Raw genomic sequence first — 144179 nt, forward strand, 5'->3', positions numbered from 1 at the left:
CTCTCAACATTCACATCCTAGGAACCAATCCTTTGAGTGACATTTCTGTTTGACTTCCTTCCTAGATAGATGCCAGTAGCAACTCTTACAGTTTATTATCGTCATTATATGTATAGAACTGGTCTGAAATTAATAAGTTAAGGATTAACATATCAAAAACTGTACAGGGATATATTTAGCTGAACATAGTTGACTGTAAGTTTTGTATGATATAAAAGAGGATATAGCGCACCTGTCACAATCTGCTTATGAAGAAGTGTGAGTGTAAGTGTACTTATGCATTGTGTAGTATAAACAAGAGAAGCAATTAATGAGAATGAAGCACATAATTTTAATTAAAATTTCTTATGCTTCATATCAAGTAAGAAATAAAATATAGTAAAATAAAGGCTTGGGTAATTATTTTTTTCTGAAGCGAGAAAACTATCTCTTAATCTATTAATTCCATCAGTAATCATCTCAATTTCAATTTTTTTTCAAGCTCGAATTTTTTTTCCTTCCTTACTTGCTTTCCTTCTGACTTGCTTTCCTCCTCAGTACGTGGCAGATTTGTGACATCAAACACAAGACACCTTTAACATTTCACTAGCCAGTTTTCTGTGCTTGCTGGATAGCGAACACAGAGTAAGTGTTGGACAGAACAAGGACTTTATTCCTATGGTTGGTAAAATCACCCAGGAAAATGAGTTTCACTGTAAAACTTCACAGGAGCAGATTGACAATGATTCCATACTCCTATTAACTCTGCTCATGACCAATTAAAAAATGCTAGCATCCGATCTTCAGAGATGCCAAATATGTGCAGCTTCATTAGTCTTTTCAGTAATAATGAAATATTGTGCAAAGCAACTTCTAAAATTAATAGTTTTGATGAATGTTTGGGCTTTCTTCAGGAAACTGCTGATTAATTATGATATAGACAGTTTATTCATTTTGCTTCTCTAGAGGAGTCAGACCTTAGAAAATGTAATTGTGGTGCACAGCCTGTGTTCTGAACATATGGAAGTTTAAATCGTTCTCCCACAGAGTCCCTCAGACAAAATTGTTCTTATTTGCAGCTGCCATTTATACACAGTATTTGCAAACAGAGGCAAACAAAGCACTATATGATTTTAAACTACTATGTTAAAGTGTGGCAGTAACAGCCTATATAGTAAAACTTTTCAGAGCACTTATTAAGTTCTTCTGAAAATCATTATTAGAAGGATTTGGTACTAAAATACATTGATAGGCCTCCTTGAAGTCTATAGTTCAGAAGGGCAACAGAATTCTGACTATAGTCTGTAGGCTGTAGACGGTGGCATTAATTCTCTCACAGGACCAACGTGAATGTAGAATCACTGACTAATATTTGCAGAACACTTTGAGATCCTCACATAAAAGGAGCGTAGCAGTTCAAAGTATTTATTTTTGCCAGTAGGGAATATTTGTGACTTTGGTTTCAGTGTCCACATCTTTTATGCTCCCATGTGTTTCCAGAACTCAATTAGATCTCAGTAGGTATTTCCTGAGAAAATCTTTTAAATGAGTAGAAAAAAAAAAAACAACAAACAACTTGGTTACTTGTATATAAACCAGGCCTTTCTATCTGTGGTGATGATATTGTACTGTAACTGCCATGTCATAAGCACTAATGGAGAAGAAAAGCCAAGTACAGGTTGTCAAGTAATCTTTAGAAACCAATTAAGTGAAGTTTGTCAAACCAAAGAGGCCCTAACCTAGAGGGAGAGCTAATAGTTTTATTTCAAAGACAAAGTTACAGCTTAGAGTAGGGCCTCTGCAACCCATCTAGTTCTTGTTGAAATAACCTACTTCTAAAATGCCAGGATTGTTTTGTTTCTCTTTTTAGTTTTGTTTCACTAATATTTTATTTTAGTTAAAATTTTGCTTGGCTAACATGACAATGTGTGTGTGTTTAATTTCTCCAGCACTGTAGATATAAACTTTCTCCCAGCTAATATCACAAAATGTAACAAGGAGTTAAGTTGGAGTCGCAAAGTCTGCAGTTCGTAACTTGACATCCTGTCTTTGCAGAGTCCACTCTGCAGCTGACACAAAGCTCTATTTAATGTGCTGCCAATCACTTCTAGTCAAGTACAGTACCGTAAAACCTCGAGTACTCTTTCAAAATGATTCTGTTTATATCTTTTTCCATTTAATCTGGTTTTCTCTCGCCATACAGTGATGTGTAAATCCAAACAAAATTGCCAGTACTGGCTCCAGGAAAAAGGTTATCCTTTAAATTGCTTTCATCATCTCTCTTAGGCTGCTTCTAGGAAGAAACCAGCTTGCTAAGGTACAAGAGAGAAGCAATGAAGTCTCAATGCAAGCTTCAAATAATCAGAAATGTACTGTTAAATATATATTCCTAGTGCAGATTTGAAGGACTGAGGTTCACAGAGGGTTACAGAAGAGTTTAGCTACAGTTAGTAGTATCAGTAACTCAGTTGTGCTTGATTGTTCATCTGATACCTTATGATACCTTACCTGAACTTTTTCTTACCCCTCCTCAGTTGTCCCTTACGTGTTCAGCTGTGCTGATACCCACATGGGCTGTTCACTTGATTCAGTCTTCATCAAGCACAGCTCTGCTGCTTGCTCTTCCACCATTTTGTGACCCACTCATATCATCTTTGGTATTATCTCTTTCTCAACCTCTCCAGCTGTTCTGTGCCTTCTTAAAAGCTCTAAGCTTCCTTATCTCTGTCTTCTCTTTCTGTTGTTTCGGTTTTTTTTTTTTTTTTTTTGTCTGTTTGTTTGGTTTTTTTCCCCGGTGATATCAACAAGGCTTTTCTGCACTCCATGTTTTTTCTTCTTTCTGCAGGTCTGTCCCATCATCACCGGCTGCAGTGTCTACATCATAGACTCCTGCTCTAAGCAAGGAGCAAATGTCTGCAATTATCACAACTACGCTGACTTCCTTCACCTTGTACTCAATCTCCAGTTCTTCCGGTCTGTATTCATCCTAGGTGAACAAATCTTACCTGGGCTAGCTGGACCCTACATGGAAAAACTGGGCTGCCACAGAGACATTCATCAAACCCGTTCATTCCTTCTGCTTCTGCTTGTTTTCTCACAAAATTCCATCTTACTTCCTTTCTCTCTCTCACTGGTTCCAATACATCCACTCTAATCTTCTTACTCTTTCCCAATGGCATTTTACAATACAGTACCACACAGTGCACTACTGTTCAGTAAAAACAGTACTCTTCACCAAAATGGTTGTTTTGCCTGTCATAGGAAAAAGTCTGCTTGACTGCTTTATTCTATAAATTTTGACAGCCTTTTTATCAGTGGGCTCACTGACAATAATGTGTGCAATTGCTGTTTAGTACTAATTTCTAGTCATATTCTATGCTTTTTCCAACCCACTTCTGTATCCTCAATGCAATTGAAATTACTCTCATCTAATTCCCTAAATACCTTCTCAAATCCCAAACTCTGCAACAGTACATATTCACTGATTTATTGTCTTATCTTGACTGACTAAGCTCTTTTTGTTCTTGCAAGCAGGACTTTTAATTTCATCTTTACTCTGAAATTTCATCTTTCATCATTTTTTAATTTCATCTTTCATCTTTACTCATCTTTCCTTTTTGATTGGTCTTCCACCCTTTGACTGAATAATCTTTTTCACCTCTTACACATTTCGGAGGGTTCCACAAAGCCCAAATTTTGTTTCCTTTTCAGTAGCAGTGATGGTGGCTGGGGCAAGGACCTGCCCCTCTCTGTGAAAATGTTGCTCTTTGTGTCTCCATCGCAGGAGTTTGTCTTCCTGTGGGTTGCAGCCTGGTGAGGAAGGGGAATAATGGAGAAGCGTCAGACATGGGACCTGATCTGGATGCCAGCACTCCTTCTTATACCACTGTTCTCATCTGAAGACTCCTAATCAAAAATCAACTATGCAATACATCTTGAAAACAAACCCTGACTTGTTTCCTTCTGACCAAACAAAATACTGGTCTACTGGTCTACCTCTTAGGAATTCTCATCAGTTACCACCCACCAGCTCCAGGTTAACCTGCCTGGGGTGAAATTATAAAATTTTGTTTCCTTCTACAATCACCTTCAAACTGTTTCACAAAACTTTTTTCCTCTCCTGCAGTGGGAAAGAGCTTTGCCTACATTGTAGGAGAGGTGCACTCATGCGCTCAAAGATACACACTGCAGTCATTGCTGGATTGGACAATGAGACAACAGCCTAAGGAGCCTTCTGGTAACCCTTGCAAACACCGAGAAAAAGACCTTGTCCTCATAGATACCTCTTCATCTATATATCCAAGAATACTTAAAATAATCTAGTCAGAAATGGTGGAATGTGAGAATTAAGACACAAAAAGGTTCATATGTAAGACTGGGAGTGTGAAGCACGTAGTGGAATCCCTCCATCCTTTATAATGGGAACACACAATGTCACCATGATAGCTGTGAATTACATCTCTATTATTAACTTCAATTTGGTCATGCATCTAGATATTGTTGTGAAAATTGTGTCTATGTCTTGCTGATCCTCTGTGATACATTATTTCCTGTGCATTCACAAATCTCAAGTCCTTTAGGTTAAATGTTGCATACTTCCACTACTCTAGTATTTTTTTTTTTTCTGGTTCTGAGAAATGACATCAGCTGACATCCAGCCAGAGTGCACCAGAACTATAATTCTTCCAGCCTGTCCCTTTTGTCCTGCATCTTTTTTCTGTGAATATTTCTACTACTTCCATCATACAACAAAATTTAATTTGGTAATTATATTCAACATTGGATGATTGTTTTCATTTTCAAGCTGTAGACTACCACTACTACTTTTATCATTTCTTTTGAAGTTGCTGACATTCAGCACTTGTCTTCAATTGGTTTTCACAGGCCACTTTTAAGATTTAAAAATTATTATGTTCATGCTTTTTACTATGCTAGTCTTCATAATCCTCTGCAAAACAATTCAATATCCCTAAATTCTCAACAAAAATCAGTATCTTTAGATTTCTCATAAAATTATATTTTGCCAGAACGCCTATGGAGGACTTAGTAATGCATCTATGTTATCTCGTTATTTTCTTATGAAATGTCAACTGTGTGTTTCCACCCATTGTCTCATACTGTAGTGGGTAGATAAATTCTCTGGAACATGAACTGTGTTCTTGGTTTGTTTTTTAAAATGTCTGACCATAGGAGAGTCGGTAATGGATAGTACACAGATATAGTAATAATGATGGCAACAGCAAAAGCACTAACGATGTCACCTCTGACCTGATGATTTCAGAATTCATTTTAGACCATGGTGCTAATTTTGTTGCTGAAACATAAGAATGGAATAAGAGTTGCTGAACACATGTATAAACAGCAATAACACTTTTGCAGCTGGAATCTGTACCTTGGGTGTTTCTTTAGTAAGTCGGAATCTGACGAGGGTATTTTTGTCCATGAGGCAAAGAGTGGTGAGATTCCTTAGCAAGTGGCAGTATTGGTGCTGAAGTGATAGACTCTTGATTGGCAGTGAAAATGTCAGCAAATTTTCCGTTTCCAGGTGCTTTCATGACGTACAGCTAAATGAAGCTTATCTGTAGTGATTAGCCAAATTTGGATGAATAATAGCAAGAAGTTGAATGATACATTGGATTCGATTAGTATAAAAATTGCTCGGGGACCATCATGCTATGCATCATTCCTTCAGTGACATGATTGTACTTATTTGTACTACTTCTGATGGGTTGGATGGGGGTCAAGGGGATTGGAGGAATAAAGTAGTCTTTTTGGATCAAGTGAAAAGGGATGGTTTATCTTTGAAATTACCCCAAATGAATTCATAATTTAGTTTACGATATTACTCTTAAAATCTTGCCATTCAGAGCGGGAAATCCATTTAATTAGACAGTATACCACTAAAAATTTTATTAACATTTTGTATGCAAATAATATAATAATGAAACTACTTAATGACTTTCACCAGTTATTATAAGAATGTTTAAAATTAGCACAGTAAGTATAAATAAATAAATATCAAGTGGAAAATTAACTTAGGTCTGCAATGCTATTTTTTTTTCCTAATTTTGTGTAGACAAAAGTTAAAGTATTATGTGAAGGTTTTTTAACGTAAGAAAAAATTTAGTGAAATATTGTTGCGTGTCTCAGCTAAATAGAGAATCCAGTATGGTGTCTGAATACATGTTTGCAATAGCTGTTATTTGGTGTTACATTACTGCTTTTTAGCATTTTAAAGGTACATCAGAGCACTAGTCATGCCTCCGTGTCACTCAGTGGCTGGAGTAGCGTTTACTGTTGATGTTGTAAACGCTAGTGCATCTCCAGCTCTCTTCTAAGTCAACTATATTTGCCTGAACTACAGGTCATCAATGCAAATATATCTGTTTGATACTACAGGCACAGAGATTCAGGCTTTTCTTGATGTTTATATATAAATATATATATATTTAGTGTGTATTCTTATTTTTTATTTAGAAGGAGGCAGTGGGATGGATCTCTAAGATAGGTTGCAATTAATTATCTAACCTCCTTTTAGTACAATTTTGTGGTATTTTCAAGATATTTTTCAAGAAAATTGATTTGTTTTTCATGTTGTTTACCCACAGCCTGGCTCACAAGCTTTCATGAAGTGTTGGAGAGAGCAAAATCCTTTGCTGAAAAACTTTATGGGGAGCAGTTTTCTGCTGGATTCATACATTACATGAATATTACCCTTGTATATTTATGCCTGTTGTCAAATCTGAATGAACATTTTTCTGCTCTTTACTATGTAGCTTCTAAGGATGTACACAAGGGTCGATCAATACTGGAGGGCATTTTGTAGCTTGTAGAGGGTAGTAGATTACAAAGGTTTGTCATCTGTAAGGAAAAACATTGTAATGCTCTATTCAGATTTCATTATGATTAAAATTTTAGCTGGGACACTAAGTTTTTTTTCTTTCTGATACTGATTCTACATATGTTTTACCACTGGTTGTATGAGTATTTGGAGGTGATAGTTTATTTTTACTCAGAGGTGGTAATTCCAGAATGCTACATTCCTGTTAATCTGGTTTCCAGAAAAGATAGAAAATCAAGTTACTTCAAGAGCACTGAACTTCATAAACTGCAAGAAAACAAATTCAGGAAGGATGAGGGCCTGGTTCTCACCTTCATTCTTTGTTGGTTTCATTGGACTTGAATTTATTCATCCATTCATTCCCATCTACAGCTAAGAGTTGAAGAATGCTTCTGCTAAATAATTTTGTTTCCAGCAACAACAACAATTTTGGACAGCAAAAGCAATTGCAGTTATGTTGAAGAGACATGTTTCTGACCACTTTACAACTGAAATAACTGGTTTCAGAAATAGACCCATCTAGTCAGATTTAGAGGTCAGCCGTCTAAGGGGTTGAGGCAATTGTTTTCTAGCTGGCAAGAAATGTCAGCCAGCCTCTACTCAGGTGAGATATCTAGTAGTAGTAATAGTTCTACTAGCTTTTCCTCTCCTCTTCCCTCCCTTTTCTTTGCCCCAAATATAATTACAATTGTTCGGTGACAATAATGAACAATGTTTGTGGATGAGTCAACGGTAAGTTAATTTTATGTGCCTTACAAACTTAGTAGTTTTGAACCATTACATTCTTAAAAAGGGACAGAGTCTCCGTTTTTAGCGAGATGTGAAGTAATTATTTGTAGCACATCCCCAGATACTGAACTTCAAATTATGACATTTTTCTATGTAGATTTATTTGACACTCTTTTGGACTGTGAGAGAGAGAAAGAGAGAGAGAGGGATGCATCACCATACCAAACTCATCACAATAAAACATGAAAACATGCATTTTATTTCCTATGGTACCATCATATATTATAAATTTAATATATAATTTTGGAGTTTCTCATAGATTCCATATACAATTGCTTAGAAAATTATTAATTCATTGAATGTCTCCTTTGTTCTCTTCATCAGTGTTCTCCGAAATACCTCTTTCCAGGCAGTCCTGTTTTGGTGAGATTTTTGTATTTTTGTATTTTTATTTTAAGCCTTTTAAATTTTTTCAGTATACATTGTGTGTAAAATTATTTCTGTTTAACAGTGTATAATTACAATATGATAAAAAAGAGTATATATATAAAAGAATATACCTTTTAAATTAGATAACATTTAAAACTTCATATTCTTCAAATATAGGGGATCATGCTAGTATCAAATATATATTTTATAGAATTTATTTATTCTTTCATAGGGGATCAGTAAATCAGTTTTGTGTACTTCAGAAACGTATAGTAGGGAAAGGACCTCAAAAAGAGTGCATTTTTAACAATTTAAAATAAAAGACTTTGCTTGTCCAGCTCTTCATGTGAACCCAAATTAGCATTCTGTGTTCATCTTGAGCTTGGATAGATTTGAAGCCTTTCATGTCTAAAACCGCATGATCAAGGGCAAAATCTTTTGCGAGCACTGGAATCTGGAGGGGGAAACAAGACGCACACATGGCTTTATCACTGTGTTTTACTGCAGAGACCATGAAAAAAAATCTCCATTGTGTTTTATTTAATTAAAGCACACTGCCCCCTTTTGAATTTCTTTTTAACAAAAAATAAATCCTTCCTCGTTAATGATGTAGAGACCTATGGTATATAGTCTCTTGCCACAATGCTAGCTTTAACTATACTTTAAACAGTTTACAAATGACAGATCCTATATAAAATAATTTAATAGTCCCATCATTAATGCTATTGTGGAAACCTTGCCTGGGTAAGAATCATGTCTGAATATTGTCCCTTGTGAAATATTATCTGCTGTTTAGCTTGGATTTTCACTAGCAGGCAGTGTATATGAGAATTATGGTGCAACACGATTGCATCATTTTTTTAGCTTCATCTAGTGCTTCCCATTTTTGAAATTATTCACTGAAATTTGGTCTGAAGATAAGAGAATTATCTACTTTATTAAGTACATCCATTCCAGTTGAACGTTTACCAAAAACTGTGCATAGATTTGGCCTGATGTTAAACACATTTGATCACGAGCACTTCTAAAGTTAAATTGGAACTTATAAATCACTCTGCCCCTGTCTAATTCAGGTGACGCAGGAAAACTAAAAATGAAAAAGATAGTAGAAAGAAATACAGATGTAGTGGAGAACTGGAGAGAGGGAAAAACAATATGGAGAGAACAAAGACAACAGTGAAGCAAGAGGGCAAACTCACTATTTATATTATATACATTGTGGAAAGCAACTGCTAAAGTCTATGTGTAAGTAGCTCTGTACACACACACATCTAAAAGAAATGGGGTCCTTCTATCTTAATATATACCAGTAAAAGATTTGTCTTTACGTAAAAATAAAACTAACCAAACCCAATGATAAAAAGCAATCTGAAACGTTCATATGTAAAGAATAAACTTGCATAGGCAACTCAGAATTATATTAGAAGGAAAAAAAAGAGCAAGAACTTGACATAATTTTGAGAATGCAAAACATTTTTCAGAAGTTTCAGGAGATAAACTTTTGGTAACATTTTACTGCAGAGAACTGATTTTTAACAATTATAGAAAAATTTAGCAATTTATGTAGTTATGTTTGCAGAAAGCTAATTGCAGCATGACAGCCTGACAGAACTGGAAAAACACATTGTATAGCTTTTTGCAGCCAATAAAACAGAAACTTCTTCATAACAGTTTTAATCCTACCAAACAGAAACAACTTTACATGTCCAATAAGACTAATTCTGAATATGCAATATTAGTCAGCTTTTTAATAAGACAGTTAATTTCAAAAGAATAAAACTTTTAAATAATAAGCGTACATGAACTGAAACATGCATTTAGAAAAATATTTCATATGAATTATTCACTAAGAATGGGACCCACAAAGCTGCTTAGAAAGTTTACAGGGGTGTGAGTGTTTCAAGACAAACCTACAGACCCCCTCTAACACTCTGATAGTGTCAGCATCCACAGCCACTGTGGCTTTCCCTCTACCACACCCTTCGACTATTGATGTGCCTCCCTAAGTCATGCTCTGAATGAGGCAAAGGGATTTTGTGCAGTGTACTTCATTAATCTGCTGAACCTCACAACACCCATGACCTTTACAGGGCCCATTTTTTATGATTGCTATTTCGTAGTTCTGACTTGGTCCTTCTACCTTCTGGCCTTCATATTTCAGGAAGATCTGTGTGTGAAGAGGGCACCTATGTTCCGGCATGGAATTCCATTGACTTCAGTGGAGACTGAAACAAACTCAATGTCACCACGGGTCTAACTACAGGTGCATTGTAAATAGAAATAAATATGAAAACAGGATAATTTGTAGACTCGTGCTCTAGGACCTGCTGATTGACAGATTTCCTCCCTCCCTTCCTTCAGTCATGAGAGCTGTACAATGATCTCGTATCTTGATAAGGAAAAAAGCTTTTAAAAACAAACAAACAAAACTGAATTGCTACATTTTGGGTCTTGGAAAGAAATCAAAAGTTGGACAGGCTGACAGTGGTATTTTGAGAGAGCTGGAGGTGGATTTAGTTGTTCTTTTCATCTTTACTTTCTCTCTTTTGAAACAAATAATATATCCTAATTTTTCATATGTATGTCTGCATAGGTGAATTACCATTTTCTATTACTCGTGGCTGTGCATTTTTATTATAATGACCATTTGTAAAGAAGATATTTATATGAGAAGAAATGTCATACTACATATAAAGTCTGTGACATCGCAAGACCCTGCCAAGCATACACAGCAGCCGATGGAAAGTTCTTTCTCTTTGAGGGGATGTCTAAGTGGAGACTACCCAGGAGGAAAAGCATGAGTAAGCATTGCTCATTCTTTAGCACTGAGTGGAAGTAAGCCCTGAAATGTCTGCGTTGTTTAATTCTGTAAAGTGCTGGCTAGAAAAAGGGCAGCATAGAGGAAATGGTAATACTTGAGAAGCTGTATAGGCTTAGGTGCAAGCTTCATCATGAGGCTAATAGGATCCTTCAGAAATCTCGCTTCCGCAAGACAGAAAGAAGCTGGCAGATATCCAGGAGCACTCTAACACGGGATGGGATTCACCTCCACTCCTCTGTTACTTTCTATCCAGCTCTTAGAAGTGTGTGGCTCTATATATAGCTTTGTAAAGGTGAAATACAGACGAGCATACAGAGTTTAGGTCTATTAATTTATTATGCCTAGTTTAGCCCACTCTTTGGTAGCCACTGCAAGAAGAGGAGAGAGGGTAGACTACTTTGTTGATTACTGCCATGCTTCTACCTGGTTAAGCGGGACACTTTTCTTATTACACAGTTTGAGCAGCTTTTCTTTTAGTTAATCTGCCAAGATCCTGGTGATGAACCATCTTTGAATGAAAGCTGTATCAGATCAAGACTGACACTTCTATATTTTTGTCTTTGGAGTCTTGCCCTCATTTCTCACGTTTGATACATATACACGTTTTTTTGGCTCACTGCATCCACGGCCATCTGTTGCAGTGGCATTGTGCCCAACATTCACAAGTTGGTCAGATTGTTCAGTACGATATAGCTGGTGATAATTCTAGGGGAGCAGCCTTCCAAACACTGGAATTCCTCCCTCTGGAAGACAAACTGAAGAGTCAGTATTGCATGGCTCATTACAACTAGTTGCACCCATCGGCTTTAACGTGCCACAGAACAACTAAAGACAGGAGAAAAGGAGGCAGGCATCTTGGGCACTGCAACGGTGAAAGAAAAGACCCTTTACTTGGAAAAGACATCCTGCAGTCCTCATGAAGGCTCTTATTTTCCTATAACAGGAGAGGAACGTCTGCAAACCTCATTTGTGAACCACTTTCATACAAACCGCAATTGTCAATTACACCTCAACATTATCCTTCACTGTAGAGGTAACGTCCAACACAAGGCCCACTGCTCTCTTTACAGGTTGTGATGTTTGCAGTTCCACTTTGTCAGCAAAACCAGGTTTTATTTAAGCAAATAATAATTTTGATTATGTGATAACTGAGGTGAATCCTCAGCTGCAAGAGATGAACACAATCATACAAAATTAGTAGATCTGTAGGTTATTTATACCAGTTAAGGCTATATCCCATTGTCTAAGGCTTTTAAAAATGTTGGGATAATAGCACTTGTCTTGTCGGCAAACCTGACTGCCAGCTTGAACTCTAAGGCAATTGTGGAGATATCTAGAAAGGAAGATTTTTTTATTGCATTAAACACTCAGCTGAAAAGTATACTGATAACAACAGCCCTCATTATTTTTACTTTATATAGTTTCCTTGTTAGTATTTTTCAAATGTTTATGTTCATGTTACTACAGGCATCTGTAAAAACAACACAGGACTGCACTGATTTATAGAATCATTGGTTTTAGGGAAAGGGAACTATGACAATTGCCTAACCTGAGCTCTTGTGTAACACAAGACTAAATGATTCCTCTTTCAAGGCACTGCATGAAGTTTTGCTTGAAGAACCTCCTGCCCTTTCAGTTTGTAAAACCTATGAAATACTAATGGGTCCAGTTTTCTGTAGCAAAGTTGTGTATTGACACATGAAAAAGGGGAAAACAAGCTTTTGAGAGCTCCTACACAAAAGAGGAAGACAGAAATTAAGCAATTGTAAAAAATTGCATAAATGTAAATGACATGCAAGACCACAATACTTACACAGGGTTGTAAGTGGAGCCGAGTTTATTCTTGCAAAAGCAGATGGGGTATACACATGCAGAAGGCCCCTTGCTTCAGTAATTAAGGAAGGTGGAACATGAATTCAAAAATTTGCAGGACAAAGAAATAGACCTTCCAACTCCCTGCCTAAAATAGGGGAGAATATTATATCTATATGTGTGATTTAAGCTTCCCGTGACTGAATTGACAGATCAATATTATTTAAATATAGTAGCAATTTTTTTTTTTTTTTTTATCTATCTGATACATACCTGTATGAGGGTTTTTGGTAATAGTAACATGAATTACTTGGATATTACGATAGGACAAGTACAGCCTGCCAAAAAATTAGCAAGGGAGGAGAGTTTTATCTTAATTTAACAAATAAAATAATTTTATCTAGATGAACATTGAGAACAATGTTTGTCATCAAAAACCAAACAGGTTTACAGGTCATGCTGAGATTTGTAAAATGAACTGCAAAGTACTATATTTAAAGGAAAGGAAAGTCTCAGCGTATGAGGTGACAAGGCATAGTAATTCAGTAGATTTGACTTTGAGAAAAGAAAGTAACCCCACAGACCATGATACTGAACTCTAACAGACTTGTAAAGCACAATGGGGTGAAAAGGATCTCTGTCTTATTCTAGAAACAATGTAGGGATAAAATGACTGCAGGTGATGATAAAGCTCTTTGAATCTGCAAGATAGTCCATTTTCTCTTTCTTTCCTACTTAGAGTGCATTATCCTGTTCAGGGCCAATGTTCACAATTTAGTCAGATTTATTCAATAAAAGGAAGGTGATCTTTACATCATAAATAAGTTTGGTGGGGTTTTTTTTTGTTGTTGTTGTTGACCTATTTCTTCTGCTTCTGAAGCCATTTTACCTCTAATAAATGCCACTGTGTTGGTATTTAAAGTTGTTAGCGCTTACGGTGAGAAGATGAGGACAGCCAAAAAGATCTGGTAGTAAGAGGAAGATCACTAGACAGTGGCCAACTCTGGGTGACATACTTTTTTCCTCTTAAAATTCATTGGTTTATGTATTATATTTTTCTTTTAAAAACCCACCATATTTAAGGTAATGTATTTTACACAGTCACAACAAAGTCCTTTTTGTGGGGAAGAATTGCACCTTTATAAGAATTTGTCTTTTCTAGTGTTATACCCTCCACGTGGTAGACTTCTTCAGAGAATTCAAATCCAAAGCTGTTACAATGCCTTCAAAGCCTTAAACTGAAAACTGAAAATAAAACAAGTTAGGAGGGAGAGAGAGAGGGAGAAAAGCTTCTGTAATGAACTGCTTATGACAGAAATGAAATTACTATTTGAAAGTATTTTTGTTATGCTGACTCACATTACTAATGGGTCACTCAATCAAAAAATATTTCAGTACATTCTTGCCTTCTGCCTTCACTGGTCATACCAAACAGATTGTACAAGCCAGCTCTCAGACTACTCATTTATGTCAGTTGTGATGTCTCATCTATTCAGAACACCACCATGAAAAAAAAAATGCCCCATGAACATGCCACTGTTTATGCAGAGATGCACAAGATTCTCAGAATTACCTCCCTTCCCTCTGACTTCTAATATAAGAATGCTTACCACCTCAGCTGGTGTAATGCATTGTAGCCATTGAATATTACTTCTAGTACTGTACATTAGGGAAGGTGGAAGACAAGCGTTATTTTTCTGAGAAAATGTTTCATCCTGAATGCCAAAATAGTGAAGGCTTCAGAAATTATGTGATCGACCCAGAGACATCAAGTACTCTACAGAATAAATCTTCTGTTTAAGGGAGAGATACCACAGACACATACATGTGTTCAGCTTTGCATATTCAAACAGTTCTTAAAAAGTGGTTAGTTCAACTTGATTTTGATAAGACCGGAAAACATAGTATAGACTCTGACTCCAGAGACAGTTTTTCCATAAGAGGAATCCTGAAATATCTCAAACCTCTAAAAGATATTGCTTTATTATGCTGGAGTTCCTGGAACTTTTGAAAGATAATGTTAACTCCTCTAGGAGAAAAAACCAACTATACAGAAATAGTTAAAAATATACATTCAAAGATCCATTGTTAACGTTCAGCATTAGCTCCCATCTCATTTATTGTTTCAGGATTTGAAAAATCAAATAGGCATTTTTTGAGGTCTTTTGATGCGATCCTAACAAGTGATATCGGGCTTTTTAAAAGTTTACTTAAACGTTAATTTAAACCTGAAATAATTTGCTTTTCACTTGATTTCAGTCCAAAATATTGTGCACTACAGTCAGAATTTTAAACGCAGGGTGATATGTAAGAGTACCTGGGGGTCTATTGGATGTTTCCTTACATTGCTGCATTGTAGATGGTGTGTCTCAGATCAGCCTTAAAAAGAGTTTGGTTTATGAGGTGATTTAAGAGATTTGCTTCCTTATGATTTTTAATCTTGAAAGAACAAAACTGATCTGTAATGAAAATTGTCACCTTTCCTATTTCTGTCACCTTTCCTATTTTCTACATTACATTTCTGTAACACCTTACAATGACAATCCTCTTATTTTTCCCCACTGCTGCTAAAAAGTCCATTCATTTGGGCTAGCATAAGCCTTTATTATATTTCTCTCCTCATCTGTCCTTCCGTTAATAAAACCATAGGTGGTAATCCACAGTGTTTGTGTCCCATTTCTGTGTACAATATGTGTGTAACTGTAGTGGTGCAGGGAATAGTCAATGGACATTAACTATGTTAAACAAGAAGCATTGTACCCTCAAGCATGAACCACAGATTCCCACAGAAATTCTCTAAATCAAGTGTTGAGTAGATTTTTGTCTTCCTGGCTATTTTGTTATCTCTGTTGTAAGACCCTTGGTTTTTTTGGCGGTTCTGAACAGATATTGTGATAGACACCATGGTAAACAGCTCTCTTATTGTATTTTGTACTAGGATATTGAACATTTTCCTGAGCAAAGTGCAATGTGATGCCAAGTATTTCCATCCCCTGCAGCTCCTTACAAAGGGAACCAGTCCACAGCTTGCTAATAGAGATGGAGGAGCTCTTCCTTGTAAGCTTTCAAAATAATCCATTTTAAAAGACTGTTTCAGCATAATAAATGCTTGGTGACTTGAAATCCCAGTGGGTTTTGAAGAAACAAATACTGTACTGTACATGCCGAATCTGTACAATTTGAGCTTTGCACTTGAAGTACTGTAGACGTGTCCTTGCACTGATAATAACAGTCTTTTCAGGTACAAAAGAACTAATTTATCATTACAAATAAGAAACTAGAATTAGCCGTGATTTAATATTTCTTTATACATAGCATGCTTTCTACCTTTGTTATAACTGGATATATCAAACATATTCATTCCATAAACACAGATGTATGGTGCGCATAGAAGGAAAAAGAATCATGAATTAAAGAAACATTATGTTTGTATCAAGCTTATGCTGTTTAAGTATTGAAACTGTGGTTGAAGTTTAATGGCTCTGTGTGCGGCTCTGTTTTTTTTTTTTTCCTCTCTCTTTGTTAGGTTAATTCAGCTTCAATAACAAGCCTTTTCTGTCCTGCTACCAACTACCTCCAAATGTACAGCAAGGGAAACTGGCATTTCAAATTAAGGGAAACAGTGAACCAAAACAAGAACACAATAAAAGAAAGAGCAGGGTGATACATGTAAATGATGTACTCACTGGGAACTAACAGCGGTAGCTTGCAGTGAAGGGATTTAGCTCTCTGTTAATTCAACTGATAGGGAGACAGGCATATTTGGGAAGAAGCTTGGCCAGGTTCCTTAAGCTCACAAAAGCTTTAGTGGTTACATCATCGTGGGGCTTTGGGATTTTTTTAAAACTTGTTACCGTAGTTAGGCTGGTAAAAAGAGAAATCCTTCACTTATATGATGGAGATACTCTACCTTCATTGGAATTAATCTTTTAATAACCATCATCTGTCAGTTGAAGCCACTTGAAGTATTTTCATTTTAGCAGAATAAAGAGTAAAACTATCTTTCTCTCTGTAATTCTGCGACCAGTGGTCTTGTACAGTTCCTTTAGGAGTCGCGCAGCGCAGGTTTAGGGTACAAAGTCTGAGCAAGGGGGATGCGTTCGCTGGCCTGCTTACTGTATGCGAGTTTCTTCTGCATAGTAACTGCTAATGGTACCATACTGGAGAGGGATTAAGATGTTTTATATTCTGTGTGTGCATTGGAGAGGATGTGTTTTACCTAATCTTGTTTAGCCACCATGCAGACAGCTTTGAGGATTTTTTTTATCCCAGTATCCTTTAAAAGCTGCAGATCTTTGGAAAGGGAAGGTATTTCCATTTCTTTCGTTTGCCTTTCAAAAGTGCAGAGCTTGGCCTTTATCTTGAGGAGCAAAGAAGAAAATACTAAGCACAGTGCTCCTGCCTACAGGCTTGGTACTTGTTAAATGTTTTGGGCAATTAAATGTAGGTGGGAAAGATTGAACTGCTCTCAGAAATTTGTCTTCATTTTTTGTATGAAAGCAAAATAATATGTTCTCAAGTTCTTTGATGCTAATTGGATAAAATATAGGTCTACAGATCCAGTGTCCTCGAAAGCATAGCAGATGTTCATTGCTTTGTCTTCAAACAGAGACGTCTGGCTTCTTTTTCAAAGCAATGTCTTAATGTTGAAGGACTGACTGCTGCTTTTTTTTTTTTTTTTTTTTTTTTTTTACTGGGTACTGTGTGCATGCAGAGGTAGAAAGAGGGGGAAAGAAGAAAGCAAAATGATCACCTGAAATGATGGGATTACTTTTGAAAGACGAAATCTGTTGCCAAAGTCTGAGATCTTTTAAAAATCTTCAAATGCACCACAACTATTTGAGTAAGGCAAGAATTTCAAGGATGCCCAAAGGCTTTGCAGGGCTTGAGAGATATCAAGGTAGCAACGTAAAGAAGTTGAAAGTTTGGAAGGGTGCTAGAGGGCTTCAGATGCACTAGGAAATACAATATCTATAAGAAAGAAAGAAAGAAAGAAAGAAAGAAAGAAAGAAAGAAAGAAAGAAAGAAAGAAAGAAAGAAAGAAAGAAAGAAAGAAAGAAAGAAAGAAAGAAAGAAAGAAACTAGCTTGTTTCTGGTCTCTGCTCTGTTGCTACTACCGCAGTAGCATTTTTATTATTCTTATACCAGATTCTCACATTTTCAATCCTTCTTTGGGACCTGGTTCTGCACTTTTGCCACCCTTATATCACTCACTAAAGGTGCCACCACTCTTCGTCAAATTCCTCCTAGAGTCACAAATTCCTCATACATTACCATTATCTCCTAAGGTATGAGAAGGTTTTAGTTGGCATTATGTGAAAACTATTACACTCAAAATAATTTGGGGAATTTAATTGAATTAGCAGGACAGTGAAAAGCCTCTCCAGTAACTCAGCCTAAAGGTATAGCTCACTGTTTATATGAACACAGCCTTCTATAAATAGCAGATAACCTAGGGTTGAGGACTTGGACAGCGCACAAACCATTCCGAAGTGCCAACAGGAAAATAAGTTACATTCAAACAATGGCACAATTCACATGAACTGATGATAGGAGAAATCCCAAAAGTATTCTTACCAGAACTATGCTAGCTCACGGATGCAGTCAGTCTGCAAATTGTAGGTCAGCTGTCAGTGATGGCAAAGCTAGGACTTCTCTCCATTAACAAGAAGATGAGTTCAAGAAATAATGATAGAGATATGATCCCAGATCTTAAAAAAAGAAACTCTTTAAACACCTATTTTCCTGATAAGCAAAACAATAAGGTTATCTTTCTAGGAGAAGAAACCAGCCTCAGAAACACGTCATGATAATTACAACAAAGAATGACAGACGAAATGGTGCAGAAATTCAAAGTATATGAAGCAGACAATGACTAAGTAAGAAAAAGATTATCACGGAATCATGGAGTTTTCAGAGTTGGAAGGGACCTCTAGAGATCATCTAGTCCAACTCCCCTGCTAAAGCAGGATTGCCTAGAGCACGTTACTCAGGACTGCATCCAGGCGGGTCTTGAAAATCTCCAGAGAAGGGGACTCCACAACCTCCCTGTGCAGCCTGTTCCAGTGCTCTGTCACCCTCACAGTAAAGAAGTTTTTCCGTGTATTTGAATGGAACTTCCTGTGTTCCAACTTGTGCCCATTACCCCTCGTCCTGTCACTGGGAACCATTGAAAAGACCCTGGCTCCATCCTCCTTCAACCCACCCTTTAGATACTTGTAAGCATTAATAAGGTCTCCCCTCAGCCTTCTCTTCTCCAGGCTAAAGAGTCCCAGCTCTCTCAGCCTTTCCTCATAAGGGAGATGCTCCAAGCCCTTAATCATCTTAGTTGCCCTTCGCTGGACTCGCTCCAGCAGTTCCCTGTCCCTCTTGAACGGGGGAGCCCAAAACTGGACACAGTATTCCAGTTGTGGCCTCACCAGTGCAGAGTAGAGGGGGAGAATGACCTCCCTCGACCTACTGGCCACACTCTTCCCTATGCAGCCCAGGATTCCATTGGCCTTTTTGGCAACAAGGGCACATTGCTGGGCCATGGATAATTTACTGTCTACTAGGACCCCCAGATCCTTCTCCTCAGAGCTACTTCCCAGCAGGTCCAGCCCTAACCTATACTGGTGCTTTGCATTCTTCCTCCCCAGGTGCAGGACCTTGCACTTGCTTTTGTTGAACCTCATTAGGTTCTTCTCTGCCCAGCTCTCCAGCCTGCCCAGGTCACACTGGTTGGCAGCACGGCCCTCTGGGGTGTCAGCCACCACACCCAGTTTGGTATCATCAGCAAACTGAGGATACACTCTGTCCCTTCATCCAGGTCATTAATGAATATATTAAACAAAATTGGACCAAGTATTGACCCCTGGGAGCACCACTGGTTACAGGCCTCCAACCAGACTCTGTGCCGCTGATCACAACCCTCCGAGTTCTGTCCCGCAGCCAACTCTCAATCCACCTCACTGTCACCTCACCTAGCCCATACTTCCTCAGCTTCCTAATGCCTAATGAGGATGTTATGGGAGACAGTGTCAAAAGCCTTGCTAAAGTCAAGGTAGATGACATCTACGACTCTCCCCTCATCCAGCCAACCAGTTATAACATCATAGAAAGCTATCAGATTGGTCAAGCACGATTTACCCTTGGTAAATCAATGTTGACCACTTCCAATAACTTCCTGTTCCTCAATGTGTTTGGAGATGACATCCAGAATGAGTCGCTCCATTACCTTCCCAGGGACAGAGGTGAGACTAACCGGTCTGTAGTTCCCTGGGTCCTCCTTCTTGCCTTTTTTGAAGATCGGAGTGATGTCAGCCTTCCTCCAGTCCTCAGGGACCTCTCCTGTTCTCCATGACCGTTCAAAGATGATGGAGAGTGGTCTAGCAATAACATCCGCCAGCTCTCTCAGCACTCGCGGATGCATGCCATCAGGGCCCATGGACTTGTGAATGTCCAGCTTGGCCAAGTGGTCTCTGACACGGTCCTCCTCAACTGAGGGAAAATCTTCCTCTCTCCAGACCTTCCCCTTTGCCCTCAGAGCATGGGATTCGTGAGGGACAGCTTTAGCAGTGAAAGCTGAAGAAAAGAAGGCATTCAGTAACTCTGCCTTCTCTGCGTCCTCCACCACTAGGGCACCTGCCTCATTCACCAGTGGGCCTACATTTTCCCTAGTCTTCCTTTTTCTATTGATATACTGAAAGAATCTCTTCTTATTGTCTTTAACTGCAGTGGCCAAGCTGAGTTCTGATTGAGCTTTGGCCCTTCTAATTTTCCCCCTCTTTCTACCAGAATGAAATGATTGCTACTGTACGATATAGGGGACACACTCATAAGACACAATATTACTGGAAGAAAGGAAAAGCAGGAGAATTTGAACTAAATACAAAGGAGAAAGGTGGTGCACAGAAAGTTTTTGCAAACTGGTGTTCTGTGTTGCTGCTTAACACCATTTTCTCCATAATATGCGGAAATGGGCTATATGCAATTCCTTTGTCATCCAAAAAGGGTGAAGTAGAACCTAAGAACTATAAGAATGAATTACATAAAAATTGTCATTGATTTGACCTTTATTTCTGTAAATTCCCATATATATTTAAACTGCTTCTCTTCTCCCACCAACCCTAGTTTGAAAGATTTAACCTGATAGAAAAGCAGTGAGTTGAAATGTCCAGGAGAGAGAAATAAAAAGTACAGAAGACAAGGAAAAACACTGATTGAAAAACACTGGATTACATGCAGTGTGCTGAGAAACCTCCTTTCAACATCTATATCTCAAATATTGAGCAGTCTTTAGGGACATCTACACAAAGGTGAGGAGATCGTAGCTAAGCTTGCCTTGTGCAGAAATCAGCTTTTCTTTTCTGATGTTGTTATAAGTTGTTGATACCAAAGGGCTAAACCATTAAGGAAAAAGAAAAGAAGACAGGATGTTGCCCTGCAGAGAGAAAGCAAATACAGAGTGTAGGTTCTGCCTGACACATGCGTAAGGAAGTTGGGGTCCTGGCGAGCAAGTATACAAAGCAGAATATGCCTTTCTAATTGCAGCTTTTTGAAAATTAATTGCTCAGGGACAGTATTATCTTGGCTCCCATTGTAACTTGTTGTACCCCAATGGAGGAAGAAAGGATGTATAAGCACAGTGCCTGCCTTTCTCACCTACTTACACAGAAGGATGGGTGTAGATAAGGGAATCTGTTGTATCGCCATAAAGATACATGCTAATAAATATGTTTTTTCAGCACATCAAGGCTCTGAATCTCCACAGATCAGCTTCGGAGAACCAAAACTGTCATGTTAGAAGGACCAATACTATTAAATTCACATATCAATCACCTTGCTTTCTGCTGTAAAAACAGTCCTTCCCTGGATTGGCACAGTTTTTTGCCCTAATAGGATGGCAGAAATACATTTAAAATAAAAAGTAATGCCCAAGGAGCGTGAGATTTAGAGACTACTTAGAAGAGAGTTAAGATAGCATATAAATCTGAGGCCATTCACTGTAATAAGGAAGAAATGAATCTACTTGAAGAATGGTGAAGAGACCAGGGAAATAGCAGCATTTCTTTAGATCAAAACCAACGGAGGACACTTTGACTACCCAAGAACAACCCGGTTGGTATATTCTGGCAGTGGTGGAAACAGAGATTTAGCTTGTATAAATCGGCTTTGATTCCTCTTGAAGTCACTGGAGTTAACCACACATTTAAATCTGCTCGTGTTCTTTCCCCTCAGTCACAAGTGTGTTGGGAACTAGGCTCTAGGAAAGGAAATGTTACGCTGCACATGCTTCTGGGCAAGCAGGCCTGTCTGATACCCTTCAAAGATGTATACATCACCACATTCACCAGAGAAACGTAATTATACAATTACGGTGATGAAAATAACATCAGCACTTTTCCCGAGTAGGACTCTGAAGGATGTTATTCTTGCAGACCTCTATGGGGTCCCTGAGTGAATTTCAGTCAAAATCTATGCAATAATGTAACGAGCACAGTAATGTTACTAGGAATGCCATAAGTCCTTTCCATAACAGCTGTCCATTACCCAATGACAATTTAACCTTTCAGCTACTCACCAATTCAAGAAAAAAATAGGGTATGCTCCAGGAGCCTGAGTGATAAACTGCACTTTGATGATTTGAGCTGGTTCTTGGAGATGATGAAATCATGTTCTGGTTACACTGGAAAAATAGTTTGATGCAGAAGATGGTCTTCGTTATCATATACATTTGGCATTATTGTGTATCTCTATCATAACGTATTGTTCTTCAGTTACTGTAAGTACAGTTCAGGGTTAGCTCACATCATATGCCACAGAGGAATGTCTTGCGTATGTACTTGTGAGACTATATGGCAGAGAATGAATCTAGCAGGGAAACACAATCAAGAATTTAACTTTCATTTTTAATCCATCTTTAAAACATACCGAAAGATTATTTTCAGATTCTTATCTAAATTAATAGTAAGAAAGTTGAGACAATAGTAAAGTAGCAGAGATTTAGTGGGTTGCACTTACATCCTGCTTCTGCAGTCAGTGGTTTGTGGAAGATCTGCTGCACCTTTTTGAAGGTCCAGAAATTCAAACGAGACAAAACAGATCTTTAGGACAAGGGCTTTAAGCAATGTATCAGAAGGAAAGCTGTTACAATCTATAATACTAATTTACTAATTTCCTGGTACTTCTTTCCAAAATTATCACCTATTTTTTTCAGTTATTTGTTTCAGTGCTAATCAAGTGTGATAATTTTTTGTTTAAACGCATTAACACACGCTGAAAAATGTTAACATGGAACTAGGATAATTTTGGGAAAACCTGAGCTTAATATATTTGTAAGGTATATATAAATTCAGGATGACTCAAATGTGGATAACTCAAATATAATTCCAGTTTCTGAATTTGTTTTAATTATTTGCTTGCTGCCATGTCACATTTCTCAGGAGCATATATTTTGGAGGCTTATTATTTTGATCTTTTCATTCCTTTACAAAGTTTATATCAATCAACAACATTTTGGTACATCCCTGGCACTGCAACTCAAGAATTTATAGATGTCAAACACTATTTCACAGCCATAAAAGCTAAAAAGAATTTTTCTCCAAAAAACCCATTATCAAATAGTTAGATCCCAGTTCCACCCCAATCCTCTTGTTCAAGTATATTGTATGCAAATACATAGACAAGAAAAATAGTGTGTTTTTTCCATGATTTTTGATTATGCTAGCTCAGAATTTCTTCTCTGCGTTAATTCTGTGTCTGAGGATAATGGAAATATGTAGGCAATGAAACAGTCTGTTGCATCAGTTGGTTCAGAGGAAAAATGTTGATAGTAAACCTCACTCTCCTCCATTTGAATTGGTCTTGAAAACAGGACCAAGATTTAGCTTTAAGGAGGACTTGCAGATTTCAGATGATGCAGTTATCCTTCTAAAGTTAATGTTGCTGTTTTCACGAGATCTGCAACAAACTGAGACTTTTCCTTACAGTCTCTCTGGGAACTCTGCCATTCAGCTCCATTTAATCCCTAGGTCAAGCAATGTAGACTGTCACATCCATAGTCAACTCTTAGTCTGAATCCATCAAGGCAAACAGGTTGTATTCAGACTGTAGGTAGTTGGGAACACTCCTTGGGACAAGAGTTATCTCATCATTGCACCAGACAGCAAGTGTTCTTCCAGCGTGCACCTCATTCCCACCTCATCTGAAAAGGTCTAAACCTCTTGGAGTACCAAACACAGTGCTGACCACATCCATACTATACATACATTTTTGACCACAGAGAAGATGGTCTGTTTGTGAAGAGCTGAATTGTTCCAGCAGAGAAAGTATCTGTTTCACACAGAAGCAGAATCCAGGTGCAAAGCACTCTGCAGACAATGTGGATACCACTGGGTCTAGACCTAGGAGGAGAGGAGAGGAGAGGAGAGGAGAGGAGAGGAGAGGAGAGGAGAGGAGAGGAGAGGAGAGGAGAGGAGAGGAGAGGAGAGGAGAGGAGAGGAGAGGAGAGGAGAGGAGAGGAGAGGAGAGGAGAGGAGAGGAGAGGAGAGGAGAGGAGAGGAGAGACAAGACAAGAATATTTCATTTGGAAGAGACCTATAATGATCATCTAGTCCAACTGCCTGACCAATTCAGGGCTAACCAGAAGTTAAAGCATGTTGTCAAGGGCATTGGGCATTGTCCAGATGCTTCTTAAACACTGACAGGCTTGGGGCATCTACCATCTCTCTAGAAAACCTGTTCTAATGTTTGACCACCCTTTTGGTAAAGAAATGCTTCCTAATGTCCAGTCTGTCCAGTCTAAACCTCCCCTTAGGCAGCATTGAACCATTCCCATGTGTCCTATCACTGAGTACAGTGAATAACCAGTAGAATAGACAAAGTTCTACCTTTCAGAAAAAGAGACTGAATGTAGACACATCACTGTGTATGCAGGCAACCTCTAAACTCACCAGAATATTTTATTACAAAATCTAGAGAAGAACATATGGTAATATGCAGTAACAGTAATAGATCTTTGCATCCCACACTGACTAACTTATTAGCTTGAAACCCATCTAATATGACTTCAGAGCTGAAGTGTCTATGCAGGTAGGCAATCACAGCATTGTGGTTGTCACAGATGATATTCCTTTTAGTTCACTTTAAAAATCAGTATTGACCTTTAGTTGATGGAGTAACTCAGTGAAAAAGTTTTTATTGTCCTGAATGAGTTCTTAAATGAGGTATGTTTGTTTTTTGATTCTCTGATTCCTGAATAACAGGAAATTTTTTTTCACAGTTGTACTGGTCTTGGCAGAGCATTATTAGTATTTCTTTGTGGTTATCAGCAGGCAGGAGTTCGTTTAGCCTGTTTCAGTCAGACACCAACAGGTCTGAGATATAAATGCACAGTTAATGTTATATGGAGAAACTAGTTTCTAGATCCTGAATTGCTTTGGCTTCCCTTGCAAATAATTTTGAGTTAATCTTTAATGCTTTATAACATTGAATGAGAGGTGCATATTAACAAGGTTTTTCATAGATTTTGTTATTCTGGATGGAACTTGCTGAAACTTTGCTTTACATCTCAAGGCTTCATGTAACCTTATGTCATACAAACTGTAATTATTACAAAAACATTCAAATCTTCACGTAGTTACTCAGTTTTATTTTAGTGTATTTTAGTGCTTCCTCAGGCAAAACTCACAAGCCTGCACACAGAAATTAAATCAATGGGAAAACTGCAGTTGAGAGTTGCAGGACTTTTAGGACCTACCACTCTTCAAAGGACAAATCTGTGACACTGTTGTGTTTTGCCATCTGAAACTCTGTATCATTGCAACCCACCATCAAAATGCTATAATTACATGTCAGCATGCAATGCCAGAGAGTGAGATATAATTATGCTGAGCCATCTCTAGCTAAGATTAGAGGTTTCTCAGTTGTCTGCATCCCTTGCTGCTTCAGTCGACAAGGCTACTCCAGTGATATTGGATCACTTGAAACAGGTAGCGGCAGCCTAGAATTTCTGACTTGAACAAATTTGTCACCAATGCACTACTAGATGCATCAATATCTTGCCCCCCCCCCCCCCCCCCTTTTTTTTTTTTCTTTTAAATAATCACTTAGTGAAGGCTAGGTTTAGGGCAATAGATAGGGAAAGTGTCTGTATTTGGGAAATATAGAGACTTTTGAGGCAAAGATTTCTTGGTCATAGGGTCCTTGAGGGAAGCTTCTGCGTAATTTTATTGTAAACTACTGAAAGGAAATCTGAAGTCTTTCCATCCATATCTTCTGTTGTACCTAGAGTGATAAGAAAGAAAAGATCAGGGATCAAGAATCAACCAGGGCATGCTGGGTTCTCCTGCTTGTTAACTAGCTTCTGTCTAAGGCAGTAATAGACCAGCCTGTACATACTGTACACAACTGGGGTCCCATAACTGTGTTCTCTGGCAAAGTTTTTAATTATTATAAAAAGTTGTGGACTACCCATGATGATTTCAAGCCTTGTAGTTGTTAAGAATATTGGACATTCCGCACAATTTTCTGCAATATAGTAAGATTTCAGGGCTGAAACTGGGAACCACAGACCAAGTCTGGACTGCTCATCCAGGCAGAGGGTTTTTATGCTGGATTCCCTTCCCTTCCCTTCCCTTCCCTTCCCTTCCCTTCCCTTCCCTTCCCTTCCCTTCCCTTCCCTTCCCTTCCCTTCCCTTCCCTTCCCTTCCCTTCCCTTCCCTTCCCTTCCCTTCCCTTCCCTTCCCTTCCCTTCCCTTCCCTTCCCTTCCCTTCCCTTCCCTTCCCTTCCCTTCCCTTCCCTTCCCTTCCCTTCCCTTCCCTTCCCTTCCCTTCCCTTCCCTTCCCTTCCCTTCCCTTCCCTTCCCTTCCCTTCCCTTCCTTTCCCCTCTCCTTCTTAAAAGCAGGAAGAAGAAAGCTCTTGAAGAATGTACATCGTACTGCTTTCAGTTGTTTTGCAACATAAAGAGAAAAGTGAGACATAGAATAGCAATAGCCAGTTTGGATTTGAAATGGTTTAATAAAAAAATTTATCAGTTAATATGATTATATATTTTTAAAGAAGCTAAGGTAACATATTTAATAATACATCCAGCTAATTTTAAATAACAGAACCAAATGCAGACTTTAAATTACTATAGATAAATCATATCTAAATAAAACAGCTATCTGATAAAATCTGGAGTAACTCCATTGACTGTTTTTACCTGTGAAGAAATATTGCATAAGGAGTGAAAGTTCAGATCCCGCACTTATGAGGGCAATGCAGGTCTGTAATTGATGCATCTGTAAGACTGGCTTCAGAGCTTAAAAGACCCTTCTCTGCTTATGGCCTATGATCATGCACATGGACAAAGAAGAATGATCCGATTGCAGTTTTTGTCAAATAGGCCACCTCTATCTTTTGCTTCACTCACACCCTGAAAGCTCAGCAAGTCCTTAAATTCCTTGTTTAATTGAGGGCTCTGTACCATATGCTCATGAGTCAGTTTCACTCAAAAAAGTGACCAATATTATCTAAATGATAAATGGCTAGAAAGCTCTCAAGGAAGATCATTTATCTTTTCAGTTGCTAAGAAGAACTTTTTCAGATAGATACATTTCCACGATAAACATCTGCACTTTGAAACTTGTTATGCCCATTTCTGTTAAGAGCCTTTTTTGCTATTGTTTACTCCACTGTTTCTATAAATTTTAAATAACTTAACTCAAGGATGGGGAACCCAACATGCAATGACAGGACCAAACCCATATTTTCTTCCCTATGTAATATATGACACATATGTTTCATAGGGCTTGCAAGTGAAGATTCTGAGCTACCTGGATTGAAAACTGGGCCATGAATTTTGCATGATGAAGAATTCAAGCAGAATTTCCAAAGCTTTCTTGTTGCATTTAGGCACATAATAAAAGGAGATTCCTGTGTAGATTATATATTAATTAATATTATATATTAATTTATGCTCACAGTACCAAGCGTAGCATTTTCTTTTTTATCCCTTCAGACACAGTTTCTCTTAAGTTAAATAATTCCAAATGTATTTAATAACATTTTCTTGTATAGGAGCAAGTTAATGAAATATACTGTAGTCAAATATGTCTTTTAACTTCTTTTTGAGTTTTGGAATAAGTTTCTTTTATTGTGATCAGCTTTACTGGACATTGTACAGTCACCATAATACACTAAAGGCATGCAACCCTTCTACCCCAGAGATATTTGGCAGTGGGAAAAAAAAAAATAAATTAAGCACATCATGGAATTTGACATAGATCAGGATTAATTTTTAAAAACAAAACAAGTACAAATAAATATGAGACATTTTCTCTTCCTTTTCCTATTAGCCAAACCATGCTTCATAATAAACACTGCTTTTATAAGACACACTATGCAAATTCCCATGCTCCCCAGAACCACTGGAGAGAAACGGTGTGCTGTGGCTTTCTTCCCATAAAGCAATTATCAGGCTTTATGCCATGTGATATTTGTCTCTCATTCTTCTTAGCTTTTATGCAGTGGTGAATCCTCTAGCAGTTTTTTCTGTTAATAACACAGACCTCTAAAGTCTCTTGTATGACTATGACCTAAACTATGACAGGGGCTTTTGCCAGACATGGGGGGTAAAGGGAGAAAGGGAAGAGGCAAGTAAGTGGGGTAAACGAGGCAGTTACTTGATTCTGAGAACTGTAAGCCCTGTTTCCTGGGAGTGCCATTGTTTATTTCACCTACTTATTCAAACATATCAAGAGACAATCCAAACAATCGGAATTAATCGGGAGCATCTACATGCTCTTCTTAAAAATACAGTACTGGCTCAAGTGAATTTGAATTAGGTGGCCAAAATGGAGGCAGCATTTTTTAAAATCTTTTGGTAAAGATATTAAAAAAGCAAAATCATGTAAATCTGCTTTTGTGATGGTCATACAAATATAAAATAAATATATAAAATATTTATATAAATATATAAAATTTATAAAATACGGTGCTTGAAAATATAAAACTTTTCACTAAAGTTTGTAGATAAAATACCAGATACAGTATGATGGATTTGGTAGGAAAACAGGGACATTTCTTTTTCCACATAACTTTTGCTGAAAATTATCTGGAAATTGAAGAATTCTTTTTCTGTTAAGAGTCACAATACTAATTACAACTTAAATTTAGAATGGGAACGAGAGCCAGAAAAACATTTCCTGATAACCTAAAGTCTTGGTATTCTGTCAAATACTGTCACTTGAATGGGGTAAGTGCATTTGTTTCAGCAGTCGTGCGGCTCCCGTGTTTTAACCAAGTATAGTATTTCCCTTCTGTGATCTCAGTGGCTTCAAGTTTCCTTTGCAGAAGACAGAGAAAAGGTTCCCTATTATCCTTCCATGCGTTGCTGGCCCAAGTGTCAAACTTGCGAAGAGCACAGAACAACTTTGTGATACCTGTATGGTTGTTGACCCTTCCTTCCCTCTCTAGATGAGCGCTGAAGAAATGAATCTTTGGCTTTGTTTTTTTTTTCTCCAAGAAGCCAGCAGCCTTCTGAGCCACTACCATAGGCTCTTCATCTTCGCTATATTAATCTGTATGTAATGTCCTAGATATCACTGTAGGTCTAACGCCAGTATAATTATCTCTAGTCCTGCCCTAAGGGCTTTGTTGAACGGGGAGGTTAGTGGGTAGCACCTCAGTGTGTGAAAGCACAGTCCACTAAGTGCACTGTATGGTGTCTCAGTGTGGGCTTTGCACAGCAAATACTGGACTTCAAAATGTCGATGATTTTGTACGCTATAAGGGGATACCCTTCTTGACTACATGTTGATTCCTAAAAGAAGCACTGGAAATTGTTCTTGTTGAAAGCTAAGCAAGGGATTGAACTTAATGTATCTGAATCTATATTGCTTGCAGGAGAGCTCCGACTGACCATTGCGAGTACACCCACCAGATCAGCCCTCAGACAATAACTCAGGTCCCTCCATACCCGGTACCTCAATCCCCTAATGCAGGACCTAAGCCATCACCTTCAAATCCATTTTGTACATAAAATGATTTTAACCACTGAGGGGAATGATCTCTCCCATGTACTAATTAGTTGAATAAGACGAAAATTCAGAGTCACCATAGTACGTAAGCTGATCCCTAGCAACAGAAACACACAGGACCATGTCTGGCGAGACACAAACAAATCTGTTGGTTGCTCTGAGGTAGCACACCAGAATGCTGCAGTGACAAAGGTTGTTTCTAACTATTCTGGCCAATATAATTGGATGTATGGAAATCTATGTTTCTGTACTAGGTGTCAACTCATGATATCTAAAAGACTAACACAGACTTTTATTAGATTTTTAATAGCAATTTGCCTCATTGTTCTGCTCAGATCATGCAGAAGCCAAGTACTGATATCACTACTGATTGGTGACAACTTGTCTAAATGTCACTTGTTAGCTACTCATTCCACAAGTCCTCCTTGAGAGCCCCTGAGGAAATTTCAGTAAGTTGATGCTAATCATGAATGGCCTATGGTATAGATCAGTGATATCATGTCTATACAAGAAGCTACAACACCCGACTCCAGAAGATTTCCCATAAATACAGGAGCTACTACCTTGCACAATGTAAGGCGAACATCATACCTCTGTGAATCTCCCATTCTACGGCGGTTCCTGCCACCACTCTGAAATTTGAAGTTGTGAAATTTCAATTTAAGTGTCTGCTCTTATGATGCTCTAGCTCTTATAGAATTATCAGTTAATTTTATTTCCTTTTCACAAAATGAGAACACCGCGTTGTTTTTTTCTCCAGTATTTTGGTATCTCCTTGCTTTTCTCCAGTGGTCATGATAAAGTCAGTTTCTAGTAATAAAACGGGGAGAATTCAACTTCTTAGCTGTCAGCATATATTTTCCTAGGAGATAAAGGAATGCCAATAAGACCTTCACTCTTCTCCTATACCCTGTCCAGTTACAGACTAGTGAGTGGGAGCTTGTAACCAGCAGAGGAGCAGGAAATAAACCGTGGCTGCCAAAGAGCTTTGAACTTTGCAGCTCCTGCTATGTCAGGGCACTTTCATGAGGCAGGCGGCAAAGTGAGATTCTAGATTTTGTTAGCATTTTATTTGTGGCAAACATTCCTCCTCGACAGGACAGCCTCCAGTGATGTTTGTGGTCTTTCTGGCTTAGGGACATCTTAAAGACTTTAAATACAGTTTTCAGGGTGTAGCTGAACAGTCCTTTCTAAAAACTCAGCAGACATTTTGATTTGTCTTGAGATGGGCACCGTAAAATGAAGGCACCCAAGGCTGTAGTCATTTTTTGAATGTAGGCCAAATTTCCATAGGAGCAATCTGTTTGTGCTCTGTTGTTTTTGCCATTTATTTCCTTGCTTGCTCTGTATCAGTACTGTTTTTACAGGATTTTACTTCAAAACACCAAGCCACAGTGGCTCTGGAAGTCTTCCACTGATACTAGTGATGAAACCACCGAATGATCATGCGGACCAGATCCTCAATAAAAAATACAAGTTTTGTTGCTGTTGCTATTCGCAGACTCTGTTGGAAAGGAAAGATAAGTAATATTTTTGAAACAGACAAATAAAGTAAGATAAGCGGTTGCTGATATGTCAGAATGTTGAAAAAATAGCCATAGGTATATTACATAGTGTTTTACAGCACCAGGTCACTTACACTTGGCCTGATTTATGATTTTCCTCCAACTGTTCTTATTCATTTTGAGCTTTAATATGCTCATCAGAATTACTTAAGCTAATCTGCTTGATTGCTGCTGTAGCAGCTCTTGGCTTGATGTCTGCTTAGTTTCAGACTTTGTATTCAACAGGCTCTCTTGTTGCCTTAGCAGTATGACTCACATACAGTACAAGGCAAATGCCAAGGTGCTGCCAGTCACAAGAAACTGATAGAAATGGAAGTGAAGTATTTGGTGGTTTCTTTTTCTGACCACAGGGTGTTGATGGAAAGAAACAAGGCAGGACAATCATGCTGCTTTCACAAGTGCCAGGAGGCGGTTCTTTCACAGTCACAGCAATTGTTCCTGTTTAACATGGAAGCCTTAAGCCAGACATAATTAGACTTTTTCTTGACAAATCATTTGTGCAAAGTCTTGACAGGTTGAAAACTGAAACGGTTGTGCTGCATTCTTCAGGGTCTGAAACAGACAGGATTACAAAAAAATGAAAGCAAGTACTGTGAAAGCTATAACTTACAGAAATATGTGTCTAGCGCGAGTACAAAGTCTATGTCATGTTTGATCAAAACAATTAGACAGAATATTGCCTCGTGCTTTGCTGGTGTTATACTACAGTATATTAGTAATATATAAGGGATGTATATGACTAGATAGCTTCTGTGCCAAGCGAGAAGCAAACACACCAAAACATCTAATATGCACACATCTGATAGCAGTGCAGAGCAAAGTCAGTGTGTAAGTAAGTGTCACATTTTGAGCTCATCTAACAACTGAAAGCTTCTCCTAGTAAGATGAGCTATTGCACTCGAAAAATGAGAAGTTGATTCCAGGTTTACACACCGTAATTAGTGCTGGTTACTTCATATCCGACCCGTTTTCAACTGGTACAACTAAGTTAAAGTAAGACTAACATTGTTTTTTCAGCTGATATATGGCAGTGTGCAGTGCACTATCTTAATTGTATTTTCCATAAATTACTATCTTCTGTGGATACATTTAAAACCATATGTGCTAAATCACCTTAATTCTCGATTAAGCTTTTTTTTTTTTTTCTTTCCACACTAACGAAGAAATACTTGATGAAACTGTAATCATATAAAGTCAGTACACCGCTGGAAATAATCTCAGAATCATAGAATCATTAAGGTTGGAAAATACCCTAAATGATTTGCTGCATCTAAGATATTTATATTCTTCTTACGAAGGCTAGTATCATCAGTAATAAGGTTTGCTCAGCATCGTTGTGGTGAGAGAGCACAGATCTAGAAGGTTTGAAATATTCACAAAGTTTTTAATCACTACGTAGTGAATAAAACCTCCAAAGACCTAGTTTGCACTCTTGGTCTGCAAATACCATGATTTTCATCAAAATGTGTAATTGTAGCTTGGGTTTAACAGCAGACTTAATGTTCTAATGAAAGTTTTCGTGAAACATACTACAGGAAGCTCATCCAGTGCACTAGAATGCAAATAATTGAACCAGTGCTTTTCATAATATGTGTCCAAAATGCCTGGCGAAACACTAGTACTGATTAATCCATGCAGCAATTTTTCATGTTACTTCACCAAATGCAGCAATTTGTAATGAATCTGTTTGGTAAGCTAGTTCTAAAGCATCATACAAGACCTTTTCCACTAGCATTTTCCAAGGTATTAACAAGAACTCTGCATAACAAAAATGCTGGAAAAATACATGCCACAGTCACAGGTGATCTTTCAGCTTCTCTGCGGATGAACAAAACTCTCTTAGAGGCTGTCAAGCCTTAGTGTCATGTTCTGTACAGTCAAACAACAAAAGAAGAGAGCAACTCCTCTTGTAATAAAATAAATCATCAGCCTCAGCTTTCAAGTTGGACTCAAATTTTGCAACTGCACCATGGTGTAGTTCTGTCGTATCATCACATGTATGTGCAAGAGCAAAACAATACTGACACAGAAAGCTGGATACATATCTGTTCAAATGAAAGTCATCTACGCTATACACAGTATATGTGCATTCAAAAGACCTTGAAAGAAATATTCTTGCAGAGGTAAAAATGCGTGTGGAAATTCACAGCTCTTACAGATCTTCATGTTCTTTGCTCTTTCACCAACTATATGGTGAGAGAGAGCATCATGTCTTTCTTTTTTGTGACTTTCCTTAGCATGCTGTATTAGTAATCATATTTCAGAATTACCTCACGGATTGAGACAATTGCTTGTCCAATACTGAAAAGGGAGTAACTTCTCCATATCTCAGTTCATCATTCTTTTTTCCCATATCAGTTCATTAAGTGGCTAAAGAATGGTACTGAGCTGTGCCTGTATACCTTTTATCTCACAGGGCTCTGGCTTGCTCTTAAAAATCTGCACTTCTTAAATATAAATTGATCTAATTCTCAGAAGATTATCGTTAGTAATAAAAATGCAGTCAGGAACCCAAGCAAAAGTATTTCTACAATATATATTATGTTTTTTTCCTCCTGCAGCCATACAAAGGCAAAATTCTTGTTTATTATGAGTATGGGAGATTTACCATTTCACCTACTGTGCACAGTATCTCCTGAATTTTACCTTTGGCAGCTTGGAAATGTTTTCTTTTAATTGTGTTTTTACTGTGATTCAAACTTGTTTAAGAGACCAAGATAATTTTGCTAAATATTGTAGACTCAGAACATATCTTTAAATCCTTGCTGTAACTCACTCAGGAGTGCTTTTGCATGTGTACAGAATGGATTAATAAGATGCAGCAAAAGGTAATAACCAGTGAGTTATTTGTGATAATATGTAATTTATTAAAGATTTACTTACAAACTGCATGTTAAAGAGTGTTAGAAAAATCCATGCTTTATTGTTTTAAGCACTGCTTTTCACTTTGATTGCATGTAGTAACTTTTCAGATGAGGTCTTATTTTTGCGTAACAAATCTCTCCAGTATTTCTACGCTGAACACATTCCTCTTCTACCTGTACTACATTTCTGAAGTTCAATCCCATAGACTTTCACTTCCCACTCCTCTTTCTAATGTTTGTTAGCATGGCTGCTTTTAAACTTATTGAATTATGGAAACAATGAAAGCAAGGGTGCCCATAGGCAGCTCAGTCATGTGTGTCCATGTGAAAGTTGCCAGCGCACTGCCTGGGGGAAAGCAACCTTTCCGCCTTGAGATACCAAGACACGCTGTCAGCATTTTCTAGGAGAAAATGTGTTTCTGTTTTAAGTGTGAGAATGAAAAGAATAAGAAAAAAATAATAATAATAATACCAAGCCCTGAGAACAGCATAGGTGTGTGTTTATGAGCAAAGCCCCTGGTAAGTCATTAGATCTTGATCTTTTGAGCCTGTGACAAATACTCTAGCTTTAAAATAACTGAAATATTTTTGTGTCTAATGATTGACACTGTGCCTCAGTGTCTGACTGTGTGTGGGGAGGGGTAAAGATTGTGGGAACGTTGAAATGAAAGATAAGAGTAAAATCAAAATGGCATTGGCTGGGCTTGCAATTCATAGTCAAATAGTGTCTGTACATGAAGAGTCACTGGCAATGAGGCCTCCTTTCTGAAAGACATTGAGTAAATAGGAATAAGTGGAATGAATTCTGCACTGAGACATAGATACCTTCTTGGCAATTGGTAATAGTTATGATTTTCTTACTACCGTGGCAAAAGCTAAAACCAAATTGCTTGGATCTGATACAAAAATCAGTTAGAAAGCTGCAGTGGTCTTGATGAATATTATTATTAAAATGCAATCCAGTATTATAAATTACAAATAGCCAAGCAAATACACATCTGGCCACAGCCATTGCTGGAGAAAAAATACTGTTGTATTCCAGTATGGCCTATCCAGTACCAACAACTGCCGCTACTCTCTGCTGCTGAGCAGTGCACCTGTGGATACTTAACACCAGCACACAAATCCATAGGCTACATCCCTGGCCAGGTAGCTCTCTGTCCTCTGCAGCCAGAGAATTCCATGTGGTATAAAGCTTCTCTGCCATTAACCTGCTGGCCCTGTGCAACAACAATACAGCAAGAGAGGAATGATTTTCATTGTTTAGAAAGCTGCCTGAAGTCTCATTTTTGTCTTCTATCACAGCTCACTCTAGGTAGCCTGAACTTGCATTACAGCTTAGCTGAGAAAAATTGGGTCTCACTGATATTCATTCATTGCATTATCTGTTATTTTTATGAGCCCAGTGCTACAGAAAAACTTCCTTTCATGTAAAATGATGATATGGTAAATGTGAATGGAGAAGGCTGGAGACAGACAGCAAGAGTGAAAAGGAGTAAAGGAAATTCTGTTGTTTGAAATACAACCCAGCAATGGGTATATTTAAGCCCCGTGTTGCACGAAGACTCATCTAATTTTCCTCATATGTAAGCTTAGGAAAATAAAGACATAAATGAACAATAATTTGTTATTTATATACTACAGCCACCAAGGAGAAGGCAAATTTTCAAAAGCAATGTGAATGCCTTTGTAAATACACACAAAATATCCTGAAATGAATTGAGACATCAGGAAGAAATTTCTGTTGATTCTAATGGATTTGGGATCAGGCCTTAAAAAACAAACCCGAGTGGGTACTCCATAAAAAAAGGAGCATGTTTGACCGTGGAGCAATGAACTCTGGCATTGCTGGTGTACAGTGCCCTGCATCAATGCTGACGGCAGTACTGGTAAATTCTGGGCAACAGGTAACACAAGGTATCCACAGTGGAAGCTGGCAAGACAGAATAATGCAAAACCCAAGAGTAAAGGGGACCCGTTGGGACATACGAGTGCATTGCTGTAAGGAGAGCATTTAGTTTCCAATAAAAACAAAAAAGGCACCATCTCAAATCCAATTCATTGAAAAGACTGAGTGAACAAATTGACTTTGCATCATGCTGTGACTGTCTACTGACTTGGGCTTCATTGGAGCAAATTCATTTTATCAAAAATTTTGTTCTACAGTCAATAGAAATGTGAACAGAAGATCTTATCAACATGAGTGTCCCAAAAATGTTACAGCACATCAAGAAGGCAGGGAAAGATGCCACTTATGAGACTACAGATGAAAAACCAAAACTGTGCATTCTGCCTGGAAAACAAAAAAAATTCGAGGTCTGGGACAGTATGACGTGACTAATATCACTCCATGGCCAAGCACCCACATGACAGCCTAACTGTTCCAAGCAATCTTAGTGTAGAATACATTTGATAGTTCAATTTACAAATTACAACAGGAATGTCTGGGTGACAGAAAGAAAGAGATACACCGTTGATTCACAGAGATCTGTACTGTCTTCTAACAGAGACAAGCAGCTCAGCCATACTTCAGAGAAAGGTGAAGAAACCCTTTTTTAGCAAAGACAATAGGAAATGTTTATGGGAAGAAATTTCTCCTTAACCATGACAGGAAGAAAGTAGTTTCAGAAACAAAAGAAAGTCTACCTAGTAAAAATGATGGTGTTTTAATTTCCATTTATATGAGGTACCTTTGCATGAATAAAATGTGTTCTAAGTGCGAATGTTCTTGTGTGGCAGTAAGTTGTACTGGTGTCTTGCCCGCAATACTGAAGTGATTCATTTCTACTAATTCAAAATGTAAAATCTGAAAGAATAATATGCCTCTGGCCACATATCATGTGGCTATAACCATATATATTTTGGACTGCCTGGGCTCCAGGAGATTCCAGCAGAAGTCTAGTGTCCCAGAACTCCCCTCATTATGATATGTTGAACAAGGGATGGGAAATCCCTGCTCAACACACACAGCAAGAAACATTGCTACTAGGTATTTGCGGTCCTTCCTCATGCTGCCACCTTATCTGAGCTGGTTCTCTGCCAATTAATTTTCCTCCAACTCTGACACCAAGTCAAACATTAGGAAAGCAAATCATACAGCTGTATCAGTGACAGAAAATGAGACAGAGCTGTGTGTCTTTTGTGTAGTCAGTGTCCTATAGCTCAACTCTGTCCTTGGTAACAGCTTATACGTCTGACTGCCAGGGAAATAAAATATGAAGATCCCAAGGGCTGCTAATGACAAACAAAAGTTGCCTTGCCATATCTCCTGCAGAAAAATTACTAACCAAAATTAGATTCACCTTTTTAGCAGGACTCATCAAGAGAGCTTTAAGCTAGATTCAAAGGGGGATGGGGATGTAACTGGGCTTGCTAGAGAGGCGCCCAGGTGTAGTAGCCCAGCACTTGTGGGACAGCATGCTAGTATTTTTGAGAATCAGAAGGCCTACCACCCCTCAATGCCAAAATCTACACACTCAACTGCCTCTTTGAAATGCTTATACACCAATGCACAAAACACAGGGAAGAAACAATAAGAATTAGTGATCTGCATGTGGTCGCCGGGCCATGATCTCATTGCAATTACTGAGACACGGTGGGACAGTTAACATGACTGCGACACTGTCATGGATGGCTATGTTGTTTTTAGGAAATATAGGCCAGCAAGGTGAGGTGACAGAGTTGCTCTTCATGTGAAAGAGAAACTGGAACATATTGAGCTCTCCCTGGGGGCAGCTGAAGAATGAGTTGAGAACTTGTGGCTAAGGATTAAGGGGCAGGGTAATACGAGAGACACTGTTGTGGGTGTTTATTACAGGCCACCTGATCAGGATGGGGATGTTGATGAGGCCTTCTACAGACAGCTGAGAGTTGCCTCACAGTCACAGGCCTCAGTTCTCATGGGGGACTTCAGTCACCCTCATATCTGTTGGGAAGGCTATACAACTAAGCATGTGGAATCCAGGAGGTTCCTCCGGTGTATTGATGATAACTGTTTGACTCAGGTGGTGGACGAGTCAACAAGGAGAGGCGTACTACTGGACCTGGTACTGACAAACAAAGAGGGGGCAGCCTTGGCTGTAGTGATCATGAGAATACAGAGTTCAGAATTAAGTGTAGTATGCATAAAATAACAAGTGGGATTGCAACTTTGGACTTCAGGAGGGCTAACTTTGATGTCTTCAAGAAATTCTTTGGAGAAATCCCATGGGTCAGGGGTCTAGAGGGTAAGGGGGCTCAAGAGAGTTGCTTGATATTCAAGTATCACTTCCTCCAAGCTCAGGATCAGTGGCATCCCTAAGAGCAAGAAATCAGGCAAGGGAAGCAGGAGACCTGCACGGCTGAGCAGGGACCTTTTGAAAAAGCTCAAGTGGAATAAGGAAGTTTACAATATGTGGAAGAAGGGACTGACTGATGCCCAGAGAAGTTGTGGAGTCTCCCACTCTGGAGACATTCAAAACCCGCCTGGATGCCATCCTGTAGGCACCTGCTGTAGGTGACTCTGCTCTGGCAGGGGGGTTGGACTGGATGATCTCCAGAGGTGCCTTCCAACCCCTATCATTCTGTGATTCTCAACCTCAAATCTGCAGATGTGACAACAAAATATTGCAGTTAAAGTAAACAAAAATGGTTGACTGGCTTAAAATAATTTATATGTGGAGTCTATCATTATTCATGACCAAGTGATTGGGCAAGAGTGAAATCAATGCAGTTTCTAGGGCTCTCTCTGGCCAAAACTGTGTTTGGAAGAAATTAACACATCTGTACAAGATGTCAAAATTTTTCTGTAGTTGAATGTGTTCAGTAAACATGATTCTATTTAATAGCAATTTAATGTTGGTAACCGGTGACAGTATGGACATCTGTTGATCTGATGAGTAATGATGCAGGAATCACTAGTTCTCCAGTGAATGGTTTACACCAGCGTCTGTGGATCTTCTGCATAATTAGTGTGATTAGCCTTTGATGGAAAGCTATACTTCCCCAATCTTTTAGCCGGTGGCTTACACAACCTATATACTGACTCCTATAAACACTTCAACCTGAAACAATTTCAGGAAAAATATTATTCCCAGGGTAGTAGCTCAGTTTGCATTGCTCCTACCAAACGGTTTTCTGAAAGGCCTCCCCTGAGCTTAAGGCAGTCTGCTTGCAACATTTCAATTGTTTTATTTCTTCTTTTCCCCTTCTTTGTTGTTACTCTAAATTAAACTCTACTGGAGACTGCAGCATTTCATATTATAACAATGCCTGTCAGGAGTTCTTTACTGTGCATGATAAAATGTAAACTCTTTAATTAGCTTTTTTGTAATAAACACTGGAAACTACTTTAGCATCTTAATCAGTAGAGTTTCAAAGTTATTCTCCTTTTTACTTGCCTCTGCTGCTCTTCTTTGTTACGCTCTATTACTCTGTTGAAAGCTATCATTTACAGTATATCCCATTATTAATGAGTAGTGTGTTTGCCTTTGGTATTTCTAACTAAACCCAAATATTTTATTAAATGTCTCCTAACATCGTATCTCAGGCACTTTGACAGAAAACATTTGGAAGCACATCACTCACTCTAAGGTGAGTTTGCTGGAAACAAGTAGCTCTAATTAACCCAACAGTGGCAACCGGATACCACAAAATACCTTAGATGCTCCCAAAACAAGCATTTACAAAGGGGCTGGTAAGTGGATTGCTGACTGCTGAATACTATCATACATGGTTGTTTTACATACAATTTTAGTAAACTAGTCTATTTTTAGTATGGATGAGATTTGAAACACAATTACATTGGCCTTCCATGCTAGCACCTGATGCAACTATTGCTAAATAAGCGATTCCCAAGCAGCAGAAGTTATTGTATTATAATTTAATATAATATAATTAATAGAATAGAATTATTATAAAAAGGGTTTGACGAGATCACCTCCAAGTTTTCTGTGTCCAGGGTTTTGCATGTTTTTAATACTTTTCTTTTTCCATTTCCAGGCTTGAGCAGTAAGAAAGGGAAAGAATCTGAGACTGTTATAAAGGCTGCGCCTTACACGTAGTTAGGCCATCTCCAACAATCAACTGCTTAGCTGCTGAGATCCATGGGCTACAGGAACCCATGGTGGGAGCCATCCACCTCGAGATGCTTCTCCAACAACCTGCTGGGCAGACAGGAAGCTGCAGCTGTGTCTCTGGCCTGCAGCTGCCTCAGAGACTGCTATGGCAGGGCCTTCTCAGTCCTTTTCCTCTGCTGTCTGAATGCCTGTGGAGCAGGAGAAAGCTGGGATTGAGTAACAACTTCTCTTTCCCTCTAAGGTTTACTGAGAAAGGTCAAAAAGTCTAGTGCCAAAGTAAAAATAATAAAAATAAAATTATGTGTTTTGGACTCTTCTCATTTTTGACTGTTTGCTCCCCAAAACATCTGGGAGAATTATGTTGTTTCCAGGTTTTGGGTTGTTTGTTTGTTTGTTTGTTTGTTTTTGTCTCTGTGGTTTTTTTTTTTGTTTGGTTTGGTTGTTTGCTGGTTTTTTCTCTGTTGTTGTTTTTTGGCTTTGTTAATTTTTTTTTTTTTTTTTAATTATAGTGAGTAACATGATTCATTTGATGCCTTCTGAGGTTTCTGATTTAAAGAGCCCAGCTGAGATCAGGTTCTCCATTATTCAGACCTTCTGCAACTGATAATTGAAGAATTACAGTCGAGAAAGGATGTTCTTTAGTGCAATGTATGATAGTAAGTTTGCATCTGAGAGGGGGAAATGATCCTCACCAAGTTCATCTCATACAGAATATCTCTAACTCCTGCATAGTTGGACAGGAAAACTGAAGACTAGGACATGATATGAAAGAGATTCCCTAGATCTGTAGCAACATCACTGTACCACTTAATCCCCCAAAAGATTTGATATTAAACCTTTGGGAACTGTACATTCTTTTTGAAGAGATTAATTTATTAATTTATACCTTGAATATTATTACGATAGCAAAGACAGTTTTTTCTACTAAATATCAAAATCTCCTACTTGCTAAGCCTGAAGCATTTTCTTATTGAGGGCTATGCAGTAACCAGATGTAATTGTATGTGGTCTAAAAAATATCTTAGCATTACATCTACATGTTCACCTAAAGATGATGTTTTATTGTGTGGAATTGTTTCAGTAGCTCTGTCAGAGCAGTTGTACAAAATCTGAATAGGAACACAAAGCAACACAAATACACAAATTATTTTTGAGAATATTAGTTCAAATACAGAGTTAAAATTACCACATCTACAAAAATGCCAGTGGCTACTTATAACCCTAGTCCTGCTGCCTACTCTATGCACATTATTATATGGTTTTTAATTAAATGTTCACATCAGAGTTATTTGTTTTTATAAAAAAAAAACCTGGTGAAAACCAACAGTATGCCAAGTGGTCTGCCTTCCATCAGTTTTCTTCTTTTTAAAGGGATGTATTTACTGGAATACTTACTAGGCTAAAAAAAAAGGTGGTCAGAATTCCTCTGGCACATATTTTTCCCTGTATCATTCCTCAAATTGTTTTGGCTGAAACTGTCCAAAATCATTCAGTGTGAAACAAATATTGATATGGATACTTTCAGCCTGAAAAGATATAGTCAGCAGACTTAAAGATACCTAAATCTAAACCACGACATATGTGGAAGGCTTTCCTCTCAGCCTATATTAATAAGCAGTGATACACTTCTTCTTATTAGAGACTTGACTGTCAGGAACAAGTAACCAATTCAAAACTTAGGGTTAATTAATAAACACCCTCTCAAACCTTCATTCAGAAACCAGGGGAAATGAAACTGAAGTTTCTAGTGCTCCATTTTCCTACTCCCAAAATGAACATAATTTTAGGTTTAGCTGTGTTCTGTAGCTTCGCTGAGAGCACTTGCTGTTTTGCTGTTTTCACTCTTCAGTAAGAGCATGTAGCATGCAGGCACTAGACACGGGTGACTCACAGACAGACATCCTTGCCATTCCAAAAATATTCTTCAACGGAACTTTTATTTCCTTTTTTCCTGATGCTTTAACTCTTGTGCCCCAAATTGGCATCCTACTACCTCCAGTTTGGAGGCTCTCCTCTTCCCGGTCATGTTTAGCATTGGTCCAGACTTTTGTATGTTTATAGTTTTAACATCTCCCCCACTTCATGGCGTGTCCTCCTTTATAGCAGGTGTGCCTCCCTCACACAGTAAAGCAACACATGTAAAAAACATTGATTTCAGCACTACCTGTTGCTTCCTATATTCAGCTCACCTTCGCCGTCCTGCATGTTGACACACCAGTCAGAGTTGGGGGTGGAAGAAAGGAGACTGCTTTCTCATTTTATCCTGAGCTTTCAGGTGTACACTGTGGTTTAAGTCTCTAAGTATAGACTCAGAATAGTTCCTTCCACATTAACTCGGGAAGATGTAAATTGCTGTATTCTTCCTCCTTTTCCCATCTATGCCAGGAGGAATCTAGGGAGCCCTTGTCTCTAGAAACATGATATTTTTATAAAAATAATAACCACTTCTAGCCATGTTATGCTTGAGACCTAAAGAAGGGGACACTGATAGCCTGAGATAAAGCTTCACATCTCTTACTATACTTACAGCAACAACTTCCAGTAGTCTGACTGCCCAAAGGTGACAGAGAGCCATTTTGTGTCAGTAGGGGTTACACGATGCAAGACACTTCACTTGAATAATTGATCAATGTTAAGGATGCAGATTGTGTTTTGTTATATTAAGGACCAGAATTTTATTCTGAATTTTCCTTTTCTTTAATTTACAGATGAAAATGACAATTCATCCCCTCTACATGTGAAGTTTTGATCAATAGCAATTGATTGTGAAATAGCTAGAATCCATGCTCATTGTCTCCCAGTTCACTGTTTCTTGCAGCTTTCAGGATACAGAGAGGTATTTTCAGGGAAGGGACCCTGAGTCAGCTAGAGTTTTGAGGTAGATATTATTCTTACAACAAGCATGCCAAAAACATGCAATGAACTCTGAAGTTATAGTTTATTTTAGCTCAGACTAAAACAATGGACCTTTTAAAAGAGACAAGTGAGGCCTGCTTTGTAGGACAATAAAAATAAGAGAATACAAAAATAAATCTTCCCTTGCCCGCTTTATGTTTGCTTATTCCAGCCTTGCTCTGAATCCAGCAACTTTCAGGGACTACTTGAATCAAACTCAATGCAATTCTGTCCTGAGAAAAAGGGGTTTGTTTTGGTGTTGGGGTTTGGTTGTTTTGTTTTGTTTTGTTTTGTTTTGTTTTGTTTTGTTTTTTTTTTCTGTCCCCTTATCTCTGTGTCCCTTATCTCCCCAGGAACCACTGCTCCTGCTGCAGGCTCTCTGCTTGTTGGGTTTCTCACACTACCTGCCCCACGTTTCATCAAAAGCTTTTCCCAGCTGTGGACACTCATTGGCTCTCAGGTAAGATACAGAAGGGAGTTCGTCGGCCCAGAGAACTCCCTCTGACTCCTGTGAGTTAGTGAGGACCAGGCAGAATGCCCCTCCTGCCAGCCATTGTGTTTTTTAGAGTACATAATGCACAGTAAATCACGAACAAACGTAGTACATTGTTGCATCTGTTTTTTTCCTCTCCAAATCCCATGCAAAGGGTTCATCTTTACATTATCATCAGAGGCCTGCTCGCAGCAGAGAAAAAAATGGCATTGCTTGTAATGAATTAATGCAAACCTGGGAGAGAAATTAAGTGCTTTCCATTTTCTGTCATTAAGGGGTATAAGATAAGGCAGGAGAAGGCCAAAACAAGTGCTTTGGAGGATGTATTATTTTAATAGAGTGAAGCTGTAGACATGACAGAGTGCTCTTGTATCAGAGCTAGAGGCTCTTTTATTTTGCACTGCCATTTCTGGGGTCTAAATTACTCCACTGCCAATGGTTATTTCTAAAGCAACGAGGTTAAAACAATATTTGGTATGATTTCCTGAAGAGGTTGATTTGACAATGAATTGATTGATGTACTTAGGCTGTAATAGTTGTAAACAGCTATATGGGTATAGCTAAAAGAGCATGGCAAAGTACAGTTCTCATCTGAGAAGATGCATGTTTTATGGAATATGTTTATGTCGAAATGTGAATGCGTGTAAACAGGGAACACTTTACTCTTGGTAATTAGAGTTGGATTGCAGTATTGCCTACTCTGAGCATCTGAAAATCAAAAGTCACACCTCTAGACCATGCCACAAGATGAAAATCAGAAACCATAGATGTTTAGATGTTTAAAATTATATATTGTCTTTGGTTTGCTAAGCTGAGAGAAAATCTGAAGCTATTGCCTAAACCTGGAAACATGGAGTTAAGGTTTAAAAAGCACCACATTAAAAAATGTCAGGCAAATCAGAATAACAACACTATTGTTACGCACCTGGGCAGACAGGTAAAAGGGCAAGCCCTCACCCAAAGGACATGGCACAGAAGAAACCTGAGAGCAAGGCTTAATGCTATTACAGTGTCACTACTCATAGGTATAACAAGATCTAAGGCTGGCAGGCTGCTTACAGCCTGAAGGATTGCACCATTCCCAGAGGAAAGGCAGGAAAGAAGAGAGTGAAATATATTGGTTGGGCAGCCTGAGAGAAGACAATCCTGATGCATGGCCTTCCCTGAGATTCCTGGGAATGGTGTGACCATTTTGGTGGCAGGGTTACCAAGTCGTTAATAAATTAAACTCTTCCTAAAGCCAGCATATCTTAAAACCTCTTACACTGCTAATCACATTTGACCTAGCTTCTGGAAGGACTGGAAGAGTGTTTGACCCTAATTGCACACTGTAGACTACCTCAAGTTTAACCTTGCTTTGAGGATGGCTGTACCTTCTGTGGACTAATCAGAGCATAGCAGTCTACATTGCTTTATAATGTTCATGTGTATCTGCGTTCATACACACTCACATCTGTTAAAAAAGAGCCTATATGCAGGTGGAAAGCTATAATGCAGAGGAAGCATAAGGTACCTTATATAGTCACCTAATATGACATGTTACATTTAGATCACTTTTGAAAACCAAAACTAAACAAACAGGTTACTCTATGGAAATGTCAACGAGCTACTCTGCCTGTGGCTAGTTTGCTGGCATTTTTTTATTATGAAGTCATAACTACAAGCATACGTGAAACTGTAGCTGTAACTTTTGATTATTCATATTATTTTAAAGATAAAAACACTGATGCATAGAGCCAACACTTAGGCTTTTATTTATAGCTCTAATAGATGAGAATGTCAATCTTGTAGCTCAGGTTTTAACATACAATACCAACATCTTAATACACCGTCAGTTTGAACGCAACCAAACTTCTTGAAATAGACAAGATCTCATGATACGTGTTCCCCACACTTTTCTTCTCTCTTTTAACAAAAGTAAAAAGAAAACTGGAACCTGATCAAGAAAAGTCACAATTAAAAAAAAATAAATAAGCATTATTCTTGGAAAGAATGTCTCATTTTCTTCCTTCCTTTTGGCAGTTTCCTAGGCTGCTGTAGATTGAAGAAAATAGGAATAAGCATCTTTCGACCACAAACAGATGTGCTTGATAAAGAAAATGTCAGCAAAAATACTAAAGCAATGTGTCACAGCAGCTTTCTGACAGATAGAGGGAAAAGGTAAAAAATGTTCTATCATGTCCGACAAGGTGTTCTTTTTGAGATTTAAAGATCACTGTGCAACTTTAAACATGTTTGTCACTTTGGCTCTGACTGGAGCTATCTGGAGCTTCACAAGAACTTTATCAGCTCAGCATAGGGGGGAAGAAAGAAGCCCATTCCCATTTATCTCAGCCAGGTTCCCTTCAAAGCCAACAAATAAATTACAGTGTACATTTGATACAAATTGATTTCTTAACTCAAATAACAATGTTGTCCTCCCAGTCAGGCCATGTGTCACTCATTCGCGAGCCTGAGTGAAAGGCTCAATCTGTCTGCGTGACAGAAATAGGCCTGACGCATCTCGCCGAGGAATGCTAATAACCCCGGCCTGGCCCGGGCCTTTGTGGGCAAGCCGTGATAAGGAAAATCAGCCCGTCCTGTCAAACGCCGCGAAGGCCTGATCAGTGTTTGTTCCAACAAGCTGCATAGGCCTCGGAGTCGCCATCCTATTTCATGTAGTAAATGAGAGGAAAATAAGATCCGGCTACCACGGTTAAGATGCCGGTGACTGTGATGAAGCCGAAGTGAAAGGAAACCCCATTGAATATCTTGAGCTGATCTTATCAGCTGCTGGAGAAATGAGATATTGGCAGGGGCTGTTGAGTTTCTCACAGCTGAGCAGGTTAATAAGGTTGGGAGGCAGGCCACAGGCTAATTGGATTTGCCTTGGTTTGATAAACAGTGGCAGGCCTATTGCCAGAAAAACATACACAATGTGGCTTTTTTTCTTTGTTTCTCTTTAAGCCACACGAAAAAAAAAAGCTAAAAAAAAGCTGCCTTTTTTTTTTTTTTTTTTGAAGCTAAAGGTGTCTTCCTGAATTCCCAGATGAAGAGGCCAACAAAGTCAAACTGTGAAACAGTAGTTGTTGGGTGTTCTGATTTTAATCAAACACCATTTAACCTGCCTGACCTCGCAAAGTCAGCTCACATCAAAACAGCACAACTGTGAGGGCTAACTAGAAGCAGAAGGAAATAACAACCTATTGAAGCTTCCTGAAGGCTTAAAATATTCGAAAGGAACCAATTTTGCCGCCTCATCCCTGGGCAGAGGCAGCCCGAGCCATGCCCGTGCTACTCCCAATGTGGGCACGGGGCAGCACCCATCATGGCCGGTCAGGGTGCCAGCACCCCTTCAGCCCTCTTGGTAAATTTGATCCCTGATCCTTTAGTTCTTACTGTCACCCTGCTTCTATCCATGCTGTCATTTGGCAGAATCTGGCCTGTAACTTGCAAGAAGTTGGGGTGCTTTTTGTTTTAAATCTGTAGAGCTCTCCCCTGCTGCAATCTTTGGCTGTGAGCTTCCACCTGCACTGCCCAACAAAACCCGCAACACATGCTGACATGCTAAGACCTTTGCTGTGCTTTGGAAATGCAATGCTTTGAAAAATTTTTAGCTATTGAAATTGTTTCCCAATGCCACCAATAAAATCCTCTCGCTACATTTTGCTTTGTGTGGTTTTGGTTGTATTTCCTCCACTGACTCTTCTAAATCTCGGGGCTTTATTTCCACTGGCAAAACCCTTGGATTGTCATTGGTAGGGCTGGTGCAAAATCACCGAATGAGAGTGATACGAATACAGCACCAGAGCAAGACAGTGAGGAATTATCTCTATCTACAGCAAAGCAGGAACACTGTTTTTTACTGCCTGTAGGTGCATTTCACCCAACTTCTATTGAATTACATATATTTTTAATATGAGAGTGAGCACAGGGGCACATTTTTTGATGTGTACGGTGCCCCATACCGTGGCATCTGAACATCTGAATCTTTTCATGAATTTCTGTGACCTCATCTATAAAAATTGTCAATGGAACCAATAAACAGTGGGAAAATACATGCCATCCCAGTGGAAAGCTTCTAAGTATCTTATTTTGTTTTGTTTTATTTGGTTTCGTTTGCCTTCATGAAACATATTTGCTGAACATCACATTCAGTGAGTCAGACATGATGAGGAGCTAGAAAGACATGATGAAGGGACAGAAAGGAAACATTTCCAAGCTTATTCAATATTTTATCTTCATTCAGAATGTGGACTTTTTTCTAATTTTTTGAAAGAAAAGACAAATTTCTCTGAGGAAATATTGTTTCTCACTTCAATAACTGTTCGGATTCTTGGTTAAAATATTTCCCTAAGATACAGTTTCCATTCTCTGCTGCTCCATTCTGTAGAAAAAATAGTTGTATTATATATGGTTTTATTACTTACATTAATTTATATTTCATTACTGTAAAACATACTTTACATTTACATAGAATCTTTTATCAGACTATCTCAGAATACTATGTCAAAATGAATTATATTGCATGTCTCACTTTTGAAGTTGATACATGAGCAGGGACTTTCTGGCCAACTCTTTCTTGTTTAAAATTATCAAGTTTTAGAAAGCAAAGCTTTTAGGAACACAACAGTTTTAAGAAATATTTACTGTGCAGGTAGGTTAAAATTTGAGCAAGTTCAGAAGAGTTCATTATTGGGGCACTTTAGATTCCTCTCCTAGGTTGGCTACACCCCTTTATCCCTTGGGAATTCTTTATTCATTTGCCAAAATAGTCAGGATATAATTTGCCTGCTGAACCTGATCCATTTGTTTAGAAATATGAACTATCTAGAAAACAATGACAATTCTCACCTGAGAAGTGGCATGTTGCAGAACGTAAAGCTACCTCTTCCATCTGCTAGCTGAATACAGAACCGCTGCCTTACTGAAAATGCATTTCCCTTTCATTCTCTGGTTCACAGAATATCTAATTATTTATAGGAAGTGAAACAGTTTGAACAGAACAGAAAGTAGATTTTTTCCCCAACAAAATGCAGTTAAGAACTGGTCTCCCACATGCTTACCACATGTCATAACTGTCGGACTAGCGGCTTCTCTAGAGCAGAGAAGGTCCAGGCAGTTCAGAACTTACCACGTCCTTTGGCTCTGGAAGAAAAAGTAAAAAAGAGGGAATGATTTGCCAGCAGGAGAGTTTCTCAGATCAAGATAATCAAAGAGATTTTCTTTTTTTTTTTTTTTTAGTTTTGGGCCTGGAAACATTTAAGAGAAATTTTGTTTCATGGTAAATAAGAACAAAACCTGTAAATAGTACTGTAACTGCAAAAGTGAAACAAACCCCAATTCCTGTATCATGATGGAAACAAAACCATTCAGGGAAAAGGAAAGAAAGGAAAGTAATTTCAACTAAACTTTGCTTAAATTAAGATTCAGGTTTGTTTTTAGAGAAAGAAAACTCTTTCTTCACTTTGAGTATGTTTCTGGACACCATCCCACAATACAAAATTGGCTTTGTACTTACAATGACTTATGCATAATAGTTTCTTCCTTTCACATTTTGAGTGTTTTATTATTTTTGGATGCACATCAATACAGCATGTGGCACATGCATAAGGCAGGCTGGGGTAATGGAAGTACATTTTCTGCAGTATAAATACTGGCTAAAACTAAGCTGACAAAAACCCTTGTGCAAAATCCAGGTTCACTACTGGTGAAATTAACAAAACTTGCTCCTTTCAATAATTGTAGAATCAGTTTTCAATGGTTTTCCAGCCTTACATAAAGCTTAAAATAACGGATAAGTCAAAAATGCCTCACTCATCCTAAATTTACTGAAAGTTGCATTTGGAATCATTAATTGGTCTAGTTTCCTGACATCCCAAAATAGCAATAAACAGATGAATATGACATAATATCTTTCTAAAATCATGAAAGACAACAAATGAAGTACATATGGGTTACTGATTTTAAAACTACATCAAACCCAAGTACATATAACATAGTGATGTGGCCAACGAGTGATTTTTATTAGTTTGCTGTATTTCAGAAATTAAATAAAGGAATAACTTGCTCACTAACATTTTCTATTGAGATTCAAAATTTATAATAAAAGTTTATCTTTTATTCAATTTTATTTTTTTAATAGACAATAGATAAATCAAAGCTAATAATAGCGCTCCAAAGACATCTCATAAAGACAAACATGTGCTTTTACCTTTAATCTCAGTGAGAAGCCCCTTGCCTTTAATGGAAGTATTCACAGTATATAAAATTGAGCAGATGATCACATCTTTAAAAGATGAGGGCTTAAAGAAACACCTGGTAATTAGTACTGAGTGATACAACATGAATAGCGCTCATAACGGGGCACTGAGGTTTTCTTGGAACATCATTGTGCTACTATTTTTGGAAGGAAACAGATGAATCCAGAACTTGGAAAAAGAAACTGCCTTAAAGCACAGGCAAGGTATTAATAATTAGCAGGTACTGTGGAAGAGGCTGACTCAAGAACAGTTTCCTCACATGTGGCAAAGTTTCTATGAAATTTACTAAATTTCACATCTGGAAAACAAAGCAATAGATATAGAGAACAGAATCTGAAAATGTTAATCTTCAAGATGAACCATTACCAAAATGTCTGTGCAGGATTTCACGACCAATAAAGAGATGAGGTAACTCTGCCTCTCCCCAAAGTGTAAGGCACTCCATGTACTTGGTTATACACACATTGAGAGGAGAGTCAGAAAGTAAATATGAATTTCAAAATACCCAAAGTGAGAGCAGCCAGTTCAAGACCAATTTTTATACAAAAGCAACAAATAACAGAGGAAGTAAAAGTAGCCAACTTCCACCTGAAATGGAAAGCATAAGAAATTGAAACGGTTGTGTCAGGTCCAAACTAAAACCTTGATCCAGTGTCAAACTTCTTCAAAAGGTAGCTTTCAGCTAGTATTTATCAAGATTGAAACATCACTTTTCATATCATCCCCTAATAGTTTTATTTTCACTATTTCACATAATAATCTGTAATAAGGTTTTAAAGCAAGAGTTCCTTAAGTTTCCTTATAGTTTATTTTATTAATTCTAATAATAGTTTGAATGAAGATTTACCATCAAAATAGTTTCTTGCAAAGTCTACAAATGTATTAGGAATAAATATCATGAGGGAATGAAGAAAATCATAGTTAATGTGATAATTAACACAAATATATTCTGGTATATTAGCATAAATATAGACAAATACATTGCAAATGTAATTTGCCACTCAAAATCCTTTTTTTTTATCCACGTTGACAAACAGGTCAGAGAAAGTTGATAGCTTCCAGCCCCTCAGTAACAGGCAATCCTCAGAGCCAGACCATTATACATAAATTAACATAGTTATTTCAATATTGTTTTATCAGTATTCTATAGGAAATTAGAGCTATATCAATGGGATTTTATTCTGCTTATTTAAATTATTTGTAATTTAGGATGAACAAAGGAAATAACATGATTCTGAGAATCGCAATTTTTTCATTCTCAAGACCCTGTAAATAGTTAACCTGAAGAGTAACCATTGTTTGAAAAGCAGATGTTCCAAGCTATGTCATAAACATAGCTAAAAAAAATTAAACACTTAAAGACATTTTAGTTTTGAAAAATGTGGTCTTGAGATTCTAGCATAAAGGTATTAATATTACATTACTGTGTTTTATACATCAATATAGGAAATATGCCAACTCATGCACATTCCTTTTTCCATGATCATATCACTTCATTGGCTTACACCGTTCTGTGATGAACTAATACAACCAAAGCTTCTCCTTCCAAGTGGTTTCAAACTGATAAGCCCCCATTTTACGGTGTAAACTTCTGTTATTCCTCTGAGCATCTCAAAGGCTATTTCTACTTTAGAAAGTACAACTGCACAGTAGGGGTGGCTCTGTATCACAAATACTTGGTGCTCAGATCCCATTGTCTATACAAGACCCATGTCAGATGCCTTAGTGCTAGTTTGAGCCTATGGAGGCTCTAGTGGCTGGAGTATGATAAGTACTATCCTGGAGCTCAGGGTTTCATTTAATTTTACCTAACCCAAATGTAGTTTATGGCTCCATAATGAAAATAAATGAATAAATAACTATCAAGGCTACATCTACATTATATGTGCACTTTTGTAAGTAGTGTGGACTAGTAGGCATGTATCTGTAGAGTGCAATAGCTGGTACTAAGGACTTGATGTCCACACATTTTGGGGTATGTGAGTTTCTTTAAACTTTGATGTAGTGTAGGTACAGTGAACCCATTTCTGTCTAAAGAGCATTGGGTGCATTTGCTGATACTCCAGGAAACATCTTCCAGCTGTTCTCTCAGACACTTATGTTGTGAACCACAGCTCAGTAAGTGGGGAAAATCAGGAGACCGACTTCACAAGCTCCCTGCTGCCCTGAAATAAAATGCTAATGCAGATACACTCTATTTCTTTCGATACTATATTCAATTCTTTTTTTTCTATTGATAGCTTTGCCATATGTTGTGTCAGAAGAATTTTCATCATCACAGTCTAACTTTTAGCACTGACTTCACTAATGAAAACGTTAACAAGCATCTTTGTGCCAGACTGCTATTTCCCTTTCCAGGACAGTCTGGCTTACCTGTTAGCCAGTTCGTTGTTCATTTTAGGATTTAGTTATCATCTCTATAATCTTATTTAATAAATTCCTATTTAACATTATATACGATTGTCACTATGATTCTTAATTAATAAGGTCCTCTCCAGGAAAATATCTGAGCTTTACTTACATGCTAGTTAGCTGAGATCTAGCTCATTTTTCTAGTATAGAAAGACAATTATTTCAACAGTGAAAGAAAAATTAGTCTAGAAAAATCTATTTTCTCTTAATGTATTTTTCTTTTTCTCTGTTTTTTCATTTACTTCCATGTATTATTATACTTTCCTTCAAACTGTTTAGGTTGAGACTTTCCTTCTCCCTTATTCCTAAATATGTACAAATATATATAAAACATTCACTATCCTACATTGATATGTTCCCACTTCCAATTTGATGTACTTAGAAGTCTAATTGACCTCTTGTTTCATGTGCAAGTTTTCTTTTTTTCCATAATTCTGAGCTGGGAATTATCAGGTCTTTGTGACTTAAACGCATTTTATCTTTGAGTTTTCCTTAATCTCAGATATTGAATTTTAATTTCCATACCTTCATCCCAATTAGTCATTCTGCCTTTGCTCTTCTATTCATTATTATTGTCCCCATTGAAAACCACAGCAATGTGTTCTTAAGGCTTTTAATGCTTACATCATTCTTACTGCATAGAAGCCTTATTTTTCTTATGATGTGTCTAAGAAACTTTGCTAGCTTTAATTTTGTTTTGAAGACCCAAACAAATTCTACTATTCTCGCCTCTCCCTCCTCTCCCCCCAACCTCTAAATTATAGATTTCTTTATTGATTAATCATATTCTTTTCTGACATTTCCAGACCTATTGGCTAATTCAAGTGTCCTTTCTGAGGTGTGCCTGCAGTTTGGAACCATTTCTACAAAAAAATTCCCTATCTTGAACCGAATCTCCAGATATTTTTGCACATTTGTGTTTAGAGAAATTTCAAATCTCTTCCTCACTCAATCCTCTAAGTACTCAGGCAATTTGAGTTCATTAACAAGTTCCTCAATTTCTCATTTAACCCTTCTAAAGTTATAAACCTTAGTTATGAATCTTTTTTACTTATCCTTTCTTTTTAATTGAGGTTAATAGTATTGTAATAATATATTACCAAATGACCATTTGTACAATTAAGTCTCTTGTTACAGTGGTATTACTGGCAAAGGAGACTGATGTCTTGATTCAATAACTCTCCTATGTAGAAATTTCACATTCAGAAATGTCTGCACCCTGTTTGTATTAATAACATTTGTTTTACATTCTGTATTTGGAGATTGAAAGACTTCTGCAATAAGTTAAAACCATCCAGAAACTGTTTCTGTTAGTAATTCTGTCACTAATAGCGTTGCAGAGATTACTATCCAAATCCAAATAAAATCCTAAGCTTCTATACCAGACCTTTCACAGTCCTCAATAAAGCTTAATTTTCCAGACTTCCTCAATGATTGAGATTAGAAGGAATCTCAGGATGTCACCTAACCCCCTGCTAAAAAAAGAGTCCACCTCCCCAGTTTGATGTAATCTTCCAACTTTGTGAGCAAATACTCCATTATCTCCTTCAGATCACGGGTAAATTTATGAAAGAGGACAAGTCCCATGACAGACTCTTGTGGTACCTCACGTGTTACCAGCATCCAGGTAGACTACAATGCAATAGACACTACTTTTTGAGCTTTAGCATGCAATTTTTTTTTTTTTTACCCAGGTAGTTGTCTACCAAACCAGACCCTTAGGTCCCTACTTGTATATAAGAACATCATGGGATATAGTATCAAAAGCATTGCTAAAGTTCATGTGAATGACATCCAGTGTTCTCCTTGTCCACAAATCAGGCATTTTATCACAGAAGGCAGTCAGGAGGATCAGACATGGTTTATCTTTGATGAATCCATGATGACTATTCCCAGCCATCTTTCTCTCCTTTGTATGACCAGAAATGTGTTCCAGAAAGTTTTTCTCCATGATTCTCCAGCCTCTAGTTTTGACCTATCCTCTCTTTTTTTTTTTATCTTTTGCTTATTTTCAGCTTGCTGCGTTAAATTCTTTTGTTAATTATCAATGGGATTAAATAGAAACATCAGACATTCCAACTGGATATAAGGAAAAATGTTTCCATTGTAAGGACAGTCAAACAGGGGAACAGGGAGGATGTGCAATCTGCAGCCTTGGAGACATAGCTGGATGGAGTCCTGAACAAGCTGGTCTGATCTCATTTCTGACTCTGCTGACCCTCCTGCTGAGCAGGAAGTTGGACTAGATTACCTCTTGAGGTCCCTTCCAACTTGAATTATTCTACAATTTTGTGGTTCTGTGCTCAAGCCAATGCATATTTAAAGCATGTTCACAGGATTTAAGCCGAGGACCCTCAAGAGCCAATAGTCAGTACTAGGACTACAGTAATCCCATAAAACAAGTGATGTTCTGTTATATAGTCAGCTTCCATGTCCAATGTGGAAAAAAACCTGACACGCTAGACATTTATTCCACAGACTTTCACAGCGACAGTTTGATATCTTCCATCAATAATCATTAGGCCGCTTATCATCAACTTCTTCATTTTCCTGACTACTGCTGTCATCAGTAGTATTCTTATTTCTTCTGACCATCAATCTATCTTTTGGTGGCCTGTAACAACAGTGGCATTTCAGGTATGAGACTTGTCCTTGTGTGATCCAAGTTTTTCCATAGAAATGGAAATTATTTTGCCTCATATTCTCTCCCATGTCTTAATTTAAATAGATAGAAGATTCAATCTGTATTCAGAGATACTCATCCCAAGTACTGTAGTCTGCTTCAGCCAGATAAGTTATTTTCCAGGAATGCATCTCAGAGCATTCTAAAACTTTCCATAAAGTATTGTTTACTAAAAACACTTCTTAACCTTTATTATGTTTTCAAAGATCACCTGATATACTATTTGTTTAAGAATCTTCTCAAATTCGGTACAACCCTTCTTGATCTGTCATGTCTGTAGTGCTGCTTGACCCATCAATCAGAAGATTTTTGTTTGCTTTCATCAGGATTTCTCTTAGACGTAGTTATAAAGTCTTGCTTCAGGCAGACAGCATAGAACTCTGCTCTTCAGTTTTTACCAGTGGACCTTTTGCTTGCCTTTAACAAGGGGACAAACCTATCTCTTCTTTTCAGTCACGTGAATCTCCAGTGTGAATCTCTCTCACGTGAATCTCTCTTTCTGTGTACCAATCATTCTATTCTTTGTTCTCCCTCCCGGTCCATAATCCTTATGGATTGAGCTAATTATAGCAATTTTTATTCTATCAGTCTTTTTTAGCTTTTACTAATGTGCTTGCAAAAGGCGTAATGGAAAACTCAGGAGAAGGGTTGGTTAGCAATTCAGTACTAATTTTACTAATCTGTTTGTGAATAAAGAGCAAATCTGTTTCCCACATAACTCCAGCCCTATCCAAAAGGATATCAACTGACTAAACAGGCTGATTTTACCATTCCATCATTAACACAAACTCTCATTGGATATTCTACTTTAAGAGAAAATCAGTATTTCCAAAAGGATTTGAAAGCTGCTTTTGTCCACTAACATCAATTAATTAACATTAATTAGTATAGCCAGAAGATTCATATTATAGTTTCAAAAGAGGTTCACTGATGCATGTAAATTGGAAAAGAAATGAGAAAAGCACAACTAAAGTCAGTGTACACTCAACCACAAATATTGCAAAGTAATATGAGAAAATAATAGGATTTAAGTGAAAAATAGTGTCTTGTCTTTCTTCAAACAGTCAGTTCTCTCACAGTTCGCAGAATTCCACCTCAAAATTCCATGTGACATGATCAAGAAATATCAGCTTGCTAAACTCTTTCTAAATTTCAGTCCAGATCTTTTAGGGTGATAAAATATCTGCTCCATTAGTTGTCCTCCATAGTCTCTAATCATCTAAGCATTCTGCCTTAAATACTTCAAGAAGTTAAGAGTTTACAGGTTAAGAACCTTCCAGAAACATTTGGAGGCCTGGCTTGAGTAACACAAGTCTTGATTTAACACAAGTTCAAAACTTTAAAACTCATAGTCTTCCCAAAGTGAAAGATGGATGAACCCCTGGAAATATAGATTTTTGTTTCAATTACACAGCCAAAATTTCAGTTGCTCCAGAAGTCCCTTCATACTCCCTGGCTGTGAATCTCCAGCTAATCCAAATTATTCTGGATAATTCATAACTGTAATGTTGGAGGTGCAGGAGTTCACAGGTTCTTAGAGTCAAAGCCTATTAATGAACAAAAAATGAATTGTATCTTCCTTCTCATAAACTCATGTTCATTTTGGAGGAAAAGCATCAAACTATGGAAGCAAAGTATTTTTTATTTTAACGATAAACGCTTCAAATATCGTAAGACATTCCCATAATGCTAGGTTAATACAGTTCAATTGATAGTTCAAGACACATGATCAAATTTGCATACAAAATGCAATTTCTCATATATCTTTCAGAGTTATACCCTATAAATAGCACTAAGTTTCTTTTTGATTCCAAAGCTGTGCTGATATATGAGGTTCTGGGTTGAAGCAGGAACACGATTTGGAAGTGAATTTCCTGATTTTTTTACTAATCACCTATTGAGTCAGTTTTTTGGGCTAATTTTGAGATGTGCAAACTAGATTTTTTGAGAAAACAAAATCAGAAGTTTCACTCCAAAATCACTCCAAATGCTTGACATAACTATTTATTTAATTAAATTCAGAACCAATGTGTAGGTTGCTCCATCTGCAGATCCATGGCACACACTTATAGTTGTTCCTTCAAAAATCTGTAAACTGTATGTGTAGTGAGTCCAAATATGTTAAAAAACAACCCACTTGAAATCAGGTATAAGGGAGATACAGAAGCCTCATCACCAATTCCTTTACACTATTGATGTACTTTTGCACCAAGTTACTTCCTACAAGTAAACTTGTAGCATGTCTAGTTTGTAGCAGAATATAATTCTGAAACAGTTATAATATTTTAGTGATGACATCTTATGTATCTTGACAAGCATTGACCTGAGATATTCACAAGTTGCATAAAAGTGTGACCCTATTTCTTTGAAATGTTTAAGGAAATTTCAGGTTGGGAAATGCATAGAAATCTATTGGATAGTCGGCAAAAGTCTTTTTGCAGTGATAGGAGAACAAGAGCATGTCCCTCCCTCATAATTTTCCTGGTGGTAGTAAAATATTCTTTTGCTTCCATGACCTTTTCCCTTCGTAACTCTTCCAAAGGCTGGGCAATAATAGTTCCAAAATCAAGTAGTTTCTTCCAGGCTCTCATACCACACAGAACAAAAGAAGGAAACTCACATAACTATCCAGGTACATATGTTAACAAAAAGAAAATTCCAACGTCATTGAGAAGAGCACTGGAATGAGGCATGAGATGAACATGCTAAAATGGAAATCTTCCTTTACAAGTCACCAAGCTTTGCTAGTTCATTGGAGTCAGGTAAATATTTAGGCAATTACTTGCCTTCTCATTCATATTGGTTTTTAAGGCTGTAATACAGTGATATGCCTCATCGCTCTCTGTATGGTCATCCTATACAGCATTCCTAATCTGAAATATGAGGCAAGATCATAGTGTGAAGTTGTGATGTGGACTCCAGCTAACTCTATACCAATCAAATATCATGTCCCAAAACAGAATGAGAGAGGTTGTAATTTCTGCAGCTTATAGGACAGCTTCTGTAGTTCAGGAAACTGTGGCAGTTGTGGAGGTTCCTGCATAATCACAATTTCATTTTCTAAAGTATTATGGTTCAAATGGAGTAAATCACTGTCTTTCCCTCATCTGACTCCCTGACTCCATTTCTAAACACTAAAGTTGTTATTGAAGCCTGGAAAATAAGAAGAACATGTTCTATTTGCAACACCTAACTTTAAAAATCCAACAATAAGCTCCTTAATTGTGTAATTCAGAATATAAGTGATACTGTGATATTTTCCTGAGTTTGAATGCAGCCTGAAAGGACTGCTTCTGAAGAAGCTTAAACTGCTCTATTTGGTGCAGATTTGCATGTTTTGGTTCACCATTTCTCAAAAAGTATGTCCGTGTTTCTTGCAAACACATCTTACACCTAGGCTAGCACCCTATTCCTTCAGATATTCTCCTGCTACAAATGTAACTGTTAACATAAAAACCTTACCATGGATACCTGTTTTCAAACAGCATCATCTGTGAAATGAGAAACTTCTTTCCTGTTATGAAGGAGAAAACATTTAACATTTAATTAGAAATTAAGTCATTAAATACCAGCAGGAGGAAAAAGGATATTGTAGTCACTGTATTTATTGTACAAAAGCAACTAGACAAAGGATTTATCTGTAGGAATGTATGATAACACAATTCCAGCCAAATTTGTCAGTTTTCATAAAATGAACTCCACACATTTTGTGCCAGTGAAGAACTTTGGCACTGTTGCAAGAAAAGAATGGGGGGAAAAATGTGTAATTCAGACTACAATGCTAATTTTTCAAGTATGAAATGCATTTAGGATAGACACTCCACTATATTTTTACCCTTGGCAGAAGAAACCACAGGGCATATTTACAAAGGAGGAGTAAAAAGTGTAAAATCCTGTTCCTTAGACTGTGCAGGGACACCATGAATAGGCAAAATAATATCTTTTTGTTTTCCGGGGTGGGTTTTTTTTGGCTTTTTTTCTGTTACCTGAGTATTTGACATATTCTTCTTTAATAGACTAACGTGATCTTTATGGATAATCAGTTATCCAGTTCAACTGCCTGTGACCCAAACTAGGAACCTGTGGAAAACATTCACTAACAGCTTACACATTCATTAGCTGTTATCAATCAGTACAGTTTTACTTTTTAGCTGGAGTTATGAAAAATGCATGAAGGCAGAGAAGAACTCTGGTTTGTGGCATTTGTTGTGAAGCCCAGAAGCAGCAGCAACCCGCAACCTATCATGCATAAAAGCAGAAATAACATTTATGAGCCCAGTCATGTAAAGCTTGAGTAGTCAGATTCATGAAATTCACCAAGATTTGGATTAAATTTAAACCATTCTATACAGCTCTACTTTTGATGAGAGCTCTGTGTGCAGTGAAATAAACTCCCATTTGAATGGAACTTATATTTTTAAGAAGTTTGAATGTGCTAGAATTTAAATTGAGCTCCAAGCTTGATCTTAAAATGTACGGTGGGTCAATTTACATTCAGTGTTAAGGGGGGGAGAGAGGGACGACAAAAGAGGTAGCGCTCCATCCTTTTAGAATTTTAGCTATGGATCAAAATTTATAAATATAAGGATCAAAAGATGACTGACTTTTACTATCTCCGTTTATGAAATTATGAAGCTTGAAGTGCCCAAATGAAGCATGTAAGCTAAACAATGGAAACTCTATGATATTCATTATTTTTACTTTTGAAGAAACAACAACAAATCTTTCCTCCTACCATTTATCTTTGCTTTGCATTAAAAACAAATTGCAGTGTACTTCAAAAAATATTCCAGGCGTTTACCTTTTCACTTTTCATTTGTGGTTCATAAAATGTAGCATAGATTTAGCAATGATGGGGAAAAAAAGCATTTTGTAGATCAAATTTGCATCACAAACTAGTAACATTTCATGCTTTATATGTTTAAATTCTATGTGAGTATGAGCCACTGTGGCTTTCACATATTTTCAGTAGATGCAGAAAAAATCACTGAGGCTTAGAATTTATTTTAATAACTAAATAAATTCTCAGCTCATCATTCAGATGACTTGTGGACTGCAAATAAAGTCATACAATGCATGAAGATGAAGAGATTAAATCACACATCTGGATTCCTGCAATGTATAAATATAAATACATACATACACATACACACATGCGTAATTCCCCGTATATACGCTAAATTTCAAATCCAGATGTTTTGATCCAAGCCTGTCCTTTGGCTATGGTTCAGACTGGACCAGAATAACTTGATTTCTCTTCCCCAGATCTGCAAGCTTAAGTCTCTAATTTGTAGGAAGAAAAAAGCAGACATTCTCACAGATCTATTTAAAGAAGGAAGTTCTGGCAAGGTTCTGCCATTTGTGGCCAAAATCTTACAAAACAGATAGGAAGATTTTAGTATCACAGAGTCTAGGTTTACAGTTTGCAAGTCCAATTGCATAACACAAGTTTGCCTTTTGCAGGATCAGGGCCTAGATGGGATACTTACGTCCTGATAAAGACAGCTTATAAAACCAAAGATGTTATTATGTTTAACTGTAATTCTAAGGTCTACTTCTTTCACAGTACTAATTTGTATATAAAAATTTTCTACTTTTTATGTTAAAACCTATTAAGAACTGGTATACATTACTATTATCATTAATTGTCTGAAAAAGCAGTCTTTTAAAAAACAATATTACAGTATACTTTTTAAAATAAAGTGTTTCAAACTATATGCTCAGCGCTTTTCATATCTTTATGATTACCCATTTGATAGAATACATTGAGATCAATTTGAGATTGAGTGATCTAGCAGGAATGCAGATATATATCTTAAAGAGTTCTACAAAATACTAAACAAAAAAAACTCCAAACCAAATTCTATCAAATATCTTTGCTAACATTTGTAAACGTTTTTATTAACTTTCTACTTTTCAGGAATATCAGCTATTAAAAAATTACAACACGTATTAAATACTGTATATGGAAATCTATCTAATAAACAAAATAAATCAGTAGAAGTTACAGAAATGGCTTTTTAAAGGTAATTTCTATGATAATTTTGAAAAGCTCAGTTAGTTTGTAACTTTGCAAATCAGGATTTCTTCTTCTTAATGAAATTTAGATCAGCCAGAGAGAGGCCAGAATCAAAACCCTTCTGAATTCAATACTCAGAATTTTCTACAGGGTGACCAATAAACAAATTTATTTGCTTGTTGTGTTTGTCTTGGTTGTCAAATGTACCTAAAAGTCTAACTTGTATTAATTTTCTTTTAGTACTAGGCTTTCCTGAATCTAAACCTATTTTCTTTCTTAGGACATTAATACACAGTTTTTTACCCAGACTTTAGGCTTTTGCCATGGGATTCCCAAGAAAATCATCATGATACTATTTTATTTTAGATTTTAGAAGCACATGTGATAAGCAGTTTAGCTATCAGTTGTATCATATACTTTTTCTCTAAGACATGGCCTTCCTCTCAAACCAATATCTTGCAAATGAGAGACAATGGGGATAATTGAAATTGTAGCAAAGCTAGCTGTCGTGGTTTGGCCTCAGCCAGCAACAAAGAACCACGCAGTTTTCCCAGTTGTTGTCTGTACACTCACATTCCTTCAGAAAAAGCACACGCCTTGTAATAATCAGGCAACAATTTTATATATTTGTATTTGTGTCTGATGGTACTGAGGATGAAAATGTCTCACCAACACCAAAACACTTTAAATTGGAAAAACAACACATTCTTATGCTGAATTTTTTGTATTTCACACAGAATATCCTTTCTACCCACATAGTACCCAAATATATCAGTCTACATGCTGCATTTCACCAACATCTTAGGACAACATTTGGAAGGGATTGTCTTCAAGTTACTTAAATTTTGCTCAAGAGAGTTCCCCAAACTGATTGTCAGATGTAATCACAAATTCAACTTGCTGTTACTTTCCAAAAACTGCACCGTAAAGATATGAATAGATTGAGAATCTAATTTGATGCACTACTATGGAACCGTAACAAGACCACTGTTTTATTGTGGAGCCATGGCTTTTTTCTGGCATGTGAAAAGAGCTATATAATGCAATGGGACTTTTGGGGAGAATTTTGACAGATACTCAAGAAATCTCAATAAGTCAGAGAAACTTCATGATGGATTAGTAGATCCTTTTCCTGTGTTCTCTTTTTTCACTGTCCCTTTCTTAAACATGGCTCAGTTTTATTTAGTGGGAAAGAGACACTACATATTTCCCGCCTGCTATGCATTATTCTTCCCAGTATCTATAAAGAAAGATAGGCATTTATGATATTATGATTGATAACTATTCTGGCATTCAGAATGGAGAGGGAATTCTTGCATCACATTGTGATGTTTTCCATATCTATGATTTAGCAGGACCTTTTCGTGGTCTACAGCTTAGTTTCTTCAAAAGTCCATTGCAAGCCCCAGTGCACCCAGGAAGAAAAAACTGGTTTTTTTCGGTGCGTTTTACTTTCCCCGAAGATAGAAGGATGAAAAGTATCTCAATATAGTGTAAGTACCAGCACTGAATAAGAGAAAGAAATCCAATGAATTCTGATAAACGCACAATCTGGTGTGTGATTCCTGTCCTTGTCAGTGGTGGGAAGTATTTTTTCACTCAGGTTCTCCTGGAACAGGCACTATCATAATTGCATCTGCTTTCTTTCTCAGATTTGTTTTTTTGGGGGGATGAGTTGACCATAGAACAGTGTTTTACTCATCATTTGAACAGAGCTTTGGTAAGTGCAACATATATCTGCACTTTCTATATTTTGCGAGGGTAGGAGCTCGTGAAGAAGAAATTAAGGAAGTGCAGGCTTTTCTGGCTGAAGTAAATAGTGGGAGTTCACAGCAGCACCAGAGATCGTCAGCAACAAGATGAGAGAGATTTAAGGTATTAACAGTAGCAGAAGCTATTGGACAGAGAAGAGTGTACATGAAAGAAAGGACAAAACAGCAGTTGCACAGGGAGTCCTAAAAAGTGTGAATGTGCAAGGCTGAAAAATTTCAGGGATCAAGCAGGAAAAAAATTGGCATAAGGAGGAGAAAAGGGCACAGAGGCACAGAGGCAGGAACAGATCTGCTTACCAAAACGGGGAAAAAGATTAGGAAAATAAAATCAGAAGAGGAAGGCTCTTGAGAGGCACAGGATGCTATGAAACTGGAGATCTACCTCCCTTTCTTGCTACTAAAGTTACAGCTGGAGCAAATTTTTACCTAGGTTCATTGTAGATACCAGGGTCTCTTCTCCAAGTTTTAATAAAAAAAATCCTTACCCTTCCTCTGTGGATTCCTTTTAGAAACAACAGTCACATTGAGCACAATGTCCTTAATCACACCCGTACTAAATTAGAATGGGAAGTTTGGTGTTAATTTAATTAATAGAATAATTATGAGAATGCTATCAGCAGGCTGATTTAAAAGAAGCTGAAGAGAAAAGCACATTAGTGGAAAAAGTAGATATAAATAACTGATTTCAAAAAATCTTGTCATGTTAGTTCTACTGAGCTTTAATAAATGGTACACTGAAATGACAAACTCTAGACCTCTCCCACTTCAGCAATGACACTAACTTTGGACAACCAAAACATAGCTGCCCAATTCCCTCCTGTAGCTTCCCTTGACCCCCTCTAAAAATCCTGCTATATATCTTTTTAAATACTTATGCAGAGGAAAGATGAAGTGTGGGACAGTGCAAGGGTGGAGACACACTCGAACATACTGCTTAGTAGTGTTTTAGTTTAATAGCAAATAATAATAATAAAAAAAAATGCAGGTTTAATATCAAGTAATAACAGCAAAAACTGCAGCAATCTTCCAGTGTGATCTTAACTGGCAGCTTTCCTATCGAGACAGGAAGGAAAATGTGAGACTATAATAAATTACATGAATCAAAGTCTGATGGTTTTCACCAGCTAATATTTCTGTGAAGAAAGGTTTAACCTCTTCAGTGCCGATTCTCCATGGATTTATTGTATTATAAGCATTCAAGAGAAATCATTCCAGGGATGTAACTGTTAGTTAGCAAAATGTATTTCTTCTAAGTGTCCCTTCGAGAGATAAAATAGATTATGCTGTGGTATGAAGCAATAAATAAGGTTGCTAGATAGCAGAGAACAAAGAGGTAAATGGGTGGAAATGTCTTGAAGGCGATGAGGTCTGCAACCTCATGGACAGGCCTGTGAGCCCAAAGCACAAACACCAAGAAACCATGGAGTTCTGTCATGGAGAAAATACACTCTAAGACTCCCTGTTTCCAAGTAAACTCTACCTGTGTATCAAAGTCAATGGGATTCATTCTGTTAGGGGATCCTGTTGAAACGAGTTAACATAATATAGTGACAGTTATGTTATTGTTCTGCCCTAAATTCCACAAAGCCAGGACAGGGCAAAACATGTTTGAGTCCAAGGCTTTGGATATTAACCACATAGCAGGGAGATGATTAAGTAGTTGCCGCATTTGCCGAACCAAAACCAAACCAAAGTAACCTGAATTTGGCAGCGGTTACCTTAATATCCCAAACGTCAAACCTCCATCTCAGGGGGCTGTTTGCAGTTCAGTCATTACTCCTGGAGACCTGGGTAACCTTTTGGAGAAGGCAAGGTTGGGCAGCTGCTACTGTCCCTCATGTCATTGCTCATGAATCAATACCTTCACTTGAATTTACTGAGTCTTCCCTGCTGGATCCTGCACTTTGCGGACGACTTCTTATACAAACTTAAGGAAAAGAGGGAAGGACAAATTATTGTAAAAGCTGCTGACCTTCTACCTCCTAGTACAAAGAGAGATTTACACATGGTAAAACACAATTTACTAAGGTAACATTAGAGGCACAAAATATTTCCACAAAAATATGACTGTATCTCCTGACATGATGTTTAAACTGTTTTACAAATTGATCTGTAAACAGATTGCAGCGAAAAAGTATTGAATAGAATTACATTAATAATTTAGATAACATATGCATCCTGAATCAGCCCATCTACAATCATAAATGGGCACATATATACACTCATGTGTATATATGTATGTTCTACAAATGCGTATCTTATACTTGCTTGTAAAGGATGTCCACAAACTGACTGCAATTTTTGTAAACTGAATATTTTGTAGATGAAGTAACTTGTTATTAAATGAACCATAAATAAATTTTTAATGAAAGCAAGTGTATCAAACCAGTCATTGAAATAGAAAACCACCAAGAAAAAGCTGTCTGACAAAAGAAAATGGCCCTTCCTTCCTCCATTCCTCCTTCCCTCCCTTCTTTCACACATTTGAACAAATAAATCTAAAATGCCTGCCAAATAGAAAAAAATAAGAAATTGAACAGGAACCCACCACTTCATATAATGGAATTGTCTTATTCAAGTAGATACCTTAGATTACTAACATCAGCAGTTTAAAGGAAAAATCGTCATGTGAGTTATTTAGAGAACAGTACCTGTGATATACCCTCATCTTATTTTACTGGACAGAAGTAGTTATTTTACTGATACAAAGGTGATAATCTTCATTCAGCTTTAGATATAAAAAGCACCATAAATGGAACTACTGTCATATGTGGAGTTAATAGGAGTACTCTAGCTGATTTCAACCAAAGGAGGATTGAAGATCACATAAGCATAGAACGAAACACTTAAAACAAGCCAACCATCTTAAATATTAACAAGACAACTTCCACTAGGTTACATATAACTAAAGCCTTTTGCCAGAATGCACTAGAAGCAGTGCTATCAGTCCTGATGGCATTTGTGTCTCCATGTATTACAGTCATATCTGTAGTTCTTAATATCAAGAAATCTGTGGTGAAATAAGTAGGACTTTGATATTCCTGTTTCATAATTACTACCTTTGCAAAAGTAAAACCAGCAGAAAATCTGCAGATGTCAATATATTCTGTCCAGGCTTTATTTATTTAGAGTATTTGGCCTACAAATCTGTAGCTCTACCCTAGAGAAAAAAGAACAACCACATGCCTTGGGCAAAGTCTCCCATCAGTGTGGTAATGATGTTTAGGGGATTTCTATATTAGTGTCCCTCCATGTATTTGTAGTGTGTTATATACTGAGTACAGGATCATGGACTGTTGGGTTTACTGCCGGATCAGAACAGATTTCATGCGGCAAACAGTTCCCAACCCTTCCCCTATTTTGTGTCCTCCCTTTACAATCCACAACTATTTTTGAAAACTAACTCACCAGATGTGCTATTCTAATAAGAAATTGGAATACGTGTCTTTTTTCATTCTTTTCACTTTTCTTCTCTTTACAAGCACCAAAAATTCATGTAAACAGCTGTTTCATTGTTGGAAAAGGACAATGAGGAAGCAAAATAGACTTAAAAAGGTTATTTTTCTGTAAGTCACAGTCCGTCTTGGTATTTACAGGCAGTAAGGAGGCGGCTGCATTCTGTCTCAGCCTGAATTCATAAACCTAACTTGATCGTCTTCTGAAGAATTTATGAATCATGGTTAATAATCAGCTTTAGGCCCTTCTGAGGGAAGAATAACATTTTGAAGCTACAAAGGTCCACTAAATAGCCCATGGGAAATGACCCTGCATCCCATTAAATATAAAAACTCACTACTGTAGGACTCTATGTCAGAGGTAAAACATTTCAGACTCTGCTCCCTTCAAGTGTCAGAGAGCTCCCTCTGCCTAAACGCTTTATTACAATTGAAGAAGCATACCAGATTTCTGCTTCTCAGGGAAAACTGTTTTCTTCTTGAAAAAGTTTTTTTCCCTTTTTACTTTGGGGGAAAAAACCAAACCCTTTCTTTTCTCCATTCCCCTATATTCATTATTGTTCACCTTTTTTTAAAGCTTTTATCTTTCTTTTATCTATTTCATACGCCTGTGGCAAACACCATAGTTGTCTTCTTTCTATTCCAGGAATCAGCTACAGTGTATGCTTTATCTTAGTTAGACCAGGCTGCTATTTTCCTATTTAAATGGAAGATATGGATTGAAAGTTTGATGTGAAGGTCAGGGAAATCGTTCTTAGTTTATTGTGATTTAGGTTTTCGTGGGCCAGTTTTTGCTTGATGGAAAGCATAATCACAAGCATATGATTCAGAAATAAAGTGAAAATCACGTTTTGTTTAATGATTTATTTAAGATTCCCAGGCATAAGTGGTCCCACATTTGTTTTGTGGTCTCTTCAGTTGCAATGGTGGTATTGACCACAATTTCAACGCAAAAAGTCATTAGTCCAATCAGTTTTCTAGGGAACATACATACAATGTATGTGAAACTGACAAAACAAATAGATAGACCTGCAGCTGTTGATTTCCACTGTGTGACTGAAGAAGCAATAGCAACAAATGATAGTCTTATAGATGCTAAAATGAACATCTTGTGTTTCTCTACTTATAAGAGGGAAATTTTACCAAATTATTTTCTGATGTAACCATTCTGACTTCAGTCAACTTCCCATAGCCTACAAGACCTTGTTATAAGAGATGTTTAGATGTGGTGTTGGGGGATATGGTGTAGGGGAGAACTTTGTAGAGTAGGGTAGATGGTTGGATTCAATGATCCCAAGGGTCTCTTCCAACCTAGACAATTCTATGATTCTATGATTCTATAAAAATTCTTGGCATACCTGATGGTTGTCCAGAAGGTCTTTAGACTTTATACATTTGACACAATAAGAATAGCACGCAAGAAGATATAATGATTATAAAAAAAGAGTAGTTATAGCAAGCTACCACCAGTAACAAAAGGCATAAATTATAATATCAATGCAAAGTTACCTTCAATGACTTCAGGTTTGACAAAGAATTTTCATCACGAAGAAAGAAAAATGGAATGAAAAAAGAGGAATGCAAGTATTACAAAGTCTGGAAAATAAAAGAATCACATACATTCAGATTCCTTTATCTGAAAAACCCAAAAGAAGAAAGCTCTCTAGAAATTAACAAGGTTGTGAGAGTCTTCAGCAAATTAGACATGATCTTACAGTGTGTTAGCTACAAAAAATAACAAAACAATTTTCAACTGCCAACACAGATATTTTATTTCTGAATGCAGAGGAGTAATAAACAGCTACCCTTTTACAGCTGCAATGCAACCTTACTTGGAATATTGCCTGTATTTCTGGGTATGAAATTGTAAGAAAAATGCTAAAAAATTCCAGGAACTTTGAAGAAAAAAAAAAAACAATGAAAAAAAACCCCTAACAAAAGTCATTAACAAAACAACATTAGCAGAGAAGGAGAAAACAAAAGCCCAGTAGAGCTTCAGCTGAAAAAGAGCTAAGCACCATTTTCTGGCCTGTCAAGAAACGATTTATACAACAAAAATGAAGCTCAACTGTCTTATGATGGCAGTGAAAGTTTGTCTTCCACCAGAGAAGGGAGGGTCCATCCGCTCAGGGGATGTGTAGGTTTCTGAGATTCTGTAAATCTTACAAAATATGCAAACGGAAGTGCTTATTACTACATCATTCCTCTCCCTCCATCAGTTTTATATGCTATTTTTTTGACAAAAAAGTGAGCTTCAATTCATTTTGAATGGCCTGTTGGCTTCACTCCAATGAATGGTCACCTATTTTTCTAGCCCGCAGGAACAACACGTTACTTCAAAAAGTTCCAGATGCCAGAGGTTTAGGGAATAAACCCAAGCTCTGTTTTTTTACTATTCTATTTGTGTCTCTTACATTACCAATTTTTTGCATCAAAGTTACAGAATAGATTGCCAGAGAGTTTCACACTCAAAATCTTGACAAAAGAAGCATGCAAACCCCGGAATTTACTGTTAGAATAATTAAATACTAATACTTAAAATACTAAATAAAATGAAAATAAAATCTAATAGAATATTATTAGTCTAGTTGCAATGATGCTAACACTTACAGTTCCGATTATATTACCGTCAAAATGATATATAAATACAAACTTCAAGAATTTCCCCTTTTCTATGACATTATGCTCACTCTCTGCTCCTCTGAGGCCCTAAGGTCAATGGCTAAAATTCTGGGGAGGGAAGGAGTTATGGCAAGTCATCGGCATCCCTAGTCCTTTGCCAGGAGCAGTATGGTGGTGGTGTTGATGGCGTCTTCCTCCTGACATTACGATCTGCTTGGAGCAACAACAAAAAAAAGTGTTTATTAACCTGCTCTATATTGTGCTCTGTCTTCAGCATTCTGAAAGTCCAGGTTACATCCAAATTTTCTATATCTGTTTTACATATATTGGATACTTGTCCTTTATTTTCTTTGTTATGACCAAACTAGGTTTTACTGAGCTCCCAAGGTGACATTCCTGTGATGAGTAATAATTGGCCATAGGTCAGTCACTTATAGCCCTGGAGTCTCCAGTGCCACCCTCTCCTCCCTGTGTTTGCAGGATGTTCGTTATGATGCCATGTCTTTACTCCTCTATGCTGCATTTTATTCTGTAACAATGGATCCTTCATTCCACGAGTAACTATCTGCTATTATTGTGTATTAATTGCAAAGAATATAGAACAAAAGCAGCTGAGCAAAATTAAGCAAAATCCAAAACAAAGCAGGTAACAGTTACCTGATCATTAAATGAGAAAAAACCATTGCAAGCTAAAACCAAATCTCCAGGCAGGCTAAGACAAGTCCTGACAAAGCCTCACAGGTCCTGAGGTCTAAAGGAAGCTTGTGGCTTCTTGCAAGTGATCGCAACTCTGAATTTACTGGGCTAAATGGTTATGTTGAATAATAAAAAGGGAGCTGCTCACAAGTGTTGAACAGAATAGTTCACTATAGATATTGAGGAATAGTGCAATCACTACTTACATCTCTTGGAGCACTCAGTAAGTCATGGTTTGAAAAAGCCACCTGGGAGAAGGAGAACATGCATGGGATACACACTGGATTCTATCCAGCTCCTTCTGGAGTATGATTTCTTGAAGAACATTCTGATTTGAGACAAGCAGCACACTAAAACCATTATCCTGTCCATGAACCTGTCTCCACCACCAGTTCTTAGCATCTTCATCTTGTATTTATTTGTATGGTCACTAGCCTAGACTGTGGATGCAGCTTGTGTAAGGAAAAAAAGAAAAGATTCGTACTGCCCAGAAATTACTCTGGAAAGATTATAACATGGGGTTATGATTGTCCTTAGCCTTCTGTGTCATGTACATAATGGTTGAATCCTACCTCATTGTTCCTTATGCCCTTCCTGTACAGAGGACAACCTCAAAACTATGTCGTGTACTCTGCAGGACAGGGCAGAAGTGTCATTAAAATTTTATGGAAACAGACACTATGATTTCATGTGTAAAACTCTAAGTGCTTTCCCGGTGCCATATATATTTCATTATAAAACTATTAACAACATAGCTAATTATTGCACAACACATACTTAGTGCATAAACCAGAATCTATGTATAGCCTTAAAAGAGAAATGGAAGTAAAGTGCATTTTATAACTAGTATTTAGCTTTTTTGATCAAAGCCAAGCTGTTCTTCAATTTCTGCATCCACACAGTTCTATTTGGCCCAAGCAGGAATGCAGAAGTGTGCAGAACAGACTTGCCAGGACTCTGATAAAATACGTACTTGCTCATTCGATTCCTGGACTGCTGATTCAGTGTTTTTGGAAATTCCTTCGGACAGCAAGGATCTTACCAAACATATTTAAATGTATCTTGTGTACACAGATGGGTCCAGTGTATCCAATAACAACAGAAAAATAAAGCCATCTACTGAGAATTGGTCACATAACTTGAACATGAATACTTAGTTGTTACTCATTGCTTTACATCTGCAGAACTAAGAATGCCTTTGCAAAATATTATCCACATTTCTCACTGTGGAAACAGAATCACAAAATGATAAACAAGTCATGCAACGTCAACACAATTAGAAATTTGGTAAAGTTTTTGAGACAAGCACCAGGTTTTACCCTCTCCTATGAGAACCCAGTAAGACAAAAACTATCACAAAAGTTTCTGCGATTGTTTCTCTGATACAGATAAATGAAACAACAACGATGTTTTATTTCATCCAGGAAAATACCTTAAGCTGTTGGCCATCCTGCTTTTGGTTGATGGGTCTCCTGCAGATTTCTTCTTCCTATCCTTTTAAGTACAAGAAGCACAGAAACTTTAGGAAGAAAACTGGAAAAGAAAACCCATAACTAGCAAAACCATAAAATATCATTTTAAGCATGTCCATAGTTAAAGCATTTTTAAGAAAGACTCATGAGTCCTTTTCTATGTCAGAATAAGTTTTGCAAGCACTTCTATGTGTAAGATCATAAACTTTTATGATTCGCTGAAGTGAACAGAAAGAACTTCAGGTTTCCTACAGGTGAAGAAGAGGTGAAAGATTTTTCTTTGACCTATATAAGCAGCTCCTTAGCAGACGTATAGGTTGCTTGCTTAGACAAAAAGCTTGAACACAACTCTAAGAATAAAAAAAAGCTACTGGAAAGAAAAGAATCTTTTCTACAGGAAAAGTTATTTATAGATCTCACCCGGGATTCGCCAAGAATTTCTTTCACATGTGAATCAAATGAAAGAAGAATGGCAGGTAATTAAAATATGATATATTACATAGACAGACAGATGTTTAGAGGCACATCTGCAGCCTACCTATGTGAAAGACATGGAGAAAACTGACACAAAGATGCCTGCAAATGTGAACCCAGCAAGTAACCACATGTTACTACTGCAAAAACATAATTTACATTCAATATCTGGATTTTGTGAACTGCCTTCAAAATAAAAAAAAGAATAATAATATAAAGTGATGGAGTGTACTCTGGAGCTGCAATTCCATATCTCATTTTGTGTAACTTCTCTTAGGCATTCCAAGAGAATGCTCTTCATTGCAATTCTAACAGTCAGAGCAATTAATTATGCAAATAAAACTTCCTACAGGAGTGCAGCCTGTTGAAAAATCAGCATATTTTTAAACTTATCTGCTGATTTCACATAAAGAATGAAAATTTCTGGACCCACAGAAAGAATTATTTTCAAGAAGAAACTAAATGATAAGGACTACGTGATTTAGGGCTCTTTACAGTGTCTGAAATGATCATGTCCCAGTTAGAGGGAACGAAAGGATGGTATACTGTACCACCACGGCTTATTTGCCCTCTGACAGTTTCCACCTTTTATATACACAATGACTACACAGCATGTGACTGGACTGCTCTAGTCGAGAACATGGGAATCCTGTCTGCAAGGAGAGGCTACTTATACTCCTAAGAGAAGTTACGTAGTGGGAAGAGATTCTATTTTGTCAGAGGATTAAGTAATGCAGTATCACACAATGCCACGCTATGTACGCCCTGCAGCACGATGCCAAAACAGAGATAGAAATGCTTTTTTTGATCAAATTTCCATTCTGCTCTAGGACTTAGCCTAAAATTGGCATTTGGAAACAGATCAAGCAATAAGACAGCTCCAGAATCCAGGAAGTGGAAGAAAAAAATGAATCTATAAATACTGTATGTGCAGTGGGTAGTTTGGCATGTTTCTTCATAAGACACAAAGTTAAGAAAACAGGGCGGTTTTATCCCTCAGGTAATCATCCATAATTTCCATACCTTGTCTCTTTATTCTCTGGTTTTTTCTTCATCAATATATTCTCTGATATGAGAATGGGAAACTGAGAAAAAAATGGTGTATGCTGTTACTTTCCATTTTTTATACCAGTAACATTAAATAATAATATGCCCTTTTTGGCCATATTCCACCTAACTTTTGGCTTTTCCACAAATGGCAAGATTTAAAGGATTTGGAAACCTTCTGTACAGTAGTTTAGATATTCTGTTAATATGAAAAAGACAGAAACTGTGTTTTGTGCCAAATATGTTGTACACATTTGATATTTTTCGGATTAATCTGTACACAAAATATTTGTATGAGAATCTGTTTTAGTATAACACTTTCTTTGTGGTTCCATGACCTTAGAGCAACAAAACATCTAATTTGGGAAGAAAAGAAAAACATATTAACTTGATAAGATTTTCTTGATCATGTGTTTGCAGATAATAAGAAATAAAAGCAAGTCTTACAATACTTTCCCCTCACCCCTCCCTTCTTCCCAGGCTCAATTTCGCTCCTGAATTCTCTACCTCCTCCCCCCGAGCAGCGCAGTGGGACAGGGAATGGGGGTTGTGGTCACTTCATCACACGTTGTCTCTGCCGCTCCTTACTTCTGAGGGAGAGGACTCCCTATACTCTTCCCCTGCTCCACCGTGGGGTGCCTTTTACAGGAGATAGACCTCCATGAACTTTTCCAACATGAGTCCTTCCCACGGGCTGCAGTTCTTCACGAACTGCTCCAGCATGGGTCCTTTCCAGAGGGTGCAGTCCTTCAGGAACAGACTGCTCCAGCATGGGTCCCCCACAGGGTCACGAGCCCAGCCAGCAAACCTGCTCTACTGTGGGCTTTTCTCTTCAGAGGTCCACAGGGCCTGCCAGGAGCCTGCTCCACCGCAGGCTTCCCACAGGGTCACAGCCTCCTTTGGCCACATCCACCTGCTCTGGTGTGGGCTCCTCCATGGACTGAAGGTGTGTATCTGCTCCACCATTAACCTCCATGGGCTGCAGGTGTGTATCTGCTCCACCATTAACCTCCATGGGCTGCAGGGGGACAGCCCGCTTCACCGTGGTCTTCACCATGGGCTGCAGGGGAATCTCTCATCCTGGAGCACCTCCTCCCCCTCCTTCTTCATGGACCTTGATGTCTGCAGAGTTGTTTCTCTCACATGTTCTCAGTCCTCTGTCTGGCTGCTGTTGTGCAGCAGGTTCTCCTCCCCCTCCCCCCTGCCTTCTTAAATAAGTTATCCAGAGATGCTACCACCATCACTGATGGGCTCAGCCTTGGCCAGTGACAGGTCCATCTTGGAGCTGGCTGGCATTGGCTCTATCAATAAAATGGAAAGCTTCTAGCAGTTTCTCACAGAAGCCACCTCTATAGCCCCCCCTGACCCCAGCTACCAAAACCTTGCCGCGCAAACCCAATACAGGGTCACAGAAATTTTTGCAAGGCAACACTTGCAGTATTTATAAGTGTGCGTGATGGCATTTATTGTGTAATGATATTATTATACTTATACAAGCAAATAGTTGATAAAAAATATAAACATTTATTTATATTTGTTAAATTTTTTCTATAGCATGAAAAGACACTTCAGTTGAGGAGAGGTATTGAAAAACTATGGAAACCATGTTATACATTGACAGAAACAGGACCGGCACTGTTCAGTTTAGCAGTGCCATGCCTGTATACTTCAGAAGGAAATGGCCATTGGTATTGTTTCATGCAAATTTACCAATATTTGTTTTTATAAAGAAAAGGAAGAAGGCCGTAAATAAAAGACTATTATTAAGGACAACATGTAGTGGGACTGATCATAGCCTTTTTATTAGCACACATTTCAGAGATATCCCAAATTATCTTTTAGTTGGTTTCCTTATTAATTCAGCTAGAGAAGACACATCATTACAAGATTAAAACGGCATTAGTATTGCTGGGTGATATGAAGCTTACTGGAAACAATAGTTGTTGTGACAACAATCACTGAAAAAGAAAATTAAATACGTCTAAAAGTACTACTGATAAGGCTGTAGTCAGAATTCTCTTTTTAATCTACATTATAACAAGTAAGTGTTTTTTTCTTTCATGTCGCTAAATCATATAAATATTAGACTAAATTGCACCAACATTAGTGCATTGCTGCAGTGCTTTACTTACATTAAAGTAGGAAATATTTACTAATTTTCCAAATATAGTATATCAGATGACTCTTGGAAATACTTATCCACATGATTTGTTAAAAAGAAAGTTCTTTCCAGCAGGTAAGAATACGGACAAAGAAATATTTTGCAATGCAAATAAAAAGGATGAAAAAAACAAAGACTTCCATCAGACTGACTGTAAAATCATAAGACTGCAGAGTATGATATGCATTAAGCATAATTATATACAAATGCATACTTTGAAAATGAACATCAAAAGTGTGTTTATATTGCAGTGAAATTAAGCACATGTCCCAGTTAATATTAATAACTTCCTTGTTATATGAGTATGTTTTCATTTTAAGAGCATTTTATTGTGTAGTCTTTCCCACTGAGTTGGATTCGTTATTACAGTTCTTACACCAAAACCACACGAGTAGACAACTGTTGTGGGCAAAGAAGCCTTCCTGGCTTGTCTGCCACTGACACTTCCCAATGGGGTATTACAGAATCACATATGTGGTCTTATACAAGGTCCTGTTACATGCAGTGTTATAGCTGATAGGCACCTGTACAATTTGAGGAATACATGCATAAGGAAACGGAATAAAATAAATCAGTGGGACAGTAAAATGGGAGTTTAAGGTACCGAAGAAAATGATGGAGGAAAGGTGCTCTATGATATAGAAAGCTTGGAGTTAAGCGTTAACAAGCCACTCACAAAGTACTTTGTGTGTTTGTTAATTGAAATTATAGATTTAAATATGAAAAATATTTAAATATGAAAAACCCGTGGGACTATACTGCCTAACCACCCTGGCAAAAGTGACTGCCACCTGCTGAGAAGAGATGAGAGAAACACCAAATGCGACAAACGCAATAGTAACGCGAAAAGTCAGCTAATTCACACTAGACTGGCTAAAAAACATGCAGGGATGCCGAGGCTATGTTTTTAGAAACAGCCAATGATTCTAGGACAACTAATGATTCCTGGGCCAAGCCATACAAGAAATCCCCAAGGAGAAATAATCCTCCTGAGTCAGTCCACAGGAAAATGTCATAGCACTCAAAGAGTCGAACATGTCAAAGAGTCACTCTGCCATAGTAGATACAACATACTTTGTCCTGACAGTTTATGTGAATAACGAGAACTGGAAAATCCTCTACTGTCACACAATATTTAAAAAAAGGGAACAATAGGAAAGTGAGAAAGCTACTTCAAAAGAAACTAAAAGGAGCAGCTAAAAAAATAATATCTTTACTGGAAGTTTGGGAATAATTTTGGAGCCTCATGTTGGAGGAAGATTTCAGAAAGAACAAAAGAAAGTCAACATGGGCAAACAGCAGAGTTAGGAAATCTATTAAAAATGAAAAGCCATCCTTCAAAATCCTGAAGTTCAATCTGAATAAAGAAACCAGAAAAGAACATGAACTTTGGTAGCTTAAATGTAAAAACACCGTAAGGCCAGACGAAAAACCCCACTAAATTCTTATCAGCAGCAGGAAGTCTGTCAGACAGTCTAAAGGCCCAATAAACGGTCAAGGCATAAAATGAGTGCTTGGATGAAATGACAACATAGATGACAACAAAGCAGAAGAACTAAACTACTATTTCAAATCTCTCTACATCAGGTAGGCATTTGAAGATTATTTTTTTTTTTTAAAGCCAGAACTGTTTTTCACAGAGGACACAAAAAAGAATACAAATAACAGGTTTAAATGTCAGGAGTAGAGCTTACAGGACAACTTGACAAAACAAATTATTTTAGATTACCAAAGCCAAACACATGCTTCCAAGAACTCTGCTGAAATTTGAGGAAGAAATGGCTGAACTGTGGATTGAAGTATGCAACTTCACTTGTAAAATTACCAGAGGACCAGGAGGAGACTAACTCTGGAGATCTAGGACACCACAGATCAATAAGCCTATACTTTGAATGAAACTGATAGAAAATATGACAAAGTTTGGAGCTTCTACAGAAACTCATAAGGAAACTAAGCAGCCATGGTATAAGAGGATAGTCAGACCTGGATAAATAACTAGCTATAAATTAGGAGGGAGTGGAAAAAATGGTTATTTTTCACAGAGAAGTGACCAGTGGAGCTGTGAATAAACAGTCATGAGAAGGAGATGAATAACTAAGTGACAAAGTTTGCTGATCATGCTGATTTATTTTGGATCTTAAAAAGAAGAGTTGGCTGCAGAGAGTTGTATAAGGACTACACAGCACCGAGGGACTGGGTGATAAACAGGAAGATGGAATTTAATGCAAAGAAACATGAATATGCATATGATGTGCATATGGAAAAACAAACATAATTTTATGATGGGTTCTAAGATGACCATTACCACTCAGGAATGAGATCATCGATTATAATAGATAGTTTCACAAAATTATCACTTCAGTGTTTAGTAAATGGAAAAAACACAAATGTTAGGAATTAAGAGGTAAAGAATAGAAAACAAGACAGAAAATGTAATTATGTTACTATACAAATCTCCAGCGCACCTGCACTTGAATGTTGTGCACGTCTGACCCTCTCATCCTGAAGGGGATATGACAGGAAGTCAGGAAAATGTACAAAATCCCAGCAACAAATGATGGCAGATTAAAGTCTATTCAGAAGTGTGGAACAGTTTCCAAGTGAGGAAATGTTAAATAAACTAGGACGCTTTGAGCTAGACAGCAAGAAAGGAGATATGATGGAAACTCTAAGTTCAGAACTGGTGCAGTGCAGTCCCCTTCAGTCCTAGAATTATATGCAATCAAACAAAACTAGTAGATGACTGGTTCAAATCAAGAAAAAAAAAAGGCTGATCTCTCCACCGTATGTAAACTAGCTGTGGTAATACCCAATGTGAAAGGCAGTGGCACTCAACTGTTTGGATCAAAAAACAATGGAAGAAGATAAGGAAGAAAATGTCACTGGAGTCTGTAAGGAATGGAGATACCACTTCTACCTCCAAAAGTTTCCTAAGTATCTAACAGTTGGGTGGGGGGTGAATGTTCAGGGGAATTTTACGATATACTTGTCATCTTCCTCCACTTTTTTCCAGGCATCTGCTTTTGCCTACTGTCAGAGACAGGATACGGGACCAGACAGGCTTTTGGTCTGATCTAGCGCAGCTGTTCACATGTTCTTAGTGATAAAATGCACTGTTCTTCATTATGAAAAACAAAAATCTTTGAATTTTTTTTCTGTTAAACTTTCCATATAGCAGTGAAGAGTGAATGCTAAACTGCTTTGCAAGTGAGCTTGAAAGCCCTTCTCTTGATCATCATATACTGAATGCAAAAGAGTCCTGTAGTTTCTGTCTTGACTACAGAGTACTGCTATATATTAAGAGTACTATAAGAGCTTAAAAGTGTGTTCATTGTTGTGGAAAGCTTTAAAACTTAGGAAGGGTTTCTAATGGCGTTCTGAAGGGTTTCCCTTTTCAGGTATTGGGAGATTTGTTTTGATGAACTGTTGGTATAAAAAAAAAAGGTGAAAAGGAACAAGCCAGCTACCTTTGCAGAAGCTTTATATTTATTTGCAGAAGAAAGGAAAAGTTTTTTTGTGTATTAACTCACTCATTCAGCTACATGAGGGTTAAGCAAGGTCAGACTTCTATAGTACAGGTGCCAATTAGAAGTGATCAAGTTACTGCATCATAATTAGTTACTATTTATCTGTTGAACCTTAATAATTGACCATATGTGTGCTCCTGATCTGGAACAATTGTAATGCCAAATGCCTTCATTAGGTCTGCCTGTGTAGGTTGCAGTTGTGTGACAATACCTACATACAGGTCAGAAAATAGCTTTATTTTTATAGGAAATGTTCCCTTATTTTCAAGGAGAGGCAGTGCACCAGAAGATAAAAATTCAACTCAGTGGTCCCACTGTAATGAGGAAAATGTTTCAAGCCAATAGAATTATTGCTCATATGAAGCTCCTCATATATACAAATCAACATTTTCAATTTTTGAATGAATTTTCTACAATTTTCCAATTGCATAAAAATATCTGCTTTTAAGTGACATCATTAAGGATAATTGTACATGTGAAAGAGGGGACTGTAATAAGGACAGAATCTGAATGGAGGATTTTAATTACATATTTATTGATTCGAAAACATCTATGCAAAACCCAAAGAAGATAGTACGAAGTTATAGTGCAAGACTGGATACTACTGAGCGTGTTGAACTGTCTGTGTGCGAAGAAGCCATTCTGTCATAATTTCAGGGAATGAAATTGCACAGAAAGTTTTACATAAAATTTGGAAAATATGTAAAAAACTTCATATAGCATAGGAATTCTTGGCAATTATTAAGGTTGGGTGGGTAACGTTCTCCTGAAAAAGATGCTAGCTGCTGGTCACAGCCTGATGATTTCTGGAAAACTTCTTGACTTCCAGATAACACCTTTAATATCTTCACCGAGTTCGCTAGGCAGAGAGGGGACATGTACACAAACAAGGCTTGTGCAACTGTGGGAGTTGGACTCGATGATCCTCATGGGTGCCTTCCAACTTGAGATATTCTATCATTCTATTCCCAGTATAGCTAATGGCTTTCAAGTAATAACCTCTGGGGCACTTGCAATGTTGCAACAATAAAGTCTGGAAGTTTTGCTTTGCCACCTGATGAGAAAGTAACTCAGAAAACTGCACTAGAAGGACAATAATGTAAGCCTCTGGGTTGATACATAGTCTGCATTCTGCACCAAATCCTTTCTCAGCCATAGAAAACATTACCGTCTACAGAAAACAAAAACGTTTAAGATACTGGAAAGAAATATCAAATAGCAATATTCAAAGGAAAAGCTAGAGGTTTCCAGATGTTATCTGAAAATCAAGATTGCATTAAATAGCAGATTAGCATGAATGGTTGCTCAAAGTCGTCCTTGCTACTAGCCACTGTCAATCACTGTACTCCCAGTTTATATTTGAGAGCAGGAGGTGCTTTTGATTCTGTCATTAGGAATGTGGGGGCAAGAAGAATTTTCGCAGAGATAGAAGGGATATAATCTCCAGAAGAGAAGGAGGGTGAGAAACAACTGCAAGATGTAGGATAGGAATACCATCATGGCTGGCTGGAGTATATTAGACTCGGCATGAATTCTGCCTAATTTTGCTTTGCGTTTTATAGATTGTGTACACCCAGCACAGCTTGAAAACGTCAGTCATCACACCATTGGGAATATATATCTCCAGGTTTGGTTTCTCATAACCTGTATTGAAATAAACCAGCGTGTTTCAGATGCTTCTGGATTGGCACTTTCCTTTTTCTGTTAGAAAGTCTGATTTGTGTGACATTTCCAAAGAAATTTTGTTTGGGTGTTTTCCAATGCAGAGATGAGCACAGCTGATGAGCACTGAGAAATAATTTGAGAAATGGCTACAGAGCTCGCAACTGAAATTCATCTCAGCTAAATCTAAACAAGGAAGAGGGTTACAGAGGTCAAATGTAGTTATGTAGTATGTAAAGAGTAGAATGAGCAAATAATTGAAAGGCTTTTGAAAAATATATAAACAGTCTGGTAGAAAGACGGACTGAGGAAGGTTTATACAAATAAGCAGAAGAAAGTTAAAAGGATAATTAGAGGAGCAAAGAAATAATATTGAATGTCAAGTTGTATGGAATATTTCAATTAAGGGCCCTTCAGCTATATCTGTAATAGAGACATAGGTTCAAAGGTTAAATTGTCCCATTAAAAACAATGATGGGGGATTGAAGACAGGGCACAAGGAAACGGCAATTTGTTAAATATTATTTAGCTTCTGTTATTACAGCTGAAGAATAAGATGGAAAACTTCTTGGGAGAAGAATTGAGTATATTAGAAAGATAGGTCAGCTCCTAATAAGGTGCAGGTAAAATTGGAAATAAAAGAGTCCTTTGGCTGCAAATATACATTTCTTTGGTGTCACAGGGGGAGGTGTAGGGGATATAGGAAATATACTTTAACTGGCTATAAATTAGGGAGGTTCTAGCTTATTATCAACATTTTTTCATATTTAACCTTTATGCCATGTCTCATATAGCACTGGGGTAGCGCAAATACCTTTACAATAATTTTCCTCAGTGCAGCTCATCATAGGCTTTTATAAAGTGAAGTAATAGAAATTATCCAGGTTAGTGGCAGATTAATACACCAAGACATACTACCCAAATCCAGGGAAGGGAATGTGCAATAGAAGATCAGAAACAGTCCAAACCTGTACTGTAGAACTCTATGGAAATAAATGTTGGGAAAACCTAGGAAGATTCTTAAAAAATATACAGAAATATATTTCCTCAGATCAGATTCCAGGACTGCAATGATATATTAAAGCTTTGAGCTGGAAAAGTGTCACAGCATATAAATGAATACACTAACCAGCCCAATTTATAAACTGTGAGTAAAATTCAAGTAGAGTATCATATTCAAAAGAACCGGAAATGTTCATATGGCATTAGTTTTAAAATAACACCACAGAACAAAAGCAGCATACACACTATAATGAGATGAATTAGAATATTTTTACAACAGAGACATATAGAAAAAATATACAATGCACAGTGACTATAAAGACTTAAATTCAAGATGAGATTTCTACGATTAAATATTCTTGAAAACAGAAGTTCAGGACCTATTATTGCCAAAATCCCCTGTTCACTATTACCCTAAAGATGGGTGGACATTGAAAAGTATTTGCTGTTAAAACAATGGGAATTGAGATTTTCTGGGAGTTTTGAATATCTGGAAATTTGAGTGCATCATCTTTCTTAAAACCATTTTTTGCAGTGGAGAGTCAGACCTGTGCTTTCTTCCTTGGCCTTGATTCAGCATTTTCACTTTTTACTGCTTACAGGCAAGACTGGCTTGATCAGCCTCTTCTCCATTATCAGCTAAAACAGTTTTCTTTGGTGCATCCCATCTCTCCTTCTTGCCTTTGCACCAGCAGAAGCTATGAGCTAAACCACAGGAGGGAGGAGTCTTTAGGATGCAAAATGGAAAGTGGATGGCTGGAAAGCTGTCCAGAAACTGATCTTCCCCTAATTATAGGGGTCTAGACAGCTAAAATAGCAGATACAGCTGTGAATTGAAGAAATAGTAACAGTCTTTGTCACAGATACTATGGAAAAACTCTCCATTAGCCAGTTTTGGGCTTTTAGGGTGAGCTCTAGAGGTCTCTGAAAATAGGAAGCTTTTTCATCATTGGATTTTTCTCTCTGTAAAAGATCACAAATGAGGGGAGAGACACATTAAGAATCTCAAGCCTCATTCTTGACTAAACCTCTTCATGTCTCAGGTGCAATACCAATAGATTTATTTCCACTTCAGTCCTCACAGACTATATATCGCTTATATATTCCCTGCCAGCTCTACAGCAAAATATACCTGCTTCATCATGGGATTTGATTATTGTAATTTCCTCTTTAAAAAGCTCTCATCAGGTTTGTCACATCGCCTCTGAATATAAGAACTCAACTGCTATGCTATTCTGATGAATTGGAAATATATTATGCTATTCCTCTCCTTTGTACAGTAACTGCTTCTTAAACAGCTGATTTACTATAAAATGCCACTATTTTTTAAAGCTCTTACTAATGTGGGCCCTGGCTCTGTTCTTGAATCTCATTTTGACAGGTATCTCTGCTGTGTGCATCTCCTATTATTTAAATACCATACTGTCACCTCTTTGGAAGATAAATGTCTTTTGCATTGTTTGCTTCAAATTTAAGGTGGTTCTAAATTCTGTCATGATGTATATTTTTGTGTCTTTATGTTAGTTAAAATTACAAATGTCCCAATGGAGTAAGAAGAAAGATATTCATAAATTGTTATTATTACCATGTTAGTTATTTCAGTACTTTGGATACCAAGAGAAAACATAATCACCGATAACCTGTTATATTTATTACACCTATGCAAAAAGTTTCTGTATTTCAACAAAATCCTCAATATGAACAATACATGCTAAAAGGTAAGATTTGAGGCTTAAATCAGATTAAAGCACAAATCTGCTTTTATCATAAAAGGAGAGGGAAAAAAGCCCTTGAATTATTTTCCTTTTTCTTGCTACATATCTCAAGCCATTACTGCCAACCCATCAAATGAAAACTGCATCTTCTAGAAGCTAAAATTGCAAACACTACAAGTCATGTTGCAGTTGACATGAAAACAACCATTGCTGGCATATCTTGTATTTTTACAGCTGACTATTCTCTCCCTGACATTTTTAGTAAAGTTGAGCAATATCCAGATTCCAGCCTTGATACCAGTCGGCACAGCAACATTCATCTTAAGATGACATCTGTTGAGAATTTTTCAATAACTTAATGGTTATAAAGCATGTGAGGAGGGGGATAATAGAGGGATTATGACATAAAAATGCTAAAGCCCTTGTGGGGGAACTGCTGCACATAAAGTTTTGATTTGGTAATTCAAACTAATGCAGTTTGTAGTCCTCTAGAGAGAGGGCAATAATGGTGCACAATATGCTCTTAAACACTGATGCATAACACATTGTGCTAGAGCCAAAAGGCACTGTACAATATCATTATGGTGCAGAGAGAAGTAGCAACTTTGGGAGTTGCTTTCACAAAGATCTGAACGTACAGGTAACAAACAATACTATTCCACTCCTTTCTATGCTCCTTAATCTATTCGTTTGGGTATCGTAGGAAAACATGGCATTTATTGTTAATATGGTAAAATGATAAAGCTAAGAGTACAAAGATCAGTGTCATCCAGTACATATAGGCATCATTATTTTTTTTTTTTACAGAAGATGGATTGAGGAAGATTAAAATTTAGCATTGTTGGTCTTTGAAATCTAATGGAAAAAGGAATGTAAGGATTTGGACAAAGCTAGAAAACAGACAAAATTAAAGATCCCTCTACTTGTAATGGACACAAATTTAGTATTGCTAATATTTTATTGAGGATAAAAAGCAAGAGAAATGCTTAAAATGGAATAAACATTTATATAATTTATGAAAATCTTGTACAATGTGCAAAACACTTTCTTTTGCTTATTTTATTATTGTTGCAATTTGTTTATTTAATTTACATTGCGTGTGCTGCCGGGTGTAATGTGGAACATAACATTTAAATGAGAACACAATTTTTTGATTACTTTTCCAGGATTTCTGGCAGTGTGAATTTAAGGTGACAAAACCAATCTGTTTGAATGATAAATTGTCTGTACTAGGACAAAGCAAAATAAATAAGCAAAAACGTTATCATATTCACTAATTTTTGAGAAAACGTGTGTATAGATGACTTTTTGGTTCATAAGGACCCTACTGAGTTTGGACAACTCCATCATTCACTTCCTGTAAACACAGTGATACTTTTTTGGATTTTCTAATCTGAGTCAAAAGTTTAAGAAAAAGGTCTTGTCATTTAAAATACTTTTTCTCCTGAGAAATTCTTTGAGATAAATAAGAACTTTTGTGACCTTGCATGGATGGTGATTCATCTCATCTCCCTTTTGTCACCCGAAAACCGGTTTTCTATTGCAAACTGGTCGATTTGTCTCACCGTACTTACTGGCACCAACAGCTGTAAAAATGGCAACGAACTGCCGTGTGCTTCTCCAATTAGGTGGGACCAATAACCCTCTCAGGAGCCTATCTCCCTTGACTGTCTCTAAAGAAGTAGCTCAGAGAACTAGCTTACCTGATTCTGACCAACAAAGTCGGGTGGAAATTTTGTCTTAATGAGCCGGTAGGGAAACTGTGGAAAAAAAATGCAGAAAGAGATTCACACTCCTACATGCAGGTGTCTAGTATTATTTCAGACAGCGAGGGTAAGCTTCTTGGCTTTCTGCTGCTGGTCCAGACAGCTGTGGCTTTCCTGTAAGTCCTAGGTCATAGTTGCCATCCCTATGCTGATGTGCCAGGCAACTGAGGGCATGAAAAATGAGTTAGATGCTGCTGCTGCCCCCTCTTTCAGTCATCACAGGTCTGTGGGTCCTCTACAGCAAGGGGAAAACCAATCTGTCCTCAGTAAGGGATCAGGTTCTGAGGCCCTGCCAAATTTTGAGTGTAATGTCTAGTACTACAGTGTTGGAGAGAAGCTAGTGGGTCTGCTCCAGGTAGAGCCTTGCAGTTCATGGTGGTCTTCCAGGTCTCTGCTGCATGAGAACCTGTTCCTCCTCCAGTGTGCTCCTCAGTCATACGGGTCTATGAAAAAGAACCTCATGCCTCACGGTGCTCAAGAGACTCGTGCTTTGTGTACAGTGCTTTTGTCAAGAGAAAGCTTTGCAAAGGGGCTCAGATCTGCACAGAGAATGAATTTAAATTAATGTCTTTTTGGTATCCCAGATCGTACACCAGCCAGCATCTCCTCTTTTGTCATTTGGCTGCACTCTGAGATTTTTTTTCTCACACGTTGCTGGTGACAGTAACAAGCTTTCAGTCTCCTTTACTTTCCGGCTCTGCCCATCTTTTCTGTTAGGAGCCTGATCCAAAGGTTTACTAAGGGAATGGAAGATTTTCTATTTAAAGTCAAAGTCTTAAATCAAGCTGTTTGGTGGGAATTTACTTTTTCAGCTGAGGTCTTTTTAAATTTAATCACGCCTCCAGGAACAAGAAGCTAGCAGACAGTGGATCCCCAGAAATAGAGGTGTTGTTTGTTAGGGTATTACCCAACAATACAGCAAATAGGGCTTTGGGGCTCCCAAAATCAGTGTTCTAAGGCAGTTGTGTGATGCAAATTGGGGCTGATCTGGAATAAATTCAGTTTGGGTTCAAATGCGCCGGTTTGAATGTGTCCCACATAGCTTCTTCCTGTCAGGATCTGTGTTGGATCAGGTATTACCCGTCATAAACAATGTGCTCTGTGATCGTGTGCTTACTTCTCATCTAGAGCAGAACAGTATTGGCACATTTGTCTGGTGGAGCACGGATCTTTGTGATTGTGAAACTATGATGTTAGAGACATTTCTTGAAGGCACGTTGCCCTCTCTGCTAACTTGAGACACGGGGGAAGGTGTGGGAACATGGGATGTTGCAAACCTCTGAATGGTGGACAACATTTCCTCACCCATGCCTGGTCCACAAATGGAAAAGGTAAGGTTTCATCCCTACTGTTGCCTCTTGTTCATGAGGACAGAATGCCAGGCAGCAACGACTGCACTCCTCCTCTACGCCATAGCCCATTTACAGTGTACATGCAAACCAGACAGTGGAGTTGGGAAGTATACATGCTACCCCAATTGTTCAGCAAAATAAATGATTTAGCCCCAAAAGAATAGCTTCCCTTTGATCCATTTTTCCCAGCCTGCAGGTTATGGGACATCTATCTGATGTGATGTATGAAACACATATTATCCTTGAATATAAACTGTGGTGATATGAATTATGACATTTTAAAAAAGGATATTTTGTGACACATCTACCAATTAAGATACTTAGAAGTCTGGTCTGTGCTTAAAATATAATGGGGTAAATTACATGGAATATATGTAAATCTTTTTATGTTTTCTTTATATATAGTATCGTAATCCCTAGAATGAGAATCTGCTGCATTGTTCCATTGCCAAAGTGATGTCTACAAATGAGGGCTCAGGGAATTGCTGCAGGCTTTCTGATGAACTGAGCCAACAAGCCACTGTGGACACAAGACTGAGTTTTTGAATGAAGAAAGAAGAGGATTTACACATGCAAAGATATTTGTCTCTCTTCCCTTTCAGATTTCCAACAAACAGCTCCTCTTTTCATTTACTGGCAATAATTGGAAATAAAATGCAAAAACTAAAATTACTTGCATGCTCCAAGTCTTCTCCGTCTTTTCCAGCTATATAATTTCTCCTGGTAAAAGATGTTACTCTTCTTTACAGTTGTCACTGATGAGTTGATTAATAAAAAACTTGAAAATTCACTATTTTAACCATCTTCTGAACACTTCTAAAAATACTTAAATACCATTTTGCAGACAAATTAGTTGTGAAACTATCTATCTATCTGTGTAACTTTCAGTTAAAATTTTGTACAAATAAATATATTCTATATGTTATTCTTTTCAAAGAATGTTTGATCTAATAGCTTCTAAAGACAGAATCTTGTTTGATTTCCTCGTTGTTTAATACCTAAAAGAACAGTCTGAAAAAAAAGAAAGATGTATTAGTTTGCTTAGCTACTTAGCATTAGGAGACTCAGTATTTTGTGAATTACAGAACAAGATTCAGTTTAAAGGATGAAATCTTTTTTTTCACCGATTGCCTCCCTGCTTGAAAATACTAAGTGGCCTTAAAGTGCCAAGGAGTTTTAAGAATTTCAAATTAATGTTAAATATTTTAAGCCTTTTTTATGGAAAAAGGGAATAAATTCAGTATACCCACACATTCAAAACCCAGCCACTTAACGATTTTTATAACAGATCTTATAGACATTAGTGGTATATGAATTACACAGGAAACCAACAAAGAAAGAAAAATAGGACTGTCTTTCTCCTTAGAACCCTTGTGTCTGTGCATGGCCACCTCCTGTGCTGGGATTTGAGGTATGCAGCTCTATGACACTTTGCACCCCTTATCTTTCCTTGTGGATTTGGACAGTATATATTTAGATGCTTGGATATCAGCACAGAGAAGAAAACTTTCCTGAATACATTTCTATAACTGTTTGTACACATAAGGCCACAGTAGCTACAGATTTGGGGAAATAATTTTTAAATATTAATGCACAGCAGCCAGCAAGAGCTAGGGAACTTTCAAGGTCATGGCTGCTGAAATAATTTCTTGTACATTATAGGCAGTATTTAGTTGCTTCTGAAAGAATGAGATAAAACATTTACTGCAGTTTTACATCACTTTCATGGTGTTTTTTGAAATGAAGTGCTACCTATGCTCTAGACTACCTCCAGTCAATCAGAATACAGGATTCTTTTTCAGAAATGCTTATTCTATTCTACACGAAAGCCATATTCCCTAAGAAATCATTTGTTACCAAGTTGTGCTTTGCTAGTCCACTGTCAGAGGTGAATCCAAGATCAGTTATGGTTCGAACATAGTCGTGAAGTGCACAAATAACTGTTTTTAAAGGCACTATTCTTGCTGTAGTTTATATTCAAGGGTTTATAACTGAGGTGGTATATTAAGAAAAGTTTGTAGTTAAAACTCTGCAATGGAAAATGTCCCCCAAGTCAGAAGGCAGGACCCACTCTATCAAGTTTATAATTAAGCAATAATCCCAAGAAACGCAGTCATTACCAGCATTTAATGACTACTTTGTTGGTTAACAGCTCAACGTGAAGTTGAGGATTGTTAACACTCTATCAAACTTCTTGTTAAGTGTGCTAAGTTTTTATTTAAACACACTTGGATCGCAGCTGGAAAGCTGTGGGGGGAATCAGGCATTCCCGAGTGGCTAATGACCAATTTTTTTCCATCACTCAGAACACAGGGCACATTCCTTTATGTTTATATAATAGCTGTTAACTACAGATGGCTGGTGCCACCCGATTTTGGTACTTTGTGTGACCTTAGCCATCTACTGTATCTGTAGCCAGTTGATGTCCTTTTGCTGCTGAGCTTTTGTGGAATAACAGAAGTTAATCTTAGAGCCTTTTGGCGAATCCAGCCAAGAAGACATAAGAATTACCACAGAAATCAATCGTAAGACAAAAAGTGTAAGTACCTTTCCAAAAGCTATGACAACCTCTGCTGAAGTCAAAAGGAGCTGCAGCATATACCACTTCTGAAAATTATGGAAGTATCATGCAACTTCCTTGAACTGTATGAATCAAGCAGCAATATTTTACCCGGAGAAGTTTCACCTAATCTCCCATTGACAGTAATCAACAGTAAGTACAATTTTAACCAGAATCAGATTTATTCTGATGGGCCAGAAAGGAAACTATTTTACCTTGTCGGGTGGGATGACTGGAATTTAATCTGACCAAGTCTACTGAGCTAATTCAGCCTAGGAACATTAGCTGAAAAGCAAAGTCATACCTCTGAATTAACTGCAATTTTTCTTCTGAGCTGCCTGCGACAAGCAGCCATTTTCCTTTGTTTTAAGCGGTAGCAGAGGTGCTGCTATGTTTACGGTTTACAATAACTTCCCGGACAGGTAGCAGCATTTTCATTGCAACTGAAGAAACCTTAAATTAGCAGCGTGGGTCAGACTTGCCGAGAAGCAAGACGGAGAGGGAGAGAGGGTAACAGAAGCGATGTCATGCATGGGTTTGTTGACTTTGTTGAAATACCCACAACAGTCGAGGAGTCAGACAAATTCCGCCTAATCAACCCGATAACTTATTATCAAAAGGATCTATTTCTTTGTCACGTCTGTCAGGGTAATCCGGAATTCATTATCATATTAATGTCCTGACTGGGCTCCTCTGGACCTCTGAGTTTTGTTTGTTGAAGAGCTTCCTGGGGCGTTTGGAGAAACAAAGCGCGCTCTCTGGAACATGAGGCATTCAGAGCAGCGTACAGATGGGCCCGGGCTCTTTGTTCCTCTCTGCCTGGGAGGCTGTTATGGGAAGCAGCCAACCTGCAGTCTGTCACAGTGAACATTGTCAAGTCATTGTGTACTTTTAATTGTTACTATGTACATGGAATCTGAAAGGTCGCTCTGGATATATAGTACAAGTGCACGGAGCCCTTTGCCAGACCAAACAGCTGTCCTGTGGTGTTCCCATATTCAGCTCCAGTCACCTTTCCCTCATTGAAGGATCCTTCTGACAGAGCAATTAAAACATACGATTTATTTACTAAACAGTCAATAAGTAAATCTTAGAAGTGCACTCTTTCACCACTTCACTGTTTCCCATGTGGCTGTCTTAACAGGTCCTTTTATATTTAAGCAATTATTTCTGCCCCAACGATATTACAGACCCGGCAAGATTAATTAAAGACCCGACAGCAAAGTACAATAACAACCTCAAAACACAATCAAAGAGGTCAAACAGTAGACCAAATTCTGCTCTTAGACATTCCTAGATAAAATAAAACTCCCTAAGTTTGGCTGGCCTGCAAGAGATGAACTACATTCTTTTCTTTATTAAAGATATGTGAATATTTCTTTAGAAGACTTTGTGTAGTTTCTCATTTTTATCTGCAGTATAAAGGAATCAGTCTTAAAGGAAAACTTAATTGTATATGGTGTGAATAATCCTTGGCTGTAGAAGCACTACTCACCAGGGAGTCTACAAGCCATGTTCAGTCTAGATATGCTAATATTTGTTTTCCCATCATGCACTTCAGCTTTTGTTTAGAAAAATATGAATGCTTGCTAACTATAGCTGAACACTAATATGATGGTATTTCTAAACCTTTGCTAAGTAAATGTGGTTTGGCAATATTGTTATATAAGCGAATTCAATAATTAATAAATGTTTGAAACTGCTTAGATTTAAGACACAAAAGCAAAGACATTTCCAGTTCCTTCCCACTCTGCTTATCCCAGATGAGCAAAATACGAAGAAGCCATCCAAAATGCATTGTGAAGAATATAGTCATTCTCATATGGCTGAGCGGTATTAAACTTGATAATGAATAATTTGCATGCTGAATATATGTAAAAATTACATGTGCGTATGTGGGAAAATTACTATATTTAATGTCCTTAAAAGTAGAATTTAACATTAAAACATCAGAGATAATGAACGTAGATAAACTTTAATCCAGCTTCTGAAGTATTATGTAGAGAGCTCTTAATGATTAACAGTATTATATATAATTCTGAGGGCATTGCACTGCTGAAAAATATACGTCTAGTTGAATACTGAACTAGGTATTCTTTAATTTGGTACTGATTTCCAATTCTTTTTGAGGGTGGGGTCCTTTTCCACTTTCGTTTCCCTGTTTGTTTTCTCCACTGGTTTTCCCTGTTTGTTTTCCTTGTTCCTTATCCTTACCCTTATCCTTATCTTTACCTTTACCTTATTCTTTTTTTTGCCTTGAATACAGAACACCAGAAAATCTGGTTTGGTATTGTAGCAACATATGATAATGAAAACAACCTTCAGAATTTTCCAATACTCATTTCAGAAATCCATTTATGACAATGAGATATATTTTTATGATATTATCATTGTTGTTTTTGTTATTAGTATTATTGTTATTCTCCAGTGCTTCCTAATGATCCTGGTTATAGAAGTGAAAACAGTGAGACTTATACAATTAAATTTGTGAAATTTATTATGATGAAAGCCTTTCCAACTAACATTACTAGCATCCATTTAGCCAACTGCATTTCTCAGTCACTCCTTTTACAGGAATATTTATATATATTCAGTGTTTGTTTAGGTATCAGGAACAACTCAGCTTCGTTCACCTTCTGTGCCTGTTGGATGAAGATCACAAGCAGATCACTTCAGCTGCAAATCCTTTTCATTTTCCTGAAAAAGTCTGAAAAGCTTTGCTTTCCTGACTTCTTAGGATTTAAACCAATTGGTCTGTGACTTCGATCACCGTGTGCAGCTTACTAGTATCACAGAGAAAGTATGAAAAAACGTATATAAGCTCCACCACTAACTGCTACAACAATAATGTGCCAAAATGGGGCTTAGACCTTAGTTTATAGTAACACTTACTCCAGTTGCATAAAAAAACATTTCTGAATAAAGAAAAAGTAGTGTATTCCTCAAACTGGGATTGTGTCTGAGTACTTCAAAGAAGTCTTTAAGTGGTCATAGATAAACCTATGTTGAGCTTTTGTGTAGAAGGTCTCATTGTTGATCAAGAAACTGCAGGCAAAGAAGTCTGCAAAGTATAAGTCAAAGCAGGCCAACGCAGAACCCTATGCAATGGCTGAAAGAGTGTTTTTTAGTGATGCATTTCAGTACGCTTTTTACAGGCTTTCACCTGGGGCTATTTGCTTTTTCACAAAAGAGATGGAGACGTTTGGCCGAGAGCAATTGCACACATCATGAGAAAGAATTCCATGTTGTGAGCTGTTTTATTTCGCCTTACCCTTCCCCCAGAAAACTCTGGGGTGAAAACTCACAGTGAGCAAATCCATACTGAGGTTGATGAACCTAGGGCTCAGCCCATAGGACACCATACTCATAGAATCATAGAGCGGTTAAAGTCAGAAGGGACCTTGAAGATCATCTAGTTCCAACCTCCCTGCCGTGGCCAGGGACAGCTTCCACTAGACCTGGTTGCTCAAAGCCCCATCCAACCTGGTCTTGAACACTTCCAGGGATGGGGCCTCCACAATTTCCCTGGGCAACCTGTTCCAGTACCTCACCACCCTCATAGTGAAAAATTTCTTCCTTATATCTATTCTAAATCTCCCCTCTTCCAGTTTGAAGCCATTACCCCTCATCCTATCACTATATGCCCTTGTAAAAAGCCTCTCGCCAGCTTTCTTGTAGGCCCCCTGCAGATACTGGAAAGCTGCTATAAGGCCTCCCTGAAGCCTTCTCTTCTCAGTAGAAATAACACATTTCACTTCTGTGAAAAGTTCCTAATAGGCCTAAGGTTTTTTGTCATGTTTTTGGAATATGTTTTGTGGCAGTCTAGAACCATTTCAAATCACCTGTTTTCTTTGAGAGGCTCGATAAAAGCCAATAATGAATACTTGTGGTTACAATATCTAAGATTATACCCAATACAATAGCTTGCTTATACCTTACCATAGCCTTAAATCCATGTTGGGACTGCTCTGCTCTTGACAGCTCATAACTTTGTTCTTCTTCAGCATTTTTTTATGGATGGCTTTTTTGTTTTCTTTAAAGTAACTATACAAAAAGTGAACACCATAAAACAGCTACCTGGAGGTCAGCAGTGGTACCGATGATTTTCGGTACTGTTTCACAGGAGGGTGTACGTACAGAGGAGGGATCCCAGGGTGCGCTGCTGACCAAAGGGTGCCCCCTCCATCCCCCACTCCTCCTTTCTGCATGCCCCTGGTGGGCACTGGCACTCACCTGGCCCTTCACCAAGCCAGTCCAGGGGGCAGACAGGATGCCAAAAAAAAGAAGGAATAGTTTTTTGTCAGTTCGGTCCACTGAGCCGTACCTCTGGGGAGTCAGATGAGCACCACCAGCAGGGCAGCAGAGAAGGCAGGCACGCTTGGCCAGGGCCAGGAGGAGAGGCAGGGAAGAGGGAAGATCGCTCTGTCTGGTGGCAGTTAGCTGTCACATCAGCTTAGCTGTATCATAAAACAGAGCGTTATGGCACCGCTCCAACGTAAACCCGAAGCCGCAGCACTTGAATGGGATGAGGAAGCTTATTTGTATGCTCCCACATTTGGGACGTGATTCCACCGTGCAATGGATTAGTGAACTGATCTATGTAAAAAGCAACACAAAACAAACGAAAACAAAGCATACAAAAAGGGCGGTTGTTTTGAACACCTTGGTTTTTTGATCCATTTTGCACCGCCACCTGCAGCATTGGCGTGCCACAAGGGAAGAGAAGATGGGGATAAGGACGTGTTCAACCAGAGCTGCCACCCAAACTCCATTGCTGTAAAACTCAAGTCCTAGTCCCTTATAACCAAACAACGGTTTTGTTCACTGATTAGGAATGTCAGTCGTGCAACTCTGAGTATATTTGTGTGGTGATTATTGCATCTAGGAATAGTTCCCTCTATCTAAAATTACACTACACTTGAAAAACAATTCATGAAATGGGATGAGTTTCTTAAAATGAAAATAACTTTTAAAATTATTTCAGTTGAGAACAAATTGTTTGTATGAAAACTGATGGACGCTGAGTGAATTTTCTTAATTCACTGACTAAATGATAGTCACCTGTAGGGATATACTGTAACTCAATAGCAGAGACACCATTCTATAACGTACATTAATGTATGAGATGTGAAAGTCAGGATTATAAGTTATCTAATTGTGCAAGATATTTTAAAATGTCATTCAAAATAGTACCATTTTAAGAATCTGCATGAACTTAATTTTTTTTCCTTTCTGATTCTCACTCTGATTTTAATAAAGTCCCAACTTAATCTGAAATTAACCATTTCCTAAGTACATGAGGTCATAAATATTGCACTTGTCTCAAAAATGGAAGAATCATATCTTAAAATACATAAGCAATAAGCAGAGAATATGTTGGAGCATGCTTGCAATGCTGATGCACACATGGAAAAGCAAATAATTTAATGATCACTTTAGTGATACGGCTTTTGAGACACCAAAAAACCCACCAGCAAATAGCCTGTCCCCAAACATTTCACATCTGCTTGGAACAGTGCCTAGAAGCTCTGAAGCTAGTATTTCTTGAGCTTATAAAATGTATGGGTATTTTTTTCGCTGTTCATGCTTAATCATTCCTCTTTGGAAGAGCACCCAGTCTGTCTTGCTAGCAGTGCTATCACTTCACACAGAATCACAGAATCACAGAATCATCAGAGTTGGAAGGGACCTCTAGAGATCATCTAGTCCAACTCTCCTGCTAAAGCAGGATTGCCCAGAGCACATTACTCAGGACTGCATCCAGGCGGGTCTTGAAAATCTCCAGAGAAGGGGACTCCACAACCTCCCTGGGCAGCCTGTGCCAGTGCTCTGTCACCCTCACCTCACCTGTATTTGAACGGAACTTCCTGTGTTCTAACTTGTGCCCATTGCCCCTCGTCCTGTTACTTGGAACCATTGAAAAGAGCCTGGCTCCATCCTCCTTCAACCCACCCTTTAGATACTTGTAAGCATTAATAAGGTCTCCCCTCAGCCTTCTCTTCTCCAGGCTAAAGAGTCCCAGCTCTCTCAGCCTTTCCTCATAAGGGAGATGCTCCAAGCCCTTAATCATCTTAGTTGCTCTTCGCTGGACTCGCTCCAGCAGTTCCCTGTCCCTCTTGAACTGGGGAGCCCAAAACTGGACACAGTATTCCAGTTGTGGCCTCACCAGTGCAGAGTAGAGGGGGAGAATTACCTCCTTCGACCTACTGGCCACACTCTTCCCTATGCAGCCCAGGATTCCATTGGCCTTTTTGGCGACAAGGGCACATTGCTGGGCCATGGATAATTTACTGTCTACCACGACCCCCAGATCCTTCTCCTCCAAGCTACTTCCCAGGAGGTCCGCCCCTAACCTGTACTGGTGCCTAGCATTCTTCCTCCCCAGGTGCAGGACCTTGCACTTGCTTTTGTTGAACCTCATTAGGTTCTTCTCTGCCCAGCTCTCCAGCCTGTCCAGGTCGCGCTGGATGGCAGCACGGCCCTCTGGGGTGTCAGCCACCCCACCCAGTTTGGTATCATCAGCAAACTGGCTGAGGATACACTCTGTCCCCTCCTCCAGGTCATTAATGAATATATTAAACAAAATAGGACCAAGTATTGACCCCTGGGGGACGCCACTGGTTACAGGCCTCCAACTAGACTCTGTGCCGCTGATCACAACCCTCTGAGTTCTGTCCCACAGCCAACTCTCAATCCACCTCAGTTCTGCAGTTTTCTCTCCTGTATCACAAATCTTCTATATCACAAATTTTTTTTCCTTTGTTCATTCTCCACATAAAGTATTTTGATCCCCCCACCCGCCCCCCTTTTATAAGTAGCGCATATCAGAAGTGGTCATCCCTCTGCTTTAGATTTTCAGCTTCCCGCCTCCTCCCTACAGACAGAGCGGGACATCCTTCTGCACGTGCATCTGCTTGGCGTGGAATTGATGTTCTTCACACAGCAAGGCCAGGGACGGTCGGTGGTGTTCCTGAGAGGAACGATAGCCACAAAATGGGATGAACAAGAACTTCTGCGGCAAACGTCCTTTCCAACAAAGCAGAAGAGGAACTCTGTATTTTACTGCGCAAAGGAAAGGCAAAGAACCCAGTTCTGACCAGATAAGGCTGAATGGCAAAGAGCAGACAATCTCAGTTATATTTTCCCCATTTAACATTTTCCATGTAGATATTGAGGACAGATGGAAAATCCCCAACTCATGAACAGTAAAATAAACACCTCTGAATCTATGTTCCTGATTTTTCCTAACTCTTCTGTCATATTAGCTTTTCAGATTTTTGTTTTATAAGAGTTTTGAATACAGTATATTAAAAATTAGGAGGGGGGGGCATTATATAGTCAGCATACAGATGATTGTATTTTTATTCTAGACCATGTTTTAGATTCACAGTAGCAAAATAATAATATATACACATATACATTTTCAGATAAACATCCAGAATTAATAATCAAAAATATGTAAAAGCTAATACCAATACATGGTATAGAAAAAGATTAATCAAATGTTCATCAATTACAGCAGACATGTTCTGAACAAGTATGAGAGATTCTGATATTCAAACCAGTTTGTGTTGAATATCATTGAATCATGTTACTTTACAAATACTTCTTACTAAGATTGCAGAGCTAAAATGTATCATTGTGACCCCTTTCCAGAAGACATTCTAAGCTATTGTATAATGTAAAATATTGTACCATCCTGAAAGTATAAATAAATAAAAGAGATTTGTTATGCTAGTCACAATGCTAATGCATAATGGTCCCCACTTTTCAATTTACCGATTATTACTTTTCCAATTTATCTAATCTTTAAAATCAAAGGTGAATTCTTTGCTGAGCATCCACCCTCTCATATTTTATTTAACTTCACCCTTGTTTCTGCTTTGTGTCCGCCAGCTACTGTAGTTTCATTTCACTGCAATCCATTTGCTGCCTCAAAAAAAAAAAAAAAAAAAAGAAAAGGTAGATAGATATAAAGATAGAGAGAGAGAAAGAGAAGGGGAGAGGGAAAGAGAGAGAGACGAAACTTGCAGTGGGCAAAATATATCAATTAAAAATTAGGGTAAAAATAGTCTTTCATGTGCAGTGCATGTCCCTGAGCTAGATTAACATTGCTGTGAGCATGTTGCACTAGTCAGTTCATTGCCTGAGGAAAGTTTGCAGGCAAAATTCATCTGCACAGCTAGCACACTTGAAAGACTCAGGCACAGGGCTGTGTTCATGGCCTGGCAACAACAAAACACCTGCTTGAAGTTGAGACAGAATAGCAAGCTGGATGGAGTTCAAAAGAATCGAATGATAATCACACCCTGATTAACAAAAAAGTGAATTACTGTACTCCTTTGTCAATAGCTGGCCTATTTGCATACTATCTTGCAATGCCCAACAGGTTAGAACTTTTTAGTTACACATGGTCAAACATTAAAAAATGGAAGGAAAAAGCTTTACGCCTGTGTAACTCAGACACATTGCATGCATATTGTGTGTGTTACGTCTTCTTAATGCTATCTAGCCCAATGTTGGCAAGTGCAGGGAAAACTCCACCCACTGTCTTTCCTCCTTCTCCCGTTCCCCCACCTTCCAAAAATGTACTAGGCAAACAACAAATACAGCCTATAATTTTGTTTGGCACAAGTGTTTTTAATGTATTTGACAACAAACAACTGTATATTAAACCAATTTGTTTCAGCAGATGAAAGTGAGTAATTTTAGATTCAGTCCATTAGAGCTGCTCTTGGCTATGTGAGCTTTTTGAGGTTTATCAGCAAAAAAACCCCTGTAACAATCTACAATGCCAGAACATAAAACATGGAATGTACTACCTTAATTTCATACTGGATGCCTTTTGTTTCATAATTGAGTTTTCTGTGCATACCCTGGGTTTTATTTTAGATTGGTTTCAAAACTGAATGTTGTCATGATAAAATGAGCACTTCTGTATTCATATCTTTACATTGCTAATAAGGTAGTGAGGCATGGCAAAGTGGAAATAGAAAACATAATAAAGCCAAATTAATACTGCTGCTTGTTGTTTTCCTTTATGTTATAAATGTAATATTATTCCATAGGTATTTATTAAAAAAAATATCTTCCTTTGCTGTAGTATAAGCAAAATCCTGCTGGACCACGTCTCCCATTTATTCCAAGAACAGGCAAAGCACGGATTAGCAATGGTGTCTTAACTTTCCCCGGCAATATCCCTCTTTTGCAAGAAAGGGTATGACATGAAGTGACCTCATGGGATCATTCCCCTACCGTAGCTGGGATCAAATATGTCATTGCAAATATGTCACTTGTCTAGCTTGTTCTTAAAAACGTTCACAGCTGAAAGCTATAGCCATAGAAGACATTTTCAAAAAACATCTAAATCTCCATTATTCCGATTTAAATGTAAGTATGCTTTCATTTGTACCTGTTACTTCTCATGCTTCTCATCTTGGACAAAGAAAAGATTATTCTCTTCCTCACTGCAGAAACCTTCTATTTATTAGGTGATTAATGATTTGTCTCCACTTTCTTCTGCAGCCTGATGAAGACCAGTAGCCTCAGTCCTCCCCCACGAATAATGCTTTTTAAACATCTAAATTCCATGTTTCTCTCCTGCATATGATCTCCAATTGGTTCTTTCAGTGCTTAGAAAGAATAGGCAGAGGGATGACTTCACGTGTCTTATGGGTTATCCTCCTGTTCCCTTCTCTTGTTTGGCAATGATATAACATTGCAATTCTGAACATAGACTAATATTTGTCTTGCTATCTACTGTGACACCAAATTTCTTTCTGCAAAATTTTTATATGACCAGTTTTCTTCCCATGTTGGTTTTACAAAGGATAACTATGCCCCTTGTTGTATAAACATGAATCTATTCTTTTTTGCAGACAGTTTTTCTAGTGTTTCAAGGCAATTTTACATTGTCTTCATGTTCTCTGGAGCTTTTGTGGTTGTGTTGCTTCCCACTCACTTAATAAGCATTCCATCATCTGTGTCACAAAAGGAAATCTTGAAGAGGACAGCAACAGACGATCTGTTTGCTTTTATCAGTGAACCATAATCTTTGATACCTTTTTTCTTTTACTGACACTGTAGCAATTTTTCTAAAACATGTCTTTCTAACTGGCTTAGGAAAATGTCATGCACTCAATGTTAAAATATTTCTAATGTCTAAAATACTTCTACTGCTTCTGCTTTGTCCACAGGGCCTACTACTCTATAATAGAAGGAAATTATTTGCTCTTGACAAATCCATGCTGGCTGCTACTCAGTTTTCCGTTACCTTCCAGTTTACATATAGTTTGTTGGATCATTTGGTTCAGTAGTTTTCCGAGCACTGAAATTAAACTGGTTGATCTATAATTTTCCGTTCCTCCTTTCAGTATGCCTATCTCATTTTAGAGATGGGCAGTCCATCTGCACTGTTCCAGTTCAGTACCACTCCTGTTCTTTATGTTCTCAGAGATTATTGCTAACAGCTCTCATATTGCTGTTGTTGAGCCTTTCAGTAATTTAGAATGAGGTACATGGTACGCATGGCCTAAAGTATCTGATTTCTCCAAATATTCTCTGTTCCTGTCCTAGGTAGATAGTGTACTTTTTGGTTGTTTTTTATTAACTGTGCTTCATTAATTGTCACTCTCTTATTTCAGGCTTTTTTTTTTAAGGGAGACTGAAGCAGCTAAGGTTGACGCATCATATAGTAATAGTTTTCCCTCTTGGTCAGCTGGCATTTTAGGTATTCTTCCTGTTATTATTATATTATTATATAAATAAATATGTTATTATTATACACATACAACTGTTACAATCTTAAATATAACTATTTTTTCCTTATTTTTTATGTTTTGAATTTTACATATTTGAGTTCTATTTTCTACTTATTATGACTGACATTTCTATTTTCTACATACTGCCTTACTATCTTTGAGCTCAATAAAGTATTCATAATTTAGTCAGCTTAACCTCTATATCATATTTCTATTTTTCCTCTGCACTGAGGTAGTTTGTACTTGCGCCATTTGTATCAATTAAAAAAAACCCCAACTTCTTAAATGCTTTTTTTTCCTTATACTTGTTTCCCATAATAAATTCCCTAAAAACACTCTCTGGATTTACAGAAGCCTGCCTTCTTGAAGTCCACTTTTTCTTATTATGCTGTTTTCCATTATGCTGTCTCTCTCTCTCTCCCCTTCCCTCCCTCCCTGCTACCCTCTCTCCTTTTCCTTAAGACCATGAGTGTATGCATTTTATGGTCACTCTAGCTCAATTCGCCTTCCATCTGCCTATTCTCAGTCATCTTCTACTAGTTAGAATCACATCTGGAATGTCCAGATCTTTTTTTTTTTTTTCAAAATATCAAAATTTGACATGAAAATATCAAAAACTTCATGAGTATACACCAAGAACTCGTTTGGCAATCTGTGTTATGATCCCCAATGGCACATACTCACACATTCTCCCTGCATCCAACAAATATTAATCTGCACAGTATAGCAGCTTCAACACTATAATAGCTTCAATGCAAGGCCATGGGAATCTTCCCTTGCAGAGAAGTGGTTCTGGTAAGTTCATAGGGAAGGATCTTGTAGTCCTTGGGATGAGGAGAAAGTTGATCCAAGTTCTTTTTCACGCTCTGGTGAGTACTGTAATTATCATAATATCAGATCAGTGGTGAATCTCTTAAAAACAAGATGCTTCAATACTCAGCACTGTAGCTCCCATGCCCTTTATGGTTTTAGCCTGACGCATATTTTCAGTATTAGATATGAAATTATGTATTGAGCTGTGACCTTCCGTGACTCATATGCTTGCCTAGAACTTTATTAGTCTTTGAATGGAGTCATGGATCAAATCTTTAATTCTGGAAGTTGTCCCAGGAGATAGACTTGCTTTCTACTCCCTTACAGTGTTGGAACACGCTCAATTGATGAAGAATCCAAAAACTTTGTTCCTTCAGTTCAGTGGAACCTGTCAGTTTAATTTGAAAACAGCCAGTAGAAAGTAAAATACAGTTTGAATTCTGATGGAAAAGTCTATGTTTTTGTGATGCTCACTAGAGATCAGAAATATTAGAGATAAAGTTTCTGTATCCAGTAGAGTAGTATTCCACCACTGTGCTTTCAAAAAGAATAAGATATTCAGGTGTGACTTGAAAGGAGCTAAGGTGTTTAAATCCCTTTAAAAGTTTTGCCTTATCTACAGTTATGGATCGTATCCTTTCATTAACCTGTGTCCTATCAATCTAGTTGTTCTGATCTCTCAGGAACCAAAATGAATCAGCTGTACTTCATCTTGGTGCTACAATGGAAAACTCAAGAACTATCTATAGTGCATCATTTTACAGTGCAGCTAATATATATTTCAGTTTGACTGCTGAGAGTATCAGCTTTTTTGTCTGCAATAACTAAAAATGAAAAAACCCCAACCAAACCTCTTTTAAAAGATTTATATAAAATTTGGAAAATAGGAAGTCAAATTACTCTGATATATGGCAGGAAATACCTGTCTACATTTTTTCAAATGTCTTGAGATTTTCCCCTTATTTTTTACAGTCATACATTTATTAGAGGTTAATAAAATGCTGTTACAAGGAAGGTAGAAGTCTATTATTTTTCACTTTTATTTTGACAAGACTTTTTAGCAATTTTCACGCAATATAGAACCATCTCATCAGAGAATAGCTCAGGCCAGAGCGGTTTTTTTTGGGTACTGCTCCAGAGTATCATTTTCGGAGCTCAACCAAAGCTTCTGAACAACAACTTAAATGGCAAATGTTCCTTGAGAACCTGGACAAGTGAATATAGCACAGGGAGAGGAAGGCAAAGGTGAATGTCACACTTGTTTGGCTATCTAAATGCAGAGATTGCTCAGGCTTCATAATTTGGGGAAGTGGGATGTTAAGGAAAGCTTGTGAAGAGAAGATATCAATGAAGTGTTAGTGCCTCCTTCCCCATAGCCGTTATTGTCATGTAGCACTGACATTATTTAACATCATTTAATGTATTAATGTCATTTAATTTAATGTCATTGCTACAGTATTTAATAATGGGTTGGAGGAGAATAAAGCATCTACACATCTGTGTTGCTTCAGTGACAAGCTGATCACAAGAAAGGGTGTTTGGAAACGTCTAGTAGACATGCCGGTGCTGTTATATTGATTGCAGAGAACTGTGTTTTGAAACTTAGCATATAAAGCCATTTTAAAACCATTGGTGTTGCACTGTGGCATAGGATTTCCAGACAGGATAAACAGGCTCACCAGACATACCTGTTCCATATCACATCAGCTCTCAAACATGCAACAAACTCATCAGATTTGCAGCTGCTGTTTTCATATTGACATTCTAGATTGGATTTGTAAAAGTAAATGTCATAATATTTCCCATTTTGAGACGAATACATCAAAAGTAGTTTGAACAAGAAGGAGGAAAAAGTGATACAGCATTTACACATTTGCAGGTTTTGTCTAACTCCCCCTAGGTCTTGACCTGTGCGATTTCATTTTCAAGAACTCCACCGACAATTTTCATCATCTGTTGTTGCCTTTTCCACAAGTTTTCTGCAATTCTTTAAACAAAACAGAACAAACCACAACAAAACAGACTTTGAGAGTAAGACATGGCTTGCATGCCCGTTCCTGATTAGCTTCATGGTAAGAAGATTTTTCTCCTCCCTGGCCAGTTCAGCTTATTAATACCACTTTCCTTGACCTTGATCTGGACTTTGTGGAGCAACTGATTTAGTGGCAGTCAAACGTGTTTAAAATTGGTCATAGCTACTGGTGGCAACTCTTTTTATGAAGTGCAGTACTGAAACCCCTATGTGCAACAATATGTCTCAGGTGAAGAGGAGCTGCTCTTTCTCTAGGAACTCTTTCAGGAGCTGAGCCAGTGCTAGAGCAACACACCCCTGTTCTCCAATGCTATTTATCTTTTATAACTACTGATAACCCTAGAAAACCAAGACAGCATAAAAATGGCTACTGTGGGGCTACTAAGCGGTAGTTCTGTCAATTTTACATCAGGCAGTATTACTGAACGTTGCAAGACCCAGAGAAAAAGAAGATACCCATACACACTGCGGTATACACTCTCTCAAATAGTCATCCTGCAGAATTGTGTCCAGTTTGCTTTCCTCACCTGACTTATTTCCAGTAAATATCAAAGTATTCCTGTGAGATGGCTTGCTTTGCAACACCTATTATTGGATTTTACTCGGAGCAGTGGCTGTGTTTATTCAAATGGGTTGAAATTATCCTAATGGATGTGACCTCTACTACTGGCATTATCAGATTCCTGTGTACGCCGTTTTTCCATCACTTGAAGCAAGTTATCCTTGTTTCCACTGCCTGAAAAAGGTTTTGATTTACAACCAGGCAGGTTTTTGCAGACAAGATGGGTTTGCAATACAATATCTGGGTAATGTCATTTTCTGTTAAATGGCTTGCTGAGAGCTTGGTGGAATGATTCAAATAGGGCAGACTGAAGATGAAGCTTTCAACTGGTCATCTTTTCCTTAGTTTCACCATCTGACAAAACATCTACATTTCCCGTATGTAGATATTTAGGTCATTCAGCACATTAGCTTGTGCCTGTTAATTTAAAACTGTTGCTGCTCATTCCAGATTTCACCTGCACCCTGCAGTTTAACCTCCACATTTTAAATATTTTGGCTTGGAGAGAGAGTGGTAGTCTAACTATGAAAACCCTGACACTCAAGCACTGGCCACGGATATTCTTCACACTGCACAGCTGATATGATCACTTCTGCATCTGAATGGTATCTACTATTAGAGTCTTCTCTTTTAGACACCCTAATCCTTGCAACCTTCCTTCTTTTTCCATGAATGAATGAATCAATCCCTCGTGTAGCAATGTCCACAGTATGAAGGTCTTCTGAAGACCTTGGTTCAGCCTGAGTCTGTAGACACCTGTCTACTGCTTTGTAGTCATGCTGAAGTTCAAAATCAATTTAATAGAGTCCAAACAAGTTTTGTTCACGCTGTTGAAGAGCCAGTCCTGTTTTCTGCCAGGGTCCTTGCCCAGAGAGCCAGGTGGAGAGGCATATAAGGATGGTGGTATATGAAGGAAACAGGGCTTCAGAAGAGGCTGTGCTGGGAATGCAAGGTCTGACTGGGAAATCAAATTCTACTGTCTTTGCACCAGGCCAGGGGCCGTGGCACAAACCTCCTGCTGCCACAGCAAATATTCCACTGTGTCGACTATATGTCTTACATGGGAAATCTGGATTACTGTAGGCACATAAACACAGAGCCTGAATTTCCTTGGCATAATATGGACACCTACCTCAACTAAGTCCAGCCTGAGAACTCATTTATTTAGTGTCCCAGCTGTGCTCCCTAACACAGAAAGATTTAAAATGCTCTTACCTGTTCTTTTGGAATAACACCAGAAGATAATAAATGAATAGCTGCGCTCCTGAGTGACCAATATTTCTATACTATTACAGATTAATTTCTTAACCCCAGTGAAACAATCTTCTTCCTCGGTAGATATTCAGTGTAACTAGTATCCAAATCTGCATGTTGGACTCCTTTCAGTTCATTAGCCACAAATAAATCTATTTTGTTGATATCCTAGCATGCATAAAAGGCTCAGAATTATGATTCTGACATCTATGAAAATGCGTACAGGTGTTTAAGGCAGCCTATAGAAGTTTATATATTAATGCAGTATAAGTGCATGTTAATTCAGTGGTATGCCTCAGCCTAGCATGGACATGAATCTAGTTCCCTATCAATCCTTTCATTGCCTCTCTTAGCCCAAGAGCTTTCCCTCTTTTCCTTCCTACATCTGCTTGTCTACTTAAAGGCAATCCCTACTGTAATTCAGATTACTGTAATGTAAAAAGGTGTCTGTAAAATCAAACGTGAGTTTTGAGGAGATCTAGTTGTTCATCAAAGGCAGCAGTCAGAATTTTCTAACCTGTTGCAGACTTTTTTAATTTCTCTATTAGAATTTTAAGGAAGGCATTTACAGCTACTTTAGAGCCACTACCATCTGCTTTCTGGTCATAATACCCTTTTCGGAAACCCAGTTATGCCTATAATGGAGAAGTGCATGACAAATTTATGTATTCAGTATAAATTGCTGTATGAGAATTATTCACTTGAATTAAGAAAATACATTCATTTTCTTTATTGGGTTATATTGAGATTAAATTTACATTGTGAAGTTTCATCTATTTATGCTATGACTGAATTTTGACCTTTGCATGTGAAAACATCTCAGCAGTCCAAGTAACCATAGGAATTTCCTGTCATCACATAGCAATAAAGTACAAATAGTGCCAGTGCTGTGCAAATTTCTTCTTCCTTAGCATGATCATATTTACATGAATGTAAGAGTCCAAATTCTGTCACTACATCTCCTTACTAACTTTTTAGTTATGTCTTGACACTTGAGCCAAGAATAAACTGTTTTAACGAATCAATTAGCAAAGGCACTCTTTTTTTTTGACAGACACAGTACATGGGAGCTATGCAGATATTTTCTCAGTTCTAGGAGACTGCGCAAAGTGATTTCATTCTTGACATTTGTTATTCTAGACATGCAAAAGCTCTTAAGTTAACAACCAAAATGAATCAAGGTAGGATGATTGCACTGGCCGACACATGTAATATTTCATAAGGAAAGTAATTATTTTTCATTCTAATTTCTGTAGAAGCAAACAGGCTTAAGAAACACAGGCAGTACCACCAGATGATCACAAAAAATGAGTCAAGTGAAAAGGAATTGTTTTCTAATAGCCCATCCACGTGATGAACAAGAAAAGCTGTAAAGAAGAATAGGAACCCCTCCTGCCAGGAAAAGTAGCACTTTCACACAATTTCCGTGTTGTTAGTCCTGTAGCAGAGGGAATTTTGTATTAATTTGTATCACAGTTAATATTCAGACAGTTGCAAAAGATGCCACTTGACCACCAGTACATACCTTTCACTTAAAAAGAAAGCATTCAAAAGGAAAATGAATTAGTCACCATTTTTCCTAAAGGAACTAAATTAAACAACAACAAAAATAAATGTAAACCAGTCTGGTTCTTCTGGGATTGACAGACATAATTTTTTTCCACCAAAATGCTAACTAGCTATTACCTTAAGAGGTTTGTGCATCTAGTATTCTATTTTCAGTTTCATTTTATTTGACTTCAGAATGCACTAACCAATCTAGAAAGAAAACCTTTTAAAAGAGTTATTTATACTCAAACTTCAGAGGATAAAGACAATGGAAAGTGCAAAAATCAACTCAAATATCTTCAGAAATAATTTAACTCTCATGTCACTGCTGACTGACAGCTCTAATAAATTCCTACATTTTAAGCAGACTTACATTTCACATGCATTTGCTCTCCACTACTGAGCAGAGTGGAACATCTATTGTCAAATGCATAAAATAACATTAGAAATGCAAACTTAATGTAGCCAATGGTAATGTGTTATTTAAAACTTATGAGTCTGAATAAGGGCTTATTTTCTCCAAATTGAAATTTATAGTTTCATTTTAAAGTGCTAACTTGAATATTGATGGGCTTTAGGCATGCTGTTATAAAATGGGAATGAAAAACAAAGCAAGTAACTATGAGGCATAAAGCTGCTATTATGGTAATATATGGAAACTTATATAAAAAGCAGATCCTAGTTACCTGTACTAATAGCAAAAAACATACAGTAAAATTTGTGCAACTGGTATAGGGAAGTCACACTTTCCTACAATATATGTCAAATCATTATATATTCTAGGTTTAGAGTCACAATCTTTAAACATCGGTGGCTGGAGAGTAATTTTGAAAATGCAATTGCACCAGAAAGCAGGTGATAGTTTCATCTCTCTTTCCTTTTGAAGCTTTTTTGATATTTTTTCTCTGGTTTCACTCTGATCAGTGAAAATAAAGAACAAAGACAGTGTTTCTCAGTTGCTTTGTGGCACCAGATTTTCTTGACACTGGATGATTATACTATACATGGCTATAGGAAAGCTAATTAAATTTATATTAAACACAAATCTCCTTCAGTTTCATAATAAAAAAATGCCTATCTACCATATCTTGGTTTTACATATAGTCCAAACCACTGAAGTTTTTTTCCACTTCATCTATTCAAACGTATTTTTGATCCATACACAGGTACTGCAGAAATGATGCAGTATAGCGCAGGGCATACAAAAATACTAACTTGAAATTCTATAGTACTTGTCATCTCTTGATACAAATGTTTTACAAAGCAGTAAATAGCTTATAAGGTACCCCTGGTGGAAGCATTTATGATGGAAAATTCTGACGATGATTATGCTTAGGAGTTACCTAATTCTTCTAAAAATCACAGGTTTTGGTCAGATGCTGAATTAAGAACAGAATTCAGCCTCCCAAATCCACTGCATGCAGTTCAGTCCTGCAGGTGTGATTCTTCACACCAAAAATGCTAACCTCCGTAGATTGGAAACTCAGATCCAATCCTGCTTAATTTAGGCATTAGAAGAAGTTGTAGTAGAGCTAATCAGAGTGTAATAAACACTTTTCTCTCACAATCAAAAGTGTTGCTGCAAATACAATACAGTAAAATTGTCCCACTGCTTTAGAAACAGTGGAAACATCTCCATCATACTTTATTTTTACAAATCAACCTCAAGCATCTCTTTTACACAACAGCAAGTTTAGCTCAAAGACTTTGCTTTCCATATGTTCTTTTTCGATCTCAGTACAAGCAATAGGCTGTGACAGGCTTTTCCCCTTTTGTTTATGGATCTTCCTAACACCTTTCCAGGTTGCTTAAGTAGGCCTCTTTTCAACTTCACAGGTCGTTCCTGTGTGCTTTCTGAAGTGTGCCTTAGCTCTCCTCTATAGCCACGCTCCTGGCTGGGAACACGCTGATACTTTTTGCTGCCTGTGTCAAACTATTGCCATATTGTTTTGGGCAACACAACTTTCTCCTTTCCTTGCGCTTGGCCACCACTGAAGTTTTGGGTTTTTTTTCTTTAAGGAGACAGGTTTCATGAAACACATGTAAGGACTCAGGAGAGAACTATATTGTTAAACAGCCCAGCCCAAACAAAACCAATCTTAATGCTTCAACAGCTACAGGACTTAAACTATAAGTGAGATGAAAGTACAAAAATCAAGTTCATTCTTTAGTTATAATTTGGGTGTAGCTGGGTATTGGGGCTGTGCCTGTATGCTCACTCATTCACTCAAATCATTAATTCATTCGCCCGTATAGGTGGGATATCAGTCACCTGTATAGTTGAGATAATAAATTGGGTTTGGACTGGGGATCAACTTGAAACAAAGTGATAGGTGGACCATTTGCAATGAAGTATTTGACTGTTACAGAAACCTAGGTGGTAATTTTTGGTCAGTTCTAGAAATTCCTCAAGGCAGTTCCTGCTGTGTCATATCTGATCAGTATACTTGAATGTGTTGATTATCAATGTGGGTGGAGTGTCCCAAAGGCTGCCCTCTGTGATTCCTGCTGCAGAAGTGATCAAATTGTGCATAGATAGGACATAAGAAACCAAATATCCAGAAGAAGCTGTTGCTGCATGAACGGCATCTAGAAAGTCCTTTCCATGTAGTTAAGATATTTAACAGATGTTTTGTATGTAGTTAAGACCGGGGGAGGAGGACCAGTTGAGCAAAAGCAATAGTTTGAGGCACTCTCCCAATCTGGCTAAAGGTGCTGCTGCAAGAAGCCTTGCAATGGAGGCTCCTTTTGCCATAGGACAGCTATAAAACATCCTGTTCAGGAGATTTGATTCCCCAGATGAACATTACCCTATACCAAGGCTTATTATCTACTACCTGCCATCTATTATGTTAGTAGCACATGTTAAGACAGAAGGTATATTAATATTAAAAAAATTATTATACAGTATCTGTGCATACAGATTCCTTAATTAATGTAACTTTAAGATCATAAGAATACCAGTTGCCATACATTTGCTTAGTACACAGCGTGGATTCAAGGCCTTTTTCTGGTTTAGCATAAGATTCCTCCAAATGTGAACACGCCCATTTGCCTTATTACTGGCCACATTTATTACACCTAGTGATAAACTGAATTGCTTCTTATCATTAATTATTTCTACAACAAGTGGTTCTCAAATTATTTTACAAGAAGTGATTTACTAAAGGGAAAGCTTGTGTAATAATTTTATGGTTGCGCAAATGCTGAAAATGTTTAATTCACAAACATATCCTTTATTAACAAGTCAGGTGTCAAATCTAAGGCCTGTTCAAAATATGCATTTGCCCACAGTGACCATTCTGAAGAAGAGGAAAATTCAGGCAGGAGGATACTCCAAGTAAAGACATCATGCTTAGGAAGGTAGTGACACGTAGCTGTATTTTGTTCATGTCTTAGACCTGCTCTAAAAATTGCAGACTACGTCCAGTGGTCTCCTATCTTGATTTCTCAGTGCTGCCTGCTCAACAGAGCACCTTACAGTCAACTATCAGATAGCTGTTAAGGTAAGTTACTGTATTGATTTCTTGGCCACTTTTTCATTTAATTTTCTCTTAATTTTTTTTCTGGAGAAGAGAAGGCTCCAGGGAGACCTTATTGCTGCCTTTCAATATATAAAGGGGGCTTATAAGACAGAGAGACATTTTCTACCAAAGCCTTGTTTCTACCAAGGACAGGAAAAGGGGGAACAGTTTTAAACTGAAAGAGGGTAGATTTATATTGGACGTAAGGAAGAAACTTTTTATGATGAAGGTAGTGAGACACTGGAACAGGTTGCTCAGAGAAGTCGTGAATTGGAAGAGTTCAAAGTCAGGTTGGATGGGACTTTGTAAAACCTGATCTAGTGAAAAATGTCCCTGCCCATGGCATGGAGGTTGGACTAGATGGTCTTTAAAGGTCCCTTCCAACCCAAACCATTCTATGATTCTATGAAATTTTTGTATGATGTTAAAACTTCAAAAACTGCATGGGAAGAGCGGGTGCTCCATTCACAAACAGTGCAAACATAAGTGCTCATCTTCTCTCTCATTGTGCCATAGACTCGTCACAGATTTAGGAAGCTCCAGAGCTCTGAAAGGACACTCTAGTAAGCTGACAGAGACTGATTGTATTAGGTTTGTGGAAGCAAAAACTTTCTGGTGTTTGCCAGAATGTGATAGGAAATAGCAGGAAATTGTTGAAAGGGTCTAAGAGTTAGATAGAATAATTAGAGTTTATTGTTACTTTTCAGCTGAAGCTTTTTAACCACCATGTTATGTGTACTTTTTGGTCTGCTGAAACCTAAATTACATAGCAACTACAATGTCACCACTTGGTTTCAGTTAGCATTGATCTGACTGCTGTTGCTGGGAAAGCTTCATCACTCAGGCTGTATCTGATAGAATCCAGTGAAGAAGACCTCTAGAATTTATTTTCAGATAAGAGGTCTAACATTTCTGTTTCGCTCTACCCTTTCTAGACTGTTAACTTTTATTAGTACTGCCCGGGCACCCTCAGAAACTAAACTTTTGCAGTGATCTATAGAAGCACAGGGAAATGTCTGCTATCACCTTGGCTTGGTCTCTGCTTTCCATAGTTCCAAAAAACAGAATTCAGTCTTGTGTCAGAGCCAATAGTTCTTCCATTTTTGATACAGAACATTGCTTAAACTACCACTGAGCTGACAGCCTGAATCTTGGATCTTGAAAAGCATAGCACACTTGTACTGCAATATGTAAGACGTTTGGTTTTAACACTGATAGAGATGCTATAAATAAGAATAGGTTCTAAGTGGGATTATGAATCTCACCCGTTTGCTGCATTTCCAACTTTTCATTCTAGTTCAATTATGACAAAAAAGAAAACCCCTTTGATAAAGCCTTTTGAAAAATCTGTTCTTTAAATAGCTAAAATACATGTAATACATACTTCAAAACAATGAGTTTAAAAAAAAAATATTGACTTATTTTAAGTCAATGGAAAGCAAGCTAACTCCAATACATTATAATTGTGAATTGTGTAGCTGGCTTCTTTTGTGACCTGCTGAAATATTTATAGTGGACAGAGAAGAGGCAGTCACAACTGCAAATTCCTGCAGCTGGGGATATCTCTGTCACTGTGGGCTTCACTGAGACAGCTCTGCCCTAATTTCATCTGACTTTGAATATGTGCAAATCACAAGGAAATGTGAACTGACTACAGACTGAGAAAATCAGCAAAGACAGAAAATCATTTCAGATCACAGTGTTATCAATATTTTACTTAGCCAGGATTAGACAACTTCTCCAGAAATTTCTAACCCTAATATCAAGAAATTTGTACGATTTCCCTAAAACAGTGATGAATAAAAAAAAAATCTATGTAGAATTTAAACATGCTGTTTGTTCATGTTTATTCACATGACATGAAAGAAACAATCATCTAACTTTACCGTGGGTGGACAGCATAAATCTTTACAATGAGTTGTTATAAATACAGTCTAAAAGCATTTATAATACGCACTGCTTCCTATCTGCTGTATACTAATAATTTGTGGGATCATACTTGGAATTCATTAACACTGACATTACTGTGACCTTGAATTCAATGATCAATGTCATGATACCATTAAAGTCCTTCCTGATACCCAGAAGCGAGAGGGTATGCTTTGTTCCAGCCTCAATCACCTTCTGAAATCCCCATGGCGATGCCTCAAAAGTTTGAGATCTTTTTATGTTTCTTTTAGTTTTAAAGGAAACAGGAAGTAGTCTACAACCTTGACCTTTGACAGGCTGAGTTCCCAATTTGATTAGCTCAAGGCCAAATAAGGCCTCTTCATATCAAAGTCTTTTCTGGATATATTGTTCTGTAATAAATTTTCACTTGACTAGAGGAAAGCAAAATATCCAAAGCAAACAAACAAAAATATCACTTGTCAATTCATGGTAATGGGCTAGGCTAACTGTGTGAGTGCTTATTCATTGTGCTGGATCACTTTGACTGTGGATGCCAGCAATACCTGAGATGGCAGGGGTAACACAGGAAAATATGTTTAAGAAATGTCAGAAGGTTTTGATCAAATTAAAATGTCTAAGGCATACTCAGGGCAATCAGCTTCAACACAGAAGTTCAAATGCAGAAGAGGAACATGCTGGAGGGTGGATTTTTTCTTGGTTTTGGTTTTTTTTTCCTTTTTTCTAAGGATGATTGCATACCTACTTAGCAAAAACTATCATTGTTTATCTTGTCATCTCTGCATACAAAGCATGCTGAATCTCCTAATACAAAATATCATAAATTAATAGGGAATTTTGCCATCAGTCTTAGCCATCTGTCAGTTTTTATTTATTTTTTAGAAGAGGTTGCATAGTTTTTTCTCTCACCGTTTACTTTTACCAGGGAATTTTTATTCTGTAGTAATATTTAATCTTTTCAATATTCTCTGTAAAAAGGCCAAAGAAATCCAGCTGTGTTTGTCAAGGGGTAAGTGAGTGCTAAGGCAATGATATGTATTCCTCTGTATTACCTTTGTTCTGTCTGTGTCTCAGCAAAATAACTGTATGAAAGGATACGCAGAAATTTTGCTTAAAGTAAGCATTAGCTGTCTCCAGAAAACACTGCTGGGTTAAACCTTACATTAACTGTATGCAAAACTTTCATAAGTCAGAATTAATAGTTTCCAGTCAACTTTCAAAGAGATAGTACCACATAAGACTTGCAATTAAAAAGAAAATTAATGCACACAGAAACTATTATAAATAGCATCAAATATAGCAAACCATATTTGAAATACTTTGATTAAATTTTAAACAAAACCTGTTGGTGGGAATTACTGATGATAATACGTCCCCCAAAGTTCCCCTCTTCATCGTGATTACATGTACTCAAACATAAAGTGTTAACATAATATTTACATTGCCATATTTAAGTACTTTACACCTAAACATATTCTCCTCTGACCTTGTCCGGGAGCTGAAGTCTCAGGCTCTGCATATGGTAGATCACTATTGCTTTAGAAATTGAGTCAAAATCCCCTCTGAAAAACTGAACAATCTCTCACCAAACAGCAGGCCAGCAGTCTCCACTGCTACCAGAGCTCTCAAGTTTGCCCAGCTGGCTTCCACTTGCAGGCAGAAGCCAAACGTAACCTGAATTTTATGGTATGTAATGGAGGTGCAATGCTCACAACAGGCACCTTTTTCAGTCCTGCGTGGAGCCACAGAGGAGTCTACAGATCTGCCTTTCGCTGCTGTAATTAAAACCTTTCCTCCTTGCTCAGAGTTTGGTGGTGACTAGGCATGTCCTGTCAGATGGTTCATCTGCAATGAAATCTTCCTATACAGTCTCAGAAGCAGCTACTGAGCCAGTCCAGTAACTGTCATACAGCTATTTCTGGATCTGCCTGGGTCCTCCGAGCGAAGCGGAGCAGAGCAGAGCAGAGCAGAGCAGCACTGCGCACCACATGTGTGCAGAGACACAGAACATCCCAGCTGAATGCCGCGTCTCTGCCCATTGCTTCACGCACTCCCTTTCTTTGGGCTCAGGCATATGGCTTACATTTCCAGACAGTACCTTTCCTTATAATAATGCTGCAAAACAAATAACAATGCCAGTGACAGGGATTCCTTTTGAAATGCAAGAAGCAATCTTTAACCAACAGCTTAAGCCAATTTAAAAACTCTCTCACTTCTTGCTTTTAAAGCAAACAAACAACAGAACAGATTATTTCCAGACCATTTTATTACTTCTCTGAGAGCAGGCAATCTGACTTTCATCCCCACCCATTCTTTTAATTTGTGACTTTGCTATTTAAAAAAACTTAAAAAAACTCTACTTTTCTCTTTCAGGAAGACCCTTCTTTATGGGCACAAGAGTCACAGATGTCGTAAAAAGATTTGGTGCTGGAATGTCAATTAACACAAGTATAATTATTGGTTCAGCGACAGCACTGCAAACCTACTTGATACCCAGAAGCAAGAGGTACCGCAAATAATATATTCGTCACAAATATTGCCATGTGCAGAACAGAGGAAAGGCAACCTAATCTCTGACTTGCCTCAGCAGTAAACTATATTTTTCCCAAATCAATGCTCCCTGTGGCATCCTCTCTGTATTCCATGTTGATTTGTTCAGCTTACACTGTTTGAATTTCCTAATAATGACTGAATAGCAGATGAGTGTTTTCGATAACTTGCTTGAGAGTTATCTTGGCTGTGCTGGTTAGAAGTGTATCAACCTTCTGAGCCGCACAACTTCTGAGTTCTGCACAACGAGATTTAGGATGATGATTGTGATGGTGACTATTTCTCAGCTAATCTTTTAAAGCTTTCTCTGAAAAAAAAAAACACAGAAATAAAAAAAAAATAAAATCAAAATAAATAAATAAATAAATGAATAGGAGGAGGGAGGTGGGAAAAATAACAGCAGTGTTCAGGCCTGTAATCACAGCAGTGGCTGCCCCTGTCCGTGTCTAATGTAAGGGTTATGGAATATCATAATCCCTTCTCTGAGCTCCTTTACAGCAGCAATGATGACTAAATTTCTTGTGTCTTATCACACTGTCACAGACTGGAACTAGGAGAAGGAACTCTGAAGAAAACACAGCATGAAAACTAGAGAGCAGATGATCAGATTAGCTGCTATTGGATTTGTTAGCAGGGCCACAATCTGACTGAAACAGGCTCGATTCCGAGGCCCACGGAGATTTAAACCATCAGCCCCCCCCCGCCCCTTATCCCTATCACACCATTATTTATTTTTTTTTAATATATATCCCCCTTCTCCACATAACACACATCCTTTTACCCATTTTAAGTCATCTTCCAAAAGGATGAGGTTAAGAGTTAACACTTCACAGGTTCCAGTGGTATCAGATGAGTTGATGGATTTTGAGTAAGAGGATCCATCAAAAATACCACACAAAAAAAAATCCCCAAATAAGACTGAAAAGCAGCATTCCTTTACTATTTAGAGAGATTTTGTTCATTTTACAAGATTTCAGCAATGGCATTCTACAGAGATCTGTTATAGTGTGTCCACTTGTGCTGCCTACATGATCCTTAATGTAGATCACATACCACCCACATAGAGTCATACAGTGGGACGAACACAGAGAGCATACACCAGTCACGATGGGCTAGATCCAGTCCTAGTGATAGTGGGTACAAATCCCACAGCATTCAGTAAAAATTTAGTCTGGTGATGTGTGGCAGTTACCGGTTTATAAAAACAAATTGAATGTCATATTGCTTAAAATAACAGTTCTTATGTTCATGAGGTATAGTGAATATAGTACACACTCAACTGTTGATATCAAGTCAAGTTGCAAAGGAAACCAACTAGAATATTGGAGAGCATCCATTATAACATAAGAAATATGACATACAAAGAAGAGTTTAAGTAAAACTGCTAGAGGATGTACTTTCATAAAAGGTATGAAAACTTGTACGAAAGAAGCTCAACTGTACAGTCAAGGTGAAAAGTTTCGCGTACAACAACAACAAAAGTGAGTGGAGTATTCAAGTCTTGAATTCTGCAAAGAGATATTCATAATGCACAAAAATGTACACCTGCTTAAGTGTTTGCACAAGTGGGGTTTTAGTTTTCAGTTTAAAATGCAAAGCATGTTTCTATTCTTACTATTGCCAAATACAATATTTTCCAAATAAATCATCACAGAGAAACAAAGACGTATTGAACTCCATCTCTGTAACTATCTTGATGAAATGCTGCATTCACTGCAGTGGTAGTTAGATACATAAAAGATCTGCAGGGCCAGGATAATATTATAGTTGAGTGATAACTCCATTGTGTTTTAAATTAAGAATATTTGTGCACCCATGACTCTGAAACCTGTATTTCACTTTCCTTTGAAAATCAGCATGCTTCCTCAGTAGAATTTGTGGTTCCAATTTAAGGTCATTTCAGTGAGGGTTCTCAAATTACAATGATTCTATAAACTTCATGAGATATTCATTTATATAGATATGGATTTATTGAGAAAGCATTTCAAGAGTTTTGTTCTTTGAAGCTATGACAGAAATAGATCCTTCATTTGCTCCCTGTCTTCTACCAAATATTATTCACACCTAACAGTAAAAAACACCAAGAAGCTTTATCTGCATAACTTACAGCTTAGGCCACTCTTGCTATCTGTATTGATCCCTGAAAAACTATTTATTCATTCATTCAAGATGATGTAATTTTTTTTTTCTTTTTTCAAGGGGATATCTTGATGTGCTGATAAGACCTCAAATAAAGTCATTGTCTTGGCCATGATCCATCCTTACGTATACTCCAGCACTTCCAGATACTGTGCTCCCATTAAACATTATTTACCCAATGACAAATAGGTAGGATAAAAACATTTTTAGATAGCATAATGTTGAATATCCTAGCTGCAGTTCTTTTGAATAGATAAGTGCTATTCTGGAAAGCCACTTCACACTGTTTTGCATTTCTGTGACAGCTGATACCATTTTTTGTAAATGTAAACTGGTTTGTTTGGGTTTGGTTTTTTATATCAAGTAATACTCATGTGATCATGCACTGGAAGATGGCTTGAAGAAATGGTTAGATTCAATCACTCAGAAGCTTTGCTGGAACAGCATGTACTCACCATATTTACTGAGATAAAAATTTTGCTTTTTTCCAAGATCTTTGTCTTATTCCGGTATATTCTTAGCCAGGCAATAGTGTCAGCATAGGATCTGAAGGATTTGAATTTTATTTTTATATTTTTTTTTAAGTTTAGATCTCTTCAGATACTCTCATGCAATCCTTGTGGAAACCAACCTTATTCCTAGATACAAATTATGTTTGTGAAAACTTCTTCCACAGTCCCTTTGAAAACTGAAGCAGTGCATTACAGGAAAGCCCTCCATGGCCCAAAGACCTACATTTGGAGAAGGGCAAAAGGAGAAACCTTTTTCAGCTTTCTTAAGTTATTGATTTAAAAATTCTAAGATTCTCCAGGCTTAACTCTGCACTGAAAACAAAATTTGATCAAGAGTTGTATTGTTTATGTTAGTCTGCAATAACGTAAGGAACAGTTGCTTGATTTCTGCAGCCTTCTTTTTACTTATGTGATGAATGTAATAAAGAATACATGGTTGCCCTAAAGGACACATGAAATATAAAGAGGAGACCTTTAAAATCTGAGGGTAAAAGCTCATCACAGCAGAATCCAGTATCCTCAAGATCTCTAAACACCACACATTCCCATATTTTGATTTAGAAGACCTTAAAAAAATCCAGAACACTAATGGTACAGAGAAAATAAGATAGTAATAGACTTTGAAATACTGTCTTTGCAATTACTCTACCCATCTCTTTTTAACAAGGATTAGATAAATTCAAGTATAATAAGAAACTCTGACATTAGTATCTGTCACCTGGACCAAAACAAATGCAAAGTGAGGAAATGCATGTACAAGATACTCCTAATATGGTAGAGTGAAGCACATACAGTTTTTATGGAGCTGTCTTCAATCAAAAGAGTAAATTTATTTGTCATGAGAAATAAATACATGAAACCATGTTTAGCTCTATCCAATTGTTCATCCAAACTACAGAAGCCTAATATTTTCCCACCAGATATTTTCACAGTATATGTACTTTGGAAAACAATACAAATGAAATATCACATATTAAAAAAGCAGTCATAGGAAATATCCACAGCTATTTTTCCTAACACAAACATGTTGAAATCAAGCCCAGCTCAAGCCATCATAAACATATAAAAAGAATTCTGTAACCTAAAATTCAGAATGTGTAAAGTGATTTCATTACTCCAAGAGTGAACAGTGTTATTATTCTATCATGCTTATCTTCCCTCCCATTAGGGAGCAGACTAGAATTAGTTACAGGTCATAGAGCTATTTGGACTTGTAGTACCATCTGCCACATCTAAAAAATAAGAATACCCTGACCACAGAGCTACTGAGTACAACCTCTCTAAGGTTCACTTTATCTTGAATAAATAAATAATGTTTAATTACTTATAGAGAGTGGAAATTGAATTATTTATAGAAATAATTTCTCTAACAATAGAAGTGAGAAACATCTTGCATGTCTTTCAGTGTAATGGAATAGCTATGGTGACTGGAGCGGGCACTACTTGCACCATACCACAGACGCAGTCACTTGGGTGATTTCAGGTGGGACTTAGATGTTTCTGAGTACAGTCCTTCTTGGACCAGTTTTTAGCTGTGCCCTCTTTCTCAGGATGGGAGCATATAATTCCTCCCTTTCCAGGCTGTGCCCTGGATGTCAGACCAGACAGATCAGTCAGAGTTTACTTCAGGAGGTTTGGCTGTGATTTCCTGGGAGCAAAATCAGTGAGCAGATGACTTGGTAACACTGTATTTTCACTAGGTGAGAAGAAAACCTTTTTAGAGGAAACCAGCCTTTAAACAATGGATGAAACACTATTCCTTTATAGCTCATGCCGTACTAGCCTGTAAGCTGGCCACCTGCCAGCAGCTGGTAAGGTGCTTTCAAATGCCCTATCTTCACCACAAACTTTCTCAGAAACACTTTTCAGCTCATCAGTCCTTTTTAGTCTCTAGGACTTCACCTTCAATAAGGTCAAGCTTCAAGGCACCTACAGACGGAATAAGAGAGCCTGTAGCTAGTAAACTGGTCTGCTACCTTTTAAATACACTGACATGCTTCTCTGTGGGCCCATCACAGCTTTTTATTTTTTATTTTTTTGATAGATATTTTCACATAGAAAATTCTTGTAGCCCACAGAAAGATAACTTTAAAGTAAAAAAAAAACAAAACACTTCTGTCTATTACTATGGCAAAGTCACAACATGAGGCTGGGGCACAGAGTGAAAGCAGAGCTGCATTTAGCCCACTAACCTGTCCCTGCCAACAACAATAAGTGGTTGGCTAGGAAGGAGCATGAAACAAAATAAGTTTTTAAAGATACATTGACAAGTACTCTCTTAGCCTTCAAAAGCTTGCATTTTAAAGGTTTTCTGAACCAGAAATGTTGTCCATGTATTTACTAATCCTCAAAGGAATTCTCTTTTCTGAATTTTCCCAGTGACCCTTGCATTCCACTAAATTTCCAGCACCTGCAACATCTAATTTATTCTTAGAGACCACTACCTTTAGACTCCTGTAGACACCTATATTGAAAGTAGTAGTTTAAATTCTCTTTACGGTTTACAAAGAACGACTGTAAAGAACTGACTTAAAGGAGGTCTAGACAACTCAGAGTCAAGGTCTGTGCTGTGAACATCTAAGTTAGCTAAGATGAATGCCAACATTTCTGCCAGTTACAGTTCTTCTGGGAAGTGTCAGATATAGCAAAATTAATCAATCTTCACAACTGCTCCCAGTTCCCAATAAAATACAGGCTAAACTTCTAGCAAAGTCAATATGGAATTTCAAAGAGAATTGTATCTTTATATATTCCATTGATTCAAAAACATAAAAGTCCCTCTTCTCTGAAATTATTGTCACTACATTAAAAAGATGGTATCAATGTTCACAAAATAAAATCTTCTTCCTGCAAGAAAACCCCGGTTGAATGGTCACAACCTATGCCTCAATATTCAGTAATTTCTCATGTTTTTATTTCCTTATATAAAAACAACAGCCTATTTTATTGTGTATTCTGTTCAAATGATGACAACAGTACAATACTTAACATCAGTTACACAACAGGATCTGTAACAGCATGTTCCCAACATTTGGCTAGATTTACAAAACCAATATAGGGTTGATAAAATTGCCTGGACGTCCATAAGTTTGATTTTATAAGTTTATCACTTCTAAGAATAAGAAAAAAAATTATTGCTTCTCCTGTAATATTTATCTATGTTAAAGTGCTTTACTTTCAAATTCAATGCCTGGCAACCAGTAAGAAAACCATTCTTCACTTCAGCAGTGAAGATACAGTTTCCTAATATTACGGAATAATTCTACTTTTTCAATTACTAGACAAAGATAGCCAGATTCAGCAATGTCTGAAAAGGAAGTTAGTTTCTAAGTGGTAAACGGAGTTTATTTTTTTCCAAGATTTCAATTATAAATCAAGCTGAGCAGGACATTTTTACTTAAATATCTTTTATTGGAAAATGCTCAAATCCCAGTACTATTGTCCTAGTTTCTCTGAAAAGTTTCTTGGGATGGACTTCTGTTTAGTGAGAGTACTGAATATCCTGGTGCCTGGGGGCACCACCAGCCCTGCCTGTCCCTGCCCACGCCCCGGGACTCTCATGGCCCAGGATCCCATGTCAGTCCCTGGGGCCATCATCCCCTGCCCCAGTGACACCACAACAGGGCTTGTCTCCAGCTCCTCCCCCACCCCAGCCCTACCCTGCCTGACCACAGGCACCCAGAGCCGGGCCCACCCATGGGCCCATGTCCCAGCCCAGCCTCGGCCTGTCTCTGTCCCCAAGATGTCTGACACCTAGGGCAGGGGTGGTGGGACAGGCCCTAGCTGCCAGGCCCTTCCCTGACAGACCCCACAGACAGCCCTCAGCCTCTTTTAATCTGCTCAGAAGGGATGTTTAACTAATTGGATACAGTGCTACTGTCTCAGGAGATGATAACCCCGTGCCCTAAAAGATATAAAAAGATCAAGACACTCTTGTGTCCTCAATTTATAACATTCCCACTGTTGAGTTGGCTCGATGAGACCTGCAAGACAGTACATAGTCAACAGAAACATTCAGCAGAGCTTCCCAAAAGCTACATGCCCTTTTCCAGTTAGTCCAAACTGGTATGACCCGTCACTTCCCTGGAAAGAAGCAAACCCACTTTTGGTTGTTTATTTCGCCGCCTTTTTACTTCAGCCAGCAAAAGCAGGTTTATGCAATCATGGGGTGAACCAGATAAAATACTCTCAAGGAAGTGTGGTGAGGGGAGAGACAGAGCAAGAGAGAAAAAGTGAGATAGAGAAAGTGAGACCAAAACTGAGAGTTATAGGGAGAGAGTAAGAGAGAGAACAACAGGGAGAGAGAAAGTAGGCAAAAGAGAAAAGAAGTAAGCAAGATAAAAAGGTGAAAGAGAAAAAGAGAGCTGGGGACAGGGGGAGAGAGAGAAAGAAACAGAGATAGACAGAGAGAATGAAAGGGGGATAAAGGGGGAAAAGAGGCAGAGAGAGAGAAAAGAGCAGAAAGAAGATAAATATGTAATCGAGAGGCTATAGCAATAGTGCCAAAATTTGAGAAACTATGCTGCAAAATATGAGAAAGTAGAAAACATAATGAAGACAGTGTTAGTTGAAAATATTTCTGCAAAATATTTAGGCCAGATCTTCAACTTATTTATCGCTGTTCGTCAGCCCATCTGTATTCCTTATGCGCTTCAGAGAGACTTGCCTGCAAGGAAGAAATCCTGACTAACCCTTTGAGCAAATCACTTATCGTTGCCCATCACTCTGCTCCAAACCAGCTTGCTCGGGTTCTTTTTAACAACATGAGGACAAGAGGGTTAGGGCCAGTCTCCATATTTTACCTGTCAACCTGCTGACTGCAAAGAGGGTTTTATAAATTTTCAGCAAAAGGCGTTTCTGAGAAGCTTGCCTATATGATACACTTCATGCATTATAGTATTGCTATGGACCTCTGTCAATTTTACAAGCTGATCTTTCACGTTCCTGTTGGTTTTAACATGTTATAGCAAGTACACTAACAAGAAAAACAGTAAATAGTAACAATTAATAAAAGTTAGAGCTGTTCAACCTACTGGTAGTTATCTTGAGAGGCTGTAGAAAGAAAAATAATTGTGAGAATTTAATAATTAAGACATCCCCCACCTAACGCACAAACAAAAAATAATCTGTTACGGAAGGAGCAACAGGACAAAGAGTTGCCCACAGAAACTTCATAAATGGAAGTCGTTGCAAAGAAGTCTCACTTTTCCCCTGCAATCTCATCATATCTCTTTTGGAATGAGTACTCTCACTTCAGAAAAGATTTGCTCATTTTTCTCACACAAACTTTTTTGTCTGAAAACTTTAACAAATAAGAACATACAAAGTAAGCTTGAGCAAGCAAGTCCCACAGACTTCTCTTATTAGGGCATTCTCTTGTCCATCAGAATTAGTACATCTCCACCTGAGAGGACTATCCTGCAGATCAGGCTATCCTGCAAACAGTATAAAATGTACCTGTATGACCAAAATACTAAAATCAGACAGATAGTGAACACTTTATCTATTGTCTTAAAGGATTGCCAGTCTGTTTTTTTCTTACTGTATTCTGTGAGCCTCTGAGTAAACAGTTTCTCAATTTTCTCTTTTTTAGCTGAACTTTGTAGCAGAACATAAGGTCTTGTCTACATGCAGTTCAAATACCAAATTAACTAAATGGATTAGAAAGTACCCTAATGAAAATGTAAAAAATGTGATTCATATCCACTCTTACTTCAGATTGCAGAGAAGAATCCACCAATTAGCTAAATTAATTTTGATGCGTTGCCTACCAGGATTTCACCCATTCTGAAAACCTTGAAATTTTGAATCAGTATGTCTTGATGTATCTTTGCAGACTAACTAAAATAATAGACAAATGTTGTACCCATTGAAATCTACAGTAAGTCCCCAAAACTTCACCTGAAAGCTCTGGCAAGGGCATCTCAATACCTCATTCACCCATCCTAGAATTTACCTTAAAGTTTTAACTCAATTAGGAGAAATGGCAGAGTTTAGGTCAGATTTAGCTCTCATCCTAGCCAAGGAAAAGCCGAACTATTTCACTCCTGATTATTTTAGCCGTAACATTAATCTGATTTACCTATCCCGCAATCCTAAACTACTGCTTTGCTTTTTTTGGGAGACAAATTATTTCAAAGCAAACAACAAGCAAACAGATCTCCTACTGATAATGTCGGAACCGAAATGCAATTTTAACTTGCTGCACAGAATGCAGTGGGTGCAGTATATCTCTGGCCACTTATTTATTACTGAGTTAGTGTTCCTGCGGTATATTCTTCTAAGAGCATAGGAGATTAGAAGTTTTTTATGTTACAGAAAAGTGCACCATAAATTCTGTCTGTTTGTCCCACGCCAGATATACCAGATGCTGTGGATTTCATGGACCACTCATGTTTTTGAAACTGTCTCAATTTTAGCTGTGCTTTCACCCATTCTTCCGTCAGGTGGCCAAAAAGCAGACAGCCGCCAACTGTTATGTGTTTTGTGGCTTCTCCAACTCACTTCGCATTGCAGTACTTGTTAGCTTACAGCCATGAAGGTGCAATTGGTAGAAACAGGATTAGGAGGGCAGTAAGAAGCTTATGGCTTCCCATCCCCATGGAAGCTGCACAGGGCACAATCAACACAACTTCCAGCTACCTTATTACTTCTAGGCCTCAGAGACTCATACATCCAAGCCTGGTTTTGGGTATTGCTGCTTCTAGACAGAGATGGTTGTAGATACTGATCTGTCATGGCCAGGGTAGGGATTTCCAAGTAAATACATATTTTAAAGGGAAATAAGAGTTCTGAGAAATACAGGGCATATATTTCCCCATTTTACTCATATAGCTACATGAATATTCATGTGGTTAGATATGGCTGTTGTGGAAGATCTCAAGGGAGAGCACGTTATTTGTGAAAGCCATATCCTGTACATATGCAGGTCATCTTACTCAAAGCCACACAAGGTCAGTTTTAGCTTACATGCATGATTTTTTCACTTGATCACACTTTTACTTCCATGTAGTCATCATCTCACCCTGTTTTTACATGTGTCTTGTCCCTTTTGGAGGATGTGCAGCACTTTGTATAACCTCCCTAAGACGAATGTTTTTTTCTGGGAAGGTCAGGAAGGTCATAATGTTATTTTCTGAAAATTATATGGTACTTGACTAATTTGTCTGAGTCACGCAAAATAGGTACAATTTCGAGTTTGGTGCTGAATAAATCAAAAAACAATACAAATCATAATGCAAAACATTCTGTATTGTATTTCTAGCAAACTCTAAAGAGATAAATACTGTTACTGCTAAACCATTCTTCAGTGTCTTACAATTTGTCTTGCTGAAGTAGATTTGAAAGAGAGTGTCCAGGCTACAAGGGCCTGTCAGCAATGAATTGTGCCTTGTGTGAGTTTAGAGTATATAATTCGCTTCTATCCTTGAGAAGCTGCTATACATTTGAAAGCAGCATCCGGAGTCCCAAGTCACATCATGTCACAGAGAGTAAATTCAGTTCAAATACTAGTGTCCTAAGAAACATGAGAAACTGTTTTACTAATTGTATTTATATTCATTTTAATACATTTGTTTGTAAGGAAAATCATCAGCTCCTGAACTTCCTCTTTAATAATGCTTTCTATCAATAATATCTTTACTCACTGCTATTGTCATCATATCTCCCAAACTCCCACACATCTGTCTCAGTAGTCCAGCCACCACTGTGTTACTTTGCAATTCTTTACCCCAAGAATCTGGTCAGTTCAGCCATTTCTTGGCTGGTCACCTTGAAAAAAGTGATCTAGAAGTATTTTGATAAGGTTAAAGCATTCACCAAAGGTTACATATTAGGCATAGCTCTTTAATGAGTTCCATGTGCATCTTATCTGTCCCTGGGTTGTTCCATCTGGTAAATAGGGTTAGAGGTACCAGCTCACTGTTGCTCTGTTCCTTCTTGCTTGTCTTGAGCTGTTGAACCTCCCAAGACAATATTTATAAAAGTCATTGCACTTTCCTGAAGTTCTATCAAGACATCATGAAGTCCATGTGAGACAGCAAAGAACTTAGATCTAAATAATTTTACTGAATAACTCTTCATCTGCGAATTTTGAATAAAACATTCATAACTACTTGAAATTTGTGCAACATCAACTACTATCTAAGTATCTAAGAAGATAGAGATGATATAGTTTGATTTTCATACCATCTAAGTCACATTTCTGCTACAAATACTCAATTTTACACTCTGGGTATCCATATGAAATTCTATATGTATGAACATACTGACCAGTAAACGTGTTTGCTACAGTATTTATGACAAACTAACATAAAAGGACCACACAAAGAGATGAAATATGTAGAACTGCAATAAAATACTTGTGGAACTTTTCTTTTTCAACTTTTACCTAGCCTTAGCCTCACTCTGCCTGGATTATCACATTTTTAACCAACTATTTGATTAAATGAGTCATCACTTACTCTTAGTTAATCCCTAAATATATCTCACATTTCAGCTCCAATTCTGTCATTTAGTTCCTGGTTATTAGCCATTAACATATAGAGATTGCATATGGCATGTAACCCATAGCTATAAAATTTTCTGAATGTTGTCTTTAGACCAGTTAGTTTTTCAGCAAGGTTTTAAAACATATTAAACACTCCTATTTTGGGGAGTTTTTTGGGGAGGTTTTCAAAGTTCTGAGATGGCGAAAGACTATTTTTTTGGTTGCTTTTTTTTCTTACCGCAGGAAAGCCTCTGTGTACTGTTAAAGCGGTGCCAAGGCTGAGTGAGCTCCAGTTTTCCCATTAGGTGCCAAGATGTTTGTAGTGCACCAGCATCGTGAACTGAGAGAGATACCCTCTCTCAGCAAAAACTACCACCTCAGCATAAGCAAGGTGATCAATAAGTTAATGGCATGAATCGATAAGAGAGATTTGGGAGAGATCTTAATTAAAGAAACAACTGCTGATACAAATTATGTTTCCAATGTATTGATGTAACAGAGGGCATGAGGTTGAACGGAGATGAGTGCTGATCAATGCCTTTAACATTTGCATTCCTTTTCATCAGAAACCAGCTCTCTTCACCCGTACGCATACCGGCACGCACACATGCAGACACACATCACTACCACCAGCACCTCAGAAGGGCTTTGGTTTCTTTGTCTTTATTGATTCCTATTGCACTCCTCTGGAGGCTGTTATGGTCGCCTCACTTTACAAGGTGAAATGAAGGTCTCCACAGACAAGATGATGCTCATTCCGTTAGACCTTCCTGCATACTATCTCAATACCTTAAATCAGTAAGAAGAGCTTTGCCTCCCTGTGAGCATCATAACCTACGTGTTGTAATCTACAGATGTAATAAGGAAGCATAAGTGTAACTTTGGCAACTTATAGTTGCACAAAAATTAAAGACAGTATTCCCTAACACAAAAGGACAAGTGTGTGTGCACATGCGTGTATGCAAGAGAGACACAGATAAACAGACGGACAGAGGGAGGCAGAAATAGGAAAAGAGCATTCTCCAGTGGCTGAATGGCACAAACATCCAAAGTCAATAGCTGGTTTCCCCAAGTGATTCAATCTGAGACACAGTTTAAAGAGACATCAATCTGTGATGTCAGCAATGCTCAGCATATAGCTAATGGAGCTTCAAAAGATCAATATTCAAACCTGCCTTCTTTTCATGCTGGAAACTCACACCACTACGGCATCTCCTGCTAGATGCAAAGTACATTTTATTTTAACTACTTTTATCACTGCTATTCACAGTGTATTGGTATTGGTGTGTTTGTTTTGCCTTTTTTTTTTTTTTTTTTTTTTTTAATTTGGGAGGGGAGGAAGCTTTATTCCCTAGGATGCAGAAAAGTAATTTAAACTTTAGCTCAGCTGGTAGCCATGTAATCCATCTTATTTTCCTGTCAGGTTTTATAATGAAGTCAAAAGCAATCCTAAACTGGTGACATAATAATCTAATGCTGTGTAGTAATGATTATGTTGGATCCAAAAAATATGTTTTTACTGCATACACAAATTGAAGAAATAGAGCAATTTCAATTATCATCATCATAGTAGTAACCCGAAGCAACAATAATAAAAATATCTGATAGGAGGAGAAAGAGCTACATTTTTAGCTACGTAAATTATAACCGAGACTCAGTGAAAAGGCTGAAAAAATGAGAAGACTAAAAAGTGTCTTTCAATAAAATACCAATTTCCTGTGGTAGAATCTCTGGGTGTTTCATTAGTTGCTTTTAAGAGGCCATAGGAAAAGCAGGGGGATCTAAAAGATTGAAGTCATTAGCAATATTAATATTAGCACTGTTCTAAAATAACATCCTATCTAGAGCTAAACTGTAGCATGCATCACATTTATTAGAGAATGGTTCTATTGACACATTGTGGTATATATAAACTCGCTGAATATAGTAAAATGATTTAAATATTAAGTGAGCTCACGCTTCCAAATGTTGGTTCAAAGACTGGTAGAATTGGAACCCCACTCTAATCAGGCTTTCCCATTTCCTTCTCCTACAAGAAATAAAAGAAAAACAAAACCAAGTCAAATTAAGTTGTTAAATGGTTTAAGGATTTGATATCTTTTGCTGTTAATTTAAAGGGCTGAGCTGCAGCTCATTTCTTTTCATCTTTATAGCAAAGCACAGGGTGACCCCAAGGGTCACCGAGGATTATCTCTGTGTCTTTCCATTCCATCTTACGTTATTAGTTTACACTGCAAATGAGAAACTGATGTCAGAAATATGCCAAACATTATTTATAAATTTAGAAGAAGCCAGGGTGAAGCCTGATAGGTCTGTGGCTTAGCATGTAAAGGTCTCAACAGCAATTAGTAATTGAGATACATCCACTGTAAGGTGGAAACTGTCATCTGAAGAGCAGAAAATATTTTGTTAGGATGTTGATCATTTACATGAAATACAATTCTGAAATGTCAAACACTAACCAAGTATGAAATGGATCAGTGACCCTATCGTGATAAAAAAAACCCAACAAATTACTAGAGCAATGTCTTAAGGTAAAACAAAGCACTGAAGTGATTACTATTCTTACGTTCACTGAAATTTAGTATGAAGTTACTTTACATTTTTCCATATACTTTCTTCTATTGACCTTAAAATACTGCTTTTTGGCAGCTTTTATAATTAAGAGTTTTAATTGTGCCTAAGTATTGTAAATGGTGTATACAAGAAGATGTGAACTTTCTCCATTAATAAAAAGCCATACCAGTCATACAAGGACTTTTAGTTAATTAGCATTCAGGAAAAATACCGTATGATACAACATCCTATCTCTACATTATCACAGAGGAGAGGAAACTACTCATAATATCCATAGTTGGAAGAACAGCCCAAAAATAGCTAAGGCAGAATTTAACATTCAAAATACTTTAAATAGAAATTGACTGTTAAGAAAGTGTGAGGACAAAATAGTTAACAAGCAGTGATATTTGGAGGGAAGAAATTGCTCTGGCATAACAAAATCCACTGTACCTTTATCAGTGTTATTTAAAAGCTAATGCCTTCATACCAGAGGCTTTATACAATAGATATGCATTCAATTTTTTTATGCTCATCGCAAGTTAGAGGAAAGATGCGTTTGATAAATATGTTTATGTGATATTGCCTTATACTATATTACGCTAATAAATCAGAAAGCATGAAGGTCACACATTTGAATGAAGATGCTGCCTTTGTAGCACGTCTGTCTTTTTAACCTAGTCTGTAATGAAGTCAGAAGTTAATGAAGTGCTGTGACACACAGAGGATGCATACACACACACACACACACACACACACACACACTCTCATACAGGGGCTGATCATTAAGTCAAATGCAGCAAGTGAGAGAAGTCATATACCCCACTTTTGTTAATGCAAAGAAACATGATGTTCTGGCCATCACCACCAGAAAATAAATAAAAAAATAACCAAACAAACCACCAATAAGCTTTGTTTATTAAAAAAAAAAAAAAAGAAAAGAAAAAAGAGAGGATATCTCTGGCCAATCAGGTGACCAGGTCTTCCATTCAAATTTAATTCCAGTGTGTTTCTCTCATCATCCTCATCTCTAGCCCAGATCAATCTGCACATGAAGAGAGTAACAGGAACCTCTAGCATAATTGTCCAGGACTTCATAAGAAATCATTGTTATGTTTTGAATCCAATCTTGTAGAGAACTTGGTGCATCATGTGTACAGAAATATTTTCCAAGTTTGTAGATTTGTAAGTTCATTTCTCTTTCTGTTTGTTCTGATGATTCATTCTCTCCCATTCCCCATCTCAATATGTTATCTCTATATTCCTGCATTGCAAACCAAGGAAAATGAAATATTCCAGGTTCAGAATAAGCTCTAGGTGTGGGAATGAGCAACTTGGAATGGGGACAGAGAGAACCAGAACTTCTTCACTCAGTTATGCTACAGAAGCCAGGGGCCCATGGCACTACTGCAGCTCAAGTTTTCCTCAGTGCTTGACTACACATTGCTCTCTCCAACAGGGTCACAGTTCTTCCCCTGGATTATTAAGATAGTTTCATAAAATCTAATTTTCTGGTTTTATTTGACAACGTTACTAAAAAGAAGTCAAGGAAGACATAAGGAATTGAAATGAAAAAAAAAAAGAAGATTTTTTGTTTTGTTTTTGTAACGAAAAGATCAGGGAATAGGTAAACAGAGAAAAAAAAGACAAGCGTGTTCAAAATCAAAAGATTCTGTGAAATCCACCAGACTTCACAAAGTAATTTCATTTGGGGAGTGTGACATTAAGCGAAGATGAACTATATTCAAGTCTTAAGATTTTAGCCTGAGATACAGCAGTCTTAATTGGCAGAAAGGCAAAAATGGGATTGGGCAGAAGGAGACGGGGGTCATCGGTATCTATTGGTTCTGGGTTTGCTGCATGGGCACTTCAGCATATAAATTTCAGGTGTTTCTTCCCAAAGGTCCAAGTGTATGTACTAAACCCAAAGGCCATGTATACTGTGCAGGGGGAAAATGTGATTAAAACATCCAGCATGTGGTCTACAGCTAGAGAAAAGTTCATTTTAGGGATAGGGAAGTTTTCTAAGTCCTAGTTACCTATTCAGGAGCTTGGATGGTTTTACTCAGTTTGCACATTATTCCTAAGATAACTGTTCAGAGGAAAGCAAAAGTGTGAAGAGAACAGCAAATACCACCAGATTAAAAATAAATAAATAAATAAATAAAAGCAGCAACAGGCTGCTGAAAATCAGTGGTCCTTAGTTTAAATATCACTCTGAGGAACACTTAAGATAAAAAGTGTCTTCAGTACATACCCAAATGTCTTCCGATGTTACTTTTCAATTTGGACCCTTAACTTTTGACATTATTTCTCCTTAAGCTAATATTCATGGAACACAAACTTGGCCCACTGTGAGATGAAATCCCATTTATTTCAATTGCAGCTACACAAGACAAACAATTATAAACGATGCTTTCAAGATGCTGGGAGAAGACAGGGGAGAATTTCTTTGCCTGATGTAATCATAACAGTAAACATCAAAAGAAAAGAGCAAGTGCCGAGATACAGGGAAACAGAAAATTCAGTTTCTGTTGTTTATGTCTAAATTAAGAGTAAGCCTTCATTCACAGAGCTGAAGAAAAGTGGAGCAGGCCCTTCCCTATCCCTCAAGACGTAAGTGAGCTCATGAGGAGCAGACATCAGCAATATGCAGTGCCACATTTGTCACAGCATAGTAAAACAAGAACTGCTAATCAGTGGTATACAGTACTGTACAAATTGCCATCCTACAAGTGAGGCTGAGGAGCGCTCCTGGAGGAGGGGCTTTTTCACATAGCATCTTATTACCTGTTACTTGCATTGGCTTATGCAGCATGTTTCTTTATGCTCTTTGGGTCACCACAGTGAGGAGATGGCTCTTTACTCCGGCAAACTGCACTAAAAGTCCATCAAAGCATTGATGGGTTCACTGAGACTAAATTAGAGACTTGATGGTTTTAAAGGACTTAGCCTTTGTAGCTCTAATACATGCTGCTAAGTCTCTGGAGCTCAGACTTCTTTGCAAAGCAGATTATCAATCTTTCCCATAGTCAGAGAAAGAACTGTTTGAAGAGCTAGTAGGATATCCAAGTCTTGTTCATTTAGACGGTCTCCTAGCCGAAGCAACCCCAACAAGCTTGAAGCAGTGATTGTTAAAGAATTTTCTCTCTATGTGAACACAAGCTTCAATAAGAATTGCTAGATTAAATGTGTACAAGCAGATCGTAGCACAAACAACCTGCTATGGCAGAAAGTAGGTTTGATCCAACTTTTCAGGATATAAAGACGTATAGAATTAAACCAGTTTCATTAAGATCACAGTTGAAATTGATCTTATTATGACAACTATCGTAGCAAGGGAAACGATGAGGGGTCTTAGGCTATTAGTACATCTAAATTCGCTGGAAGTACTTGGATTTTTGCCTCATGCGCTACATCACACAGAGTACCATAAGCACCCATGTCACCTTTGTGTGTCACAGGCTTTTTTAAATGGCAGGGATATTTCTAGGACAGCTTTTAAAAAGCCTCATTGAATTCAACATTAAATTGCTACTATCTCTGTCTACTAATGTTTTAAATAATATATAATTATTTAAAATGAAAAAATCACAGGACGACATTTCTAAATGATCAAGCTACCATCTAATCTATCTAATGGATTTTTGAAACATTTTAATCAGTTTAATTCTTGGAATCTATCCTAGGTCTGCAACTATTCACTGCAGACTGTAAAGCAGTAAGCTACCCATTTACTATGTAGTATAGCACTGTGGAGAAGGACTGAAAACAGCAAGTTTGAAACCCTATATCATGGCTTCTCAACACGTGGAAAGATATTAATTTCCCTTTTCAAGGCATGCCTGTGCACTGCACAGAAGAGAGAGATATGTAGATTCTTGTTCACACCTACATTCACTTTCCCTGTACATAACGTGTACAGTATAGTCCTCCGAAAGTTTCCAAACTTCTTTAAAATGTTGAAAAGCTTTTCCTGTGTGAATCTCTTTGCAAGATGTGAGCTGTGTGTATTGATGAATGCAGTCAGTTCAGACAGGCTACCACTGTGCTATTAAACTAAGCAGAGCCAAAGCACAGGCTCAAACATGCTCCAGATTGGTTTTGCCTTGGTCAGACTTGCATCCTTTTCAGACAGCACTCAGGCATACTTCAGAGGAATGAATAACTCCAAAAATGTTACCAAGAGGCAGTACAGATGATGCTACTTTGCTTTTTGAGATGATGAGATATCAACCGTGTGGACACGTGCTGTGCTGTGCCACATGCCCTCGGGGATCTAAGAGCAGACACCCAATCATTTTATTTACAAGCATAGACACAGCCCTTTGGGACAGTACTAAGTATAGAAATTAAAACAAAATATCATCCACTTCTAAGACAGGTTGTCTGACTCCTCTTCCTTTGGCACACTGTAAAGAGGCTGTTCCAGAATTCCTTTGCTGCGAGCGAGGAAGGGACAGTTTAAGATGCTGCCTTGTATCAGGCAGCAAGTAGGCTTTGTGTGCTTATCTATTTCTCTCTGCAATAGTCACTCAGTAAAATTACTTCTGTTCTTGTCTAGGACAGACTGAATAAAAGGACAATTCCTGGACTTATTTTTAATGAGAGATGGGCTATTTTCAAGATCTCGATATACTTGTCAGAGGATGCCCTGTTTTTATTTCGGGTGTGCTCCAGAAAATTACCCATGTAACATAATCCTGTTTGTCAATAAAATACAGAACATAAATACGTATGTGGCAATTGCTTGTTTAATTAAGTGTTTAAGACACCACATTATTTTTCCATTGGAACAGTAAACTATGGCCACATTCCAGTCAATTAACTGCTCTAATAAAATAGAGTAGCGACAACAGATTTAGAGAAAACTTCTGCCTAGATACAGCCCCAAAAAAGGCATACAGAACAGTAATAAAGCAATGCTGATACTAGAGCAGTAGGTATTTGATTTTAAATGCTAAACCACAGAAGTTACAAAGAAATACTTCTTTTTTCCCTGACCCCATTTAAATATTTCAAATGTCTTAAACATAACATAAGCCTGCATTTCTGTAATTAACTCTCTCTATAGATATTTATAAATATTGTTTTCAGACAGTAGTTGAAGCATTTTAGAGGTACCGTATCATATTGCATTACTGGAAGCCTACATGTTTTTTGTAACACACATCTTTGGAACTGGAACGTGACATAAAAAGTTTTTATTTACAGAAATAACTGGTATGTATACATAAAAAAAAAGTCATAAATGTTAAAATTATCGCCTCAGGGTCATTGGATTTTGCTTGGTTTTGGAAGGAGACTAAATAAGATGCTTTTAGCAAAAGAATACGTAATCAGCTCCAAATAGCCTATAAGCATATCAACCTATCAGGGCACACAAAATATAGGTCTTACTGGAACTACTCGAACTACAAAGCTTTCTGAGTGTCTCGAATGCCACAAAGGTGCATAAAAGGATTTTAAGCACCTGTGTTTCAAATAGTAATTCTCAAAGAGAATGCCACACTGATTCTGAGACTATAACAAGCATTTAACCAAGATAGGTGTGAGTCCTTCCCTCCCGTTTGCCAGAGAATAACACGAATAAAGGTCTGAACATGCAGCAGGTATGTCTGGAGATTGGCAAAATAACTTTAGACTATTGTTACTTCTCATTCCTCTTTTCATGCTGTTTTTTTTTTTTAAGTATAAAGAAAAAACATGACATATGAAATACTATTTTACAGAATAAATGCATTTTTCAAAGTAGAAGTGTTGTTCTTAAACAAGTTATATATTTAACCATTATGATTCCTTAGATATTTTCTTTCATAAATTAGGAACTTCAGGGTCTGATTTAATTGGGAACAGTCTGGGGACACTTTGTATGACAAAGTTTATTAAACTCCATGCTTTAAAAATGTTAGTATTCTTTGAAGTGTAGGGAACAAATATTCTCTCTCTCCTACCTCTGTATAGAAAGTCATCCATAATGATGTGATGAGTGACTAAACAAAACGCATTCAAGGAATATGGACTTTGAAATATTCTCTATTGAATCAGGGGCATTCCATGACCTTCCATCTAATATTGCTTATTCAAAATATTAGAGGAAAAAATTACAAGGTAGTCTATATTTTATCTTTTTGGCAGTTAAAGTATTTCCAGTTATCAGAAGAAAGTCCAGTTGGTTTTATGATTTATCAGCCTCAGTGTTTCGGTCACTTGCCTACAAGACAATGGTATGACTTCAAATTTCCACAAGCTGTCTATAGACTATGCTGTTATGAATAGATTTATATTTTAGGAAAAGATATACTCCTACTCTGATTTAAAACAGACAAAGCTCATATTGATTTCTATCAATCAATCAGACACAAATTTGGACCAATGGCTAAGATTTTCAAAAAGATAAGCCTGAATTTAAGCTCCTAAACCCCAATATTCAGTCATATAAACAAATGACCTAATTTTCAGAACTACTGAGTTCCCAAAAACTCTTGTTGAGATTAAATGTTTTGGGAACATGATATTTTTTTTTAAAAAAAAAAAAAAAAGGTCATTTATTTGTATATCTACCTATAGAATTTAAGAATCTAAATTTAGGCTCCTATTTTTAAAATTCTTGGCCTAGATGTTATAGAAATGCTTCACACTATTTACACAAGAGTTTAGGAGGTGAGATGAATACTATATCCTACATTGCAGTTCTAGTTCTCTACACTAGTTTTTTTTCAGTCATGTCCTCCGAATATATCTACTTGTGGCTAGCTTTAATACAAGTTATTCAAATAATGCTGCTGCAATAAATTTGTAAAATATATGGTGGTTTTCTTTAAAAAACAAAATACTTCAATACTAGTCCTGCAACTACACCAGCTTTTATCCCTGCATGTGTTCTGAAACAATTCGCTCCTGAAGTATTCTCCTAAGTGTATATCCTTGCTCACAGATTCCTTTATTTACATATATAGTTATCTCTCTATATTTAAATCAATATTAATATTGAAACCTACATTGATATCGATACACACACACATATAGACTTTTTATGGAAAATGTAAATTGTCAGTAAATGGCGTTATATTCTGTAAAAGGTACTCCTTCCTGTCTTTCAGACGGAAAATCTTAAGGAACCAAGAAAGAATAAAATGGCATGAAAGAATAGACCAGAAATTACTTGCTTAATAAAGATAAAACTCTAGAAGTATGAGGTACTGTAGTGAAAGTTTCTGCATGTTTGGGTAAAATATAAGAATCTGCAATTGTATATATACAAATAAATGTGTTCCAGTTGCTGTCTTCAGTTTCTTAAACCTTTCCATCCTGGCTAGAAAGTTTCCAAGCCCAGTTTCCATGCCGTGATGAGTTCAGCCATCTTTAACAATAAGAAAGGGATTGGGTCAGGAATAAGAAACTTATAGTACTGAAAGACGATACTTGGGAAAAAAAGACCTTATTGTGAAGAACTTAGGAATGATTAGGTGAAAATTAGTGAAGATTTTTATACTTAATGGTCCCTCACATTTCATATTTTATTGATAATAACAGCATTCTTAATGATGACTCCTTATTCTGGAGAGACAGACTTTGCATGTGTAGTAAATTGGCTGTATATTAACAACGCACTGAATATTTGCAGGAAATATGCATTTGTAAATGTGTATCAAGCCATGTGTTATTTTCTAATAGCAAATGGAGAACGTGTATATAAGACAATATTCAGGAGAAGAACACGGATGCCCTTAGCTGAGAAACATTTCGTATTTCAAGTGTCCATATCCCAAACTCCAGTCTAAATGTTGAATTTAAACAATGATATTTTATATATATGTTGTCATAGTCATGTGGCCACTTTGCAGTTCTCTTACAACAGGATAACTGAAGCTCCTTTTCATCAAAAGGACTCAAAATCAGCTTTTTAAACTGAAAATGAGCTTTTCTGATTGCTCCTAAAACTTGAAGTATAAATGTTCCAAATGTAGACAAAGACTATCAGAAACACATGTCAGTAAATATTTTTTTATTAGAAAGTAAAAGGCTCTGTAAAAAAATTTAAACTTTTTTTGTCAAAAAAAGAAAAAAAAAGTATTTGGAGTTGGATTTTTTCCTAGTTCATTATCAATATATTATGTATTTGGTTTCAGCTGCTGAAAATTGGGATTCAGTCTTAACGGCTGGCCAAACACTGGACTGATGAGTGAGTGACTGACGAGACTGTGGAGTCTCCATCCACAGAAATGTACAGAATTCCACTTGACATGGCCCTGAGCCACTTGACCCATGTTGGCCCTTAAGCAACCTCCAGAGGTCCTTTGCAATCTAAATTATTCAGTGATTCTGTAACTACTCTTTCTTTCTTCAATACTAAAATTTCAGTTTCAACTAATTATAGAGCAATTTGCAAAATTTATGAATTTTCCAAATATGCTCTAGATTATGGATCCAGCTATTTCTTTGATGTCTTTGCTCCCTACAAACAGAAAGAAAATAATACGTCTGGTAATGCTTTGAAGGCTTTTCACCTTCTGAAAAGAAACTGCTTTAGGAGAGTCTCTGGACAAGCTTCTCTGAGGAGAGCAGAGACTGAATGAACAGCCTAAAGCAGCAATCAACTGAATCAACAATCTAATGGCAGCAATCATTTCCCACAAGGACATTTCTGCTATAGCACAAAGGACACGTGGATATGTAAAGATAATGAAAAGGAGGACTCAGCATTTAGCACAGACTCCTGAGTAATACTTTCACTGAAAAACAGCAGGATCATTGCCATATGATAATGGTTTACACTCACATAATATATTTAAAATGCCTACACTGATAGGAGTATTTCATATGCCTCTTCTTCCCTTTTCTATGTCCCTGAAACAAGACAACTAGAACATCAGCTGACCCAGAGGCTTGGAAGGGTTGCTGTCCAAATACCATGTCATGTTTAGGACTCCAAAACGCCAGTTCATTACCGCAGCTTAGCCAAGATAATGTATGTCAGCTGACCTTTGGGAACTCTGTGTGTATTTCTAGACCACCAAAAATGTGAGCTATAACAACTTCACAAAGTTTTCTTTCACTGATTTTTTAGCCCATAGGTTTCATCACATATTTGCCACAGGCTGAGTGGGTATGATGACAATTAGTGTGGTCACAGTTGATATAAATCAATTTATTAAACTTGTGAATGTCTGAATTCTTAGGGAAGAGAACAACCCATGACTCTATGACTCAAGTGGGAGCCAGTCATAAGCTTTGGCTCAGTGTTTTGTAAAAATCACTTTGTTCCTACTTTAATTCTGTAATTTGAAATTGTGGACAGCATGGCACCTTTTTTCCTGCCATTGGCAAATTTCAACAGACGGTACATTTCTTCATTTTTCAAATTATCTGAAAGTAGGTTGTGTCTATAACGACCTTTTTATAATTTGAGTAGAGCAGCATTTGCTGTTCGGACTTTAAGGAGCGTGTTTGGCTTAGCCACCTTCATGTGTTTCTCCCTATGCAGTAACTGCTTCCATTCTGGTGCAGAGAATTTCCATACATTCATGTTTGAAAATAAAAATGAAATGGAACTTCTGCTAATACTAGAGAAGTATTTTCACATGTACTCTAACCCACTCAATTACTTTTCAGTCAATGAGTAAGTAAATCACCAGATATATCGCTAGGCTACTAGGTATTGATTTGCTTGCTAACTTAACTCATGGTAAATGAAGGCTGGCCTTGAGCTGGAGATCAGGGACTATTTTTTGCTGCACTTCTCTAGAGTCGTGATCCATTCTTTGGCTTTTAAAATATATAGCTCTAAAATAAGTGTGTGTATAGTAAGTAAATATAAAGTAGGTAAATACATAAATGTAATGGAAGCATATGAAAGGGAACATTGAGGCAACCCAAAATTTGTAACCCCGTAAGAGACTGTAAATTCTAATTTTCTCCATGTGCCCAATATTACAGTTTTACTGATGGAAAACTCCCATCAACATTAGATCAAGCCTTATAATGGCACCATATTCAAAGTACTTAATTTGAGAGTCCTCTGGAGTCCCAATTCAGAGGTCACCCCTGCCATTTCAAAGGAGAATGCTACAGGGACGTCGACAGAGAATCCATCCTCAGCAACAGATTTTTAATGCATTCTACTAGTACGTGTTTAATGTGTAGCTGTAACCTACAGAATTTTAAAATAAAGTGAAACCATGCATCGCTCTCTTAGAAATAGAAAGTTATTCACGGGATTTTCCCTGTATTTTTTTCTGGGCTTCAGACACTGGTGGCTGAGAAACACATACTGTTCTTTTCAGCTGCATAACTATCCTGCTAGCGATTAATTACTTAGATACTTCTGAATAAATAGGATGTAAAGAAATACCTAACAAAAGCCTAATGCATCTCCAATGATGGAACCCTGTGCTATGCCTGAGATGAATATCCTTTTCAATTTTTTTTTGAAAGACAAGCAGATTATTCAAAATTATGGCAATCAGATACTGGCAGAGAAGAAAAATAGCGATATGCTGAACAGAAACCACTTAAATGCTGCGAGTCTCGATAATATAATATTTCCACAACTGTTTCTGTTTAAAACTAATAAAAATAAACATAAAACATTCCCTTCTCCTCCTATCAAATTCATTACTTTGAGCGACAAAATGACAAAATGATTAGCTGTTAATAAGGCCCTGGTTTAAAAGATTGACTGACATTGCATTACTCATTTAATTTCCGCTTCTCCTAGGTTTTTTTTTCCTTCCTCCAAGCACAGAGGGAATTAATATTATCACATCAAAGGCCTCCCTTTAAATGGGGGAGAAAAATCATTTAAAAGGACAGAGGCTGTGATTATTCAAACTAGGTTATTTGCACCTTGTATATATAACGATATCATGGTACAACTTCATTTTGTTCAAATTGCTGTCAGTCACTAATAGAAGAAATTTGCTTCCGTTTTATCAGCGCTATTGTGTTCAGTCAGATTTGTGGGTGTGGGATGGGGGGTTCAGGGTGGGCATTAAACATGAAATCTGATAAGAAGGATATGAGGAACGGGGAGTAAGGAAGGCACCGAGCGAAGGGAGACTGATTGTGAATCCAACATTCACAATGCAAATGTTCCCCCCCCACACTTCCTTCGTGGTTTTCTTCTCTCTCTCTGCGCGTTGTTTTTATTTAAAGACACAGATACAACCATACACTAAAGTGCAAGAGTGAGCCTCTGTGGAATATGAGATTTAACAAGACGACTCTGTGCTCTGGTATTTTATTTCCTTTCACTTTGATTCCTGACAGACAAATTATTCTAGGGATGATTTAACACCTAAAGATGTATGTCATATTCCATAAAATAGTTGTATCGGTGGGAAAAATTATGAGTGGCACAACCCTTGGCCTAGCAACAGCCAATGATCTATCAGCATTTAAGTCTTGGCAGATTGAATTATTCCCCTCTCTAACTGTAACTGTGTTAGGGCTTGCATGACAAACAGTCCACTTGTCAAATATTTATCCTTCTTCCTAAAAAAAAAAAAGGGGGGTGGAGGGAGGTTAAAAAAAAAAAAAAAAAAAAAGATTGACCAGGAGAAGGAGGGGGGAATATAAGTGGTAAAAGACCAACCACAGCATGAAATATGAAGCATAAATCACTGGGGTCAGGCAGAGCAGGGGAACTTGGTTACTAAGGCTCCAGATGGATTAAATAACGCACGTCCTGAGGGAGGGTGGGAAGGCGAGCGCTAAAATAATAACAGAACAGAATGCTCCTATGTCGAAAGGTTTGAAGACAAGCCTTGTTAATTCAGAAAACAGCAGAGTTAAATTAGCCCAGGTCCCTGTGAAAAGTAGTGTTACATATTGTGCAGGAGAGATAAATTTTCACTCTCTCTCTGCAATACACTGGCCACTGACAGGTGACTGCTGTGAGTAGTTCATTAAAGTGTCCAATTCATGGGAGACTTTCAAAATTTATAATGCTTCCTATAGACAACAGGGTCAAGTTCAATGAGAAAGGAAGAGAGCAAAGTAACTAAAGGAATTATTCCCTAATTACCTTTTAAATGCATTTGCAATTTCTTTTTTTCAACAAGTATTAACTTACTTTTAATGCCTCCAGGTTTACAGCTTTAAATCAGAGAGGGAGATCAGAGTTCAACACACAGCCCTGTTTTCGCTGCCTTCTGTATGGAAGATTTTTGAACATGTAAGGTGATGTGCTATAGTCCTTAGAGTAAATGATTTTAGAAAATATAGGATCAGACCTTTAGCAGGGAATATAACAGCGATGATAATTTCAATTAGGTTTCATTTACCTGTAAGCCAAGAATATACATTGAAGTCCAGTAATTACTAGTGGGGTGGATAGTGCTGTATATTATTAAAACTACTGGACATCTGTGAGAAGACCTCACTGCGCATAAATAACCTTATAGTGTTATCTGGGATGAAATATCTTTTCCAAATGGAATACGTGGAGTTGAGCTGTTTTGCAAAATTTCCTCCATGATGACTAAGCTATTCCAGAAATATTCTAGAATGTGAAGGTTTATTTGCTTATCCCAGGCTAAAAGGTTTTTTAGATAGGAAACTGGAAATTCTACAGGGCTTGGAGGACAGACTGTAACAATGGCAGGAAAATAATGCATGTCATTTTTTTTTCCTTTTGAAAAACTTTCCAAATTTATCTATAGCCTGAAAAATATACTCCCCTATGCTAAACTAGGCGTGCTCATCCATGCCGATGGATGAGTAGGACTTTTCCTGAAATTGTAGCTTTAGGCTGCTGCATACTGTGTTGGGTTTCCTGTGTCTCATCATGCCTCTGCCATCTACAAAGCCTTCTAGCATAGGGTTTAGTCTTGCTCTTAGTCCTCACGTAGGTGACAATTAATAATGGCTGCCAGTTTCTCCATTAGCTCAGCCTTGAGTCCTGAGGAGACCCAAAACCCAGCAAGCTGTCTGGGTTTTGAATTGTCACTGTAACAGGAATATATTTTTGGACACTTCTGATTGTGTAAGCAGTATAAAACTAGTCAACAACTTGGCCGTCTTCTGAATAATAGTGATGGTTTGATAAAACACAAAGACTGACAAGTTGGGATGAGGAATAAGACAATGGATTGATTCAAGGGGTGGAAGAATCCTTTTTGTCAAAAGAACAGGAAAATATGACGAATTGAAGATTGTTAGGAATGAGGTAGGAGAATATATGAGTCAAAGGAAGGCTGGAGAAGGATCCCAAAAGAAAAATGGAAGAGATTCACAGAAAATCTTGGAAAGGCAAAGACAAAATGTGGCTAGGCCTTTATAAAGGCTAAACTTAGATAAGGACAAAGAGGTTAACCAGGAATTGCTGCCAGCATCAAGGAAAAGATTTCCAGGAATTTCCAGGGAAAGGTGAGCTACACTAATAGGCATTACGTTGTTTTCTAAACATCACCTAAGCTTTGTTAATTAATATAATACCGTGTTCAGAGATTTATTTTAGGGATAGCAAAGGAACTTTTATTGTAGAAGTTGGAAGATGTATAGTGAAAGTGAAGGAAGGGAAGTATAGTGAAAGTGAGAGAAGAGTAGTGAAAGTGAGAGAAGGGAAGTAGGGAAGGAAAGTATAGTGAAAGTGAGAGAAGGGAAGTTAAGGGACGAAGAAACAGAACAATCTCATGGTTAGGTCTGTGCAAGAAAACTGGAGTGGATTTCAACTTGCAGATTAAGACAGCTAAGTTTTGGTGTCTACATGTAAACTAGGTGCTGCAGCTCCTGTTGTACTCAGGTAATTATTCTTAATGGAGACTGAAGGGCTACTCAGCCAAGCATATATGGGTATCACCTTCAGGCTGAGCTGATTAACTCTTAAGACTCCATTGGCTCACAGGACGACACTGTCAGGATTCAAATCCTAACTTCAGAGACTGTTTGTGACTATGCTGCAGAGTTCCTCTATGTTCCTGGGCAAGAAATTTTGAAAGATTTTTTCATGAGATCCCAATCTGCCAGTTCCCCAGCTGTCACAAAATGTTAATTTTAGGATCCTGCACAACTTTGAGATAGCAAAAATTTAAGATGTATTAATATAGGATTAGGTTGTATGATTTTTAACAATGTTTAGTCATCATCCAATGATCAAAGTGATTTAACAAAATTTGTTATAATCAACACAGTGACTTAGTTAAAGATTCAAACATGGCAAGATTCACCCAAGATTGGTGACAGTTTCCTAAACCAAAGCACACACAGAAACAGATATAGACATTAACCTATGATTAAGATTCCTTTTCTGCAGATTATAGAAAATTTTGGTAACCAATGATCAAAATCAACCTATACTCACTCTCTTCTATTCATCGGCTTCTGTCAGTGGTCAGTCTGAAACTCCTAACTGTTACCCCTTCATCAGCTTCTACCAGTAGACAGTTTGAATTGCCTCATGAAATACAGGGTAGCAGCTTGCTGCAACCCCAGAGAGCTCCAAAGGCCTCACTTCAGGATCAGTATTTATAGGGTCAATAGGATTATTGACTTTGGTCAGTACTTTTCCATTGTGGCTGCAATTCTCAGGTGATCTTGGCAACTTTCAGAGTAGGCTTGCGATCCAAGCAGCAGGGGTCTCAGGTAACAGGAGTTCCAGGTGCAGTTTGGGAGGGCGTAATCGCCCCCATTTTCTGTACTTGCACCAGGACAAGAAGGTACCAGATTGTCTTAGTTCACTGCCCCAGCAGGCAAACTCGGAGAGTGCCAGATTGTCCCAGCTCGCTGCACTTGCAGTGTTGAGCCCATCACCCTTGTAACTAAAGCAAGAACAACATGGGCTGGTGTCGACGTTGCAATGCAGCCCCGGAGGGGTGGGGGTCTGCACCCCTACATCGGGGTTTCTTTGTTGGATGATTAGAGACCCAAGACTTGATTGGTGTAAGTGCTAAGAATTCACAGCTGCAAGCACAGCAAATACAAGTCATAATTTCAACTTATAAAATGCTATCTAATTATAGCATCTTTGAAAAAAATTCAGGCAATAGGCCTCTCAAATTCAGCATCCTGTAACCAGTGGTGTCCCCCAGGGGTCAATACTCGGTCCAATTTTGTTTAATATTTTCATTAATGACCTGGATGAGGGGACAGAGTGTATCCTCAGCAAGTTTGCTGATGATACCAAACCGGGTGGGGTGGCTGACACTCCAGAGGGCCGTGCTGCCATCCAGCGTGACCTGGACAGGCTGGAGGGCTGGGCAGAGAAGAACCTAATGAGGTTCAACAAAAGCAAGTGCAAGGTCCTGCACCTGGGGAGGAAGAATGCAAAGCACCAGTATAGGTTAGGGGCGGACCTGCTGGGAAGTAGCTCTGAGGAGAAGGATCTGGGGGTCGTGGTAGACAGTAAATTATCCATGGCCCAGCAATGTGCCCTTGTCGCCAAAAAGGCCAATGGAATCCTGGGCTGCATAGGGAAGAGTGTGGCCAGTAGGTCAAAGGAGGTCATTCTCCCCCTTTACTCTGCACTGGTGAGGCCACAACTGGAATACTGTGTCCAGTTTTGGGCTCCCCAGTTCAAGAGGGACAGGGAACTGCTGGAGCGAGTCCAGCGAAGGCAACTAAGATGATTAAGGGCTTGGAGCATCTCCCTTATGAGGAAAGGCTGAGAGAGCTGGGACTCTTTAGCCTGGAGAAGAGAAGGCTGAGGGGAGACCTTATTAATGCTTACAAGTATCTAAAGGGTGGGTTGAAGGAGGATGGAGCCAGGCTCTTTTCAATGGTTCCCAGTGACAGGACCAGGAGTAATGGGAACAAATTAGAACATAGTAAGTTCCGTTTAAATACACAGAAAAACTTCTTTACAGTGAGGGTGACAGAGCACTGGCACAGGCTGCCCGGAGAGGTTGTGGAGTCCCCTTCTCTGGAGATTTTCAAGACCCGCCTGGATGCACTCCTGAGTAATGTGCTCTGGGCAATCCTGCTCTGGCAGGGGAGTTGGACTAGATGATCTCTAGAGGTCCCTTCCAACTCTGAAAATCCTGTGATTCTGTGATCCCTATGCGGAAGTACTTTTCACATGAATCTCACATTCCAATCCAGTTCCTTTTGCAGGAGAATAAATTCCCTTATGCTTGTTAAGTTGCTGTATAAGAGAATGAGCAGCACTATAGATAAGCCACGAAGGATGTTCATCATTGCATCTTCAGAAGAACCTTGAATAAATAGGTATGTCCTGGAGGCTACACATTGAATGGTGAGGTGAAAACAGCATAGTGAATACTTATTTTATGAGGCGAATGTCCTGTGGAAAAAAAAAATAGAATCTGATCATATTATTAACATCTTTATAATAATACATCCACTGACAGAGTAAATTAAGGTTGCATGAGCAATTTTAATTCTGGGCTTTTCTAATTTTTGAATGCTTGACTTTGCAACCTTAATAGCTTCTTTTAATATATTTTTATGTGCAATTATAGAAAGTGCAGAGCCTTTTGATTTATTGCAAATGAATATTCTTTGTCTGCCAGAGTCATGTACATCATTAGTTCAAGTGGAAAAGCAGCATTTAGATTATATGTGTTTAGACCGTCACATTATGGCTTTCTAAGGCGTCTCTGACCATGTTAAAATGCTCATGAAAACATGTGGTGAGAAGAAAAAGATGGATGTGATTCAAACAGCTAGTTTTTTGGGTGTGTTTGTAAATTTGTTCATAATTATTCAGGACATTGTCTTTAGAAATGAATTACCATAAAAGACCTTTAATTGTTATTTTATTAAAAGATTAAATATATTTTAAACCAGTTTCTGGAGGGTTTTTTGTTCTTTTAAGGTTGGCCCTATATAATGTTCAAACAGTTGCCTAAATCATATGAATAGTCTCATTAACTTCAAATGAAACTAAGTTAGAATTATCATTACTCTTTAGTGGAACAAGACCTTTTGATAATTGATTAAAAATAATATTTGTGAGATAAATCCTCTATAAAATGTCCCAGATCTTTTCATATGTAGATTCCCAGACAGCAAGAAAAGAAACAAATTTTTAAATCTCGGTAGCTTACTTTGTTCCTTCATTTACTAAATGTTATCGAAAGCCCCTTATGGGTTTTTCCATAATTATCCCACTTTTGCATAGTATTTTTCCTTGTGCAATCTACATCATCCTATCCTCACCATGCTCCACAGCATCCATCCTCATAGAGGGTAACTTTGCATCAGATGGTGCTTAAGCATGACACTAGCTCCCAGTGGCATGTCCTACCCTTTGCTTACCAGTGGGATTCCTGTGCTGTCAGAGGCAGAGTCTCAGGAAAGGGAATATGGCCCCAAACTGTGCCATTACATCTTCTGTGTCTCCCAAATGAGGCCAGGGATAATGAATACCATCCCCATCACAACCACTATTCCATGCCACTGTTTGTAACACATGGATTTATGATCTAAAAGAAAGCCTTTTAC

This window comes from Vanellus vanellus, assembly GCF_965231255.1.
Source record: "Vanellus vanellus genome assembly, chromosome: 2".
Lineage (NCBI taxonomy): Eukaryota > Metazoa > Chordata > Aves > Charadriiformes > Charadriidae > Vanellus > Vanellus vanellus.